At 39.7% G+C, this 107,682-nt stretch overlaps 5 protein-coding genes and 1 long non-coding RNA gene across 9 annotated transcripts in view; 3 read left to right on the forward strand and 3 right to left on the reverse strand.

Annotated features, from left to right (window-relative positions):
- Nucleotides 1–18,830: 18,830 nt before the first annotated feature.
- mnx2b (motor neuron and pancreas homeobox 2b) lies at nt 18,831–22,225 on the forward strand. 2 transcript variants are annotated; one of them, XM_047363676.1, is made up of 3 exons: nt 18,831–19,522; nt 20,489–20,649; nt 21,199–22,225. In XM_047363676.1, exons 1-3 carry the CDS (start codon nt 19,090–19,092, stop codon nt 21,622–21,624), a joined length of 1,020 nt encoding a protein of 339 aa, XP_047219632.1. In that variant the 5' UTR covers nt 18,831–19,089; the 3' UTR covers nt 21,625–22,225. The 2 variants fall into 2 exon arrangements, with proteins under 2 accessions (XP_047219632.1, XP_047219634.1); XM_047363678.1 differs by having other exon boundaries at nt 20,492–20,649.
- An 8,746-nt stretch (nt 22,226–30,971) lies between these two features.
- Nucleotides 30,972–37,818, forward strand: atic (5-aminoimidazole-4-carboxamide ribonucleotide formyltransferase/IMP cyclohydrolase). Its single transcript, XM_047362461.1, has 15 exons — nt 30,972–31,158; nt 31,328–31,454; nt 31,547–31,690; nt 32,634–32,722; nt 32,838–32,989; nt 34,467–34,623; nt 35,275–35,400; nt 35,491–35,598; nt 35,681–35,766; nt 35,847–35,936; nt 36,414–36,539; nt 36,620–36,712; nt 36,801–36,983; nt 37,249–37,404; nt 37,524–37,818. The coding sequence occupies exons 1-15, from the start codon at nt 31,140–31,142 to the stop codon at nt 37,641–37,643; spliced, it is 1,776 nt and encodes a 591-aa protein (XP_047218417.1). The 5' UTR covers nt 30,972–31,139; the 3' UTR covers nt 37,644–37,818.
- A 798-nt stretch (nt 37,819–38,616) lies between these two features.
- On the reverse strand, nt 38,617–60,659 carry fn1b (fibronectin 1b). 2 transcript variants are annotated; one of them, XM_047362459.1, is made up of 46 exons: nt 60,344–60,659; nt 60,000–60,125; nt 59,680–59,811; nt 59,311–59,442; nt 59,080–59,217; nt 58,850–58,996; nt 58,583–58,759; nt 58,235–58,417; nt 57,919–58,095; nt 57,447–57,602; nt 57,191–57,319; nt 56,946–57,089; nt 55,643–55,764; nt 54,332–54,500; nt 54,060–54,236; nt 53,680–53,811; nt 53,490–53,579; nt 53,217–53,411; nt 52,120–52,398; nt 51,745–52,008; nt 51,565–51,659; nt 51,102–51,270; nt 50,822–50,908; nt 50,438–50,629; nt 49,110–49,388; nt 48,650–48,841; nt 48,463–48,552; nt 47,441–47,707; nt 47,198–47,314; nt 46,954–47,115; nt 46,698–46,853; nt 46,494–46,610; nt 45,472–45,741; nt 45,204–45,391; nt 45,027–45,114; nt 44,091–44,270; nt 43,912–44,001; nt 43,158–43,346; nt 42,633–42,722; nt 41,839–42,263; nt 41,609–41,747; nt 40,020–40,175; nt 39,813–39,938; nt 39,614–39,720; nt 39,446–39,538; nt 38,617–39,343 (listed from the first exon to the last, which is right to left on the reverse strand). In XM_047362459.1, exons 1-46 carry the CDS (start codon nt 60,483–60,485, stop codon nt 39,266–39,268), a joined length of 7,353 nt encoding a protein of 2,450 aa, XP_047218415.1. In that variant the 5' UTR covers nt 60,486–60,659; the 3' UTR covers nt 38,617–39,265. The 2 variants fall into 2 exon arrangements, with proteins under 2 accessions (XP_047218415.1, XP_047218416.1); XM_047362460.1 differs by lacking the exon at nt 49,110–49,388.
- Nucleotides 60,660–63,699: 3,040 nt separating this feature from the next.
- Nucleotides 63,700–72,323, reverse strand: LOC124867404. The gene is made up of 4 exons (XR_007038042.1): nt 72,188–72,323; nt 71,654–71,765; nt 69,040–69,134; nt 63,700–63,806 (listed from the first exon to the last, which is right to left on the reverse strand). It is a non-coding gene; the product is annotated as an uncharacterized LOC124867404 (long non-coding RNA).
- A 13,490-nt stretch (nt 72,324–85,813) lies between these two features.
- Nucleotides 85,814–89,963, reverse strand: psmd14 (proteasome 26S subunit, non-ATPase 14). The gene is made up of 11 exons (XM_047363500.1): nt 89,838–89,963; nt 89,116–89,171; nt 88,726–88,797; nt 88,523–88,642; nt 88,057–88,127; nt 87,717–87,867; nt 87,517–87,624; nt 87,197–87,271; nt 86,982–87,107; nt 86,187–86,249; nt 85,814–85,986 (listed from the first exon to the last, which is right to left on the reverse strand). Exons 2-11 carry the CDS (start codon nt 89,161–89,163, stop codon nt 85,888–85,890), a joined length of 933 nt encoding a protein of 310 aa, XP_047219456.1. The 5' UTR covers nt 89,164–89,171; nt 89,838–89,963; the 3' UTR covers nt 85,814–85,887.
- Nucleotides 89,964–96,660: 6,697 nt separating this feature from the next.
- The window catches only part of rbms1a (RNA binding motif, single stranded interacting protein 1a), a 23,460-nt gene continuing 12,438 nt past the window's right edge, over nt 96,661–107,682 (forward strand). The window contains exons 1-4 of one of the 2 annotated variants that reach the window (XM_047363181.1): nt 96,661–97,211; nt 98,878–99,020; nt 103,928–103,986; nt 106,819–106,910. In XM_047363181.1, the coding sequence (XP_047219137.1) occupies nt 97,161–97,211; nt 98,878–99,020; nt 103,928–103,986; nt 106,819–106,910 (345 nt within the window). In that variant the 5' untranslated portion in view covers nt 96,661–97,160. The remainder of the gene's footprint in view (nt 97,212–98,877; nt 99,021–103,927; nt 103,987–106,818; nt 106,911–107,682) is intronic. The other variant, XM_047363180.1, reaches the window with a different exon arrangement.

Below are 107,682 nucleotides of genomic sequence, written 5' to 3' on the forward strand. Positions count from 1 at the left end.
TACCATACTCTTTCCATTTTTGAATGAAGAATTGGAATCAGCGCTCTGTGAGGCATTCAAAGGTTGCAATATTGTTTTTTAACCTAACCCTTCTTAAATCGTCTCTACAACTTTATCCCTAACCTCTCTGCTATGTTCCTTGGTCTTTCATCCATCCATCCATTTTCTATACTCACTTCTACCATACTGGGTTGCAGGGGAACTAGTGTTGGGGGTACAACCTGGACAGGTTGCTTGTCCATTGCAGGGCAACATTCCTTGATCATCACGATATAAATTGTTCATTAATGTTCTCTAACTTGGCTTTCTTCTCTTGTTATTTGCTGTATAGACAGGGAACTATTTCTTGTAACCATTTCCTGGTGTGCTTCTATGTCTTTCCTATTTTGAAGAGTTGTTAAGTAAAACTGGCCTCTGTGACACATCCTCCAAACACAACTTAAGTAAACCGTAAATTATAAAAAGTGTTTGTTACATTTTGCAAGGATTATGAGGCACTAATTGTTGCAATGATGATTTTGAAAAAAGAAAAAAAAACATTTATTTCTCTCAACTAATTGTACTCCAATTAAAGATGTGGCCAGATTTTGTAAGATGTGCAGTGCAGCCAGATTGCTGGGAAACTCAACCAAGTGGAACCACCTCTACCCCCTTTTGGATGTGTGTTGGTTGACTGTAGACCCTCTAACAAAAACCAAGAATGGGAATCGGTTTGTTCTTACCACTGTGTGTGCTTCCATTCGTTTCCCCGAGTCTATTTCCTTTCGGAAAATCACTGCTCCTAGAGCAACCAAGGCTCCACTTACATGTTTTTTACGTTTGGACTTCGCAGAGTGGTGTGGACTGAACAAACTACAAATTTTCAGGCTAAGATTTTTAAAGAAACACTTCAGTCATTTGGCATAAGGCATGCTCTTTCCAGTCCCTATCTTCCCCAGTCATAAAATGTGCTAGAAAGACGGTATCACACTCTGAAGGCCATGATGCGCAAATATTTTTTACAGACTGGAAGAAACTGAGATGAAGGACTTCCTTTTCTCCTGTGTGTTGCTCGTGAGGCTAAGCAGGAATCCTTTGGATTCAGCCATTCTAAGGTCATGTTTGGTTATCTTGTTAGAGGTACTAAAAGAACAAATCACATCAATCACAATATATGACCGGTGCCACTAAATTAATTTTCTGTCAATTTCAAAATACTTTCATACAAAAAAGGTTTTTTTGTATGTGGCGGTTGAAAAGAAACTGGGACCAGTTTCAAGTGCCATCTTATTCAACTCAAATGTAAATTTGTTGTAATGGTTTACTGAATACATTATGCTGAACATTATTCAATGTTGTATAATTCTTTATGTTGTTACCTCAGTCATGATGGCACCACATTATTTGGTGCATTAGGTTTTTGCCTAAGAAACAAATTCCAATTTAAAGGAAAATTCCAGAAAATTATGCTGTTTGTGTGGACTTCTGTTTTAAATCTACTCACGATGTTCCCTTAATGCAGTGTTTGACTGAACTTCATGGGTTAGGGTTATGTACATGGTGATTAGCAAAACATCTTATCCTGGGCACAGCTGTAGCAAGGCCTTACCAAGATGGTGGGCTGGACTCTAAAACGTAGGAGCCCAGGGTTTTTTTAATAATGCAAAATAATGACAAAATTACAAATTATTTTTGCTGTTAAGTGTTTAATTTTTTTGCATTTTTGTGTTAATGACAAATACAAATTTGGAGACAAGGATATCATACCTGAATCTCTGACCTAACCCTTGACCCCGAGGTGTTAAAACTGCAAGCTTTAAGCGAATGCACTGTGGCTACTCCTTTGTTTTTAGTGTATTTCAGTGATTGTGTCACACCGCCACATTCAGGCCTGGGACAGTTACCGTAACATCTGAGGTCTTTATTATTGTATTGATAACGACATAGCTAGATATTAAGTTAAGTTTTTTTAGGGCCTTTTTAAAATGCACTGATAAAATGATCATTTCAGAAAATAAACATGTTTATGTGAACAAGGTCTAAAAACCTTGAAGTTGATGTGCATCTAACCACACTGCTAAAATGCAAATTAAAGGAACACTGTTTAATTAGAGTATATTATCAAGTCAGTTTAACCTCTGGAATATTGATCTGGTTAGTTCAGTAGTAGAGAGGGTTATTAGTCAGTTTCAGCTGTTTTGGTGTTAATGAAATGTATAACAGGTGAACTAAAGGGGCATCAATGAGAAGACCCCAAAAACAGGAATGGTTTTTGCAGGTGGAGGCCACAGACACTTTTTCCCTTCTCAGTTTTTGACTGCCTATCAGTAGTTTTGCTTTTAACCAGCATGAGGTGATACCTGGACTCTACAGAGGTTACACAAGCAATCCAACTCCTCCAGGTTGGCACATCAATACGTGCCATTTCCTAAAGGTTTGCTGTGTCTTCCAGCACAGTCTCAAGATTATGGAGGAGATTCCAAGAAACAGGCAGTTTCTTTAGGAGAGCTGGAAAGGGCTGTTGGAGGTCCTTAACCCAGTATCTGCTCCTTTGTGCAAGGAGGAACAGGATGGGTTCTACCAAAGCCCTATAAAGAAACCCCCAGGGGGAGATGGGTGTGAATGTCTCTGACCAAACTGTTAGAAACAGGCTTCATTAGGGTGGCCCGAGGGCCTGATATCCTCTAGTAGGCCCTGTGCTTAATGCCCGGCACCATGGGGCTCCACTGGCATTTGTCAGAGAACACTGGAATTAACAGGTTCAGCACTGGTGCCCACATCTATTTACAGATGAGAGCAGGCTCACACTGAGCTCATGTGACAGACATTAAAGGGTCTGGAGAAGCTGCAGAAAACATTGTGCTGCCTGCAGCATTCTTCAACATGATCAGTTTGGTGGTGGGTCTGTGTTGGTCTGGGGAGGCATATCCATGGAGGGATGAACAGACCTGCTCAGGATGAACAATGGCACCCTGACTGCCATTAGGTATCAGGATAAAATCCTCTTAGATCCATTGTTAGAGCCTTCGCTGGTGCAGTGGGTCCTGGGTTCCTCCTAGTGCATGGTAATGACCAGCTTTATGTAGTAAGAGTATGCAGGCTGTTCCTGGAGGATGAAGCAATTCACACCATTGACTGGCCTCCATGTTTCTCTGACCTAAATCCAATAGAAGATCTCTGGGACATCATGTTTAGGTCCATCCAACAGCACCAGGTTGCACCTCAGGCTGTCAAGGAGCTCAGTGATGCCCTGGTCAGGATCTGAGAAGAGATACCCCATGACACCATCCTTTATCTCATAAGGAGCATGCCCGATGTTTGCAGGGATGCAAACAAGCACTTGAGCACCATATTGAGTTGCTGCAACGACATTTCAGAAAACTGGACCAGTCTGCTGCATCAGTTTTTCAGTATAAATTTTGCAGTGACTTCTGATTAAGCTCTCTGTGGGCTGATTATTTAATTTTTATCAAATTTTAGCGAATGATGTGTGATTTTGTTCCTAATACATTACCCATTCCATAAAAGCATGATCTTTTTTTTCCCCAGTTGAGATCTGATGTGTTTTCAAAGTATTCCTTTACTTTATTAGAAGTGTATAAATCTATTGTAATTTGCAGGCATAAAATAAACTTCTGTTGGCATGAAACCAAAACTGATCTTATCCCAGGAACTAGGGACATTATCGTAAATCTGGTCTTGATCTTATCACAAAACACACGGAGAGCTCAAGAAGACTGAACATATTTTGAAAACTCAGGCTAACACATCCTACCTGTCCTTTTTCCATGCTCTCCAAGATTTGATCTGCTTGTTTTTTTTATCTGCACTCGAGGTCTTCTGTTCTTTTGCTGATTAAAGAGACAACTGCTAACCCGGCAGATAATTTTTAATTACAGGCTTTTAACCTTTGCCCAGCTCAGCAAAGCAAAATAGTGGCTAATAGCTTGATGAGCAGTTTCTCAGCACTGATTAAGAGGGTGGAATGTAAAGATAATCCAGAGGTGGCACAGTCTTTAAGGGTGACCGAAGGAGGGCAAATTAGTTGATTAAACAAGGTGCTGCCCTTCTAGTGCCGAGTAGGCAAGAGGGAGACCCTCATTGAGTGATGGGTGAGGGTGGTGTGGGGGGGCAAAGCCTTTATGTCCCCTCACTGGTGGAGTTGTCACTGAATGAGTGAAGTGTCTTCATCACTTTGGAGCCATTATCATGTCAAAAGGCGAGGATGGTGCTTGAGGGAGGGGAACAAGTTGCAGGAGGAGGGAGGCAGAGAGCCTATCTGCATACTCTAAGCTTATTCATTTTTTCACCCACTCCCCCTTGGGCCCCTCCTCCCAAGCCGGCCCGCTTACCGTAAGGCTGTTTAATTTTCCTGAAATAGGGCTGTGACAGCTGTGTCATGCTGATGAGGAGAGTGGCAGCCTGTCTCATCTAATCTATTTTAGCTCTGGTGCAGCCGAACCTCCTCCATCTTCTTACTCCCACCCTCTGAGACGTTAAAGCTTTCCCTAAATAAACACAGCAGTCCCAGTCTGTTAAACTGCAGCGTGCTGGGGAAAACTGGGCAGAGAAACACAGGAAGAGGACAAGAAGTAATAACCAGGAGCTGTTTTTTATTTCACCGCCACTGATAGTTACATGTCTCTTTATCATCTGACCTGGCTCAATTATGCCAATTGGATATCCCAGTGACACAGTGAGGTGGTGGGGACAGTAAAATTAAGTGAGGGGGATTAAAATGTGTGGGTGTGGGTGTTTGAGAAGGGGGATTAAAGATGCTGCAGATGAGTGTAGAAAACAGCTCGTTGGTGGAATCTACATCACTTAGTGTGTATTACTTCGCAGAGAAAAGGACAACAATTAAAATTTTACTGATGTCATTTCCACCTGCCAGTCACGTCAGGGTGTGATAAATGTGGAGCCATTACATAAATGAGATGTTGACGTGACCCTCCGTATGCATGCATGCATACACATGCCCGCATCTGTTCAGCTTTATGTAAATAGAATACAAATCCGGTAAATGACCAGACCTCCATATGTCAGCAGCACAAGGGGACTCATGGATGGAAACCAACATCATCACAAAGGTTTTTCAAAATCCCTGGATGAAAATTAGGTCCCAAATTCTCGTTATATTTGGTGACTGAAGTTGTTTTGTGTGGGGAATTTCATCTCTTGTTTTGAAGGTCAACAAAAGGTCAACATACTGACTTCAAGTTACCCAAAAGGAATTACGACAAATATAGTTGAAACCAGATTTTCACATACACTCTAAACGCTAAACACTAAACGTTACCGTTAATAATTTATTTTTAATTGCTAAATGGCAAACAATTTGAGAATTCTTGAGGTGAATAATTTTACTACTTTCTTCAAATGTAGAAGTTACCATACATACCTTTAGTCAGTTTGGGAAAGCATGCTGCTTCCTTGAGTGACATCATGGAAAAGTCAAATGAAATCCAGCCATCAAACTATTCAGGAGGGAGGCAGGTTCTATATCCCAGAAATTGTGAAAATACCTGGGCTGAAGCAACACTCAGTGAGGGAAAAGCCAATATTACAAAAGGAACCAAAAAGTTCATTTACAGTTTGTATTTTGAGAAGCTTCTGGACTGATACCAAAAACGGATCCAAGTTATGGAGTTTAAATGGTAGTTCTATCAAACCTTAAAGAAATGCATGAAGAAGTGTTAAAAAAGGACAATGTAAAACAAAAGTTAAAAACAACTCTCTTTTATTATTATGGCATTCAGCAAATAAAAAGCACCTAGCTGCCTGGAAAACAACAAAAAAATTATAAAATGTCAAAGTGATAATAAAAGTTGTATTTTTCTAAAATGTTCTGCAAATATGTGGTTTTAACTTTTGATGACTTGAGCTTTTTTCTATCAACATCATCAAAACATGCTTCTCTCCTCAGCTGCCTAATTGTCTCTGCTACTGAAGATTTAAATTGGTACCTGAAAGATGTGCATGCAAATGATGATTTTAATGGAACTTTATTCATTATTAGTTTGCTCTTTAATTTCTGCTATTTAAAGGTGAACAAAGGAAAACTAATACTTCTATAATTGTATTTTTTCTTTTGACATATTTTTAGCATTAAATAAAAAAAGTTATAAGGATTTTATTTTCAGATGTTTTTTTATATAATTCTATCACTAGTAAAACCCACTGGTCACAAAAAGTCAACCAGCATTTATTTCAAAAGTAAACATTTGAGTTTCTAAATATTATGAGCTCAAAATACATTTTCAGTATGTCAGTTTTTAAATATACAAATGCAAACAAAATCTCCAATTTTGTTTGCAAGACAACATGTTTGAAGAAGATCACAAGCTGACTTACAACCATGCAATGAAACATATACTAATACGAATTTCTTCCATAGATTTAATATAGTTTTATGGAATCTTTATTCTAACAAATAAAATGTCTCATAATCAGATATTCAAGATATGCATTAAATGTCTTTCAGTTCCATTTTACTTTTGCTATTAATACCATGTTATAGATTTTTTGCTAATATATTTTTTTTCCCAAGCCAACTCTGACTGATCACTGCATGGAAACTGAAATTTGAATTTATTTCTACTGAGAAATTTACTCAACTTTGCCTGAAAAATATGTTCTACCTAAAAAAAACTGTTAAACATGAGGGCACACTGTTACATATTTGCTAATATTCAATTTTTAGATGAAATATTTCATCCTGCAGATTTTGAGTCCATGCAATTGTATATTTCTTTAGCTAAAGCTTCTGGTACTTTTCCAAGTAGTACTTATTTCTGTGCAAATTCTGATCCAGGTACTGGCACGCACATATAAATGTGAATTCATGTGTAACTTTCCCAAACACGGTGCCCGAGCTACGCCTTCGTCCATGTAAGCGGTGCCAGTTCCTTTGACACTGTCATCCTGACAGATAGGCCCGCTCTTAACCTGCTTTTGAACCCCGTGTGCCACACAAAAGCCTGATACCAGTGCAAACAATTGTTCCCAATAATGGCACTTTATTTGCTGTTGTGCCTTCACAAGGGGCGAAAGGATACATTTGTTTTGAGTCAGCAAAGGGATGATATGTCACAATAGAAAAGTGGGTCGGATTAGAAAAGGTCAACGGTGCTGTAACGTCATGCAGAGCTGAGAGGGGAAAAGCATCAACATCATCATATGTTGATCACCTGAACAGGCCTGGGAAAGCAAATATTGTTATTACAGATAAACAGTGCAGAAAAGCCTCAAACGTTTACTGTGTTTAATTATGATAAGAATAACCACCATTCTTTGAGATTTAAACTACTCAGTTTGCTACTTTGGAGCTGGTGTTACCATAAATAAATAAGGATTTTCCCATTTAATGCTCTTTCAGCTGAGATGACTTTATGCATGAATACGGTTCTGTGCATTAGTGTATCCACCGTTACACTGCAATAAGTTCCAAGGACAATCCTCCGTATAAAACCGGTCATTTAATTGAAAGGTATTATTTATTATCTATGTCAGCGACACCGAGTGTCAACTCTGATTAGAGCTGAACCGTCTCCAAGCGCCTTTGCAGTTTAGAGAGCTGAGGTGGGAGATGAGAGCAGCAGGGGGAAACTCGGGTTGGGAGGTCATTGGTTCCCCCTGCCAGAGGAGGGGAGATCGTCTGTGTTGGTATGAGCGGGTAGACAGCGGGGGGATTTAATTAGAGCGAGTGCCTGCATCCCCTCCAGTGTCCTGTTCCGAATTACTACTTGCTGCCAAGGGTTAACTGGTCTAATAAATGGGATCAGCCACATGATACGAACACACACACTTCTTCCCGGAGGAATGGAATAAGGCCGGTATAATACTGACAAAGTATGTGAAGAAACATGTACCAAAACAACATCAGGCCTACATTTTGTACTGATTTATGCACCAAACACCATGTTGGTTTTACAGAACATGTTCCATATTTCTAACCAGCCAGTGTGTCTGTTCCATCACCCACAAAGTTGCAACACTTATTTGTGAGTTTAAGATGAGATGCAGAAGTTTTAAATAGATTTTTGCTTGAGTAAATAGTAGATTATATAAAATACATTTAATTGAAGGCGAGAAAATTTTAGCAAGGTGTTTTTTATCGGTACAAAACGAAAAGCAGTAGATTGCTAAAATTAGGGAACCTGCAGAAATTTGACCACAAACTTTAACCAAGGACACAAACAATAGTCATCTTGAGTATCCATTTTCTTGAAAAATTATTATAACCAGGGCTTCAAAACTTTGAAAAGCTTTTTGGAAAGTGTTTTAGGCTTTCTGAGTCAGTAAGCTACACAGAAATGTGGAACTGAGGGTGATGAACGAGCTCCTGTCTGGAAAAATAAAAAGCTCACAGACAGTTATTGCAGGTGTTAGAATGACTGTCTGCTATTCCTTTGCAGAGAGATCTGCACAAAAATACTCCTTCTATAACGACATATTTACATCCTCATTGATGGAAAACTATTCTTAGAAGTTTGTGAAACAAACAAGCTTCCAAACCAAATCAGGTAGGGGCTTCAGAATCAGATAAAACTAGCTGGTTTTACTTGCTTTCTTTATTCAAATCCTCATAAAATTCAGGACTTGATAACAACTAATCTATTATTAACTTTGTTCTAAAATGAACGAAATCTTACCTGAAGTGTTCAGGGATAATTTTGCTAACTTACGTTTTGCAACAATATGCAAAGAAACCATACTTTTCCAGCCTAAAATGGAGCTATTTAATTATTTGCAGTTCCTCTGAACATTATGCAATCTAAACTTGATGTAACTTTACCAGAAGTTCATTTCTGGCTGATTGGTAGCCGTCTTAAAGTTTTTTCACTTTTTGGTTGTAGGATGTCTGATTTCATTTTTTATTTTCATTTGGCTTATATAACTTCTCAGATTAAAATGCAGCAATAATTGCTTCTTTCAAGTTATTCCTTTCCACCTCGGCTTTGGGTTCAACTGATGTTTCCCTCCTGGAAGCAGCAGGGATGTGCTTAGGTACAGCTATCTTGCAGTTTGGATCTTAGCAGTTAAGATATTTATGCCTCACACTCGCTAAAGACTGTTAGACATCAGTAAAATAGAGCTGAAATAATATGCTTTCATGTTTTCTATTGAAAAAAAAAAAAAAAACATGTTGTAAACCAGACCCTGAATAACTAAGGGCGTATCTTGAGTATTTCATCTGACTGGAACTAGTATAACTGTCAGAAATTTTACCTGCACATATTGGCAAGTCATGTCACTAAGTTATAAGGCCTGGTAAAATGCTGCATAAGGGTTTGAGGCAGAATGACATAAATTCAAAAACTCATTCAGTCCCACATGAGGCTAATCTTTTAGGCAAATGAACTAATTTGTATTACCGCTAGTTGTGCCACCTCCATGGGGTAATTTCTGTTAGGAGGTGATCAATACTCCAAACGCTGGACTGAGCTGTTCAGTCTGTATTTTGTCAATATAGACTAATGGAGCTCAGTTGAGATTTGTGGATCAATGAAATTAGGAGAGATGTAAATCACAGTATTGTGTCGTACTTTAATGACACTGAATTGATGAAAACATTTTCCGAGGTTTGACAAAGTGTGAACTGTATGAGTCCTTGGGCAGCTCGCAAAATACATTAAATGGATAAAAAAAACTTTGCACAAATGCAAATCAATTATTCAGCTTGATTTGTTTAGTTTTGTACAGTTTTTTTTAAATGTTTCTGGATTGTTTCTTTATTTCTGGTGTTTGCTGTATTTACGGCTGAAAGGGTCAAAGGGTCAACAAACCCAACCCTCGCTTGCAGTGTCTTAATTGGTTTGAATAGGCTGTTGCTCCTCATAAACAACACATGGTCTGTGTGTAAGGTGGCTAGATCCACTTTTGTTTGTCACAAAAAAATATAAAATAAAAAATTATCCTGGAGAACTAATGCTATAAACTTTAAGCCTTGTTATATTTTTCTACATTCTCTTTCATTCAACCCTATGTGAGTATGGGGTTTTCTGCTCAGACATTTTAGAAGCAGCCATCTTATTTGATCTGAAATTAATTATCAGAACTTTTATTTCCTAAAGTTATTGCTGAAGCTAGTTCAAGGCCCAGTTAACTCTTCTTGTGAGAAATTTAGATTTTCACATTTTTCTATTTTCAAAAAGACATTTTTTCTCTTTATTTTTCTTTTTTTATTATGTCTGAATCAATTTTTCCAGATTCCTAGATGCCTATATGCACCTATTTATTTTATGGTTTAATCTTCACTCCTTGTTTTTATCCCTTGGTTTTGTAAAGTGCTTAGTACCATCTACACCAGCCATATTTACACATGTTCAGCTTATTGACACTCAGGTTTATCTAAATATTCTCAGGAGATTAGTACTGTTTGTGATACTGTGTTTGCTCTTGGGTGCACTGACGTGTTGAGTTTTGGGAAATGTTCCAGATGTGCCAAACTGGGACTGAGTCAACGTGAACTCTCCCTGAGGAATTAGATGTTCAATAACCCACATTGAAGCACTGGCATGCTTGGGTGAAGCGGCCAATGAGACATTTGTCTTCAGCTCAAAGTCACGCTGTGTCCAACACAAAAGGCTTCAAGAAGAGGATTTATGATGTCCTGTTCTGTGGTGTACAGTGCACTTACAGTGGCAAGTCATCAGTTGTATTAGAAAGTAGCTGATGTTAGATCAAAGTGGTGACAGATTTAAAAGAACTTGGAAGTTTGACTTAAAAATTATTTTCTTACATATATTGTTTCTGTAAATCAGAATAGTTGGTAAATAAAATAGGAATTGGTGTTTTATTTCTGCACATGACTTCTTCTTCTTTGTTTCACTGTTTGATTGTTCTTCTCCTCTTTCTAACCTTTGGTTAACACACATAATTGATCCTTAAGATATTACCAGTGAGTGTGAATGCCAACAGGCAGAAGACTAGCAATGATAGGCATATGCACAAAGCACTGATTATGCGCAGCTTAAAATGTCATTTTACATAAAGAGGTTTTGCTGTTCATGGTGGGAAAGAGGCTGAATTTTTAACACGCTGCAGAGTTGCTGCTGAGTTTATCTGTAAAGAAAAGGAACTGAGAGAGAACTGTAAACAGCCAACTGACGGAAATCTTCAAAGCACTTGATGACTGAATATCCTCATAAGTGGCCAGATAATGCGTGATGGTGAGGAACAGTGAGATAGGAGGGTGATAGTAATGATGCCTTGTTATGGCTGATAAAGTGTATCTATCTCCTATCTCCCATATGCACAATGGGCCACTTGTATGGCCGACTGTAAAACTCTTGGCTGTTAAATAGAAGGACCCATTAAATGGTCATAAAAGTCACACTGGGCTGGATAATGTTGAAAGGGAGCTTTTGTTTTCACTGTGGACAAATAAGAAAGGAGACCAGTGATCTGTGAAGCAGATTGGGGAATTGCAACATTGAAATTCTCCAAATTACACTCTGATCCCTGGCATCTGCATTTGTTCTGTGTCTACTGTGGTTTATGAGTTGTGAAAACATTATTAAGTTGCCATTATGAAGCTAAGATCAAACAATAAGGATGTGACAGAGCTATTGAGATAAGATGGTGAAAACAGCAGCGTGTAGGTTTGTTATTTCTTTCTTGTGGGTTTAACCCAACCTAAAAACCAGTATAGACACAAGTATAACAGCAACCCTCCATTTAAACATAAAAGAACACATGCAACTTCCCCCATAAAGTTCTCCAAAACATCATCCCTCCACTACCATACTTTACAGCTAAATGAGTAGTTTTTGCTAATGCTGTCTTTAGTTCCCCCAAACATGTTGCAGTGTGATGTGGCCAAACATCTCCTTCAGATTTAGCTTTATAGACCAAATCTATGCTTCACATTCATTTTGGAAGGAAGATATTCTCCCAAACAAGACATACTACTTATTGTTCCTATTGTTCTTTCATATATTTTAACACTGCACATATTACCTAAAGCTAATGTATCTTATGAGCTTTTCTGGAAAGCCTCTGAGCTTCTCCAGGCTACCAAAACCTCCGCCTTAACAGCAGTGCTAAAATCAAGTAACTTTTTAGAAGTAGAAAACACCCTGCTACTATGCATTCTCTTAAAGGAATAGTTTGTTATGTTGGAGTTTTGTTTGGAGGCTATGGATAGTTAATAACTTACCTATGGTAAATAAATCTGCCAGCGTCTTCACTTTGTGTCAATACAGATTAACGACCAGTCAGAGAGAGGGCCGACACTAAAGAGAATTTCAGTCATCTTAAAATAATGCCAACTTTATCACAGTGGTTCATAAAAATACTACCGTACTTGATCATCTTTTAAACTGTTTGAATTCAATTGTTATTTACGTAGAAGTCATAAATACCACCATTATGGTCCATTGGGTTTGGAGTTGTTCTAAGAAGATCAAAATGTGCTTCAGTATTGATTCACTTGTTTTACATGCTAATGTGTTTCTGTAAAAACTACTTAATCATCTTTGAGAATTTTTTAACAAACATGCCAGTCTGGTAGTTTGTGTTTTCAAGCACTTTCAAGCACCAAAAACCAACAGACTGGATATCACATAGTGGTTTAGTCTCCACAAAGTATACTGTCAGTGATTTTAAAATATTATCACTCTTAATATGCTTTCTAGATACATGATCTCAGTATCATTTGAGTAGTTTAGGCTGTCTTTGAAAATGAAATGATTTGCTTTGACAGGAAACTCTTTAAAGTTTGGTCAGCATCCTGATAGCTAGAAAACTGATCTCTGTTTCATAAAAGTTAAAACACACTTACACGCAGAGTTACATACAACAGGTAAGATAATGACTGCTCATAACCTTCAACAAAAGCCCCACTTTAAAAGGTATGAACAGTTTAATTCCTATCAAAGGAGAACCAATGTTATTGGTTTATTTTTTCTTTAGACTGGGTTTAGTTTAATGGGTCATTTCATGGGACCTGATAAGTATAGTTAAATGGGAGTACTTTAGCAGTGATTCACCGCTTGTAAAACGTCTAGACCAGGATTCTGCCTCCTCAGTCCAGCTAAATAAAACTTGTTTAGAGCAGTATATGTGACATAAATCTTTTGAGAAGAGACAACTTGTAATTCAATAAATATCTACTATTGGAAATTTGTTGTAATTTTTTAAAAACCACTGCTGTATTTCATTTTTATGTCATAAAATAAAGAAAAACATAGAATTTCGAGGATTGATATTTTCTTCTTCTATGAAATGTTGATATCAGTGGAAAATGATGTGGGGAAAAAAAGACAAACTGACAAACAAAATAGATCCAGAAAATATTATTGGTATTTTTAGTGCTTTTCTGTTATAGAAAATGCAATTATTCCATGAAAATAACTGAAAAAGTTGGTTCTTTATCATTTTTCACCAAAGTTATTAAGAGCCGCTGTACAAGGTTCAAAGAGCCACTTGTGGCCCCAGGTCAGCAGGTTGCCAGACCCTGATCTAGACTGCATGTATACTTACTTTTTTCTTAAACTTACTCTTTTAATAAATAAGTTTGACCACATGCAAGAAGTACTTTCCCATCTGCAATAAGCCTCTGATACATTTAAAGGAAATAATGAATTGTCCTCTTTCCTGCACGGTGGCACAGTTGGTAGCACTGTTGTCTTACAGCAAGAAGGTTCTGGGTTCGACTCCTGGCCGGGGGTCTTTTCTGCATGGAGTTTGTGTGTTCTCCCTGTCCATGTGTGGGTTCTCACCGGGTACTCCGGCTTCTTCCCACAGTCCAAAAACATAACTGTTAGGTTAATTGGTCTCTCTAAATTGCCTTTAGGTGTGAATGAGTGTGTGGATGGTTGTTTGTCCTGTATGGTGGACTGGCGACCTGTCCAGGGTGTACCCCCCTCTCGCCTGTAGACTGCTGGAGACAGGCACCAGCTCCCCCGTGACCCACTATGGAATAAGGGGTATAGAAGATGAATTAATGAATGTCCTGTTTCCAGATAATTCAATTTGTTTATCTAGAATCTTATTTTGTCACTTTTAGAAGCATCTTTGTTTTTATTGCTTAGCCTAGGCAACCATGAAGGTAAACATTAAACTGCGTGGAAATAATCACATCAAGGATGATTTCCAGGCTGAGTAAACAACTTCATTATCTCTGATGGAAGTGCTTATATTCACCTGATGGGAAAAGGCCAAAGTAGCAAAGTCAGACAGAAAAAGATTCATGTCCAGTGGGCTAAATGTCATATGGCAAAGCTCAATATTGGTTAATAAATGATGGGGACATGGTACAGAGCCTGAAAAGAGAAGTAAAACTCTAATAAATTACCTTTATCTCCATAATTAGACAACATTAATTTTGGTCTCAAGGTCTGGCAGAAAGCAAGCTGATTTATCACATGCATTAGACATTGTGGGAATTAGTCTAATTACCATGGGGAGGGAGGGCTGATTTTCACTTCACAGAAAGCTCATTGTGCACCCAGATCATTTATCACAGCCTGGGCCACCGTGCTGTACTCAAGGCCTGTGGGAAAGGTAGTGCCCATCTACAGCGTCCCTGAAAGCCTTGTGTGTGTCCCAGCATGCCTGAAGGGAAGAGAAGATACAGGAACACACTCACACACCATTAATGCTGACCGAATAGCGGTGAATCACACCTGGGTGTATCAATGACCAAGAATCAAATAATCTGGGTCTTTAGGGACCCATCACGTGACCTCGACTGTTTTCAAACAGCAGGATCAGTGTTTTCAGATCGACAAACAGCATAAGCCCAAAAGATGTTGCTCCATAACAAATCCAGAACTGTCTTCACTCTCATCCACGAGCGGCGTTAAAAATCTTATCAGCAAGTTGAGCAAATCAGCGGGAATCTGTGACCTTAAGGTGTATATTGCATACAAAGAGCACAAGAGCTTACCTGGATTAGTTTCAGGACAGGGCAAGCTGTCTCAGGGCTGTGGCAATGATTGAAAAATATGCCTGTAATTGCTGATAAGCTCTTTAATGTTTCAGTAAACTCCTGTAGGCCGCTGAGTTTACTGACGTGTACCTCGTCGATAAAGTCTGGCTTTGTAGTTGACGGCTGGCGGCTTCTTTGAAACACTTTTCCTCTCATGGTGAGAAGGGTGTGAGCGCTGAGTTTTGAGAGCTCTGAAAAAAAGTTCAAAAGGGCATGAGCATGTAAAGGCTTGTAATAGAGGAATGAAAAAGGTGCAGTTTAGATCAAAGTCAAAAATAAAATTGACCAGCATCAGTAAACTAATTCGTATGATGACCTATAGAGGCTGATAGTTCAGTCTTTGCTTCTAATTCCCCTGTGAGCATCATTAAAAGTAGACCAGACTGGTTCCAGTATGTCTGACTGGACATTTGAGAGGTTTTGCTCAACTGATCAATCACATCCCTACTACTGCTATCTATAGAAGTGGAGCAATAGGAAGATGATTATTCATAGTGTCTGTAGCAGTGCTAGAAGCTACAGTGGTTGTGCTTTGAGGTAAGGTTGAAGGTAATATTATTACAATGTTTGACAAAACATTTTGTGCAAAATAATGCTGAAAATGAAATATTCATCCAGTTTATAACAATGTTGATACTTCTGCAAAATCACGTTAGAAAACCCAATATTGATCTGACTGCCAAATGACTAAAAACTCTGACTTAGCAAGGTGAAATGACTTACTCAATATAACATGAGAGTTAAAACAACAATAGGTAAGGATATAAATGTTTATTATCAAAGAAACAAAACTGGATAGCACAATGTGTCTGTTTTAACTCTAAGTTTGAAGGTAAAAGGATTCTTGACTCCATACCCTCATTTACACCAGGATCCTTCAAGAGTTAGTTTGTTAGAAAGTTCCTTTTCTAGTGGGCAGCAAGAAGTGTCTGGGTTTAAAACCTGGCCTGGGCTCTTTCCACATGGAGTATGCATGTTCTCCTCGTGCATGCATGAGTTCTCTCCAGGTTCTCCGGCTTCCTCCTACATTCCAGAAACATGACTGTTAGATTCAGTGGTCTCTCCAAGTTTAATGTGTGTCTTGTGTATTTGTGTTGCCCTGTGATTGACTGGTTACCTGTCCAGGGTGTATCCCACCTCTTGCCCAATGACAGCTGGAGATAATCAACAACCCCCCAGCGAGGACAAGCGGATATAGACAGTGGATCAAAGTTTTGTTCGTCTTCAGCGTCCATTAGCAACTTTACTTTTTACTTTTTTTGGCCTATTTCTTCAACTTGAACTCTCTTTTAATAAACCAATCTCATGGCAAAAACACAATTTATTAATTTAGGTACTAAAAATAATACTTTTTTTCATATTTTGAGGACCACAAAATTATTTCAAATGAGTGCAGTCTCTTTGAATTTTGTGGGTGTTTTGCTGTGCAAACATTTCTGGACATTAATTGCAAGATGAGGCTGAGACCATGAGGAACAAAAAGGAGAACAGTATTCAGTTCAGTTCAGCCAAACCAGTTGCCTGTGTGTTCACATTTATTATAGGTTGCTACACAAAATATCCATTTACAAAATCTGTTGCATTGAAGACATGTGTTTAGCATTCCAATCTTGCGGGTTCATAAACCAGATTTGAACTGCTAAATACGGTGTAAGATCTGTTATACCTTGGGTCTGTTTCTCTCACAATTGCCCTGGAAACTTTGTTGGAAAACATGGCACGGAGTCTTTGAAATAGTACAACTTTCTAAATAAAAATCCGGTGGACTCTACCAGAAATCTGATAACGGGTTGTTAGTGAGTTATTAAGCAAGAAAATGATCCTAAACATATGGCCAAATCAAAACAGAAAAGGTTCATCAGCTCACTTTGACCTCATTCGTCAGACCTAAATCCTATAAAAAACCTGTGGGGGGAGTTCAGGAGAAGAGAGCATAGAGAGGGACCAGGGGTCTGCCACCAAGGGACTTCATTGTGGCTCTGACTATGACTATAATGACTATGACCAAAATAATAATAACTGAGGTATGTTTTTAAATATAAATCTAATAAAATTACTTGTTTTGACAGTTTTTCTGTGTTTTTAGACAATTTCTCTATAGTATGTGTGCAACAGAACTAATCTAGTGGTGCGATTAACATTTCTTTATTAAGTCACAAACTCCGTTTTTTCCATAAAATATATAATTCAAGAAGATGGATTTATTCTATTCTACTGAAAAATAGATGTTTTTCTTTATTCTAATATCTAAAAATAGAAATAAAATAGCTATTTCTTGATTTAATCATATAACAAAGATTCTCTACAGTAAGTATATTTAGAACAAACTGGTACGTTGTGCTTTTTCTGGTGTAACTTTGTGGCTCTGGTCAAAATTCATTTAGTAAGACAAGACAGAAATGGCTCGTTTGATGGTAAAGGTTGCTAGCCACTGAACTAGACTAGGACGAATGTTTGAAGTTTCATAATAATATTCAATAATTTATTTTAAGGGTGATATGGTGCCATCAAATTTGTCCGTAGGCTACAGAGCAACACAGCGGATTCAGGGGCACGGTCTCAAGAAGGTGATCCAATTTAATTTGTGCTTCTCTGTCAGCACCACATGGGGACGGATTATTTAAATGACCCTTAGCGAATAAAAGCAAGGAAACGAGGTTGCAAGAGAAAAGATCAGGAAGCGGCCCTGGTTTCCCTGGAGCAAATTACCTCTATATCAGTGAGGTAGACAGGCCATCATCTGCCAGATAGAGAGATGAGGGTCGGAGCCATGCAGGATGAGGTGGAAAAGGAGGGGAAGGGGAAGAGAGAAGGGATGGAGGAGCACAAAAAAACGCGTCAATTTCTCTACAGGTCAACAAGAAACGTGCAGCGCACAGTCTGACCGGATTGATATGTTTACATCTACAAATCCAATTTCAGCGCGTAGATTTGTGGCTTAGAATGAACGCAGCTCTTTTTGTGTCTCTATTAGACTTATCCAAAAATGCAGAGCTAAAACTGGTGCATTTGTCTGGTTTACCGCTGCTAAAAACTGTTTTGTTTAGACTCAGACATCCATCCCTTACTAGTGTTGAAGGACTCCACATTTAATTCAGTCATCGCCAATCTATGAGGCCCTTTGTTATATATGCATGCAGCACACAAATCATCGATTTTTTAACTTACATATTTAACTTATGCAAATTGATTAAATGTGGAAAAAATCTGAACATTACATGTTTTAGACATTTGTTGAAGCAGGGTGCAGGGGTTTGCAATAGCAATTCTTGCTTGAAAGTGCGCAAAGTTTGATGACCATTTGACCTGCAGCAATTGTGCGAAACTCCTATTTAACTGACACCCTTTGACTTTCTCAGTCTTAAAATGGCATTAGTCCACATTAAGCCGGGAGCCAATTAATTTATTGCCTCCTCTGCCAAGTCATTACGGTTTTATACGATTTGTGTGCAATTCTTGATCGTAAACTTTAATGGACATGGTATGCCCTTATGCGATGAGGCAAGGCGCTCATATTAAAAACTTAAATGATGGACAGATTGTTTTCTGAGCAGTTCGAAGACAGTTTAACTGAATTTGATGCTGAGGAGGATTTCTGCATCACCTGTTCTTTGTGCGAGTTGATGCAATATTAGGGGAGTTGTCGCGCACTTGCACTTAAATAAGGAGTAAACATACAAGTGGCCAATCTTCTAATGTAACCCCCGTGCTTCAAAACAGTTGAAGGTGTTTGCAGGCGGTACAAGGGTTGAACATTACCTCACTCTGAATGCTTTCTGGGGGGGAGAAACGAGCGAGTAATTAGCTGATTAGAGGCCCGTCAGAGCAGCTCTACTTCCAGCCAATCCCAGCTCACACCGGCCCTCATTGGCGAGGGGAGGCTGGTGGAGAGACGCATACCTTTGTAGTTTTAATACTAGGGCGATATGTCGATGTGCTCTTAAGGAGAAAGGATGATGGGATGCAAGTGCCATAAACTATCGTTGAAATAGTGATAAGTCGTTAATTATTTGTTTTTCAGTAGCATTTTTCAGCTCGTTTCCAGGCTGATTTTATTAAAATACCGTCCAACTTAAGAGAGGCTTGACTGTCTGCGTGCTGACGCGCCGCACAGGTGCACACCTTCTTATAGTCTCTGCAAAGCTTCAAAGTACCGTCACCTATTAAACGCCATGGAAAAGTCTAAAAACTTTAGAATCGACGCCCTCCTCGCCGATCAGACCAACCGTGGCAGTCGTGATCTTTCCCCGGGTCTGAGCAGCGACAGCCCAGCGGGCAGCCCGGTCTCCTGCCGCCGCTCCGATACCCCATCCCCGCGGGGCGCACACCTTCAGACCGGACTAATCCCCAAACCGAGCGTCCTAAATCTCCCGCACCCAGGCCTGGCTTCTCTGACACAGGGCGCCATTCCCGGTATGTACCCCGCACCGATGTATCCACTGACCGCTCTGGGAGGGCAGCACCCAGCATTCGCATACACCGGTTTTACGCAGCTGACACAGAACTACCCGGAGCACCTAAAGGCGGCTGCCATGACCGGATCTCTGCCCCTGGAACACTGGATCAGAGCCGGGATTATGATGCCACGGATGCCAGATTACACCTGTAAGTATGACCAATGACATTATTTCGACAGTGCAAGACCCAAACTGAGAATGTCAAAATAAGGAAACTGAAATGTATTTTTTGTTGAAATTGCTTAGAATGTTTGACAACATGGAGAAATTATTACTATTATTATTATCATTATTATTATTTGATTTGATTGTCTTAGTGTGTTTTGCTTATGATTATTTATTTTTCTTTTGCATATTTTCAAAGTTGCTCCATCTCAACTTTAATTAAAATATTAGCAAATTAATTAGAATGACAAATGTTCCTTTTAAACTTTTAATATCTCACTGTTTATTAACTATGTTCCATCCATTTTTATTGTTTTTCTCTTTTAAAAAAAATATTTGTATGTTTCAAGCAGACTATGAAGTTGTCTTTGAAAGCCCCTACATCGTCTCCCGCAGTACAGTGCGTCTCCTTTTTAACTGCTTATCCTGTGTCATATTTTTCATTTGGTCTCATTTATTTCTCTATAAACGCCAACAAGATGAAAATTGTCTTTGTGCGACGAAGTGACTATAAACAAACACCTAAAACGTACTGTAGTTCATCAATAAAACCCCAAAAGCCTTCATTGAATTTTCATTAAGTTAATGGCATGCCTGCGTTTTTATGGCCCCTGCGCCCGCCTCTGCTGCGTCCCCCCGTCAACAATAAACTGCAGTGAAGCTATTATAGTTAATGATGGCCACAGAGTGCTGGCATATGTGTCCCTGTTCCCACCCACAGCATCACAGTGAACTTCCAGTGTCCTTGGTGCTTTATAATTAAGAGCGATGTCTGTGTCTGAGCAAATATTTTAGATATTTGATATATAAGGATTTAAATTAATGCAAATTTACTTTGTTTCAAACTTCAGATAAGTCTTATACTAAAGTTATTTACAGCTTGCAAAGCCTATAGGAATTAGTAGTAGTTGAAATATTTGATTGATAACTGATGCTTTTCCTCTTCCAGCAGGCCATCAGTCCGGCCTATTGGGGAAATGCCGCAGGCCTCGTACGGCCTTCACCAGTCAGCAGCTCCTGGAACTAGAGAACCAGTTTAAACTAAACAAATACCTGTCCAGACCCAAGCGCTTTGAGGTGGCCACCTCCCTGATGCTGACCGAGACGCAGGTGAGACAGCATCCTCAATCAGGAAGTTTGGCTTCTGAAAATCGTGTCTCAGAGTGAAAACCTGCAAATACAGACATTAGGAGCTCATTCCGTACATGTGATTTAATTTAACACTGATATATGGATTTTTGTGGCTGAATCTCAAACGTCATAGACTTCTCTATGATTTATTTTGCTCTGTCAAAAGTATGGTACATCCATAAAACAGAATGATTGGAACAAACCCCTGTCTGGAGAAAGAATAATGCAAAACCAAATTTATTTAGAGCCTTAACAATGACAAATCAGAAACTGTTAAATCAATATATAAATTTTACATTAAAGCTTTAATTAAAATATTGCACAGGCTTAAAAATAGCCACACAAACATGTTTTCACATGGTTTAAATAAAGACTGATAACTAGGTTGTTTTATATCTCACAAAGTGTTGAAACCATGTACAATCAGTGGTTTCCAACTCTAGAACACTGCTGAAAATCCATTAAAACTCATTTTGGGCCATTTTTTAGCTGTATTGAAAACATCTGTAATGTTCCATTCCCCGGCAGGTCAAGATTTGGTTTCAGAACCGGAGGATGAAGTGGAAACGCAGCAGGAAAGCGAAGGAGCAGGCATCTGCCTCCAGCCAGGTGGAGGCAGAGCGACTAAGAAGTGGAGGAAAAGTGGCCAATGACAAATCAGATGAGACCAGACGAGGTTTAAATGTGGACGGCAGACGGGTAGAGTATGGGTTGGAGGATGGAGAGGAAGGGGAGGAGGAGGAGGAAGTAGATGAGGAGGAAGAAGAAGAAGAGGAGGGAAGCCAGCATCGGTATCATATCACTATGAGCAACAAGGTCGGAATGCCACGGTCCATGGACTTCTTGCAGCACAGCAGCAAGCTTGGGTATGACCCCCACAGCCCGTTCTCTGATGATGAGCTGGAGGGAGTGCAGGTAGGAGGAGGAGACAGGAAGATTGGGGCAGGACTGTGAGGAGACCCTGGGAACACTCTGAATGTTACAGAGAGATTTTACCAGTAAAATTGCCCAAAAAGCTTCTGTTTGTGTTTACTTGAAAAGACAATTTCCAAACTTGAAAATGTGTCTGTTGACATCTTCTGGAAACACTGATCGTTCACACAGCACATTCTGTACATTAATTAATTCATATTTTCAAACTATCGGAATGAAACCTTGTAGCATGCAGAAAAAAATCATCCTGAAGACCTTTCACCTATTGTTTGGCGACATCCTGTTTGTTCCACCTGCTGACAGCTGGAGCTCCACCCTGCAAACATGCTTTTCATACAGGAAGGATATAAAGACAACCTGGAGATAAACAACTTGTGTCGCGTGCAAGAATCATGAAGTTAAACAGGTTGCATGGTACTGTGACATGAACGAGTGTTGCATTTCATGTTATGTAAATATCACTGTTGTTCTGTCATTGCTCAAGTTTATGAATCCCTTCTTGTTATTTACATACAAGTGCATTAATTTAATTTATTGGAATGACTGCAAAGGTTAATTAGAAGAATATTTATGTCAAACATGTCTGTGGTACAACTGTGAAATAAAAGAAAAGTAAAAGCTGCACATGGCTGAAAATGTGGTCAATTATTGAACAATTTTCCCACTTATTAATTAGTCATTTGTAACAAAACGTCATGATAGTTCACAGCAACAAGATAATAAAGAACAATATAATACCCACTTGTATGTGATTATTAACCACTCCAAGCCCAAATCTTTAAATGTTAATCTACAAACAGAAAGAGTTTTGGATAAAACTTTATTCCATCCCTCTCTTGAGATCAGATAAGGATCCTAAAATTATGCTCTCAATGACTAGAAAGCTGTTAAACACTGAATTTAGCCCCCCAGTTTACCATTCCCATTATTTAAAACTCGTCAGAATAATATCAGGAAAATGCAATGTTGGAAAAGAAATTCCCATTTTAGAAACAACATCTTGAAAGATAATTGTTATGTCTGTTTTGTAGAAAGGGAAACTCTCAAAGAGCTGCAAAAAGAAGGCCCTGGCTAGCTAAGATGGCACAAGACGGGCTCCATGAGATCCAATGTTGTGCTTTTAGAATCAGAGGATGACTCTCATTGGAAACAAGATTTCTACAGCAACAACCCTCGATGTTGCACTTTACTCAATACACCTTGTTTATTGCTTGTTATCACAAAGAGCCAATCAGCCGGTCACCTGGCAGCAAGACATGTTGAAGATGACTTGTTGAAGTTCAAAATAAGCATTTAAATGTAAAATCCCTTCTCTTTATGACTACATTGTGCCCATCTTCTGATGGCTCCAGCAGTATAATGCACCCTGTGACAAAGCTCAAATAATTTCAAACTGGATTTTAGACATAATAATCATGCAGATTAGGGCTATGGTGAATTATATCAAAGTATGTCACTGAATCCTTCTCATTTATATCAAATAACGTAAGATCAAATCACTCAAAATAAATTGAAAACATAAAGCACCTTTCTTTTTCATTGAGCCATCTCAGTTACAAACAATGGAATCGGGGTTAACATTTATTATTAATCAACCCAATATATATACAGGATTTACCGTCATATTTGATCAATTAGAATATGCGTTCTGATGAGGCTTGTTTGTCAAATTAAGAGTATCTTTTAAAAATAACAAAAGGTATACATTTAGTGATGGTGCATCATATTCGATTATTCTAGTATGTATCCTTCAAGGTGCTAAGATATCTTTCAAGATCCTCAAAATTGCACCAATTACCACTTTAAGCAGTACTGATAATTAAACATTTAACAGCATAAACACCTTATATTCCAAGTCCTTGCATAATAAAGGTTAACATGATTAAACAAATTGTGATCTGTGTGGATAAAACTCTTCTGGTTTGTGGTTCTTCCACCAGCTGCTTGCTGCAGTTGTGCAGTGCAAAGAAAAAAACTTTCTTCACAGCTGAAATTTATTGTCGAGGCTCTCAGGTATTAATTACTCTGTGTTTTACTGATAGCCAAATAATTAAGCTAATGTATGGGAAGTCAAGCAATCAAAAGCCTGATGGTGAGCAGTCACACAGGGCCATTTTCATCAACCACAACAGGACACTGAGTGTACTCCATGGCTGGGAGTTTTATTGGGCACCCATGAATTAAGGAGCAAATTGGTATACAAGTGATAAGGTGGTTTCACCCCATGGTATACCACAATCATTTACTGTGAGACTAAACGCATTCACAGAAGATCCTGCGTCCTCTTGCAAAGAAAAAGAAAGTAACAGATATGTAAAGTGACTGAACGCTTCTTTAAAAATCGGAATTATCATCCGTCAACCATTCAGTCTAATTGGCAGTCTGGGATCCTTCATACTGTAGTCGTGACTGGCTGAGAAACATGGATTCTATGTTTGTGAACTGTGGAAGAATGCTAAATGAAAAAAGAGGAAAACATACAGCATGTGGACAAACTCACACACCTAACATGGTTCTCAAAAGTGAATGCACACCTGTTACAATGCCTGGATTTATGATGTAAATTTAGAGGGAAAATATAAAAAATGAAAAGCCATGATAATCTGGTTGCATGTATGTGCATACCCTTAAACTAATGCTTTATTTTACCACATTTTCATCCAATCACATCATAGTCTCCTTGAGGTCGTACATAAAACCAGTTATTGTAAACATTTGAGCTGTCCTAATGAAGAGTTTTCACTTAGCCTTCATCCTGTTTCCAATCAAGAACAATCTGCCACAATCATGCATTTGGCTTGCATTCCAATGAATTATCCTTTAATTTCCCTGTGGGATTAATAAAGTTTTTTAATTGAATTAAATTACTTCTACCATGAGATAATGTTCATAGCACACCCCAAAATAAAATCGACAATAACAATAACAATGTTTATATGCAAATAGGTGTCAAGACTCTATAATTGCAAACCAGCCTGTACATCTTAAAGTAGGAGCGTTACTTTATATTTTTAACTTTAATGTTGCTTGTCTTTTTTCTAGCTGGTTAATGAATCCAAAATACAATTTAATATGGCAAATATTATGCACAAAATACATACTGTATACATATGTATATATACAGTTATATTAGAATATGCGTTCGGATTAGGCTCGTTTGTCAGATTAAAAGTACTTTATAGATACAGGCACATCCCCAAAAAAAAAATTATATTGCGTAAATGTGCAGTATTTTTTGCGAATCATCTCAGAAAGTGAAATTCGTATTTTATATAGAATCATTACATATAGAGTGATATATTTCTTGTAATTTTGAGGATTATGGATTATAGGTAAAGAAAACCCAGAATTCAGCGTCTCTCCGAAAATCACAATATCACATTAGACCAAGTATTGAGTGCGTAGAAATTGGCATGCTTTTCGGAAGTCTGACATTTAGGCCTAAAACATCCACTTTTGATTGGTCTAAAGTGATATTCTAATTTTCGGAGACGCTGAATTCTGGGTTTTCATCATCTGTAAAGCCTAATTTTAATTAGATCATTACAAGAAACAAAGGCATTGAATATATCACTCTATGTGTATGATTCTGTATGATATATAAGTTTCACTTTCTGAGGTGACTTGCAGAAAACATTGCATTTTTACGCAATATTCCTTTTTTTGGGTTGTAACTGTATAAGAAATAAATATCTTTTAATGTTTCTTGCCAAATTTATATATTTCTATGTAAAATGTATATTGAGAGGAAAGTGGAACCCCGGTCAAATTCCTTGATGATGTGCGCAAACTTGGCCAATAAAATTGATTCTGATAATAGAAATATTAATTAATACTGTCAATATTTGCTAATGTCACTAATCTAATCGAAAACCAGGCAACGCGCGTGCGTTGTAGAGCCAAAAGAAGTACATGGAAGCAAACATTTTGCCTCATTTAAGTTGAGGGTCAGGGTAAACTTTATAATCTCATAATCCCTGCTCACTAAATATTCCAGCTACAAGTTCTGAAGTGATTTTTGGGACTTTTTCCCCTTTACCCAAATGAATATAAGCCGGAACTAAGTTTGCAAACTGAATTGGATCTCATATGAAACCAGGTTTTTTTTGTTTTGTTTCATTATGATGGTGAAAAATCATGCAAATCAACAGGACCTCATTTGTTTGACAAAAAGGCCCCTATGACACAGAACAGATATCACAGCTAATAATTGATAAGGCAGCACAGCAATATATGGAGGTCATTGATTCCATTCGTCCTGTAATTTAATCCAAATCCAGCCGTCATGTTGATTAAAAAATCCCTGCATATAAATTACACTTAGTGCTGATAATGCTGTCAGTTTTCTCAACAGCCTCCTGACAAAAATGCTGACCGCTCCATCACTTCTTTCATTTTTGAACCAATAATGCATAGTGAGCCTGTGTCTTGCCATAAAAACGTTTCACGGTCTATTGAATCACTCAAGTCACCTCTGAGATGTCAGAGTGGTTACCAGAAACCCCCAATTCCATGGTTGCATAAATAAATTGGTCTCTTTTTGCTTTGTTGGACAATAAATCAGGCACCCCTTAAAATATTTACACCCTGCGGTTTAATCAATCAGTAAAACGTCGGGCTCATTACGTAAATATGAACAGATTGTGCGATCTTTTAACGTAATCACACCTATTGCTGACGCTTTCTCGGGGCCCTGTACTGTCACTTAACTAATGGACAAGTACGGCGGTGCCCTGTAAATCCACATCTGTCCGACTTAAAGCGCTGTTCTAAAGCATGAAAAGGCAACATTTTTGCCAGTAAAGTTTATTGAAGAGGCGTCAACGGGGTGAATATATTCATAGGCGTCATTTATTGTTGCAGGAAATATGCGTTACAGGTGTTTCACCAATTATAGTAAGAATGGTGCCAATCTTGGTGTCGGGGTAACCTTCAGCTCCCGATGATCTGCAGAGACATTGAACCTTTATTTAAAAGTTCAATATTTCTGACGTACCTTATATTGAAGGTGCATCTGAGCTGATACATCTTCCTGAAATGTCTAAACTGCATCAAGAAAAAGAGAAACGTAACATTTAGTCCGGGTTCTTTGTTCTTTACATCACTGGTTCAGGGTGCTGTGACTCATCACTTAGGAGCAAAGGTTTCCCTACTCTTGCGACTGAAGTTGTATTTTAAAGTTTTAAACTTTAAATATAACAATAATATTATTATTTACATATAAATATATTGCAACATATATATATAGTCAGTCATTTTCTACCGCTTATTCCATAGTGTGTCGCAGGGGAGCTGGTGCCTATCTCCAGCAGTCTATGGGCGAGAGGTGGGGTATACACCCTGGACAGGTCGCCATTCCATCACAGGGCAACACACAAACAACCATGCACACACTCATTCATACACCTAAGGGCAATTTAGCGTGACCAATTAACCTAACAGGCATGTCTTTGGACTGTGGGAGGAAGCCGGAGTACCCGGTGAGAACCCACGCATGCATATATACAGGGGTTGGACAATGAAACTGAAACACCTGTCATTTTAGTGTGGGAGGCTTCATGGCTAAATTGGACCAGCCTGGTAGCCAGTCTTCATTGATTACATATTGCACCAGTAAGAGCAGAGTGTGAAGGTTCAATTAGCAGGGCAAGAGCACAGTTTTGATCAAAATATTGAAATGCACACTGTTAGGTTCAGGACGGAGGACCCAGAATTTCAGCCAGAAACAGAATAAAAGTTAAACGATTTATTCAGGAGCAGCGCACAGAAACTCAGGACTCCACCAGCCGGGAACCCGGGATCACTGGGAACGGAGAGGCAGGTTAGTGGCTTGAAAAAGCTTAGGTAAATATGTATGATTCCAAAGAAGCCACCCACCTTAACAGAGTCCGTGTAGGACGGAGGAATCAGAATAGGCTCCTTTGCGGGTTACGGTCCTGGCAGTCTCCAGACCGGGAGGATCGGTGCAGAACACGCCGCAGCCAGAAGTCGGATTGGCGACAGGGGGAAAGATCCAAGGCTTGATCGTAAAGGGGGGGGGCAGTAACTGGGTGAAACCAGGGAGGCAGACTCAGGCAGACAAATCCAGGGGTGAGGCAGGAGGCTTTGGTCGAGAGGCAGAAACAAGGTCGTGATCCAGAGGCGAGAGACATCCAATGAGGGTCAGGCAAGGCAGGGAAATCCAAGATGCAAAAAGTGGTCAAAAATATGGTCAGGCAGGAAGGAATGCTGGACATCTACTAACTGGTAGGTTTTCGAAAATCTGGCACTGTCTGCCTGTCTGAGGGCTGAATATAACTGCAGAAAAACAGGTGCATGGCATGATTGATTGCACTCCAGTGCAGCAGCAGACAAGTGAAGCAGATTAGCCGATTACTTGAAGACAGAGCAGGCAGACGGGCCAGAATCATAACAGCACACAACATTATGGGTGACATACCAGAGTTCAAAAGAGGACAAATTGTTGGTGCACGTCTTGCTGGTGCATCTGTGACCAAGACAGCAAGTCTTTGTGATGTATCAAGAGCCACGGTATCCAGGGTAATGTCAGCATATCACCAAGAAGGACGAACCACATCCAACAGGATTAACTGTGGACGCAAGAGGAAGCTGTCTGAAAGGGATGTTCGGGTGCTAACCTGGATTGTATCCAAAAAACATAAAACCACGGCTGCCCAAATCACGGCAGAATTAAATGTGCACCTCAATTCTCCTGTTTCCACCAGAACTGTCCGTCGGGAGCTCCACAGGGTCAATATACACGGCCGGGCTGCTATAGCCAAACCTTTGGTCACTCATGCCAATGCCAAACATCAGTTTCAATGATGCAAGGAGCGCAAATCTTGGGCCTTGACAATGTGAAACATGTATTGTTCTCTGATGAGTCCACCTTTACTGTTTTCCCCACATCCGGGAGAGTTACGGTGTGGAGAAGCCCCAAAGAAGCGTACCACCCAGACTGTTGCATGCCCAGAGTGAAGCATGGGGGTGGATCAGTGATGGTTTGGGCTGCCATATCATGGCATTCCCTTGGCCCAATACTTGTGCTAAATGGGCTGCCAAGGACTACCGAACCATTCTTGAGGACCATGTGCATCCAATGGTTCAAACATTGTATCCTGAAGGCAGTGCCGTGTATCAAGATGACAATGCACCAATACACACAGCAAGACTGGTGAAAGATCGGTTTGATGAACATGAAAGTGAAGTTGAACATCTCCCATGGCCTGCACAGTCACCAGATCTAAATATTATTGAGCCACTTTGGGGTGTTTTGGAGGAGCGAGTCAGGAAACGTTTTCCTCCACCAGTATCACGTAGTGACCTGGCCACTATCCTGCAAGAAGAATGGCTTAAAATCCCTCTGACCACTGTGCAGGACTTGTATATGTCATTCCCAAGACAAATTGATGCTGTATTGGCCGCAAAAGGAGGCCCTACTAATAAATTATTGTGGTCTAAAACCAGGTGTTTCAGTTTCATTGTTCAACCACTATATATATATATATATAATAAAAAAATGCTGGTGTGAACGGAAATATCCATACGTTTACACACCGTTTGTGTACATGGCCCATGTCTGCCCTCTAGTGGACAATTAAAAGAAAACACCATCGAACACAATTTCAGTTACTTATTCATATTAATGTTGCTTATTTTATTATTTCCTCATCAATGTTGTTGGGATATTTTTTTTTTTTATTGTGTCCCAGCTTTATTTTGTCCTGTCTAATGATTCTTGAAATGTTCGTGGCTTTATGTAAACACTGGGTGGTAAACTGATAATACAATTCAAATTTCTGTCCTCGTTTTCGTTGCGTCTGAGAGTCCAATAACGTAATTTATTTATTTAGGTGCAAAATCTTGCAGGTTAATCTTTATCGTAGGAAAATAATGCAGCTGCACTTTTAACTGGTGGAGCCATCTAAAAAATTGCAATTGGGAAAACAGGCTTCAAATTTATTTTTAAGCAATATTTAACTTCCCAACATGGTGTCCCAGCGAATGAGGGGACGTTTAACAAGTATCTCATAAAGTGTTATTACAACTTTTAGAATGTAATATTATCAGGAACCTTTATGAGATCTCAAGGGCAAGATAACCTTATCCCTGAATGTTATTTGTTTTATTTACTAATGTAATCACAAGGGAACCTTCCCTAAAGTTGCCAGCTCAAATAACCTTCCTCTTTGGGAAACTTTTAGAAACGAAAGGATTTTCTGAGGGTTTATTACAATGTAATAACATTGAGGGAATCAACAAACGTATTCTCTAAAGGTTCCCTGAAGGTGAGTTACACATGTCGTAATGTAACCATATATGTCGTAATGTAACCATATATGGTTACATTACGACATGTCCAGAGAACATTCTCTAAAGGTTTTCTGAGAGGTAACAGCAGCTTTCATAATGTGGCTTTGAGGGAACCTTCAGGAAATGTTGCCTAAAGGTTTATTAAAGTTGCGATATTTGCTTTGTGACCTTTAGGAAGACAAAGTCCCTCAAGACTAACTGCCTGTTATATTCTTATTGCCTTGAGGTAACATCCAAAGAACATTACCTCAAAGTTTCCTGAAGGTGAAAATATCCTCTAAAGGTTATTTTCTTAAGATGCTACCTTCAGATTTTAAGTTCTCAGGAACCTTTACAGAAGATTCTTCAAGAACTTTTTTGTAAGTTTTCTCAAGATCAAAGTAAAATGTGGAACTGTTGAGGAAAGTTGAGGTTCAGCTTTCATTGTGTAGACATTTAAGGAACCTTTTGAAGAATGCTCCAAAGGTTTTGATGGTATTTCCAGGGATTTTTGCATTAAGGTTCCTCAAGGGTGACTGCAGCATGACATTATTTCCCTTTAACAACTCATTAAACAGTTAGTCTCTTAAGGTTCTCTAGAGGTTCATTTTAGCTTACCTGTTTTACCTTGAAGAACCATAAAGAACCTTCAATTAAATGTTCCTGAAAAATTGCTTTTAGTTTTCCTAAGACCTTTTGGACGTCCTCTAAAGGTCCCTTAAAGTTCAGCTGCAACGTAACCTTTGAAGAACGTTTACAGAACATTCTCCAAAGGCTATCCAGAGTTTAGCTACATTTCAAAATGTGATCTTTATGGAGGGTTTAGGGAACGTTTTTTGCAAGGTTCCCTTAAGTCTACAGTGTATAACTCTTGGATAATCTTCAGTGGATGATAACTTTAGGTAGGCCACTGATTGTGAAACTTTCAGAAAGCCTTTACGATGCGTTCTCTTTCCTTTACCAAATAAAACTGTCAATGATATTTTCTTTGCACGTTGCGTAAAAATGTACATTTTCTGCGCCATTTGGTTCTTTTGGGGTGCGCTTGGTATGCGGGGCGGGCCGCTGAGATCGGAGAGGCGGTTCCCTGGACTCTATAGTAGCGCATAATGAAGCGCTGAAAAGCTTACTCATCTCAGTCCTGCTGGTTTTGGGCTTCATCGCTTACTGAAAGTGAAACCTCCTCTGCAGAACAAGCCAGCTGACATCCAGACAGAGCTCGCTCTAACACTGTAACTGTGAACATGGCCTCCACAGAGCTCGGTAAGAGTTTTTCTCTATGTTTTATTCAAACTCTGTGTTGCTCTGCCACATGCGCAGAGCTAGTGGCTAATTGGTTAGCTTTAGCCAGCGTGGAGAGCTTTACTTCCGTGAAATACTCACTTTAAACGAGTTTAAAATGAGTGAAGAGTCTCCGCTATTGTCATTGCAGCTCTTTTGAGTGTGTCAGACAAAACTGGACTGGTGAACTTCGCCAAACGGCTCATGAATGTGGGGCTGGCTCTGGTGGCCTCAGGAGGCACAGCCAAAGCCCTGCGTGATGCTGGACTGGCTGTCAGGTTGGGACCTCAGATGATCTCCACAGTTGCATTCAGATCCTGTCGGCAGGGGTGTCCCTTTCTAACCTGTCACTGTCTCTGCTGTGTGTCAGGGATGTGTCTGAGCTGACCGGACATCCAGAGATGCTGGGAGGCAGAGTGAAGACTCTGCATCCTGCTGTCCATGGAGGCATCCTGGCCAGGAAAAGCGCCTCTGACTCTGCAGACATGGAGAAACTGGGATACAATCTGGTCAGGTAAGGAGGGAAAATCTCCAACATTTAAACACCCATCCTGTCTTTTTTTTTACCTGCTTCAGCTGTAACATTAAAGACAATTTTCAGGTTATTTAAAAGCAGAGAAGGAACAGTTTCTGTAACATGTGGCATGGAGGCACATCACAAGCTCGTTAGATTTGAGTGCAGTTCATGTATCTGTTATGAGCAAGCATGTGCATTGGATTTAGCGTCTTGATAATTGGGGAACTGCTGATCATCTCGTGACTCCTCCAGGCTTGGTACACACAGACCATGATTCAATGACATACTGAGCTGGGTGCTTTGGAGCTAAATCAAACTCCACAGTCCTTATCAGTGCTGACTTCTGGTTGACTTGATCAGAAAAACAAATGTCTTGGTCTCTTTGAAGTTCTGTGAAGAGTTTGTTTAAATCCAATGAAGACTAATCCTATGAAACTGAAAACTGCTACATGCCTTGAAGATATATATTTTTTATTTGGACACCAGCAGATTTTGTAAAATAAAATTTACTTTATGATGCTTCAGAAAAAGGGTAGTTGAAATCAGTAAAATTAGATCAGTGCACACTGAATATTTAGTGTCCTTTTTAATTGATAGTGCTTATTATTGCATAGAAAGCACAGAGAGGAACTGGTTCCATAACCTAATTAAGTTCAGAGATTTGATCCACATGAGTCTAAAATTGTTGAAATGTTCCTGAAATCTTCTATTTCTAAAACTTATCTAAAAACAAACCCGAATTAATTCACTGATAGCCTTTAATACAAAATTAGATACTGACGATGTCAGAGCTAGTGTTATGACGGCATCCATATGCACTGAGAATGTGGAGTTGCATAAATCCAGTGAGTTGAATGCGGATTCTGGTTCATTTTGAGTAGATGAAGCTTGTGTCTGAATTGGTAAACTTCTAGTATTTTTTTTTCTTTGTCTTTTTCAGAGTGGTGGTTTGCAATCTCTATCCTTTTGTAAAGACCGTCTCCGACCCAAATGTTACTGTGGACGATGCTGTCGAGCAGATTGATATTGGTAAGTCAAGCGATTGTGAGCTTTTGTACAGTCTGCTAAAGAATGTCTTTTATAAAAAATACTGCACTCATTCTAAATAATGCCAAGAACTGCATTACGTTTTGTGTCTCTTAAGGTGGTGTAACTCTACTGAGAGCAGCAGCTAAGAACCATGCTCGGGTCACCATTGTGTGTGATCCTGCTGACTATTCACTGGTTGCCGGGGAGCTGGAAAATTCAGGAGCCAAAGATACAACCCTGGAAACCCGCAGGACTTTGGCCCTTAAAGTAAGGCTTTTTCTTTTTTCCCAGTTTTTTTCTTTGCTGTGTTTAACATGGAAGAGTGTGACACATCAGTGAGATCTTTCTAAGTGAAATAACTTTAGATTGATGCAAAGTCATACATGTCTTTGTTTTTTTGCAACTTTACATTTCCTTTGGGATTAATAAAGTATTTTTGAAATGATTTAAAAACACAACCCAAAATAAATAAACTAGCCTCAAGGTTTAGTTTAATTTTCTCTGCCCAGACACAACCTCTTAACTGAACCATTCTGATGAGCAGGAGGGCAGGAGTGAAAAACGACATGCAGAAATAAACACACATCTGCACTACATTTGAGACAGAAACCAAAGAGATTTGGAGACTTATTTAATCTCGTATTCAAATGTCTGGATGATGTCCTCACCTCATGCTTGAAAAGTGCTGAGATTACAAGATATATTCTTATTAAAATGTCAAATTTTGTTTTTCATATTGAAGTTTTTGCAATACGTTTTACTGTGTATGTGGAATAATTAATACTTTTAAGGTAAGATTTAGCTTTTTTGTTGTTTTACACCTATAGAAAGTATAATATTTATATTTTAGGAATCCTGGGCTAACAAAGTAACCATTTTTAATCAAATCCTCTGGATAAAAGGAGCATACTTGTTCTGACATGTTTTGGCCCAAATTGTTTCTAACTGTGCAAAACCATTGATGTTCATTAATCCTTAGTTGCAGCCTCGCATTCCAGTCTAAAGTTTAAAAAGTTATCTTTCTGAAATCCACTAACTATTTAAAGCAGGGGTTAAGAGCTTCATAATAAATTAATAAAAGGATGTTGCAGATTATTTGGTCATTGTCATAATGCAGAGCCAGAAAATGCATTTTTAAATTTGATCTGTTTGACCTCAAGTATGAGTGTGCCCAGTTTTTACTGGTGTGACTTGTTCAGATCAAAACATGTAGTGTGGAAGAAGAACTGAGACCATGCCTCAGCTTGTCGTTCTGTATGTAGGAGTTTGATTCAAAGGAATCGGTCTGAAAAAAAAGTTTACTGGATTAGAAAACCTTTATGCTTCAAGAAAATCTGAGAGGGTATCTGACCTGCAGCTGGTGTATTTAGCAGCGTTTTTTTCCTGGGGATATAAATTTAGTCAAGGAAAAATCTATAAGGATAGTTTTATGTTGTTGATTTCTTGCTCCGGATTCTTTTGTGCATGTGTAAAGGTGATGGTCAGAGCAGGACAAAGTCCAGAGTAAACTTTTTATCACAGGTGTTGAAATGGGTCACAGCTTTAGCATTTCAGGCCTTGTGAACTTTAACCTTAATTGATTGCTGCAGCTTGTAAGACACAAGAACCTTCCTAAACTTTACATTAGGCGAAAAACTGACTTTACTGAAATAATCAATTGCTTTTTGATCAAATTCCTAAATATTGTATAAGTGTGTTTTTGTGTTGATTGGACCTGTTTGTGTTTCTTTAATTTCCTCTGCAGGCCTTCACGCATACAGCGCAGTACGATGAGGCCATATCGGACTATTTCCGTGGGCAGTACAGTCGTGGAGTGTCCCAGCTGCCCCTCCGTTACGGCATGAACCCCCACCAAGCACCTGCCCAGATCTACACGCTGCGCTCCGAGCTCCCTCTCAAGGGTACAAACGCATCACAAAAGGCTCAGTTAACTGGAATATTTTAGTTTTGAGCTCTTCGAAGTGTGACTTTTGTCTCCCCTCTAAGGGCTATAACACAAAAATACAGTTGTGCTCCACTTTCTTTGATGAAAGTAGGAGTTTTGAATCAAAATGAAGGAACTGACAAAGTTGACAAAGTTTTGATGCATAAATGATATAAAAAAAAAAAAAATCAGGTTTTCAAGTATTTGACCTGCCAATCAGTGGTCGGAGCCAATGAAGGCAAAAATGGATGATTCTAACCTTTTGACCAATTGATTGATACATATTTAATTGTTATCATTATAAAATTATTAAAGAATTGCACAATTGTACAGATATAGTTAAGCCTCTGGCAGATTTCAGTTGAAAGTAATATTAATATTTTGGAGTGGCCCGACTTGAATGTGATAGAGAAACTATGGAGGTGGCTAATGATTAGGGTCATTGCTAGGACGAAGATTTCCATCTTCAGAGATTTAGGGCTCATCACCAAACATAAATAATTTAAATACCAGAGGAAACAGGCAAAAGACTGTAATGCCAATAAAGATTTTTTCCACTGTCTCAGAAACCAACTTCTTGGAAAAAATAAACAATTTTGAGCTTACCTGTGTGGCTTCTGTCTGTCAGTGGTGAATGGCTCTCCAGGCTTTATCAACCTCTGTGACGCGCTGAACGCCTGGCAGCTGGTCAGAGAGCTGAAGGGCGCCCTCGGCATGGCTGCTGCCGCTTCTTTCAAACACGTCAGCCCTGCTGGTAAGACGATGAGACGTTCACGCTCCTTCAAATGTTAGATATGGGATCTGTGCTGCTTTATCGCAATATTTTTCCTCCTCCTTGCTACAGGAGCTGCTGTAGGAGTTTCTCTGAGTGAGGAGGAAGCCAAAGTGTGCATGGTCCATGACATGTTGAAGGATCTCACCCCTATGGCCACAGCATACGCAAGAGCAAGAGGTCAAACACGCCAAGTTTATAAACATAAAATAGTTTGTGTCTGAAGCTTTTTGCCATTGACTTTAATAAACAACTTCTGCAGGATCAGACAGAATGTCTTCTTTTGGGGATTTTATTGCGCTGTCAGATGTTTGTGACGTTCCTACAGCCAAGATTATATCCAGAGAGGTAAATAAATGAATATAACCAGCAGACAGTATGTCTTATTTTGAATTTAACAAGGTTTATTTCACTCTGGTTATTTTCAGGTGTCAGATGGTATCATAGCTCCTAGTTATGAGGAGGAGGCGCTCAAAATTCTTTCAAAAAAGAAGAACGGCAACTACTGCGTGCTCCAGGTGAACATCGCCACGTTTCACTGAAATGGAGGTTGCTCCAGATTTGTTTAGAGGTGGGGGGTGCTGTTGCGGCACATTTGGGTGGCAATGTTTCTTTAAAAATGAAACCGGCAATTACTGAATACTGAAAACGTCTCCAAATAGATCTGCCATTAAAATGGCGTCTTCATTTGTAATAGTTTCAGTTTCTTGTAAAATGGATAAGTCAGTGGATGTTAAATTACACCCTAATGTTTAACTTGTGTTCAATTTCTGTTAATATTCAGCAGTAATGCCTTTAATCTTACTACCTACCTTTAATGGGATTTGGTAATTATTTGTTCAAAGGGCCCTCAATTGTTAAGAAAAAAACATTTTCAAATTATAATTTTACAGAGAAAACCCATTTTTACCTTTGCTTATTTAACACAAAAACATTGATGCAATCTGGTGCTGCATTTGAGAGGTTCGGTTTAGTTTAAGCTGTTTTTATTCCAGATGGATCCAGAGTATGAGCCGGACGACGCAGAGGTGAGGGTTTTGTTTGGTCTCTACCTCAAGCAAAAGAGGAACGGAGCTCTTATCAATAAGGAGTTCTTCAAGAACATTGTTTCCAAGGGCTCGGTGAGTCGCGGCGATCAACTTCTGCTTACCTGCACAGTGTAACTTAACAAAGCTAACCGTTTTCTGATCTTAACATCAAGCTCTCTGCGGAAGCTGTGCGGGACCTCACTGTGGCCACCATCGCTGTCAAGTACACCCAGTCCAACTCGGTCTGCTATGCTAAAGATGGACAGGTGAGTCCAGGCCAATCAAATGAGGAGGAAACTGAATGAACTGATCCGTCTCAGTTTGAATTTTCCTGCTCGTCTGTGGTGTGCGCAGGTTATTGGCATCGGCGCCGGTCAGCAGTCTCGGATCCACTGCATGCGGCTGGCGGGTGACAAGGCAGACAACTGGTGGCTCAGACACCATCCTCGTGTCCTAAACATGAAGTTTCGCAGCGGTGTGAAGCGAGCAGAGATGGCCAACGCCATCGACCAGTATGTCAGCGACACCATTGGAGAGGTGAGGAGGAGGAGAAGATGAGCACATTATTCCTATTAATTCTACTCTGCTTGTATTTCTTCCTAGTAGTTGAGAGGTGTCTGTGTGTGCAGGCAGAACAGCATGCATTACAAAAACATGATGGGATATTTTAGTCCAAGCTGTGAGATCAGCTGTGGAAAATTGAAGAGTGTTTAATGGCAAAGATTTATGGAAGTCTGTGACCAAAAAGTAAATGGAGAAATTCTGTTTTAATTAAGGATTTATGTGTGTTTGGTGCTTTCAGGGCCCAGACTTGGCTGTTTGGAAGTCCATGTACAATGAGGTACCCGAGCCTCTGTCAGTTACTGAAAAGAAGAACTGGACCAGCTCCCTGCAGGCCGTCGCAGTCAGCTCGGATGCCTTCTTTCCCTTCAGAGACAACATAGATCGAGCCAAACGGGTAAATTGCACTCTAAGCATTTACATGCTCAGAATAATCAGCAAACAGCTGCCTTCTTGTTATTTTTACATGCAGTTTGCAACACCTCTCATATTTCTTCTCTCTGTGTCTGTATGCAGAGTGGTGTTGAGTACATCGCAGCTCCAGCGGGCTCTGCTGCTGATGAGATTGTGGTTAATGCCTGCAATGAGCTGGGCATCACTCTGGTGCACACCAGTCTGCGACTCTTCCATCACTGAGCATCACTGCCTCCAACGTTTCTGATACTGAGACATTCCTACTGTTACCATTATAGAAGTGTAGAAATCAGTACAGGTTCACTTTTGTAACATTAGCTGCATTCTGGTATGTGTTAGCTGTGAATGTTGAATCTAGGTCATACAAATGCAAAAGTCAAATAAACTGGTAAATAGATTGGTGTCTGTTAAGTGTTTAACTTGAATTGCATGACTGGTTCAATGCATTTTTTTGTACATTCGTCTTTTTTTTTATTTTGGCATATTCATTCCTGTTTTTTGTTCTTACTAACAAAGTTTAAAAAAACATGAATCAACCACTTTTTAGTATCAAAATGCTCTGCACATTATGTATGAACAAATGTACTTCAGCTGCAATTTTTTTCATACCATTTCTTTTGATTTTCTTGTAACAAGATACCAGAGAAATTGAGTTATGGGGGTTTTCACCAGATTGATGAAGCAAAGAGTTGCTGCACACTGTCAGTCAGGTGGCTGAAAGCCTTTTTTCATTGCTTACAATAAAGAGACAGTCAGTCTTTGTTAGGAAACTAAAGTAGCGCCCTCTAATGTTGATGCTGTTTTAAAACTAAAGTTTGAAACCTACGAGCAAAACGACTGTTAAGCAGCTGACTGCAGGCTAGCCGAGGTTGCTCAACTAATTATCCAGCTAATATCAGCTTGTTATGCAGTTCCCCTATGCAGAACAGCAATATTTACAATAACACCGTTTGCTTGAAATCTAAAACTATGAGCCATCATTAATTTTATATGTTTGTGTATAAAGAGAACTGTAAGGTTATTTTTGCAGCAGTAAAAGTTTTTTTTTTTTTGCACAAATATTTTTAGTTTTAAACCATGTAAACTATTTGGGGGAAAAAAAATTATAAAACTGACTGGTTATGCCTCTAATTTGATTTTACTTAGAAATAAAAATATGGCATGGATTAATATTAAATGCACACAAAACACAATGTTCACAATTTAGAATCTCTCCAGCTTTATTAAAATAAGGGACTTTTGTCAAAGACCGAAACAACATTGGCACCGACAAAGTACAAAAATAGAACAGTTCACATTCTCGCATCCTAGTTTAAACATTCGAAAATTGCCATTAAAGGGATGAACTGGAAAAAAGGCAGATAGCGTTTGTCAATCTCACACAGTGCAAGCTTTCAGCCTTAAAAAGAAGGGCTACAGAACAGGCTGACAAGATGCTCATGGGAAATTAAACATTAATCACTTGGCATTCTTGAACACTGTGCTTTTTTTTCTGATGTTTTATAAGGAACAGATTTAAGAAATGTCCACAGAAAACAAATGCCAGTTGGACAGGTAGCCTTTATAACCTTATATACATTTACCTGTAATTGGTCTTGAGTACCTTCACTTCAAAGTCTAATCCAAGTATGGTGAAGAATGCATTAGGCAGGTGTTTTTAACACTGAACTGACTGGCTTGAGAAAGATCTGGACTGATCAGACAGCAGGGCAGTAAACTACATGAACGTAACAGAAAAAGTGATAATGCAGTCACACTAATACCATGGCTTCTAGAAGGTAAGACAGTGCAGCAACTGAGGCGGTGACGGAGCGAAAGCAGGAGTCATGCGACCCAACGAGCATTTATTTCTGAGAATTTTGAGGAGCAATTCCATCCGCTAGCAGTTCAGGTCGGAGGCACTCAATGGGGCAATGGATATTCTGGAAAATAACAGTAAAAAGATTTAAATGCAAACAGTGGGGCAACTTAAAGATAATAAACACATATTTCTATGTATGTAATAAAAATGGTATTCCACTCACTTTTCGAAGCGTGTTTTCTCCATATCTCACAGACTGCAACAGGCTGGTATCAGCATCAGCACCTGGTGTGTGGCAGTTCTGACACTGCCATCCCTGTGAGAAACAAACATGCACAGTTGCACATTAAAAGGCTCGTTTTAACTTTACCACAAATAAGATGTATCTAACCTGTTGTCCTCCATAGCAAGTGCAGGTACAGATTTTGCCCAAGTACTCCTTCTGCCACTCGCTGCCCACCTGGTAGGTTTTGCCAGCATCATAACACACTGACGCATCTGTGTCAACAGGCATGCACATTAAAATTCACCTGCAATTTAAACTTCACAACAACATCAGAAAATTTCTCTGGATATGAAAGATGCCTTACGTGGTTCACACTTAAATTCTCCTTTGCCTTTTCCCAAGCAAGTGCAGCTCATCAAGTGTCCATTCTCAGCGCGGCGATCCCACTGCTCTCCATTGCGATAATTGACGCCGTTGTCATGACACCATTCTGTAATATGAGACAAACCATTGCAGATTTCAAGTAAAACATATTTTGTTATGTTCATATGTGTTTATCCACAAAACTTACTGGATGAATCACATCTGAAGTGGCCGCCACCCAGGCACCGGCACCACAGCTTGAAACCTGTCTCGGACATGCGCTCCCATTCATCACCGATATCATGGTAGGTGGCAGTGAAGGCATCGTAACATGGGTCTTTGGTGGTGGGAACTCCACTCGGTACTGGCGGAAGATTGGGATGAACTTTATGAAAATGTATTGAAGTCAGCATCACATTTGTAGCTTGCTTTGTAATAAGGTGTCATTTTCAATAGTATGACACTGGATATCTAAGCAAGCAAAATAATTCTGATGAAAGATTGTCATAAATTTATTTTCATGGTTAGCTTTAATATTCTTCCATTCCAAGGGATATTTTTCAGTTAGGTTTAATTGCTTGAAGACTGCTGCATTTCAAAATTAGATTCAAACTCTAATTGAATACTCTAATATTTCTGTGGCATTTCTAAAACTAGGGATTCCAGTAACTTTGACAAAATTAACCTTCATTAACATTTCAACATTTGGCTATCATTTTTATATCAAACACATTCTTCTCATATACACAGTCGTGATGATTTTAGGTTTATTAGTTCAGCAGAACCCTGTTAAAGCTCAGGGGTGGAACTACAAATCTTCCTCAAATGTTTAATTTTCTTAAATATCAACATGTACCGAATTAGAGCCTAATGGAGGATATATGCACCTAAAGCCTCCGTGTTAATGTGCTGAACCCTATTATGACAAGTAAAATAAAATAAAAAATAGCAGCAACTGCTTTTTAACTTTCTGTACACATCTGCTTAAATAAAACAATTAGGGGTGCACCGATTGATCAGTCCCGATTGCCTTAATTTTGGGTAATCGGCGATCGGCCGATGCTTACACGTGAAGCAGATCTTATCCACTGATCTTATCTACTTGTTTAACCTGTTGTGCAAGTTTTGTTTGTTTTTTAAATGTGGAAAAATGAAAGACTAAAGGCACTGCAATGCTCTAAACTTTTCATTTATATTTAAGAGCACTACCTCATGTGCATTTAAAACAAGTTTGTATTTAATGTTTTTCAACAAAATAAGATTAGAACATTGAAGGTGTATTGTGACCTTATAACGCCTGACAATGTCAGTTATAAAACAAATCATCCGAAATTGGAATCAGGTCAGGCTTTTTAAAGATCAGTGATCGGCCAGAAAACTATAATCAGTGCACCCCTAAAAAAGATATTATTCAAAGAAGTTGTTTTAAAATGTTCTAATATTTTTTTCTTGTAAGAAGAATAAAAGAATCAGTTTTAGTTTTCATAATATTTTGCCCAAGATTGCTCGTTGAGATTTTCATAAAAAAACAAAAAACAAAGACAAATTACTGAGGGCTCAATAATATTCCTGTACTAATGACTACAATGAACTTGTTTCTGTGGCACATTTTTCCCAAACTGATTAGTGATGCTGTATTCATGCTTTTTACTGATGCAAGAGGTGGGAGTAACATCCACCATAGTTACATGTTTTAGTTTCTTGCAGTGTATTATTGTTGCAGTTTCTCTCTCAATCTGTCTTATTTGGAGTCTAAATTTCCCAGCCATTCATGGAAGACACACCCAGTAACCTTACTTGTGTTTCCAGCTGTGACGACCTGCTCCAGAATCTTGTGTTTGAGTGCTCCTAACAGTGCCTCCACAATCACATTATAGTTTGCTCCTGGGGTGAGTCCTATCAGGGTAGCAGTGGTGGCTGTGCCCGGCAGCCGGGCCTATATATTGAGACACGATTGCATTTGAAATGAGTAACAGGGTTCAGGCTACATGCGGTTTTGACTTAAAGCTTTGGGTCTCACTTCTTACCTGGAACATTTTCTCATTTCTGTTTGTGAGGGGATTACAGGACAGCAGGTAGGCATTGCTCTGCCTATAAGGCTTCCAGGAGATACTGGTTTGAGTCTGGGCTTCTTGTGGAACTCCTGTCTCGTGAAAAAGTGAGGATCCAATGGGAACTTTGAGCTTCACAACAGGCTGTCTACGGCCCTCTGCATCAGGGAGGGGAACAAAGATCAGGGGCTCACGGACTTGCTCACTGGGAGACTGTGGGTTGCCTCCATTGTTGTTAAACTCTGTGTACTCCACATGCTGGCTCTGACCCCCATCTACATCTTGGTTGGCTCCTGCCAACTGGACTAGGTTGTCTAAGTCAGTTTCAGGCACATCCAGCTTGTCAGTAACCCCGGGGCGGTATGTTGGGGGCAGAGGCAGGGGAAGCATGGAGTCTTGCTCTGGGCGGGAAAAACGGGGTTAGGGCAAGCAGGTTAGACGAGGAGGAGCTGCAGTAAAGCTGCTGTAAGATATCTCAGCCACACAGGAGGCAGCACATATGCAGCTTTGTACTAAAACTCAAAAAAATGTTTAATAATGTACCATTACAAACACATGCAGATATTTTGAATGACATTTTTGAAGACATTCAAAATAAAAATATGTATTATGGTTTTAGGAGACAAATGCTGCATCACTAAAGGGTTCCTAGAGTAAAAAAAAAAGCATTTGGGCAAATGAAAGCAGCGGCTCAAATCTGACATTTTTCAACCCATTTTCCTGTAACCACTTTGTATATAATATAAAAGTTAAATTTTCTGAATACTTACGAGTCCTAATCTTTTCCACAAGAGGCTGGCTCTCCTCTGTGTTCTTGATGGCAATGATTTTGATGATATATTCTGTGGCTGGTCTCAGACCTGAACCGAGAAAATATAAATCAGTCAGAGGTAATTCATAAGTGAATGATTACATTATTAAAAAATACAAAGGGTGGCGATTTTAAGAAGCTTTTGATACTCTGTAACTCTGAAATTAAGTCATATTACCCCTAATTCACTCTCACTACATGTCTGTTCCATCATCTGTTGCACAACAATAGATACTGGATGCGTTTTAGGATATGTTTATGCATCTGACAATGTCAGTGAATTATACCCCTTTTGAAATTCTTGCGTTTGTTCTCCATCATCTGTCAAAAATAGACTCAATCCATATCTCTGACCGACAACTAGAGCCAGTGTGAAGTACCGCATTGATTAGAATGGCTTCTATTTGCAATGGAGAGCAAAACACACGGATGATGGAGTCAGTGTGAACTAGGGGTAAGTTGAACGAGAGATGTTTGGATGTACCAGTTATGGTGGCGTAGTTTTGGCCAGCGTGGGGTTGTGGGTTGAGTTCCCGTGGGCCACTTCCGGTCTCCTCGTAGGTGATGTAGTATCCTGTGATTTGTGTGGGAGGTGGCTGCCAGTTGAAGGAGATAGAGGTGGGGGTCAAAGCTGTAAACCAGAGGCCAGTGGGAGCCTGGACCACAGGTTTAACTGTGAAGACAAAACAATACTTCTGGTTTGTTTGATAGGTATCTGAACATACGGTGTTTTAGATTTCCTAAAATGATGATTTAATTTATACTAAAAAATATAATTGCCCTGTCAGGGCAGGTTTGTCAAGGCAGTGTCCATGAATTGCAGACACGAGTCAGTAGCTTATGACACTTACGTTTGACACTGACAATCTTAAACCTTGGTTAAAAACTGTTATGTTTGGCTTAAAAAGGGAAGCCATAATTCAAATAAATCAACTAAAGTTTTACCAGAAATTATTTGTGTTATTCCTGTGATCATTAGTGTAATTCAAATCTTTCCATCTACTAACACACTTAGTATTAAGTTTCTTTCATCTATTTTTCTACACAACAAATGAAAATGTTTTTTTTTTTCTTTTCTTATTCACCCCTTTATAGCCGTACAGTAAGTATTGTATATGTAACTGTAAAGCTCAAGTGTCGGCAGAAGGCAATTTTTATGTAAAGTCACCACACTGATACATGTACTTTCTGAAGAAGGTTTAAAAGATAACTGTTGGGCACACAGACTTGTTTTATACCTGTTTCAGCCCTGAGAGTAAACGGAGCACTCCTTGTGTTTCCATTCAGTGTGTACAAGTTAATAGAGTACAAAGTGCCAGGCTGCAGACCTGAAAAACACACAAATGCACACTATGAAGCAAGACCTACAGTATACATAACAAATCACTAGTTTGTTTAGTTGAGAGTTGAGGTCTACCGCTCAAAGTGTAGGTGGTTGTATCTTCTGGGATGGTCCTTCTGATGGTGTCATGAGAACCACTCATAGGCGTAGCTTCGAGGAGGAAACCAGTGATTGTCTCCATCTTGGAGCGCCAGGACAGAGTTAAAGAGGTATCCTTCACATCAGAAATGCGCACACGGCGAGGAGCACTAATCTCTGGATTGACCAAATTACAAACAGATCAGTAAACTAAACAAATGTGACAATTTCATTTCTTTTTATTTGGCTTCCAAGATGCCTAACTTTCTCGTAATCTTTTATAGAGGCCAAATACCCATAACCTGCGAGTAATAGTAGTTTATTTTTTAGCACTAACTCGCAACAAGTCATATCAAAGTAATTTACAAGAAAAACAACTCCAATTCATATCAGATCTATTGAATCTAATTTGGCCTAAATTCAGTGCAGATTTTTCTAATTCATTTCAATCCAATTGAATTGTCAGATTCAGATCTAATTAGTTGCGGTGTAATTGAGACCAGTTTAAAAAAAAAAAAGTCAGATTCATTGATCATTAAATGCATCTAAGGAAATTCAGCCAATAGCATTAAGTTTTTCACTTTGCAGGAATCCCTCATCCTGAGCAAGCATGTGTCGAGAGTGGGAAGGAACCCCTCCTTTTTAACTGTGAGAAAATACAGAAGCACTGGGGTAAAAGTGCTTTCAGAGGAAAGAAGATAACAACTGGGGAAATAAAGTTTGTGGAATTAATTCCTCCACCAATCTTTCCATTCAGGGCATCTGTGGCTCTTTGGGATAAGCAGACAAAGCCAAAAAGAAAGACCAATTGAAAGATCATTTGAAATTATAAACAACACAATTGATAACGACTAATACAAAAGATTTTAAAAAAAGTCTTCCTCTTGGGAAGCAAATGATGAATATATTTTAGGACATGGTGAAGCTACAGACCTTCCTGTGTGGTTGTCTCTCCTTCCAGTGGTCTGCTGGTGACAGAGTTCTTCAAGGCGTAGACCTGTATCTGATATGTCGTTGCAACCTAGAGTACGGAGACATATTACTAATATGTACCCATTGGATAAAATGTATGTATTTCAGTATTTATACATGAAAAAGAACATTGTTTACCATAAGCCCTGGTACAACAACACGAGTGGTATCTGGAGCAACGTTCATTTCTTTGCGGGGGCTGTTAATGTTCTTGGTGGAGACGACCACACGATAGCCTGTCAAGTCGGCATTTGGAGCCCGCCAAGAAATCGTGAAGACAGACGGGCCGACATCTGAGACCACCATGTTAGTCGGCGCAGGGATTACTAAAACAGAGTTACCATTGCAAATATTAAACTCACATTTAACTGAGTCAATAATAGGCCTGTGTTTCATAAATTTCTACCTGTTGCTTGGGTTCCCACTAATGGTGTGCTAGGAGTCCGGTTGTTCAGGGCGATGACCTTCACGGTATACTCAGTCCCGGGACGAAGACCTCTAAGCACAGCGCTGTCCTGATCACCTTGAGGGGCTGGGCGTAGTTCTCTCTCGCCCTCCTCGGAGCTGGAGTACAAGACGCGGTAAGACGTCACAGTGCCGTCAGGGCTGTCCCACGTGATGCGCATGGAGGTGGAGTCGATGTCAGAGAAGATCAGATCCTTGGGATGGTCCATGGCTGCAACAAAGAAAAAAGAAGAAATATTCCTTTCGGCTCCAAGAAGGCGGACACTTATAACAGTGCATGAACATTTCTCAGACAGTGAGGAAAGCTGAATGAAACAAAGCTTCACGTTTAATTCATTTTGTTTATCACCTATTTTATTAGAACCGGTAAAATTTCCGGTTTCTGGAAAAACAATTAACACAACTTCTCTTTAAAAAGTCTTTCTCAAAGTATTTGTCTAGTTTTACCGTTGCAGAGGCTGTATCCTCAAAATCATGGTTTTACGATGTTACTTGTGGTGACTAAGAACTATAAATCAGTTTTTTTTTCCCCAGCTTGTTGCACTGGAGCTAATCTAGTCTCTAATGGCTTTAATTTAAATTAAATATTGCCACTCATGGAGTAAGGATTCTTGGATTTTATCATTCTTGAGGACTTTGTTTACATACCTCACTGACAAAGCATGTTCTACTGCATATCAGTGTACTGCACAAAAGTAATCAAAGGTGTAATGTCTGTTTAAAAAACTAACACTAAGAAAACAGGAACTTCTGCATATAGTTTATGGCTTAAAATGCTTTTAACTGATTACATTGTTTTTTTTTTTTTGTTAGATGTGCTCTGATCACTGAAATTAGGAGAATAGTTTATTTACAAATTAATTTGGTAACTACAGCAAAGCTTCTTAGGAGCATGCAACACATTTGTTTTATCAAAGCAGTCTTTTTCTTGTGTCAGTTTTTGGATATCGGACTTAAACTAACCAGTGACAATATTCTCTACCACAGGGGAAGAGGGTTGTCCACTACTGCCCAAGGCATTAACGCTCACAACATACTCAATAGTGGGCATCAGACCTGTGAAACTCCTTTCTGTCAAATCTGCAATGGATAAAAGATAAAATAGGTTAATTCTGAGGGAAAAAATACCTTAAATGCTTAAGAATGTTACATAAAATCATAACTTACGAGGAGCCACTACTTCAGAGTAGGAAGGTCCCAAACCATTCTTGGGGACAACTGTGACTCTGTAGCCTTTGACTGCACTCTGAGCTGGAGACCAGAGCACTTTAATGCCGTTGTCAGTCACATCGGTGACCCTCATATCAATGGGAGGCTCGGTATCTGAAGAAAACAGGAATTAATGACAACCTTTAGATCCATTCTAACAATCAGATACTAGTCACTTCATAAAATGTAATATTTTTTATCAGTATCATTGTACCAGTTCTGTGTGTTATGTAGACAGGTCTGTTGGAGGCAGGGCTGTCTCCTCGTGCAGTAACAGAATAAACAGTGATGATGTAGTCAGTGCCTGGCTGCAGCCCAGTGATGGTGGCAGAGGTCTGGCTGCCTGGGATTGTGAACTCCTGAGGAGATTCACCACCTAAAAGCAAATAAATCAAATGCTGCTGTGGAACTTTGCACTGTTGTGAAGTTTGGACCAAAATTTGAGTTTAACTACACACTTGTGCTTCCATAGGTGATCCTGTAGTTCTTTACTTCAACAGAGGGGGCGTCCCAACGGATGGTGATGCTGTTAAGTGTGGATGACGCTACCTCAAGATCAGTGGGTGCATCGGAGACTAAAGGTCATCGGTAGAAAAAGGAGTGAGGGAATTACATCAACCATATTACAGGATTAAAGGCTCAATCTGCAGAATCCCACTTAATAAAAAGACATTAAAGCAGAGACCGGTGAAGGAACTCACTGGTGGCTTGCGTTCCAGTCAGAGGCTGACTGTCCAGACTGTTGCTGACAGCGTACACATATATCATGTACTCAGCCTCGGGTTCCAGTCCGGTCAAAGTGTAATGGTTCCTGGTTGGGGGTAGCCTCTCGTCCTTGGCTCGCCCACCACTTGTCTTCTGGTAGCGGATTCGATAACCGGTGAAGTGGGACAGTGGAGCCTGCCAGTGAGCAGTGAAGGAGTTGGTCCGAATGTTGGTGAACTGCAGGTCAGTCGGTGAGTCCAGAGCTGGAGAGAAGGTTTTGGAAACTGAGCTGAATTGTGAGTCAGTGTAAAACCAAACAGAAATCTGGAAGAAAATCTAAAACATGTGTTCAGTACATCAAGAAAACATGTTGTAAAACTAGAATGTAATGACATAAATATATTTTAATACAATAGATTGTGCTAGATGATCAGCCTGCTTTTTAATACAGCAGTTTATTGGTATCCATATTTAATGCTTCTATTTTGTTCTAATTTATAGTCTTTAAAACATGGCAGTCCACTTATTATTTTTTATTTGATAGTGTACAATACTGTGCACATTTCTAACATGTTCTTATCTCTTTATAAATTGTTTCCAATAAAACAGTTTTGAAATCTCTGAGGCTCTTTCAAAGTTTTCCGTTTTGCTCTTCTTAAAAATATTAATACATTTGCACAATAGAAAAGAAAAGAATAAATTACAGGCTTAAAACATATCCCTAGAAATTATCCTTAGCAGATAAACAATATCTAAAAGTTATGTCTTTACATAACAGGGGAAAAAATCCTGACAGAATGTCAGGAATCCTGAGAAAATGTATCATCCTTCAGCTGTTTATCTAATGTCTGTAAAGTTTTCAGCTAACAGCAGTTAAGGTCCACAAAAATTCTCAGACAAACCCTTAAATAGCCCAGAGAACTACTGACCAAGACCAATGTAAGACCACTGACAGAACTTAAGCTGGATGTTCACACCTTCAAAAGACACCTTGTGATGAGATCAGCATAATACTCACTTGTTCTCAGAGTCCCTGTAGCTGGTTCACTCTCTCGTTCACCGTAGACGCAGACAACACTGATACGATACTCTGTGTTAGGCTGCAGGTCTTTATAAAAAAGATGAGAAATAATTAGAATTTCCTAACACTGAAACTGAATGAATTTTGTCTCCTAACAGACACTGTAGGCGAAAGTCTTTCTTACTCTGCAACAGGAAGGTATTAGTGGCACCACCAACATTGACTTCCTTGATGTCATCGTCCAGGTTCACGGGGTGGTAGCGAATTACGAAACGAGATATTTCACTCGGAGTGGCTATGTTGGGGATGGCCCACGTCACTCGGATGTGGTCTGGACCCACACCTCCAAACTGTAAGTTAGTTGGAGCTGGCACAGCTGGAAGAATGAAAGACTGCAGGTTATATTTGGAGAAAACTTTAGTTAAAGAAGACATTTGGCATGTTTATAGTTTATTGTGACAAAGTGCATATGATTTTTTTAGTTTGATTCAGTAAAAAGAATAAATCTAATTTTGCCACTTATCAGTATTTGTGAATAAAAATTGACACAGAAGTCAAAGAAAGAAAATGCACAGTGGGTTGTTATGTCTCTAATATCAGCTTCCCAGCCCTTCCCTCTGACTTAGTGGAAAAAACGAAATCACCAGCTTGTGTTTGCTTTGTGTATGTGGTCGACTTGCTCTCTCCCTCCTCTGTAACAGTGACGATACTGATGTGATAGTCCACGCCGGGCTCCAAGCCTTGAATCACGTAGTAACCGGCAGACGCCTCCACCATATCTTGGAAGATGGGCACGCTCTCGCCTAAGGTTACTACCGTTATTCGGTAAGCAGTGATGGCGGTAAAGTTTAGAGGGATCCAGCGCAGGCCAATGGTGGTGTCAGTAATATCGACAAAGTCAATGTGAGTTGGGGTGGGGATTTCTAAAAAGGGTTAGACCAGTTCCAAAGCACAGGCAAAATTAGACAGAAAGTAAATTAGAATTACATCAGCAACTTGTCATTCCAATTAAAGCATTCAGAGATGTACAATGTAACAGAAGCCATTCCAGATAACAACAGGATGAAATAAAACCCATCAATTACAAATAAAAATGCAGGCAAAGTCATTGGCCATGCTGGTAAGTTTGAGCGCATCATGTATTAACTGTGATTTTCATGCATTTCACAGCTCAACCACTGATATTGTTAATACCAGATAGTGATAGCAGTTACAGTCATTTAGGGTGGCATTGGATAGTTGTGCTTTAATTAACCCATCTGACGCCACACACTAATATATGGTTAAAGCATGTCAGATAACTTGCTTTTAGCACAGCAGTTTAATTCCATGTCTGGCAAAAGTTTTCAGCAGGTTTTAATAAACCTAGTCCTTCAATGAAATGGAAAACAACTAACATGCAAATGTGGCAAAACAGCAGTTTTTTAAATTGCCGAGATTATTGTATTTACCAAAAGATAAGACAAAAAAGTTGATTTATTCTTCATTTCTAAATATTAGGTTTCTAAGGGGTCAGCCTTTCTTATAATTATTTATAGATGTGTTGATTTTCCCCTGATTCTTAAAAATATAACTTTCAGGTACTGTTCTTCAGCAAAATATTTTTATTTAGTCTTGACACTTCCTGACACAGCCCGGGTAAAAGAACTGGGCGGAAAGTGTCCAGAGTCCAAAGAAATACTTTGACGGACCTGCAGAAAGTCTGAAAAAGTGTTTATCAAGAGCCTTTTAAAAGATAATAGGAAGTCTGGCATTTTGGAAGGAAAGTATAGAGACATGTTAGCACCATGGCTCCCCCAATTCTGTTGAACGTCCTGCTTGACCCACTTAGGGCTGGAACTTTTGCACAAAGATAGACTAATACAGCTTTATTTGCTTTTAAAACTAGACCAAGCTACTTACTAACCACACACTTCTTATTGGTGCAGCTCTGTGTGTTTAAAATACAAAGATGCCTTCCTGGTGACTCTACCTGGGGTGATCACAGTGGACACTGGTACGCTCTCCACTTCGCCCTTGAGAGTGAACACGCTGATGTTGTACTCCACACCCAGATTGAGGTTCTCTAGAAGGCACGTGTTCTGATTCGATGCAACAAACTCCTCTAAAAACTTCCCTCTGTGGCCACTGGTTGGCGTGCTTGTTACTCTGTAGCCAGAGATCCCTGTAGAGAATAGGGGGTAACTGATTTTTAAAAGGTCGGACATATTGTCAAATCATTATGAGAAAGAAGTAATACCAAAAAGAGACATTTGTCCTGGTTGGTTGGCAGGGTGGTGAGGGATCAAAACACAAGGTCTAGACTTGGCACCATTCAACAGACTGGCAGTGCGTGGGGGGCACAGTCAATATTTACCTGGTGTTCTGGAGGCTACCCAGTAGACGGTTAGATCTCCTGTGTGGGGGTTGGACACCACTCTGAGGTCAGTGGGAGGAGACAAACCTGCACAAGAGAAAAGAAGACGATGACACTAATTATATGCAGGTGTAAGGTCTTGCAAAAACTCCTGCCAAATTGTTTAAACAATGCAGCACTGGCTCACATAAGCATTACATCATTCTGATTGTAAAAGATTCATGTTGAGTCGTTATCATGGGTGTATTTTTTCCTCCAATCAAATAAAATACAGACGCACTGGTTACAACGTTGCGGGTGATGGGGTTTCCACGGTTGCGGCCGTTGAAAATGGGCTGAATGCTGTAGGTGTACTGAGTTCCTGGGATCAGACCACCAATGTCAATACGCCCAGAGTCAGAGGTCTCCTCTCTAGGAGACTCGCCTTCCTCACTGGGGAGCACAGAAAGCTGAAGAGAAAAGGCATTGCGATCAGACTATAGTCCTAAAACACAGAACAGGATCTGACATCTGCTCACAACTGGAGGCAGCGCCATAAGCTACTGAGATTTCAGCAAACAACTAATCTTGTGGAAAAAATTATTTTATTAAACAAGATTAATGTCTGCCTGATGAATCAAAGACATATTTAAAAGATTTTTATGGCTTTATCACCTTACATTAAACATTAAGATTTAACTTTTCATTGATCTATGAAAAAGGTTAAAGTTTTTGGTTTTCGGCGCGAAGCTGTAATAAACTACCTTGTAGCTGAATCTGCGGACAGGTATCCAGGTAATAATGATGGAGGTGTCTGTGATCTCTGTGCTGAAAGGAGGAGCGTTTCCCATCCGAGGAGCTAGAAACAAGATATGACAGGGTTAAAGGCTCTGCAAAAAAGACATTCTAGACTGGTGTGAAAGACTTCATCTATTTCTACAGACCAGTAGTAAAATATGTAGTGATGCCCTCGCTCGGCACATTATTCTGCACAGAGTACAGCTCTGCTGTGTACTGTGTGTCTGGGCGCAAATTCTTTAGAGGGAACTGTGAGACCACTCCGGGGATCCTCCTCTCGACAGGGTTGGAGCCCTCAATGCTCAGGAGGAGGCGGAAACCAGTAACAACGGCACGCGGTGCCTCCCAGACGACCACAGCGCTGTCATGTCCAATGTCAGTGAAATGTACGTTTGTGGGTGCGTCAGGTTCTGCAGGGGAACAGAAGATATAACCCTTGTGATAAGGTAAATCTGTGTTTTATAATCTGTTGGACCTAAAACTGAGCTTGGAAGTTTTTTTTTTAAAGAAATGCCTCCTACTGGTAGATTTTTCTCCCACAAGTGGCTGGCTCTCAGCGTCGCCTCTGATGGCGTAGATGTAGAAGCGGTAGAGTGTGCCGGGCTGCAGGTGGGTGATTTCGGCGTATGCGTTGGGGGAGCCGGGCAGGTGAAGGGGCCGCAGCTCGGTGCCATCCTGGCCCATTGGTGAGAAGACCACCCTGTAACTGGTAACCTCGGTGGGTGGACCTGCCCAGGTAATGCTGATCCTGGTATCTGAAACCTCGTAGAACTGCAGGTCGGTTGGAGCTGAGACCTGTTCTGTAGAAAGGAAAAGATTTGGTCATCAAAAATTAAATATCAGGTCTTTCTCAAGACATTTATTGAACTTTTTAAGAAAAAATGTCTGTTTAGCACTAATTCTTAAAGGATGTTTGCAAGACCTTTAAAATATTCGTATTAGTCAAAACTGTAATTGCGAGAAGAAAAAAAAAAAACTATTTTAAAGTTTAAAATAGAAACTGTCAACACATTTTCAATTCCAAACCAGAAAGGTAAGTCCAATAAAACTTTATCAATTCCCAAGTTGAGACTTTTGCAAATTTTGGCTTAAACAAGGTGGAAAATGCTATGTAAATACTAAAGCAGTACAAGGAAAGAAAATAATACTCCTTTCTATAACATCTGTTTTTCTTTATCAAGCATAAAGAACCTGTTAGATTTCCCAGCCCAGCCACAAGGAAGTAAAAGAAATGGCGATCTTCTACAAACAATGTACTGAGGATTTATGAGGTGTTAGTGCTTTAGGGTGTTGGCTCCACAAGCATTTGTCCTTCAAAGTGTTTAGATTTTATCTTAGGATATTTTGCAGCTCCTCCATAAATTACATGTTAGTCAATAGTCAGTTTCATGAAGACGAGAAAAGGTTATTATAGATGTTATATCATATACATTATCCTCTGACAGCCTGTCTTAATAGACTTCCACACCCTTTTGAGAATTGTTTTTCTAAATCTAATCTACTAAAGTAAAACTTACAACCAAAAACAATTAAACCTCATGCATGAGTACTGAATTTTATCATCTATGCAGTAATTTTATTTGCAACATATTGCAAGGCATCAGTTTTTAATGAGTACCTCGTCTTGGGGATCCAGCAGTATTGACTCGCACAGAAACAGGCTCACTCTCCAGGTTGTCCTCCACAGCATAGATGCTGATGTTGTAGAGGAGTCCAGGACTAAGGTCCACCAGCGTCACTGAAGTCTCTGTGTCAGGAAGGATGAGCTCGGTGCTGCTGCCTTCCTCTGATGGTGTGTAAACCAGGCGGTAACCTGCAAGCATGTAGTTCAATTGGTAAATATAAATGGCCCTAACATACAAATGAACCCATACAGAAAGGTGGTTCTTACCAGTAATAGGAGCCTGAGGTCTGCTCCAGCTGATGCGGATGGAGGTTTCTGTGACCTCATCCACAGGATGCAGTGTGGGTGTATCAGGAGCTGACAGAGGAAAAAAGAAATTATGAAATTTATGCAAAAAATTTGTAATAATGGATCAAGTTTGTTCTATTCTAAAGTGAGTTATGAAGAATGTACCAACCAGTAGTCTGTGAGGTGGTCAGGATGAGGTTTGGCTGTCCGTCTCCCTCGGGCATCTCATACACACTGACGTTATATCTGCGGCCAGGCTGAAGATCGGTGATGGTGACAGACGTGGTGGTGAGAGGAACATCTGAAGAGGCACAAAAAAGTTGAATTGAACACATAAAAAGTTATCATACACAACGTGTATAGTTTAATATGAATGTGCTTTTCGGGTTTATTCCATAGCAGTTTATTTTTGAGTAACAGTGATTCTGCACATTAATGAGAAGAAATAATTATATTTATAAACACAGCATACAAAAACATGTACAATGAGGGTCTTATATACCATAATCTGTCATTATGAAGCTTTAAGCAGCAGTTAACAACTCTCACCCAAGTACTTTGGTTTAGCCCCCTCCTCGATGAGCTCATACTCCAACCTGAAGCCGGAGATGGTAGAAGAAGCCGAGGTCCATGACACCACAAAGCTGTTTGAGGTGATCTCTGTTACTGACTCAGACATGTCCACCACTGGCAGAGGTGGGGTGGTTTCTCCCTCCCATGTCTGCACTTTTTGAAATAAGTTGGATACGAAAAATGTTCTTTAAATGAATGTCGTGAATTTTGTGGAATTCAAAGAATGTTAAACCCTGCAGGTAACTTACAGGAGCCATAGGAGGTTGTGAAATCAAAGCGCGTGATCTCACGTGGTCCATAGTGCATAATGCTGATCAGCTGACCCTCGTAGGTCACACCTGGACGCAACCCACTGATGGTGTAGGAGGTAAGGTGGCCAGGCATGGTGACCTCCTTCCATGCACTGTGGCTGTTTTTCTATAAGACAGAGAAAAGAGACAAAGAGCTGAAGGCATCAAAGTCTGTTGATAATAAAGCTTATTTTGCCTCGCACTGTTGAGAAGTTTTAAATGAGCAGAGAGGTGAAGATAAGCTCTCTGAAGGAAACTAACTGCCACTATATGAGCTCTTCAAAAGTAAGTGATAAAGTTAAAGAAATCCCAGGAGACAGTAGGTGATTGGTGGTGTACAACCTGGGTAGGTCACTAGTCCATCACAGGGCCAACACAGAGACAAAAAAACACACACACTCACACACACATATGACTAAGTTAGAGACACCAAATGAACTATCATGCATCATTTGAACCTTGAAGAATACAATTGTAGGAACCCTAAACATAAGGAAAGCATGCAAACTAGCTGGAAGAACAGTGTATATTGTCTGTCAGAATCAGAATCAGCTTTATTGCCAAGTTCGTACAAACAAACAAGGAATTTGACTCCGGTACACTTTGCTCTCTGGTTTTTGGTTTTTACATTACAGAATATACATATATACAATATACAAATATACACATATATAAATAAAAAGGTGCATTTGCAACATCTGTATGCTGTTGTTTGGTACTCTATTAAATGTTCAACAGAGAAACAGCCTGGGGGAAGAAACTGTCTCTGTGGTGGCTGCTTTTAGTAAACAGTGCTCTGTAGCGGCGGCCTGAAGGTAAAACTCTAACAGTTTATGTGCAGGGTGTGTGGGGTCTGCAGAGATTTTTGCAGCTCTTTTTTCTGACCCTAGACCTGTATAAGTCCTGGATGGAGGGAAGGTCAGCCCCTGATTATTCGTTGCAGTCTGGACCTGTCCTGTTTTGTGGATGAGCCAAACTACACTGAGATGGATGAAGACAGGACAGACTGAATGATGGCAGTGTAGAAGATGACCAGCAACTCCTGTGGAAGGTTGAACTTCTTGAGTTGCCTCAGGAAGTACAGTCTCTGCTGGGCCTTCTTTTATCAGGGAGAGTTCATGGACTCTCTGGCTCAAACCTTGGACTAAATCAACAAAGACTTCCACCTCATTCAAAATATTTCACCACCAACTAGATAAACTCTCACAGACTTAAACTAAAATACATCACAAGGGGAAAAAAATGACTGAAAATCTCAGTGTGACTTACAAGTCTCCATTTGAGGATGTACTTGGAAACATGAGCAGATGGTGGAGCGTTCCACTGAATGGGGTGGGAGTCTGGCTTGTTTCCTGCTTCTGTTAAAAGCACCTGGACGGGCCTGGAGCCGCCTGAGGAGTGTCGGCACAAGATGGTTGAAGAAACATCAATAAAAATGCCCAAAATAAAAATGTGGTTTACAATAAGAAAATTACTTGCAAATAACATGACAGTGTGACCTGTAGGGACAGTAGGGGCAAGCTGGGGACTTTTTGATGAGTTACAACTAAACGTTTCAGCATTTTGGGCCAGAATCAAACCACCAGACGATGCTAAACCAGCTCAACACCTACTGACATCTTACAGTGTGAAATGACACCTTTGCGCTATGTTCATCACATTTATTTAGCCCCCCTTCCTTTATGACCACATTGCACTGACTTACAGTTTGTCCACTCAGCACAAACAGTTTTCTGCCTCTGATGGAGAGATAAGCATCGCAACTGTTCCTATTTAGGTCAACATTTGCTCTTCGACTCAGTTCAAAGTACCAAATTAGGCAACTCGCATGTAAACAGGGACAGAAAGTTCTCAGTTCTTTTGCCCAGCCAATAAATCATTTTTCCTTTATATAATGCGGAGGACTTGAATGTTTTTATCAAATTATGCTCTCATAGCTATCTTAATTAGCATAAACCCTGCCAGAAATAAGCATTTGTGAGAAATCCATTGCATAAAACTAAGGGGATATAATACCTACAAATATTGAATACAGCTTTCAGGCGTTAGGTTTATTCATAATTGTTAACAGCTTGGTGAGTTATCAAAATAGAAAATCCCAAGTTAACCTAAAGGAATCATATATAGGATTTAGTGACATCTAGTGGTGAAGTTTCAGGTTGCAACCACAAAATACTCTAAAAGGGGGCAGGTCCCACTTTCTTTTCTTTTTGTAAGAAAAAGGTATTAAAGGTATAGATTTAAATGTCTGTTAATATATACCACTGTTACCCAGGGAGCTATTTAATTCTGACCCAAAAAATAAAATACAATAAAACTCATATTCATTTTCCACTCATTTTTGGACAAAAGAATATATATATATTTCTAAAACGTTTGCTAAGATTTGATGTGTGTGATGTGTATTGCACATGACATGGATGGAAATTCCAAATAAGGCCTTTCTTCTTTTACATATTACTTATCCAGTTGTGTTCCAGAAGACATGAATAATATTTCATGACTAAAAAAGCAATCACAAAAGCAGCTGAATGTTAAATTCTGCTGGTTATATAAGAGCAATTTATCTTACCTGGGTAAGTCTGCAGTGGTTCACATCCCATTTCTCTTCTTCCATTGCCATTGCAAGTGCATCTGTAGTGGTAGCTATTGATTACTTTGTCCCACTGCTCTCCAATCTGATAGATTGCATTGTTTTGTGGGTCCCTACACTGATCTAATAGAGAAAGATTGTGGTGAGCAGGTAGGACACAGAAGTTTGGATTTGAAAATTTATTCTGAGTGTTGAAAACTCAAGCCAGTCAGACACAAACCAACCTATAGGATCACACTTCCAGTATCCACGTCCCTGTCCAAAGCAGGTGCAGTTCATTATGTGTCCCTCATTGTGGCGCTTAGAGAACTGCTGGTTGACTTCATAGGTCAAGCCATCAACAATACAGTTATCTGAATAAATGAAGAAAAGCAAAAACACAATATTCACCCTCTAAACTGGAAAACTTTCAAATGAATATCTCCCCAAGACGACTTTAAAGCACCTATTTTTAAGTCTACATTGCATATGTTGTCTCACCTCGCAGCTTTGAGTGGGCAACGCAGTTCCACTCCCCACGGCCGTTTCCCAGGCAAGTGCACTCCATCATGTGACCCATGACATCATGACGTTTGTCCCATTTGTCTCCAACGCGGTGCATTACTCCATCATTGGTGGTACATACCTCCTCATGGGCTAATTAAGAAAATAAGGAATAATAGGAAGAAAATAAACGATGTTTTTCTCCTTGCATGTTCAGTTCAAACAGTTCCCTCAGTTCAGTTTAGAGCCGTGTTACATTTGTGGATGTAATCCTAACGTTATAAAACAGCTCCGATGGAGTCCTTACCCCACCATAGCCCCACCAACTCTATATTCTTACTTTTCAACAACTGATAAAGTTGGTGGTTTCCCAGAATATTTCGCATCAGGTCTTCATAGCTTAGCATGAACAGACATTTATTGGACACCCTGCAAAATAGCTGGCATGCAGCAAACAACTCAAACTAACCAGCCATGGGGCAAAATCCAAAACGTTGGTCCGCATCATAGTTGTAGGTGGTACCACACCACCTCATGCTGTCACGGCGGCCATCTGTGGTGCAGTCTGTGTAGTTGCGACCACTGTAGAGATACGGGAAGTGGCAGAGGGCACCATTGGAGTTCCCACCCTGTGTCACTACGATGGCTGCAATTTTAACAGAAACAATACAGTTACTTCTGAGCTCTAATCTGGCTACCAATACCAGACAAAAGTCAACACAATGCAATGCCTCGATGAAGTCATTATGGTTAAGATAAAGATAACATCTCTCTTCCAGTCTTACCAAATTGTTCAGTACAGAAGGAATACTGCTGGTCTCTTTCATAGTCTGATGTTGTGGAGCACCAGAGCTGCCCATCAGTGCGGCCATCTGAAGTGCAAGAGTAGTATGTCTTTCCCATGAAGACAAACGGGAAAACACACGGCTGGCCATTAGAGTTACCACCATACGCCTGGTTCCTGACCTCTACACAAACAGGAGTAGAAACAATTTGTTAAGCACAGACGTAAAATGACAGAAATCAAACTTAAGTTGCTCAATAAATTCAATTTTATTTATTCAGTTTGCAGTGCAGTAGTATCCAATATTTTTGTGAAAATCAAGTTTTTCACTCTTTTTTCCTGCACTCACCCCACTCCTGACAGCTGGCTCCATTTCCCAGACATGTACACAACATCTGTTTGCTGCCCTGGCTCGTGATCCAGCGATGTCCATCAACGTATGAGCCACCGGAGTCTGTGCGGCAGGTTCCCTGGGAGGTGGGCACATGATGATGCAGCAGAGTCTGGGTTACAACTCCACCTGTGCCTGTTAACATATTGTTAAATGGGTAAATGTCAAGGATTAACGTTAGAGAATGCTTTTTGTGTTTAGCTGAACACTTTTGACAGAACTCACCTCGGTCTGTCCTGTGTCCTTGACAATTCGATTCCCCCCTCCCGTTTCCCAAGCACACGCACTGCATAGCGTTTCCCCTGGTGTCAGTCTTCGTCCAGGTGTCTCCAATTCGGTAGGACCTCCTAGTCTGAAGGTCGTTACAACGGTCTAGTTGGGAAATAACGGCGAGTGAGCTGCTACAGAAAATCCAACTGTGACTTTATTTAAGGACATATTCAGGTTGCACTTACTCCTTGAGGTACAACTGATACGTCCATTTCCTTCTCCCAGGCAAGTGCAGTCCAGCATCATCCAGCCTTGGTATGGTCTCTCCCATGTCTCTCCAACCAGAAACGATGATGCAGCATAGCTATCAAAGCATTTTTCAGCTGCCAGTATAAAAGGTAAAGCAATAGATAAGCACAGATGGGGACCATAAAGTCTGAAATGTCTTACTCTATGTTTCCAGGAGATACACTCACCCACAGGTTTGCATGTCCATTCTCCCTTGTTGTTGCCAAGGCAAACACACTCTAGCATGTATTCACCGCTCTCATGAGGCTTCTGCCAAGTTTCCCCAATTTTATAAGACCTCCCACTATCATGGCATCGATCTGTCAATCACAAAACGTAGCAGATCTCTGGATTCAAAGATGTCATTGAAGCGGACAGTTTATTATTGAAATATGAAATATTGCTTTTGCATCTTGAACACACATCAGACATTAAGAGGCACTGCAGCTTCACGCAGCATTAATAAACGTGATTTGTGTAAGCATCACTTCAGGCTATTTGAACATGTTTAACATTAAGTTTGAAACTGTAAGCATTTGAAACAAAGTATAACCTACATGCTATGGTACAGCTGATTTTGCCAGAGCCAACACAGGTGCAGTCCCACATAAACCCGTCTTTTGGTCTCTCGTAGCTTTCTCCAACCTGGTATGTGCGGGCATTGTCCTTATCATAACAGGTCTGGACCGCTAAAACAAAAACAGAGGAAATTCCATAAAGATCAAGAGTTATTGTGAGCCCTTCTTGGATTTTTGTCCTGCATGTGCGTACAAATTTTCCAATTTAAAATCGGAGTCAGTTGAGCAGCCTTATTTTTCTTATCAGTGTTTTAAGAAAAAGTTTTGACAGTACGTAGATGGGTGTACTTCTGTCTGACCTTCATGCTTTGTTTTACAGTTGATGCCTGCTGCTCCATTGCAGGTGCAAACTAATGTACTTCCAAGGTAGGGTTTCTCCCACTGTTGGTTCAGTCTGTAAGATTTGCCATTCTCCTCACAGCTGGCTAAAAAGTAATAATGTGAAATAGTTGCAAGGTCCACAGTAAGCTGATAATCATCCTCACAGAAAGGTTCCAATTAGTTTTGTTTAATGTTGTCTTTTTCAAACATATATACTTCTCAAAAATAAATGTAACAACTCACATTATACATTTAACTGTTCATTCCAATGCGCATTTTTAAAGGATCATAAACTCAGGCACAAAATTAACCTTGTTCTTACCTGGAGTAAGAGCAGCTGCGTCATGCAGTTCTGGATACACCTGATACTGACCCGTTTGTCTTTTGTTCTTCTTCGGCGCGCAGTGGACTGCGCTACTTATGCACAACGCAACCAGCAACCCCGTCAGTGGGCCACCAGTCATTTTGGGGATGAAAACGGATTTTAATGCTGATTTAAAATTTAAAGAACTTTTAAATACAAACAAGCATAAAAAAACAGGAAAGGTAACGTTGGTTGTAGAGCTAAAGCTTGGAGAGATCTGGTTTCAACTTTCAGTGGCTGCTTCTCTAAGCGGTTCGGACCACCACCCCGCAGCTTCTGCACCAGACTGAGGAAAGGGGAGCCCACTGGTTTTATACCCGTAGGCACCGCTCCAGTAGGAGGGACTTTGCTGGAGTTTGGATCATCCGCCCCCGTGTTAGTAATACTAACGGACCCCCACCCACTTTCAGTGTCTGAAATAAGCAATAATAATAACAGGGTAGGCCTAATAAAAAGAGTTCATCATGGTGGAGCTGGACTCAAAACTGTGCGTTACTTGCTCTGTTACTGATAGAATTTGGGTTTTGCTCTTAATAACAAGATAGGTTGTGCAAATATAATCAACACAAAAATTACACATACAAAAATTATGCATGCCTTAAAATCTGAACCTATTTCCCGAGCATTTACTCATAGATAAAGAGTAAAAGATTTATTCTACTAAATATCGCAGAAAAAGCTAAACCAACTTTTGTTAAAACTAAGTGATGTCTGTATAAACGCATCTATCACAACATTCAGACATCTCTTCTTTTTTTTTACCAACCTGCTTTATTTATGAAATTATTGTCCTCAAGATCTCATCCGGTTAACTTTACTGGACCAGCCTACACATGCAAAACCTTTAAGACATCCTGACTCTGGCTGCTGCTTTGTTGCTGAACACGAAAATGAACCTCATGATGCATTTATTGAGCAAACGTATTCAGGTTGGATTTTCAATCATGAGAATCCAGTAGAGTTTTACGTCCTTGACCTTTACGCACAGCGATTGTTCCAGATTCTCTGAATCTTTTGATGATGTTATGCATGGTTGATGATGATAACTTGAAAGTCTTTGCTATTTTACGCTGGGTAACACCATTCTGGTATTGCTGCACTATCTTTCTGTGCAACAATGGTGGAATTGGTGATCCTCTTACCATCTTGGCTTCAGAGGGACACTGACACTCTGATAAGCTCTTTTTATACCCATGTTGTCACCTAATTAGTGTTTATTGATCTTCCAGCTGTTCATTATATGCTCAATTTCCTTTTTCCAGCCACTTATTGCTACTTGTCCCAACTTTTTTGGGATTTGTTGACGCCATGTAATTTTGAAACAACATATTTTTCCCTTAAAATGATACATTCTCTCAGTTTAAACTTTTGATCTGTGATTTGTGCTCTATTCTGAATAACATACAAGTCCTTCTCAAAATATTAGCATATTGTGATAAAGTTAATTATTTTCCATAATGTCATGATGAAAATTTAACATTCATATATTTTATATTCATTGCACACTAACTGAAATATTTCAGGTCTTTTATTGTCTTAATACGGATGATTTTGGCATACAGCTCATGAAAACCCAAAATTCCTATCTCACAAAATTAGCATATTTCATCCGACCAATAAAAGAAAAGTGTTTTTAATACAAAAAACGTCAACCTTCAAATAATCATGTACAGTTATGCACTCAATACTTGGTCGGGAATCCTTTGGCAGAAATGACTGCTTCAATGCGGCGTGGCATGGAGGCAATCAGCCTGTGGCACTGCTGAGGTCTTATGGAGGCCCAGGATGCTTCGATAGCGGCCTTTAGCTCATCCAGAGTGTTGGGTCTTGAGTCTCTCAACGTTCTCTTCACAATATCCCACAGATTCTCTATGGGGTTCAGGTCAGGAGAGTTGGCAGGCCAATTGAGCACAGTGATACCATGGTCAGTAAACCATTTACCAGTGGTTTTGTCACTGTGAGCAGGTGCCAGGTCATGCTGAAAAATGAAATCTTCATCTCCATAAAGCTTTTCAGCAGATGGAAGTATGAAGTGCTCCAAAATCTCCTGATAGCTAGCTGCATTGACCCTGCCCTTGATAAAACACAGTGGACCAACACCAGCAGCTGACACGGCACCCCAGACCATCACTGACTGTGGGTACTTGACACTGGACTTCTGGCATTTTGGCATTTCCTTCTCCCCAGTCTTCCTCCAGACTCTGGCACCTTGATTTCCGAATGACATGCAGAATTTGCTTTCATCCGAAAAAAGTACTTTGGACCACTGAGCAACAGTTCAGTGCTGCTACTCTGTAGCCCAGGTCAGGCGCTTCTGCCGCTGTTTCTGGTTCAAAAGTGGCTTGACCTGGGGAATGCGGCACCTGTAGCCCATTTCCTGCACACGCCTGTGCACGGTGGCTCTGGATGTTTCTACTCCAGACTCAGTCCACTGCTTCCGCAGGTCCCCCAAGGTCTGGAATCGGCCCTTCTCCACAATCTTCCTCAGGGTCCGGTCACCTCTTCTTGTTGTGCAGTGTTTTCTGCCACACTTTTTCCTTCCCACAGACTTCCCACTGAGGTGCCTTGATACAGCATTCTGGGAACAGCCTATTCGTTCAGAAATTTCTTTCTGTGTCTTACCCTCTTGCTTGAGAGTGTCAATAGTGGCCTTCTGGACAGCAGTCAGGTCGGCAGTCTTACCCATGATTGGGGTTTTGAGTGATGAACCAGGCTGGGAGTTTTAAAGGCCTCAGGAATCTTTTGCAGGCGTTTAGAGTTAACTCGTTGATTCAGATGATTAGGTTCACATCATTGCATTCAGTTTTTATTCACAATTTGTTTAGTGTCCCAACTGTTTTGGAATTCGGTTTGTAATTATCTAAATAAATTTGATGCTGTGGTGTAGTTGAGGTTTTGGCAGCAGCTGTAGTACATTACCTTACACTTATGGAAACCCAAATTGTGAAATTAGGAGAAGTGAAATCTTACCAGAATGTATGTCGTGTCTAAGCAGAAGGTCAAACTTTATTTCTGTTGTAGAAATAAGCCGCAATCATGATTTTTCCTCAAAATGCCTGATGAGTAATGTCTTATCATAAAAATATGGTTTTTGCAGAAAATTTTACCACTGTGCTGAAAAGAATAATGGAAACATTTGGATCTAAACCCTGCATGCCCCTTACCAACATTGCTCCCCAAAACACGTTTTCCCATAATTTATGCCAAACCTTTAACTCTAAATCTAAAGCTTTGCCTCAATAGAATTATCTGTTTTTCTATAAGAAAAAGATGTAATTAAGGTGCACAAATCACATAACACAGACACATTCACAAACTCTTTCATAGCAACTTTTATTTATTCCCAAACCACGTGATCTGGATTCATCATGCAGTTTGTTTTTCCTTTCCTTCATTTTACGTCTGTCTGGTTAAGCTCGGGCTGCAAGACAGAAATAAACAAAAACTTGTTTCAGTTTTCTTGACATTTGCACTCAGATTTAAAAAATCTATAAGCATCCAGTTTTGCCAAAAGTATTCACAGATCTAGTGTGGAAAGCAGCTATTTTGCGGGACAACAGTTCCTGTCACAGTACTGAAGGAACAATCTGTGCCAGAGGACGGGAAAAACTTTTAAATTGTTTCCATTCGTGAAACCGTACTAAACTGTGCAGGATCAAAATACCTCAGACATTTAGGTATTACTTAACTGTTGCTTCCTGGACGTTCACTCATGCAGCATGGGTGGGAAACTTGTACAAGAAGAAAAAACATATGAAACCCGGCTTGAATTCCTACTATAAAGGTATATCTTGGGTTACTGGTATTATGATGTAATGTTTTTGGAAGTTAGGTGAACCTTACATGAATTTATGAGCTGTCCCTGTGGAAGCTTCTGGAAGGCAGCCTGGCTTATGTCAAGTTTTTCACCTCTCTCCTTTTCTCTCCGTCTCTGTTTTTTCTGCATAACATCCATATTTCTAGCAGGATTTATCTCACCGCTGGATGTTTTTCGTTAGCTGGACCCTGCTTTCCTGCAAAGCTTTCCACTTTTAGTCTGAACATGGCTTATACTCAACAAAAGGCTGCACAAACTCCAATGTCTTTTTTTATGAAAGTGGCACCACAATTAACATTTAGAAAGTTGTTAGTAACTAGAAAGGTATTTTTCTGCATGGTGAAAGAATGTCTTCTGTACCGCAAGGTTTGCACAAATACAGTATATCCCTCAACAAATATTTTTTCTTGTTTGTTAAAAACAAAATTAAGGTGTAGCAAGAAAAAGTGATTTTATTTGCTGCTTAGCCACCCCATGGCTCTGGGTATGTATGCCTTGTCTGAGTAATGAAAAAGAAAATCAAGAAAAGTCCTAAACCTTCAGACTGTTCATTTTAATGAACAAGGGAATAATCCCACTTTATGAGCTGCTTATCTGAAAGAAATTAAACTTGCAATTACAGATGTGTCCATTTGTCCCTAACTTCAAGTTCAGCAAAAGCTTCAGAGATTCAGCAGATGGAAAGCCTTGGGACTGCTTGTGTTTAAAGTTTTGTTCTCCACCCTAAAGTTACCAAACTGTGGCTTGGCACTTCAGAAAGTGAGAGGCAGATGGTCTCAGCTGGATGGGATAGTAGTAGGGGTGGGAGTGAAGTATCGGGGGTGCGGGTTGATGGTTTGGAGCAGAAATGTTGGTGGTTGAGGTGGTGGGTTTATGCAGTTTAAGGGAGGATGTTGAGATGAGCCTCATCCATTACTGTCTCTCTGTCCCATCTGTGCATGGCTGTTCAACTGTTTGTTGCCAGCACTCTTGCACTGATTTTAAATAAAAAGCAACAATTCTGAATCTGTACCTTCACAGAGAGAATATAAGCAGTACATAGACGAATAAAACAGTATGACAGTTCTGCAGGGGTTCTTGCCACAGAGAGTCACCGGGTGATCACTAAAAACAGTTGAGCAACAGAGTTTTAGCTGGTCAGCATTCTTAACGTTCAGCATCATGAATCAGTCCGAATTTTCTGCACAGGATGTGAAGACCATGTCCTGCTTGGCTGTTGACACATTGGAAAAGTCACCCTTACAAAGACGAAGACGCTGCTGATGCATTAATCAAAAAATTCCACAACACAGTGCTACAAAACACTGTCACTGTGGAAACCAGATTGGGTGGGATCCTTTATAGAGTGACACCAAGGTGGGGCAATTGACGGTCACTGATGGTCGATCTTCATCCACTAAATTATGCTGAGTCACACACGGCACTCACAGACCCATGTCATGAGCTACCCACGGTGTCTAGAGGAGCATGTCAGTGCTAACATGGTGTGACAAACTGTGCAGAAAGTAGAGACTGCTGTATCTATCGTCCTCATTGTCCTCATCCTGAAAGCAGCTCAGTAACTTTCAGAACTTACTAAATACAAACAGATTTTCATAAAATGGTATTAGTAGTAGCCAGGTTATACAAGAAGACAGAAATAAAGAACAGCACTGCTGAAAGTGAACCTTTATTGTTGTTATTGTTTACCCAAAAACTAATATTAGCAATACAGCACAGATTGCTGCTACAGGTTGGAAAAAAAGTGATTCTCATGAGCCATTGCATTGCATCCAAACTGGTCTGTTAGCTCTTGTTTTTTTTTTTACACATGGGAACCCTATAGGTAGATAATCATGGTGCATTTAACAGCCTTCAGTAGAGGTGGTGTTGAAAATTTGGCTTTAATATTGCCCACCTGCAATGACTCATATACAGCCAGTGCCCACGGGATTGAAAGACCATAAAGAGCAAAAGGCTTTTGATATAAGGATGTGGTTAAAATGATTAATATCAGTAAACGTATTGTACAGCATTGTTGACCCCCTGAAAAAGTTGCCTTTCTGTCCATCTCTGTAAGTTCTAAATTAAGCTTTCCACATTTTGTTTAATCATGTTTCAACTGCAAATATTAGTTTATTTTATTGGGATTTTGTGTGAAAAACCAAGTCAAACTAGTGCCTAAGCAAACTGGGTGGAGAGTTTCTGTTAACAGCAGATTTTAAGTTATGCCAAAAAGTCTTAACTCTTTAGAGTTGTTGTCCTGCTGGAAGGTGAAACTCTGGCCCAGTCTGAAGCATTTTGTAGCCTGTAACAGGTTTTCTTTTTGAGTTGTCCCCTACTGAACCTCCATACATCATCCCATCAACTCTAACCAACTTCCCTCTTTCTGCTTAAAACAAATACCCCCACAGCATGATGTTGCCAACCCCATGCTTTACTGTGGGGATGGTGTGTTCAGGTTAACGTGCGGTATTAGTTTTCTACAACACTGTTTTTTTATCTATGCTCCAATTTTAAATTTTTCAGCTTCTTCCACGTGTTTATTGTGCCGCCTATATGACTTGTGGCAAAATTTGAACTGGACTTCTGGCTTTCTTTCAGTAATAGCTTTCCTCTTGTCACTTTTCCAGATTTGTGGAGAGCAGAACTAAAAGCTGTTTTCTCAAGAAATTCTCCCAGCTGAGCTGTGGTGGATCCCTGCAGCTCCTCTAGAGTTACCATAGGTCCTCCGATTAAGTACTTTATGTGTGGTTTTAACTGTACAAATTGTGGAAAATTTCACGGAACATGGATACTTATCCAATACACTGGATGTTCATCTGTAGAAATGCAAAAAGCGGTATCTAAACATTGAACCAAAAGCATAATGTTTTTGTCTGCTAATTAGCTTTTTACACTACACATATATTTTTTTCCAGCCTCCAAATTAGCATAAAGTTTGTTTGAGGTGGTTATTATGTTAAACATGTGTACATGTAACATGGATGCTGTTTAAAATCTAATTGTTTTTTCCACTTTTGTGGCTAAAGGTAATCCCCATCGCTAAGTCCATTTCCATTTGAAGATTAAATCATCACGTATTTCTTGCTGAACACAGCATCCTACTGCAGTCATGAAGTAGACAACTTGTTTGGGATTGACTGAATATGAGTAAGGCTGAAAGATGGTGAAATTATACTTAGAGGTACAGAAAGGCTGCAGTCAGGCAAACATTTCTTGTGACTGTTTCATTTGCAATAATCTTTGAACACTGGCCTTTAATGTGATCCATCATGATTATAACTATCTTAATTGACGTTAGGTAATAAGGAGAAATCTAATCAACAACGGTAACTATTGTCACTGATAGGAGTCCATCCTCCACAACGTCTCTGACCTTTCTCCATCCTGATCCAAGAGTAACACCTCCTCTGACTGGCTTTGTGAGTACAGAAATACACCCTCTTCCTTCCCAGACAGCTGACTTCCTTCAGATCAGTCACAGTTTACACTTCCAGCAGTCAAACCTCCCATAAGCTTTTTTGCAAACTCCAGGATGGCATTCTGTCATGACTTTCTCTCCCGTTCAGAGTTGTGTAAACCTCGTCTGTGTTACATCCTCACATCAGGTGTGAATGAGCCTGACCTTTACAAAGTCAACACACGGGTTTCCATTTCTGCAGTCAGGTGGCGTGTTTCTGTGAAAACGGAAAGGAGCTCAGTAGAGGTGAACGCTGTGGAAGGAATTGCTTTGAACCCGTGTCCTAAAACACACAGTCAGCAGTTGGGTCGAAGTGAATCAGTCGAAGACAAGCTGTCTTTTTCTCATGGAATAATCCCCAGACTGAGCCAGCGGTTTTAATAAAACCAAACAAAAAGAAGCATGTCTGAATCTTGTTTACTCTCCGCAGTGAAAAAAGCCACTTTGTTTGTGTTGCTAAATGAGTTCCGCACAAATGCACAAAGCTTGAAACACACGTGAAACCGTATGGGCTTTTTTTCCTGTTGTCACACAAACTAAAACAGATTTTTTTTCTATCTTTATCTTTTCTAAAAAAGATACTTGATAAAATTAATGAACTCCGTGTACAGACACTAGTGGAAAGGTGATGTTTTTCACATGCTCATGGAACACTTCAGAAAGACTTACAGTAAGCTCCAAAGCCAACGAGAATCAGTCATCACTGACCTCTTACTCCCTCGATAGTTGTGTGTGTGCGTGTCTTTGATGTGTACTTGTGTATCACCCCCTCGTCAGAACCAACCTGCTCTCACCTAAAGCAGATTGTCCTCAGAAGGTCCTGAAGCAAGATAGTGGTGCTGTGACATTTTGCTGGCCTTCTGGAAAAGTTTCTGACCATTATAATAATCTGTCCAGACAGATTCTTTTCATTCAGTTTGGCACTAAAACGGTTCTGAAGAGAAAATGTGGACTTTTTCCTGTAATTCTTGAGAACACTGACAGAAAATGTTTCCTAAACATGCTGCTTTTCCAAGATTGGAATACGATAAATATAACGTATTAGGTCAGAATTTTTCTGCAGGCAACATATGCTACATAAATCATACCCCTCGCTGAGCTGCAGGACCCCAATAAAGACCCAATCAAAGGGAAAAAAGCATTTGACTCTCTTATTTCTCCTGTGTTTTTATCATTGTTTGCCCTTTGCCAGTTCTCATTATTGTTGTGTAAAGATTACCTTCATGGCAAAGCAACAATCCTCAGGTGAGGTGTGCAACCAACACTCAAAAATAATTATTCAACTTCCCACATAGAATACAGCTGGACCTTAATGATGCAAACACTTTTACCAAATTCGTGAGAGGAAATGTGATTAAAGGTGTGTACCTAACTGTAAGTATCACTGTTACTCACTCATTCCTGTCTAGACGGCATGTAGATGCCAGGGCACCTGAGGCTGTTTGGAGAAGGTGAGGGTCTTACTGCCTCACCTCAGGTGAAGTCAGCCCCTGTGGTGGGAAACAGTTTTTTGTCAGATGTGACTGTGATGGGGAAAAAAAAAAAAGAAGAAATGTGGCTCGCTGGGAGGGAGGGGACAGCACAATGGCAAACACAGGCACTCGTGTACAGATCCCTCTTTAGCCTCCTACACTCACACACAGACAAACATCCACCAATACACCTCTGCAAGCATAGTCTGCAGATTAAAGTTAAATTTGCTCTCAATCAAAACATTTCTGCTGCACTTTTTAAAGAAAACCTGAAGTTTGTTTCAAATTTAACCAACAGAAGTTGGTTAAATTTGTTAGAATACAATCTAACTCACAAATTTCAGTATTTCAGAAATTCTCTTGTCATGTATTCTGTTTTTAACTGGTTTCCATGTTAGCGGTGCTAACATGAGCAAAGAGTGGCCCACATGAAATGACAACAAAGGTTTGAAAGCAGAACAGCTGTGGATGAGTAGTTTGCTGTTTCAGAGTGAAGGATGAATCACAGCTCACACCCAGGCAATGTCTGCACCAGTGGCTAACAGGACGGACATAATGGCACGTCTTCAAATTCAATAGGGCTATGATGATAAGTGGGTTCTGTCCTCCATCCACGGAAAGGCACTTAGAGAAGTAAAAATATAACAATTCTGTTTAAAGAACAACAACACACAAATTAGGTTTTGTTTGCAGCATAACACGTATTTCTACTTTTGGTTTCAAGTACTTTATAGTGAAAGTAAAAAAAACATCTAACATTGTATAAAGGAATTAAAAATGTGTAAAAATATGTCTTAAAGGGGTTCACAAAGAGGTTCAGAAGGCTGTTTAAATGGATCAGTCAGTCATCAATCGCCACAAAACAGCACAAAATGTTCAGACTCTTGGAGGCTGAACTTGTGGAGCTCAGGGGAGGGAAAGACCTTCTAGGTCAGAGTGCAGTTCAACATAAATGAATCTAGTCACTCCCTCATCTCTGAAGACATGAAACTAAATTATAAATGGTTTTACAGTAAAGTGCAAAGACCTCCACATGTATAAGCACCCTTGAAAATATGTGTCAGAAACCTTTAAATACATTTTTTTTTTCAATAGTATATTCTCTTTCTTAAACATTCTATAATCTTCAACTTTTAATTTGAGCACATTTATTCTGTTTGGAAAACAAATCCCTGGTTGAGAAATAATTCATTTTTTTTTTTTTTTTTTTTCAAAAACACAAAAGATTTTACAATTATGTCTTTACCTTTTTGAAGTTATTTAGTGTTTGGGAATTTAATGTGTTAATAGGAAAAAGGGAATCAGTAATCCTTGCCTTCCTGTTTCTCTGGGTCGTAAATATGAAGTGACACAGATGCCTTTTTCTTTCAGCCATGCTTCAAAATAGGAAAGATGAGAGAACATGTCATTCAAGCAGGGTAGATGTGTTCTGATCTTTAAAGGTGTGCAAATGGCTACTTGCCTAAACTTGCTCATATTTACATCCAGAGCGTTGACAATAAAAAAGTGTGTTAAAAAAAAACCTGCAACTGTGACGAACAGAAACAGGCAAAGACAGTTTGACCTACCACAACACCCAGTATAGCAAGGTTGGGATAAAATAGCCTCTAAGTCTTACTGTTAGAACTTCAGCATTTTCAGTGTCATGTACAACTGCAAAAACAGGTGCCAATAATTGTAGAAGGTGCTGTAGTATACTGGAGGCAGTGAGCTTTTTTGTCCACAGCATGTGACTGTGAATTGGACTGTCTGTTGAGATGAAAGGAGACTGAGGGATTCTGTAGGGATTTGAAGAGAATAGAGCTGAGAGAAGGTGTATCAGTGATGTTAATGAGCCGAGGTGGTGGAGGACAATACATCTGAAAACACATGTTAAACTGGTTCGTTCGTTTTCACTGTCTTTTACTACAGATACCATCCATCCATCCATTGGTACATCAGTTTATCACCAGTTTATCACAGTCCTAAGAGACAAAAGGAATACTCAGGGAAGACCATGATTATTTCAGCAACACAACAACAGTCCACATTCTGGATGCATTAAAATAACTACTGTAAGTGTTGTGGTTTATAGTCAGTTCACTGAACTGATCTGAATGCTATCAGGTCTCAATTTCAGGCACCATTTAGGTGCAATATAACTGTAGAAAGGTGACAGTGATGACACAGTGATTCACTACAAGAGGTTCTGACCCTTATACCCACCCCCTCTCCCGCCAGTCTATTCTTTCCTCCTTGCTACCTTTTTTGGTCTCAGCCTTCTCTCTGCTCTCCATTAGGCTCCATGTGAGCCTGGCAGCAGCCTCACTTATTTAGACCATTTGCCACAGTGCTGTTTTCTGAAGGAAATGCCAGAATGTTTTAAGGGGAGGGCTGCACATTTTGACCACAACAAAATACAGCGTGTTTTCTATTTAAACATGAACACTGAGTGAATTACTGAGGACAATCACACGAAATATAAAGTCTAGATATTTCTGACAGTGATTCCTGTTTGGTTACGACTGGTATGTTGCTCCAGGTGGGCTGTGACTCACGTGTAAGCGGAGAGAGGATGACTCACGGCCTGTGGATGGGCACACTGACAGAGCTTCTCGCGTTGTTTCCCAGTAGAAAACGTCTCTGCATGGAGAAAGCATTAGGAACAGCCTGGAAAGAGCAAGCAGTTACGAGCCTTTTAAAAACCCAAACTTGGAAATAGGAAATTACTTAAAGTAAGGCCAGTGAAATTAGCACCAGTAAGTTACATTTCTCGTATGTGACATGCTTACAAGAAAATGTAGCAACAAGGGCATATTAAATTCATAAACATTTCAAAAGATCTGAGACCTTTATGTTTATTAAGCTGACCATTGCATCACATCCACCTTAGCTATTTTTTTTTAATATTTATAAGACAAAATACAAATCATCATCTTGCCCTGCATGTTTTTGATACCTCTTTCCATTTCTAACCTCCTGTTCGGTCTACCCTGCAGCAAGCCAGCGGGTGACATCAGGCCGACCATCAACCTGTAATTTAGAAAGACAAGCTGGAACATCTTATGTGATCTGTTGTTTATGTGACTCACCGGAGATATAAGGAACGACACGAAGTGAATGTGAAGGTGAAACAAGTTTAATATCAAGCATTTATCTTAAGATCTACATGCGCACACGGAACCCCAGGTTTCGAAGGTCAACCAAACACTGCAGAAGTGATTACAGTGCAATCTATAAATGACGTCTGTGGCTGCTGAGGCAGCAGTTCTGCGGGGAGGTATTGTGTAAGTTTGTGTTTGTTGTGGAGATGTGGCCGGGTTTGAGCCAAAAAGAAGATCTGGGCGTTGATGAGGTGAAGTCACTGCTGAAACTGTTTAAGAAATCTACAGAAATTGGAAACTGAACTTTGTCTTTTCAGACTGTATTGAAAATAGTTTAGAATTTGATCTTATAGTTCCATTTTTCTAACAGGTGCAAACGAATTTTCATTTTAGAAAAATGTCTCAGGACAACATAGATTTTAAGTTTAACGACCATGTTGTCAGTCAGTCAGTCATTTTCTACCACTTATTCCATAGTGGGTCACGGGGGAGCTGGTGCCTATCTCCAGCAGTCTATGGGCGAGAGGCAGGGTACACCCTGGACAGGTCGCCAGTCCATCGCAGAGCAACACACAAACAACCATGTTGATTTCTGTGAAATATCCTTTTTCTCTTTGTGTATTTTTTATTCTTTATCAAAGTTTAAATTAGGCTCAGCTGATCCTCTTCACTTAACATATATCACTTATTTTGTGAGGAAGGAGATTGTTTGCAGGTTTCCCATTTCTGTGTGAGCAGAAAGGCGGATTCTGGATCTAAAAGAGCAGGGACTGGTACCGAAACTTGGATGGAAAGTGATGTTGGAAAACAGGCACTGTGACATTTTGTGTGAAAATGAGAGATGACAAAGTGTTGAAAGCAGATCAAACTTTTCAGATCTTTCCATATGAGTATCAAACATTTAAATACCAAAATTATGAGATACTTCAATGTTTTTTTTTTCATCTTCCAGAAGATCCCTGTGTTAATCAGAGAAGCGATTCCAGCTTTTCTGGTAAAAGAACCAGAATACAACTTGTGGTGGCAATCCCTCGAAACCAGATAGAGATGGTTTGGTGTTTAGGTGGTTATGATTCATGTAACAGAATGCATTTTCCACTACACAAACTCCTCAAACCTCTACATTAGAACAGGGAGGAAATTAAAAACCTTTGTTGCCTTTAGTCAATTCAAATTCAACATGAATAAAGATATCAACAAACATGCCAGAGTTTTACGTAAAGCAATCATTTCTCCAAAGAGACTAACAAGTTGTCTGTGATGAATGTAGTCACCTAAACTCTGAATATCTTGTTTGTTTATGCTTGACTGAGAATCTGGCTAGGCGTTGTCATCCGTCGTCACAGTAGATGTTATGTTAGTCACTCGAAGTAGCCTGTAAATCATGTTAAGTCACAATCTAGTACATGTTTTAACAGCTGCTGGGAGCTCTATAAGGTAGGCCTCAACCCCCTCGGCACTTTCGTTTTTAATGTTATAGGATTTTCCTTTACTTCTTTCATTTTTAAATGTTTTCCTGGAAAAACAAATCCTTCTGTCATTTTTTTTTTCCTTTGTATTAAACACGTCAGACATTAAGTCAAATCAAAGATATTTGTTTGCCACAAACATTTTTGCTAATTAATTCTCTAAAAAGTGACCCGTAAGACTGGACTTCCTTCCTATATTTCTTTCACCCACAAATTCAAGGGTGAAGGATGAAGACCCAGAGTTGTTTGCGCCTGTGCTTGAGCAGTGGTATGTTAGAACTTCTTATTGACTTAAATAACAGAGTCCCAGACAGTAATTCTCTGCAGACTAGACCAATGAAAACATCACCTCTCTTTTGTGGTCCAACTCAGAACCACCCTCTTCCATGTGCAAACACTCCCTCACTTCATCCACATAGGGCTTCTCTGCTGCAATGGAAAGTGACTTCATCATTCCAGCACCAGTAAGTAAAGTCAAATAGAGAAGTGGAAATCATGTCTCCTTACTTAAGTAACTCAGCACTACAGCTCTGCATTTCAGAGGCAGAAAGGACACATGCTGTACTTACTTGCAGAGCAAACATGGAGGAGCTGAAAAAAACTAATCAGTGTCTGTCTCCAATACTGGTCCAAATATCATGCATCATGATAAGAAATGAATCATCACTGGATGTTCTCAGCAGCAAAGATGGTCTTTGTGTGCTTGTTCAGTGTCACATCACTCTCTTCTATCATTTCTCCATCTGAAAGAAACCCTGATGGCGGTGGGCCATTCCTCGACATGTTTGTCAGCTTCTAAGGATAAGTATCAAGGGAACTCTTTTGCTTACATGGACGTCCTCCTCTCCTCCAGATTAAAATCATTTGGCTTTGTAACATAACACACAGAGAGCGGATGGTGTGCAATAAGATTCGACAGGTCCAAAGCCTCCATGTGCAGATTTGAGCAACCCTGTTTCAGTGTTCCAGCAAATTCAAACTGGGATGGAAATATATCTTTCATTCTGACGACATCCCTTTAACGATGAACTGCTAAAGTGAAACAATCAAAAACCTGGAAAAGCTCAAAGCCTTGGCTCTGGTCTGACTGAAAATCTGTACTATGATGGGAAAAACCACCGTACTGGAGCTATTTTGACTTCCCGAACTACAGAAAACCTCAATAACTAGATGACACAATAATTTTAAAATATCCTCTTGTAAACTTGCAGATGTAATTCCTGCTGCAGCTGCAAAATCTGTGCAATGTACTGGCTATGTCAGCAATAAATAATCAGATCAATGTTTTTTTTTCAATTCATCATAAGTTCAAACACAAAAAAAACTAAACTTTCCGAATTCTGCCTCCTCTATGCTCCCCTGGAAATTCCTGATTGTTTAAACAACTCTTCTAGCTGCTGCTATTTTAAAAGTAACCATTAATTTGTAATAAAGTTTTATTGCAGCTGGTACCATTTATCACATGTTGTATAAAGTAGTAATTGGCAGAAAACGCTATGATCCACAGCTAGACTAAGCTAAATGACATAAAAGTACAAACTGTTTATTTCTTGGCAGAAAAGATGTGCTTAGCAGGCAAAGGTTTTTGCAGAATAATTGACTGATGAGGCTGGATGTGCACAAACCGAGTCTAATCTCTAAACTGATACAACACAGCTGTCTGTCATTAAAATGCCCACAATGTTTGCATTCGTTTTGCATGACCAACCTTAATGGGTTGTGAAGAAATTTGCCCAGTACAGTAGAAGAAAGTGGTGGTTCAAGATAAAAAATACCAGATGGATGAGTTTATATCAGTCTAAAGGAATACTCCTCCAGATGTTCAGAGTGTAACATGTGCAAAAATGAGGCACAAATTAAATCCCGTGGTACAGTAATCAGTCAGGGCTCAACTAAAATGTAAAACATAAGGGAAGTAACTAAAATGACATTTTAATCAAAAGTCTGTTTTTGGTGTTGAAACGGACCCTGCTACAAACTTTCAACAGGCTGTACTGCCTTATTTATTTAAACACAGTTAAGCAGGTGATAGATTTATGTACAATAATAATCCAGTAAAGATGGTAAGGAATTAACTGAAGTAAATTGCGGTTTCCTGGATCAAACCTCTTACTGTACTTGTGCCGGTTGTCTTTGCTCACTGACAGTAACTCATAAGATAGACAGACACTCTGTGGGATAAAAAAAAGAGCTCTTTCTAGATGATTCGATGTGACAGTGGATAAGTTACAGTCACCATCTGTTGGTTAAATCGATGCCACAATAACAACTGCCATGATTAACTGGCTATGTGTCATGGCTAAGTTTTATAGTTAACCAGGTCTATCAGATTCTGCTTTGTACTGTCATTACTACATGCCAAATACACATAAAAAGTCAAACAAATTCACCTTAAATTGCCTTTTCTTACACAAAAATGGTGCTGGGGATCTCTAACAGTGAGCTTTGGAGATTTTTCTTTTACCTACCATACCTTCCTCCCAATTTGCATGATTACAAAATATACAGGTCCTTCTCAAAATATTAAGATATTGTGATAAAGTTCATTATTTTCCATAATGTCATGATGAAAATTTAACATTCATATATTTTAGATTCATTGTACACTAACTGAAATATTTCAGGTCTTTTATTGTCTTAATACGGATGATTTTGGCATACAGCTCATGAAAACCCCAAATTCCTATCTCACAAAATTAGCATATCATTAAAAGGGTCTCTAAACGAGCTATGAACCTAATCATCTGAATCAACGAGTTAACTCTAAACACCTGCAAAAGATTCCTGAGGCCTTTAAAACTCCCAGCCTGGTTCATCACTCAAAACCCCAATCATGGGTAAGACTGCCGACCTGACTGCTGTCCAGAAGGCCACTATTGACACCCTCAAGCAAGAGGGTAAGACACAGAAAGAAATTTCTGAACGAATAGGCTGTTCCCAGAGTGCTGTATCAAGGCACCTCAGTGGGAAGTCTGTGGGAAGGAAAAAGTGTGGCAGAAAACGCTGCACAACAAGAAGAGGTGACCGGACCCTGAGGAAGATTGTGGAGAAGGGCCAATTCCAGACCTGGGGGGACCTGCGGAAGCAGTGGACTGAGTCTGGAGTACAAACATCCAGAGCCACCGTGCACAGGGGTGTGCAGGAAATGGGCTACAGGTGCCGCATTCCCCAGGTCAAGCCACTTTTGAACCAGAAACAGCGGCAGAAGCGCCTGACCTGGGCTACAGAGAAGCAGCACTGGACTGTTGCTCAGTGGTCCAAAGTACTTTTTTCGGATGAAAGCAAATTCTGCATGTCATTCGGAAATCAAGGTGCCAGAGTCTGGAGGAAGACTGGGGAGAAGGAAATGCCAAAATGCCAGAAGTCCAGTGTCAAGTACCCACAGTCAGTGATGGTCTGGGGTGCCGTGTCAGCTGCTGGTGTTGGTCCACTGTGTTTTATCAAGGGCAGGGTCAATGCAGCTAGCTATCAGGAGATTTTGGAGCACTTCATGCTTCCATCTGCTGAAAAGCTTTATGGAGATGAAGATTTCATTTTTCAGCACGACCTGGCACCTGCTCACAGTGCCAAAACCACTGGTAAATGGTTTACTGACCATGGTATCACTGTGCTCAATTGGCCTGCCAACTCTCCTGACCTGAACCCCATAGAGAATCTGTGGGATATTGTGAAGAGAACGTTGAGAGACTCAAGACCCAACACTCTGGATGAGCTAAAGGCCGCTATTAAAGCATCCTGGGCCTCCATAAGACCTCAGCAGTGCCACAGGCTGATTGCCTCCATGCCACGCCGCATTGAAGCAGTCATTTCTGCCAAAGGATTCCCGACCAAGTATTGAGTGCATAACTGTACATGATTATTTGAAGGTTGACGTTTTTTGTATTAAAAACACTTTTCTTTTATTGGTCGGATGAAATATGCTAATTTTGTGAGATAGGAATTTTGGGTTTTCATGAGCTGTATGCCAAAATCATCCGTATTAAGACAATAAAAGACCTGAAATATTTCAGTTAGTGTGCAATGAATCTAAAATATATGAATGTTAAATTTTCATCATGACATTATGGAAAATAATGAACTTTATCACAATATGCTAATATTTTGAGAAGGACTTATACTTTACTTGTCATTCAGTTTTGTTAATTTTTATGTATTGTTCTGACAGTAGATAAGGGCAAGATTAGCTGAATAGAAATCTTTTCATAGCCATTTACTGACTTATAAAGATCAACTCACACCTGCCTAATTTGCATGTCATGTTGCTCAACGATTTTGAAGACTGGCTGAGAGAAACATACCTCTGTGTTACATAATATTTACACCCCAGCGAAACAGGAAGTTGTGTATCTGTTAGAAGGTCCTTAAAAATCTGCACAACTTCTAAAAATAAAGTATAAATTACAAAAAAAGCTTCAGTTTTGTTAATTTTATTAGAACTGCAATGGATGCTAACAATTGTGGTATGACTGTTATGACGGTGCAATAAAAAAATGAATTAAGGGTTTTAAAACATCTTTACCAGAGGCACTGTTAAGTGCAGAGGCTGGTATAAATGCATTTAATAAATTATACTTATACAGATAAAATTATCTCAGGTTAACCAAACAGGTGATTTGACTGCGACAAAGAAAGAAAAGTAAGGACTCAACAAACATGGCTATTTTCAAGACTAGGCTTAAAACTGTCCATTTTGATAAAGCTTGTAGTGAGATTTGTTTAGATTATCCTGAGCTATCTCTGTAGTTATGCTGCTATAGGCTAGACTGCTGGAGGACATACTAACCACTTTTCCTCGCTCTGCTACATTCTCCTACCACTCTCCAGTTTTCCGTTATGTGCTGTTATTTCAGCTTTTAACTTTATGTTTTCTCTCTGTTTTTTCTCTTCCGAGAAGCTACATCTGGCATGGTTCTGTGTTTAGCTGTGACACCATCCTGGAGGGGGGCATTGGGTGAACTACTGCTGCCAACAACTTAATGCTCACCTTCTACAGATGATACACTGGACCCTGTCTTTCAGTGTTTAACCCTGTTGCACTCCTAGACAAAGCCATTGGCTGAGCTTTTACTCTGACTAACTGTATGTGCTCTCTTTCATACTTTAGACTTGAAAATTGAATCAGAGCTTATCTGCTTAGCTGTGTTTCTCTCCTTGAGGAAACCACTAAAAGAGCTTTTAACGTTTCACTTTTCTTTTACATAGAAAGTACTCCTGGATTAGTGCTGCTATGTTCTTTTAGTGTCTCTGCTCTGTTCTCTCAAACCCCCAGTCGGCCATGGCAGATGGCCGCTCACACTGAGCCTGGTTCTGGTTCTGCTGGAGCCTGTTCTTCCTGTTAAAGGGGGTGTTCATTCCACTGTCCCTACATGCATGCTTAGCATGAGGGATCGCTGCAAAGTCAATGCAAGTGACTGTCCACTATCCCAACATGCTCATCCAGAAGGAATAAATGCTGCAAGTCACTGACTTTATGCAATCTGCTAGGTTCCTTAGATAGAAAACCCCAATGTGAATACTAAACTGAATTTGACTGCAATGCTTGATAACTAGGATCAATTAGAATATATGTACTTGACTTGGAATCTGTATGATTCAATTGAATGGATTTTGTAAAGTACCTTGAGATTACATGTTTTGTAAATTGGCACTATGTAAATAAACTGAATAGATGCAATGTGAAATAATGTGGTGGACAATAAATATAGTAAAGCCCATCCTATCCACAGGCCTAAAACATTCTCTACCTGATTTCACTCACTTTATCCTCTCTGGAAGGAATTTCAAACAAATCAGTGGAGCAATAACCAACTAATCCTGATATTTATGTAGCTGTCCACATTTTACAGGACTTTAAGCTCAAATCAGTGAAATCACCTCTTAAAAAGATTCAACCCTGTCATCCTCTGCATTCCATCTACTGAGGCGGGGCTGAGTGTTGTGTACTCAGCCTTGGCCTCCAGGGAGTGATCTGTCCTCTTGAACCACACCAAAAAAACACCAGTGTTTATTAAAGTCTTAGTCTCCCTCTTGGAAGAAGTTTGCCTCTAAGGAAAGCCAAGAGGGAAGCCTTCTTTTAGAAAGAGGGAGTTCAAAGAATTATTAGTAATTCATTGGTGGACCTCTATGCAGTGAGGAGAAAAGATTGCTGCATCTGGACATTTGGAGGAAGGTTAGGTTAATTGGTCTCTCCAAATTGCCCTTAGGTGTGTGAATGAGTGTGTGCTTGGTTGTTTGTGTGCTGCCCTGCGATGGACTGGCGACCTGTCCAGGATGTACCCTGCCTCTCGTCCATAGACTGCTGGAGATAGGCAGCAGCTTCCCTGCGACCCATTATGGAAGAAGCGGTGTAAAATGACTGACTGACTGACCTTTTGTGAAAATTCCTCAAACCCTGCTTAATTATCTGCATTAAAAACCATTTATTTTCAGAAGAAACAGAAAAATTTGCCAAAAATCTGGTTCAGACTTCTGCCCAGCTGAACTTTTCTGGGGCAAGTTTCTTATCAAAGCTCCAAAAAGATAACACTGTGTTTTTACTGCTGCTGCACGGTGGTACCCCCAAGCAGGGCCTCTTTGGACTGAGTTGGCAATCTCTGTGAGACATCTACTGGCATTTTCAAAATAAAATGTTAGACTGTGTCTGAAAACGTATGCATATCACAGCTAGAATACAGAATGATGACTCAGCACTTCAGAGACAAAACACAGACATGTGACTTTTTTTTCAGAGAAAACTGTTCTATGCAAACACTGGTAGAAATGCTCATGCAATCTGATTTAGCAAAGATGTTGAGCTTCTAGATTGGTTTCAGAATATGAGAAAGCTAAAGGCAGCATGTTAAGATCATACTGATTGCGTGGACTTGATTCTGGTTGTGGTGCATCCGATTTAAAGATATCATGAAAATTAGCTGTTACTACAGACCTATTGCATCCATTAACTCTGTGCATGGCTTTTGTTCCTTTTTCCCCATGGAGGGCCTGTTGCTCATGTGATTATGTGTTTACCTGTGTCTCCTTCCCGGACAGAGATATTGCTCCCATTAACTATATGGACTCTTTTTGTTCTTGTTTTCTATAGAAAGAAGAAAAATGTGGAGCATCTTTGTTTTTCTTTTTTGTAGATATTTCTCCTAGCCAAGTGCTTCTTTTTTTTTTCCTGACTCCTTCCTGTCCTCTCGACTCCCAGCCATTCAAGTCCCTGAGCTTCCTTCTGCAGCATGTTGCTTCCTGTTAAAAACAGAGCTTTTCCTCTCCATCGCCCTGCGCTTGCTCAGGGTGAGGGATGGTGTCAAAATGAAGATCTGATGCAATCAGGTTTACTCAGACACCTTTTAAATAACACTGAATGATTAACTGAACCGGACTATATTGTCTATTATGTTTAGACTGAATGAAGCTGTGATTTGATTAGAAAAAGAATTTGACTGGGTTCAATCTGATGACTGAAGGCAATGAATTTAGGTTAAATTGTATGCAGAAATTAATTTGAATTCCAAATTAGCTTTTTTAGATGTTTTTATCAGTTTCAATTGCATTGTTGAGTATCTTAATAGTACTGTAGAACTAGTTTTCAACATTTATAACAATATGTTTTCTGTATGGATCTTCGAAAGGTTCATGCTATGATCTTTACATGGCCTGCAACGTGGTTTATTTCAAGCTCTAAATTGCCTCATTTTCTGCGATAGGGAAAACAAGAATTGCCTATGAAAGGGCGGCTGAAATCCTGGTCAGAAATACTTATGTAACTTGAAGCCCCCTTTTCCTGTGTCATTAGTAAATACTGGAAGTCCTGGAGGAGGAACATGCTGTGTTCTTTGTCCACAAATGGTTACTGAAATACAAGCGGAGATCTCTGTTTTAAGCTTAACAAAGTGAGAGAGATAAAAGCTGTTGGACATCACTCCTACTATGACAAGCTCTTCAAAAAACAAAACATATAAATAGCTTGTTAATGAAAATCAGCTGACTCCCTTTTTTTAAGGAAAAAAAATACACTTTTCTTCTATAGTGGCTCTCAAATGCTTGTTTCATATAAAAATAAATAAATAACCGACCTTTGAATTAATTTTAGCATTCAGTCTTCTTAAGTAGTACTCCATCATCTTAACTTGCTTTCTCTTTCTTGCAAAAGTTCTTCAAATCTTTCAGTTTGTGAGGACATCTGTTGTCCTCAGCCCTTTTTGGGTGAGCCCAATGATTTTCTGAGAAATGTAATTCTGAATTCGAGGTTAGCTATTCTAAAACTACAATTTTCCTCTAATGAAGTCCTTTTGTTGTGGATTTGAATGTCTGCTTAGATTCACTGTGATGCTGAGAAATTAAATCAGCTTCATTTTCAGCTTTCTGTCCCCTGAATGATTTGAGTCATGACTTACTCGTATTTGAAACTGTTCATAATTTCATCCTCCCTGATGAAAACCAAGTAACACCACATCATGATGCTGTCACCACCATGTTTCTCTATAGGTGTTGTTCTTTTGATGATGCAAGGTGATGCTTTAGTGCCAAGCCTACCCTAAAGAGATGTCTCCCAAAACTTTTATCTTAGTTTAATCGGACTAAAACACACAATCCCAGGCTTGGGAGACTCAGGCAGGCCTGGACAGTCTTTTGGAAGAAAATGATTCCATCTTTCAGTCCCATTTCTTTGCCTACACATACAGCTAAGTCCAAAGTTATTCATACCTCTGGCAAATTTTGATTTTAGTTTGATCAACATGTTTCTTCTGACTAAAAGTAATATTATTTTGAAGTGAGCTAAAGATTAGTTGTCAAGGATTTGCTGTAATGTCAGGTTATTGCACTTTTTTTCTTTCTAAAATATTCTTTCTAAATTTAAAGTAATCTGTGAAATGGTTTATCGTATCATGTTTTACATCACACAAGAGGATGTGCACATTTTAGAGAGCCACTGTACTTGCTACTATTTAAGAGATTGATATTGCAATACTTAATTCAACACATTCACATCACAAAAAGACATAATAAGAGGATCCTGGAAACATTTTATCCAGAATAGGTCTGGACGGACAAAGCCCGAGTAAAGATTACATTGAATTCACACAGTGTTTCACATGGGTTTTTTTTCCCCCCACAAATGTTGTAATCAGCACGCTTCCTCTGTTACAGTCCCTTGCGAAAGTATTTGGCCCCGTTGAACTGGTCAACCTCTTGCCTCATTTCAGGCTTCAAACATAAAGATATAAAATTCTAATTTTTGTGAAGAATTAACAACAAGTAGGACACAATGGTGAAGTGGAATGAAATTTATTGGATGTGTCAAACCTTTTTAACAAATAAAAAACTGAGAAGTGCAATATTATTCGGCCCCTTTACTTTCAGTGCAGCAAACTCACTCCAGAAGTTCAGTGAGGATCTCTGAATGATCCAATGTTGTCCCAAATGACTGATGATGATAAATAGAATCCACCTGTGTGTAATCAAGTCTCCGTATAAATGCACCTGCTCTGTGATAGTCTCAGGGTTCTGTTCAGCATCAGCAGGGACAGGGAAGATGGTCAAAATTGATGGGAAGATGGATGGGGCCAAATACAGGACCATTCTGGAAGAAAACCTGTTGGAGTCTGCAAGAGACCTGAGACTGGGACGGAGATTTATCTTCCAACAAGACAATGATCCAAAACATAAAGACAAATCTACAATGAAATGGTTCACATATAAATGTATCCAGGTGTTGGAATGGCCAAGTCAAAGTCCAGACCTGAATCCAATTGAGAATCTGTGGAAAGAGCTGAAGACTGCTGTTCACGAACGCTCTCCATCCAACCTCACTGAGATCCAGCTGTTTTGCAAGGAAGAATGGGCAAGAATTTCAGTCTCTCGATGTGCAAAACTGATAGAGACATACCCCAAGAGACTTGCAGCTGTAATTGTAGCAAAGGGTGGAGCTACAAAGTATTAATGCAAGGGGGCTGAATAATATTGCACGCCCCACTTTTCAGTTTTTTATTTGTTAAAAGCATTTGACACATCCAATAAATTTCATTCCACTTCATGATTGTGTCCCACTTGTTGATTCTTCACAAAAAATTAGAATTTTATATCTTTATGTTTGAAGCCTGAAATGTGGCAAGAGGTTGAAAAGTTCAAGGGGGCCGAATACTTTCGCAAGGCACATGTATATCTGATAACTCACACTTGGGGTTGTCTTCTGTGCATCACATCCCCAAACATCAGAAAAATGAAAAGAAAGTACGACAGCCTTTTTTAAAGCACAAATTGTGTAACAAATTTAGATTTTTCCTCATTTCACTTTCTGCTATTTCTGAGAAGAGAATGAACGCCACTAAATAAAGACAGATCCCCAGCATGGACCACAGTATCTGAACCCAGTGAGTTCAGCAGGGAGAAGAGTAAAGAGCTTGTCTTCATTATATCACTGGTCATTTGTGTTGTTTAAACATCTTGCTTGTTTTATCAAGGATGCAAAACAAGCAGATCTTCAAAAATGGTCTCCATGTGCATCAGAGTTGCATGATACATAACTACTTTGGGTCTAGTTATTCTACACAAGTCTGATGTCCCAGTTCTATTGTTAAAATGACAGTATTCTCACTAAATAGATCTAAGTGCAGTCACAGCAAAAGTAGACAATGCACCCTGCTTAGAGTTTTATGAGGTCCTAACCAACAGAAACAGACAATATCAATATACATAAAGTCCATATAAATAAAACAGGTAGGTTGCAAACAACAAGCAGCAATTATCTAAGTTTTTACCGCTCAATGATCCATTTTTGTTCCAAGTGATGTTTGCAAGATTTTGAATCATTCAGTTTCAGGTAATACAGGTTAATTCATTAAAATGAACAATGTTCTTAAAATCTAGATGGTTTAATGGGGGAATAAGACGTTTTTGTGCCCTAATAACTAAGATGTGTGTTTATATCCAGATTAGAATGAAATAAGAAACCATGAACATTACAGCTTTGCAATAAACTATGGGTTCTTCCACATAAATGATTTCATTTGGATCAGGTTCTCGCTATTTTATTCAACAATTTACTTTTACCATCTAGTGGTGAGCAACAGCATTACATCAAAGTTGAGACAGGGGGGCGCACTGGTAGCTCAGGGGCAGAGGTCACGGGTTCGAGTCCAGGTGTTGTGCGAAATTCTGTTCCCCTGAAATTCTGGCAAATAAAGAGTAAATGTTTCCACATTCACAAGAATAGTTGTGTATGATGTGAGGAATGACCCACCCAAAATATATGGTGATTGGTTAATCCCTGTCCCATGGGGCAACAAAACATTACAAGGTGTGAGCGTCAGGCTGGAATATTGCGTTCCCCTATGATGTTCCTATAAATATTTTCCCCTCTTTTTAAAGGAGAGGAAATATGTTCTCATACATATGTTTAATATAGGAATATGTAAAATACTTAAATAATACTAGAGCAGATTATTTTAAACAAAACATCAGACAGTACCATTATCAAAGCAGTAAAATGTCTTTTATAAATCCAGTATTTTGTCATATTTTACATTAGAACGCAATTTACCAGAAAAATAAGCTACACTCATCTATTCAGGAAGCCAACAGAGTGAGCATCCATTGTTTTATATCAGTAATAAAAACGTAGAAATAAACACGACGTGTTGGTGGCTGACTGATGTCCGTCAAGTTAAAGTGAACATGACACAAGTTGGAAAAGACATGGATTCTTTCGGTGAAACAACACAAAACTGTGCAAAAACAACCTCACAAGACCAGGTTCATTTTGTATTTATTTTTTCTAGGAGCTGTTGATTAAAAATTAAGTAACAACATTGACATGAATATGTTTTGTCGTTTTACCGACAAGGCCACTAGTGCCATAAGCTTTAATAATAATTTTTAAAAAGGTTGAGGAGGAGGTCTCCAAATATAAATATAAAGTTCTGCAATAAATTGGCTCAATGCATTTTGGTCAAAAAACAAAACTTTCTTTTTTGCATGTGGAAGAAATGTCTCTACTTTAGGTAAATGTAAAACTGTAGGTTTATTTGTTTGTTTCCTCCTGTCCACTTGGTGGCAATTTGTTTTAGTTGTAAAAAAAAAAAGCGATTAATAAAAATATTCAGTGCAGGAAAATCTAAGCAAGAATCTTAGGAAGATAAAAACAATGAAAGCAGGCGTGTTCATTTTCAAGATTTATTTCATATAAAAGAAAACAATGGTTGTAATATTAACAGTTATACACACAGGGATCCATCACTGGAAAACTACAGTATCCAGCATGGCAGCTAGGCACTGAACAATGTTGGATGTCATTAAAACATCTACATGTTCCTCCAAGTGTCTCTTTGGATCCTGAGAGAAGAACAGATGTTATAATAATGAAAAGAGGTTGTCGATGAAGTTTTCACCTGATGACGAATGTGTTTCAACAGAACTTTGCTTTCAACTAAATTCAGTTACATAAACATTTAACTTTGAGAACAAACAACTTGATCCATGAGCAATAAGCCAGCTTTAACATGGATGCTTGAAAATAATAAATAAATCAGTACCTGTTTTCCGACATTCTTAATAGCCAGCTGCTCTGGGGTCATTTTATCTTCCTCTTCAACAGCCTGAGGTGAAAACAAGACAAGCCTTAATATTCATATGACCCAGTTTTCTTTCATGTTTTATTTTCAGTAAGAGACCTTGCAGTTTAAAAGAAAGGGTAAACAAAACGCTCTTGCACAACTACTCCACAGCTTTATCAGCAACTGACTTAAATCATCATTAATAGATAAAAGTTGTCACACAATAAACTGCTCGGCGGGAAAAAGTCTCCACATCGAACTGTTTTATATGTGACACACTGCTCCGAGCAGCCTGTTGCGAGTACGCGAGTGATAGCGTAGCATACCCAGTCGGATGGCGAACACCTAAATGCTTGTGCTTTAGTTACATCCTGTGGTTTACCTCTTTCCGGTTTAAAGCGAAAGTAATCCCAAATACATGACTTTGTGTATTTTTTTTTTTATAACTAGTCACTTCATTTTTAGACATTTGTGTTTCTAAATTGGCAAATCACTCCATGGCTGCTTACATTGCTCCGCCCCCAAAACAGTCCAAACATCACCTGCGCGAATATATCGCTCATCACCATTTGTTGAACGGACAAATATCGGTTGGGGAAAAAAAAACGCACAATCTTAAAAGGTACGAACTACATTAGGTAAAATATTTCAAACCAACATTATCTTTACTTGTTTTATTTAATGATAAATGATTTCAAATGCCAATCCATCCTCTGACCTCAATAATGTTGTTTTGTAAAATACAAAGGAAGGAACAAGGTGTTCAGGTTGTACCTTATTATAGTTTTTAGCCAGCTCCAGCATTTCTTTGACAATCGTCTCATTGTGCTTGCAGTGCTCACTGTAGTCCTGCAGGGTCAGTCCCTCCATCCAGCTCTTCTTATGCAGGTTCAGCAGCATCTGAAAAATAACAGAGTCTCACATTATTTACAATCCACAACAAGAAATACATCAAATCAAGGTGACCTCTAAAAATATAGAATTTAAACCTTTTGCTCCAGTTCATTCTTTCTGTAATTGATGGTGATGGAGTAGTAGTGTCTGTTAAGTCCATGAATCAGAGCCTAAAACATAAGAGTTAAACAGACCAGTAAGGAGATTAAATAGGAAAACAAACAGCCTAATGCTGATTATCAGGAGAAGGTCACAGAAAAACGAAAAGAGAAAAATGTTGCATATGGAAATAATCTAGCAATCTAAAGGTTTATTTTAAATAATAAGTTGTCTGGTTCTGTTTGTGGTTTAAAGAAAAACAATGAGAACTACCAAATTATCACTGCCCAATTTTTTATTCAAATGTAGAGGTTACCTGAATTGATGGCTTGTTCAGATGACCCAGGTTGGATGTTGTTTGCCTGGGTTCGTGACCCAGCACCATCATGTTGGCATTAATCAATCTGAAGGCATCAATAACTACCTGAGGGACACCGTAGCAGAAAAAAACTTTTTTCCTACATAATTCTGACTTGCACAGAGCACTGCTCATTTTTTAAGAGTCTTTGTCCCCACCTTTCCTTTGACACTCTGAATGGGATCAACGACGACCGCGACAGCTCGCTCTGACAGCGCCTCAAAGCTCTGCTGTGTGTTGATGTCCACCCCCGACAGCCAGCAGCCAAAACCAGGATGACTGTGGTACCATCCGACAACCATCTCTGGTCTGGAAAAAATTAACAGGTGGAAAGAAAATGAGACCACTTGAAACCAAATTAGACAAATTTTAATGTTTGATTTTCTTTAAAAAATCCATTCTTAGATATGCCTTTACATTTTTCCAAAGAAGTCTGCGACCTCAGGATTGTTTCTATTAAAAAATAAATGTGTGAATGTTGATCTTGTTGACCTTTACCTGCCTGTCTGCTTCAACATGTCCAACATCTTAGCCTGGAAAACGGGATCCACAGCTTCTACGCTCACTCCCTGTGAGACACAGTCATTGGTTTGTAAAAATGAGCAATACCAAAAATTAAGGATTCAAAACTACTCGAAAACTACAAATTGTAATTAAAAATGACAAATGTACCATGCAGGGCTGGCCAGATGAGTCAACACTATTAATGGCATCAACTATATTAATCAGTGGACATAAATATTTTTAGTCGACACATGGTTTTGTTTATCGTTGCATCTTTTTTTTATTTTCTTCAAATTCTTAAAAGTTGCAATTGTTTTTCCTACAATTGTCTTTGTTCAGAGAGTCCCCTCCCTGCAGTCTGCAGCCGTACCTGGGTGTGTGTCTGTGCTCAGCTGAGCTTTAATACACACAAACACAAAATCTCATATCGTGCACTCTTTATTTTAGAAGGGGTACGTACCGTTCCTGATTGAGGCATGGCAAACACATCGATCACTCGCACTGTGTAGTCATCAACAAACTCTCCCAGCATCAATCCCATGACCTCCATTGGCACACCAGCACGCCCATGCTTTAACATCTGATGAGGAGGGAACAGAATGAGAAGCGGAAAAGTAATGTTTCAGATATATCACTGATTTAGCTCTGACGAGGTGTTATTACCTTAAGCAGAGCCAGAGAGGAGATGTACACCTGTTCTGCAGTGTCCACAGCAGGGGCATCTGTAGGGGGGCCCTGGTGAAGCGATGGTTAAATCATCGGTTACGCCAATAATAACATAAATGTTGTTACAGACTAGCAGGTTGTTTTGATTACATTGAAGTTTGTGTGCAACGAAATAAGGAAAAACAGGCTTGGAAGACGAGTTACATTACTTTGAAGGTATAGTTACAAAATTCAAGTAAAATTTAGATTAAAGGGAAATAATTTTTAAATACTAGGACTAAACTATGCCAAACCTCCATTTAACTGCATTTATAACATTTATGCATTATAACATATCAGATCCCCTGCATGTTATATAAATTATATATAAATACATTTAAAATGTACCTGGCCAAGCCCTGGCATTCCACCTCCAAGCCTCAGCAGCCGGTCCATAATGAGATCTGTGAACACATTCCCAGATCATAGATCCTTACCATTAAACTCCAGCAACAAATATTTGAACAAAAGTGCAAGTATGTAAGACAACGCATGCTCAAAATATTGTAAACACTTTAAAAAAAATTAACAAACAAAGAGATCAAGAAAGACCTTCGGGATCGGTTAGTCATAAAGGGTTTACCAAGAATAAAGGGAGGATTGTGAACTATTTACATGTGTTTATATCATATATTTGAGTGCCTGATTAAGGCTAAGAGTTTACATAATGAATAAACATCTATTTACAAAAGATTTATTATGTTTACATCAACTAATTTGATATAAGTGAGCAAAACAAAACGGCTAACGCTAGGCTGATATAGGTGATTTGCCCACTGCTTTGAAACATAAACACGTAATTTATTATTAAATTAGTCATAGACGCAACTTCATTTTAAACTAAACTAGAAGTTGTCACAGCTTGGATTTAAAAAGTGGTTATTGTGTGAAGCATATACCTAACCTAGAGTGGTTTTCTACACATTAGCGTAACGTTCCCGTTAGCTGACTCATGCTAACGTAGCCTGGCTCGATTAGCGGAAGAAATCGAGCTGTTATGTAAACATTACATTTATCTGTAACTATTAAGTAGAGTCTATAGACCGTCTTAAATGTTTATCTGCTCTTACCCGCTGTCAAATGGTTCAGCTCTTCAGATGAGTGTTTTTCTGCGCGCAGTCAGACCAAACCAACGAGCTACAATGAATCAGCCAGAAAGAGCAGCCCGTCTATCGAAACTACTTCCGTCGCACAAATTATACGTTTATTATTGAAGCTCAAAAGGCGCATACATAAATGAACCACTAGAGGGCGCCACGCCCATTGTTGTAGGTGAGCCCAACTGCCCTTACATGACATCTCTGCCTTCTAATGGCCTTATAAAGAGAGATTTGGACGGGCAAAGACTTTGAGAAGCTTATGCGGACTATTCTAAAGTTCTAATTCAACATTATGAAGAAAATGACCTGAAAATGCTTTGATGCCTGTGAATTACTTATATATTTTTCATTGTTGTTGGAATGAATCTCACATACTATGAATTTAAAAACAAATACAGCGATAAAGCAGAAAAAAGTATTTCCTTGATATTTTATTAGGTCTTCCTCTATGTTTAGGTTGGTGCCTTTAAACACAGTAAAGTAACTTGTACACTTGACACTTTTCTGTCAACTTACGAACATGCTTTGAATGAATTAATGAATTATTGAATTAATTAAATAAAAAATCCAGAACTCTTTCATCACAAGCAATGTCATGTATTGGCATATTTGACACCGCCGCAGTTGAACTTATTCTCTATCAAAGCCTCTGAAGATAGATTTTTCTCAGCTATTGTTACTGCAAAAGTTTAAAACTATTAGGAAAAACTACATTTGACCAGTACAGCAGTACCTGTCATACAACTGTTTGCTTTGTAAATGTCTTAGTGCATTCATATAACTATATTGGCAAGTTTTGGTTATAATCACAATTGAATTACAATAAAACTTTACTGGAGAACATGTCAGCACACTGTACACTTTTTCTTGGCCTCTGAAGTCTGCTGTTTATACAGATTTTGAGAGAGCTGCAGGGCAGTTATTTGTACATGAGCTAAATGAATAGTGGGAAAAAACTGTTTCAGTGCCTTGATGTTCCTATTTGCAGTACGCCCATGCACTTTCATTAAGGAAACTTCTCAAACATTCTTTTGCTTGGACTGGCAAGTTCTGAATTATTGTGATGCTCTTTTTCCTGTCTTGGGAAAAATACCAGTTCTGGATGGGAATCAGTCTGCATGATGTGGATTGTCCACTTCAGGACTTGTGTGGTGACTCTGGAACAAATGGGAATAAATTCATGTCAGTAATTTCTTGCCTACAGATTATGAGAATACTATTTTGTAACTGCTTATGAGAACAGATGGGAACTACTCTGATGGAAGTGTAGTCATTTATTTCCTGTTTTATAGGGACATAAATGCATAGTTCCACTAATTCTGTTCAATTCAGTTTATTTATACAACACCAAATCACAACAAAGACACTTTACATTTTAAAAAGTCAGTTAAATCCTATCATGATGACAGATTCAAAGTTAATTACATACATTCCAATTTTTATCTTAGCAATCAAACAATTTAGTCAAGTTCCATTTATTATTGAAACTGGTGATTTCAATCAAAGGAAACCGAGCCGACTGCTTGTGTCGTTGATTTTGCAGCAATCCCTCATATTGAGTATGCATATAGTGACAGCAGAAAGGAAAATTGCCCTTTAACAAGAAGAAACCTCCATCAGAACATGGTTCAGTGTGAGAGGTCATCTGCCGCAGTCAACTGGGGGTTGACAGAATAAAACATACACACAAAAATAGCAAGAGAGATGCCTTGATCCAGAAGTACTTTCTATGTTAAAGAGCTCCTTCAGTGGCTTCATCTAGGAGAGAAACACAGCTAAACAGATAAACCCTAGTCAGTTTTCAGGTCCAGAGTATGAAAGAGAGCTCATACAGTTAGTCATGCTAAAAGCTCAGCCAATAACTAGGTCTAGGAGAGACGGCAAAGTGTATTATCTGTACAAGGAGAACATGAAGTTGTTGGCAGCAGCAGCTCAGCTGATATCCCCCCTCCAGTAAGCTGCCTCAGCTAAACACAGAGCCGGGCCAGATGTAGCTTCTATGAAGAGAAAAAACAGTGAGAGACATAAAGTTAAAAGCTGACATAACAGTAAATAACGGGAAATTGGAGAGTAGTAGGAGAATGTAGCACAGTGAAGAAAAGTGGTTAATATGTCTTCCTGCAGCCAACACCCATAGCAGTCCACTTCAAGCTATGAACTTTATCAAACAGGAAAGTTTTAAGCCTAGCCTTAAAAGTAGACAGGGTGTCTGCTTCACAGACTACAATTGGGAGCTGGATCCACAGAAGAGGAGATTAATGACTAAAAGATCTGCCTCCCATTCTAGTTTTAGAAACTCAAGGAACCACCAGTACTGTAGTCAACGTTAAGCTGACTACAGTATTTCAGTGGGGAAAAAATACTCTATTAAGGAATCTTTGTAATGTTTTGGTTAGATTTTGTGTTTTGGTTTTTTACTAAATCTGTGCCACACATTTTGGCCCCTCTGCAACATTTTACACAGTACCAATGTCCAAGTAGGACAGCAAGGCGGGAGCATGAGGGGAAAGTGTTCTTTTTTTGCTGTTCCTTTTCATTCCTTTTTTACTTTCTTCAGATTGTCCAAAGTCCTTGGTGTTCTCTTATGGCCTCTGCAGCCTGGGGCCTGAAATGGCCATTAAACGAGGTTGATGTTTGGTTCGATGAAACATTTCTGTGTTAATTTTTTTTGTTATACCCAATCTTTGTGTTATACCCAATATACCCCTTAAAGACCCAAATTAAGTGTAATTTCCTAGTTTTCTGGCAGGGGCCACCAGATCTTTATTTAAATTGACCTAATATTTAAATTTGTTAATAATACCAAGTACTTTAAAATCCAAGGGAAACATTCATGGATTACTTATTGAAACTCTGATCAAGCTTTACTTTGAGAGCATAAACTGTTTCAGTCTCTTGCAAACAGGAACTGCAAGTGTGGCTCTGGTGATTTATCTGTAAAAATAATGTAGGATTGTTTTCCTCTGCTGAAACAAATTACTTAAATTAATGGTGGGGATTTCTCTAAAATCTTCAGTGTGAGAATATACTGCGCATATGCAATTAAATATTATTTCACGGCTTTTTCACATTTCAGACAACTGTACTAGCGGTGCCTATGACTGTGGACAGTTTTCTGAGAACAGAAATGAAAGAAATCCTGTTTGTCATTTGCGCCCTTTCTCCTATTTCAAGCAGCCATTTAATTTTTCCCAGTGGAGCCACAAACTCTTGACCAAACCAGATCAGTTCTGGGGTTGTGAAAAAGCCTCTCTGTTTGACTTCACCTCCTTTGTTGCAGTTGTGCAGAAACGTTTGCGGCGTTTCACTCAGGCACACTGCAGTGCCAGGCAGGTCAGCTGGCATGTTGGGAAGAATTTCAAACGCCCTGTTTCTTTGATGAATTTGTAAGAAACAGATAATCATCTGCATTCCTCAGCGACCCCCCTCCCTATTACCTCAACACACTCAGCATTCTTAACCAGGATTTCCTTCCTTATGTTGGCCTGGGACAGCTTCTCCGACCTTTGGAAGTCAACGTTATACTGATTATTCATTTTAACTGTTAAGTATTTATGTAAATGTATTTTAAAATATATGGAACTCATGTAAGTAATATATTGATTTAAGTAGACAAGACCCAAAGTGAAACCGGTTTTCAAATAGATGTTTGGGTGTTAGTTATTGTTGCTAATTGGACTCAGCTCCAAACTGCAAGCTAATTTCTTACCCGTTGCAGATGAATTGCTCAAATAAACAATAAATAAGCTCAAAAGTGAAGATCAGCTGACCTGCTGGATATTTGATTACAAAAGTAGATGCTAAATATCCATTTATGTTTTCTGTAATTTAGTTCCTTGAAAGTAAAATCTAATCTGCGACCTGCACAGTTGGTGTTTGGGGTTTATAAACCCGCCTAGCTGGGTAACAACAGGCACAGCAAGCCATCTGCAGCTGATCGTTTCGATAGGAATGATTGGACTTTTCAAGGCACATTAGAAGTCACTTGAAATGCAAAACCAGCATGAAACCTTAATCCTGTCTGCAGAGGAAATACAGGAGAGAAATCTGATGCTTTAAGAGCTTCCCTGCACCCAGATAGGATTTGGATTTTAGAGTTAATTCGTAGAAGTCCAGCAGGACCAGGTGCAGGAGGGCTGCTGGTGGCAAGCTGCTGTTTAAAGCTCCTAAATGGTTTATAAGAGAAAATAAGATAAAAGTGAGAGGTAAGTGTGGAGCCAGGCACCTCTGGTGTTACATATATGCTTGAGTAATTTCCCTACGATCCATTTTCCAAGTAACTCACAAATCTCTACAGTATTTTGCAAAAGTCATGGGTTACCCCTTGTTTCGTTATATTTTGCTTCCAAGCTGAATGTATTTTGAGGTTTATGCTTTGAAAATGGCAGATTTTTTTCCATCCCTTTTCAGAGGAATGTTCTCGATGTTTCTTGAGCCCTTTAACCCTGACCTATGAACTTTTCAAGCTCTAGAAAAGTGCACCTAGACTCAAAAGATGAGTCACTGTTGTGTAAACATCATACACACCTTAGCATCAGTAGTACATTTTATCTTTAGGCGCCATGTTTCTAAGAGGTTGTCACGAAAATACACAGCTTGTTAAAATGTATTACATTCCACCAATGAAAAATTGCAAAGATAAGACAGTTTGACAGGGGATAAAATGTGAAATTGCACAGACAGCTAATGAAGAAACACAAAGGATTACAGTTGGTACTTTGAAGTTGATTTATCTGCTACGGCCACAAGTATCCCTTCAGTTCGGGTGCATTTTATTTGCAGGAAGGATTCATAGGTCAGAGTTAAGTGGCTTAGAAATACACACTAAAAAAGGTCAGGTACAAAAACTTGAAAAAAGTGGAGGAAAAGGCTGTTGATGACAACAGACAGACTTTGAAAGACCTTTGAAAGCCTGGAACACTATTAAAAATTCCCTTTTGCACAGCTCTGTATTTATATACACTCACTTTATTAGATACACCTGTTCAGTCGCTTGTTAGCAAATCAGTAAATCACATGACATCATCTAAATGCAGTTAGATGTCCAGGTGCTTGTTGAAGTTCAAACTGAGCTTCAACAAGCACCTGATTTTGAAAGAAATGGGATTCAAGTGACTTTAAACATGGGGAGACTTTAAATCCTCCCCAGGTATTTGAGAAACGGCTGATCTGCTGGGAACTTTATGCAGAACCATTTCTTGACTTACAGGGAATGGGCCAAGAAAAAGAAAGTGAGCGGCCGCTGTATGGATGAAAATGCCTTGTTGGTGTCAGAGTATAATTGACAGACAGCCTGGCTAAAGAAGAAAGAAAAGCAGCAGTAGACCACACTGGATACGATCCCTGTCAGCTAAGAACAGGAAATTGAGGCTCATATTAAGGTCTTACAGACTAACCTTAATTGCAGATTGGAAAAAATTTTTTTGGTTTAAAAAGTTTCATTTCAGCTGTGGCAGTGAGCTGGTAGGGTCAGAATTTGGCATAAAGAGCATGCAAGAATGGATCCATTCCACCACATATTAACAGTTCAGGCTGGTAGTGGTGGTGTAGGTGTAGGGGATGATATTTGTGGTCAACATGGGTCCTCTTTCACTAACTGAGCATCATTCAATTAGGGTTGGTACTGTTGCTTTGCAGCAAGAAAGTCCTGGATTTGACTCCCAGCTGGGGGTCTTTCTGTGTGGAGTTTGCATGTTCTCCCCGTACATGCTTGGGTTCTCTCCGGGTACTGCGGCTTCTTCCCACAGTCAAAAAACATGACTCGCAGGTTAATTGGTCCAGGGTGTCCCCTGCCTTTTCCCTTAGACTGCTGGAGATACTCACCAGCTTTCCCTGTGACCCTGAACAGAAGAAACGGGTATAGAAAATGGATGGATGGAGTACACATCAAGAATGTGAAGCCGACAAAGCCATGTCAATATGGACCAAAATCCAAGAAACAAAGCAGTTCTGAAAGCAAAAGGGGATCTAACCAGGTACTAGCGTGGTGTGCCTAATAAAGTGTGAGGGTGTTTTATTTTCATCAGCTCAAGGTGAACTCAGGCTAAGAGACCGTTTAACTTAAAATGCTAAAAATATCTACCATGCTTCAGCTATTTCTTGGTTAGGAATGTGCTGCTTACGGTTTGTGATCACTGCAAGCCTTCTGAATGAAGACCTATGTACAAACGCTGAATGTAAAGCAACCCATTGAGGGTTAGAAGGTTTGAAGAAGTGAAAACCATAGCTGCAAAGCTGTAGTTTCTGCTGCAGTTTTTTTTTAATTAGCATTGAGAAAATGCTCGCTGTACTTTCTGTGTTGCACACAGCAAACAAGCCAGTTAAGCTCACCTATGAACTCCAAGGCAGTAAATGAATTTTCCTGTGTTTTGTCTTAGCTTCGTTTCCATTAAACATTGATATCACATGATCTGCATAGATGGAGTGGAGTCTATGGATGCCGGCTGTAATGTACATAAAAGACTAACCGGGGATGGGAAGGGGAAATGGAGGGGGGGTCCTCCGTCTTTGTTTCCAAATATTTGCTGGCTGCTCAGTTTATTAATCCTGCCCCCCACCTGCCTCCCACAGTTGGAGTTTTACAGGGAGACTCTGACCTCCTGACCAGCCAGTCGCTGCTTATATTTCATTGCATCCTGATTCTCTGACATGTATGCTGGATTGGGGGAAGGGCATAAAGAGGAAGAGGATATGTGTGTGCGTGCGTGTGTGTGTGTGTGTGTTTGTGGTTGGAGGAGGTGGGGGAGAGGAATGCTTGGTATGTGCGGACGGACGACAACAACGCGAGAGGAGAGCAACGCGCCTGCAAATTAAACCCAAAAGGCTCTTTTTTACACGCTTTTTAAAAAATATGCCAAAATATAATAGATATCTAAATGTAGATTTTTCAACATGATCAAAAGCTTTATTGGGAGTTTAGAGGCGGGGAACACGCCGTTCATCTGCTGTGAAACACCCCGTGAAGGCGGAGATGGTTCGGTCTGTAGTAGGTGGGACAGCCGAGCGGTCTGCAGCAGGACGTCGTAGATCAATGAACCGGACCAGAGGGTTGGTCCATCGCCTGGTGTGCGTCTGACTGTATTATAGATGTGTCAGTACACCTATCAAGAACCGAGGCTTTATTCGCTGTTAACCAGCCGGTTCAGCATGCGGATATTATAAAGGCTGTTTTACAAGCCCCGTTCACCGTCGCTCTGTTTCTCCTGGCTCATCGCTCTATTTTATTTAATTTTCTTTATATTTAATTTCAATTTTTCGAGGGGAGGGATCTAAAATACATCTGGAAGCTCCGGGATGATTTTTGCAAACACAGGCAACCCACTGAAGACGACCAGTCGAAAGCAGGTAGGCCAAAAATACACACACGCTCACTCACATTCACATAGGGCCACACATATTTTATTCCCTGCCCGCACTTTGAATGTTGTTCACACTTGATTGGACGTTTAAATACACTGAAATGCCACCAGGCGCATGACATTGGAATGGCATTTCCACCTCATGCTTTATTTGACCGGATTTATTCAATTCATTAGTAAACAAAACCAACGCTCGCAGCAGTTGCCAAGCAGATGCTCTGATATACATGAGGAGATAAAACGGCAGCTGGACCGGATCTATAGCTCCACCGATACTTAAACGCTTATGTCCGAGTAACCTTGTTTGGCCCGCTCACTGGCCCCAACTCTGGTCAATATGCATGGCGGTAACTGTAGTCCTGTTTATAGGTTAATGAATGCTGGGTGAATCCAGAGAGGACTTTATGTCCTGATATAATGTACAGCACGTCAGTGCTACATGGGCTGGACTGTCCCGCCTGTATTCTTTATTTTGACCTCTGAGATCATCGCAGCTTCTAGTTGAGGTGGGGAATGGAGAAATATTAATAATGATGAAGATGCTGCAAAAAAAAAAAAAAAAAAAAAAAAGAAAAAAAAAAAAAAAAAAAAAAAAAAAGAAAGGGGGAAAAAACCTCAGAAGTTGGACATTTCAGCCCTATTCAAGATCAAATCAGTTTCGGTTTGCTGTTTACCTCATATAAATGAATCCCTGCAGGAAATGAGTTTTAGTGTTAATTGGCCTCAAGATTCCCTTGTGAATGTCATCCTATAGATGCATCCTTAAAGGAGATGTTGACCCCCTGATGCCCACCCACAAAGAAAAGTTAGTAACTCCATGCCAACAAATTGTTGGAGCTCAGAGCAGACCTCACAGATGTCTCTAACCCCTGAGATTCATTTCTCATGTGTGGCAGAGAAATAAAACAACAAACCTTCATAAGAATAGCTTTGTTGTTCATTTTCGTTTTTACAGTCTTGTGCAGTTTTATAATCATTGGCTCTTGAAGTAGTTATGGACAGATGGTTTGATTCTGTCTTTGATCTGATTCTGGAGAGCGTTTGGGGTGGCTGGGAGCGATTTTAATGAATGAGTAAAGGGGAGGAAATGCTTTGCAGGGCAGTGTGGTGTGCAGTGGCTTACAAGCATGAAGAAAACTGCATGTTTCTGAGAAATTCCACAGCAGGATGTACTGGTAAAAATGCCGATTTAATCACAGTGTGATTTATAAACGCAGCCCTTGCACAAGAATAAATCTTTCTCTGTTACATTTTGGTGGGCAGAATCATATTTTTGTGACCACTGGGAGCTTAAATAAATGACTTAAATCCACTGTTGTAAAAATGTGGCATAGTGAATGGTAACTTGTTTGTTTTTCTATTACTTTAGATAAAATATAGCAGAGTAGTAGGGAGAAAAACAAGCAAAATGCCTCAAAGTTAGCACTTTGTTTGCTGTTCTTCCGCCACAGCACACAATATAACAGGGTTCAGTGTTGCTCATCAATAAGCAATGCTTTACCAACAACTCCAGCTTTTAACGCTAGTGACTGTATTTCTGTGCTTCCATCCTGCACAGCTGAGATGTTCTTGTGATCGCTGTTGATCACCAGGATTTAAATTCGATTATCTGAAGCACGTATACCTTCTAATAGTGGGTTTCCTGTCTGCAGTCCTACCCCATGACTCCGTCCAGTCCCAGCAACAGCAGCAACAGCAGCAGCACAGGCCTGGAGCAGCTCAGCAAAACGAACCTGTACATCCGTGGGCTGCCTCCTGCCACCACAGACCTGGATCTGGTCAAACTCTGTCACCAGTGAGTACATGCACACCGACATGTTCAAATGGTATGAGCTCACTATTAACAGCCCGAGTGCTCATGTGCTTGTGCCACATGTTTTTGATATAAATCTTTGCGGGAAAAGGGTTCATTTAACAGTCAGTCAGTCATTTTCTACCGCTTATTCCATAGTGGGTCGCGGGGGAGCTGGTGCCTATCTCCAGCAGTCTATGGGCGAGAGGCAGGGTACACCCTGGACAGGTCGCCAGTCCATCGCAGGGCAACACACAAACAACCATGCACACACTCATTCATACACCTAAGGGCAATTTAGAGTGACCAATTAACCTAACAGGCATGTCTTTGGACTGTGGGAGGAAGCCGGAGTATCCGGTGAGAACCCACGCATGCACGGGGAGAACATGCAAACTCCATGCAGAAAGACCCCAGGCCAGGAATCAAACCCAGGACCTTCTTGCTGCAAGGCAACAGTGCTACCAACTGCGCCACCATGCAGCCCAAGGGTTCATTTAACAAAGTTACTCAATTCTGATTTTAGGTTTTTAATTTATCTGAAGACAACGAGCATGCAAATATGTTGAAGATACACTTAAAAGAACAGTTTAGATTTTTCTGCAGACTTAGTGTGGACCTTTAGTTTGACAAGGATGTCTGCCAGTCCCCCCTGCCTGAAGGAAATACAGCTAATATAATCTATTCTTGGTAAATTGAAAAGAAGCTAAATGATTTTAAAACTATTCGCTTCTGGGGATAAATCATTGGAAGTGGTTTGAAGATGTAATCCCAAAACAAGTTACAACCTGCTTAACTGATGGGAAACTGTAACACTGCCTGATAACCTGCATAGTTTAACATCAGATAAACTGATGTGATGTAAGGGTGAAATTGTGGCCTTTGCTGGCAATGCTGTACATCACATCTCCGTTATATGGAATCACTGCAAACTAACGAAATGTCAGATATGGGAATATTTTCATAATTCCAGTGTCAATACCCTGATTTCATGCAAATATAGCTTTAGTTTTAAATCCACCACTGCTAAAGCACCGGTGGCCGTGCAGGCCAAAATCATCAAGTTGAAAGTACTTTACATTTAAAAAAAATAAAAACACTAAAATAATACCCACTGAAAAATATCCACTCACCAAATAAATGAACCTAAGAAGGTAGTTAGAGTTGTGCAGATAGGAGATTTTTAAATCACTGTAGAATAAAAGGGATCTTGCAAGTTTGCCTTATTAAAAGAAAGGCATGCAGTTTCCTGATTTTGAGGGTTTAATCGGGTGCTACTTTGTTTGTATATTCTCATTTAACTACTCCAAGGCGGCCCAGTCTGCTTTGAAGTAAAAGTCGCTGGATTTTTGTGTTCCTTCTTACTCTAAAAATAAAATCACTGTAAAAAGCATGGCTAATGAAAGACAAATGCTTAATTTCATACCTACTGTTTTCTATTTTTGGAAAAAAATGTGTATATCTACATCACTGCCTGAGCTTTGGGGCCAAATTTGAACCATTCTTGGATTGTGGAACTGCACTTTGGACCCTTCGATCTAAACAATAAAACATCTACTTGTGCTTTGAATTATTTAGCAAGGGTGTAACTGTATTAAAGTATTGCTGCATTTTTGACCTCAATATATTCCCATCCAAATATTAATTTCGTTTCTTTATGGATGTGACACACTCACACATGGACTCAACTCTGTAAACTAAACATGGTGACTTTAATCTTCATGAATAAGCAGGATGTTGTTGGCAAGTACTGCACTCAGGGTTCACACTGCTGTAAATGATGTGAAAGCAGTTTCATTCCCCTGTTTTAGAGCAGTGGTTACAAACGTTTAAGTCTTGAGACACCATTTCATGGAATTAACGCAAACTCCAGAAATGACATTCAGTTCAAATGTGATTGATGAAAGCTTCTACTAAAGTATGATTAATAAGGAAAATAAAAGCACTGAGCAGTCATCAGAAATAATTAAAAAGTAGGATGTTGGTTGTTGAGGGTGTTTTTAATTATTATTTATAGTGTTTTGTACTTTACCAAAACATAGTTGGGGTTGCAGCTTTTGTTTTGTTTTGTAGAAAAGAATTAGATCAGGTTTTGCACCTTTTTTGTTTTACCTCCGTGCTAAGCTGAGCTGACATGTGGAGATTTTAGCCTCGCTCATAGGAAAAATGTGTCAAATGTTCAATGTTCAGTTTTTAATCTCAGATTTTTCTAAAACCTTCAAAATTCACCAGCTCAGGAATGTTTTTTTTTTTTTTTTTTTTGTAGAAAGGTGCTTCTGGCTTGTTTTCACATATAAGGAAAATACTTTTTGGAACATGCACTGAATGAACAATTTTTTTTTTTGACACAGGTAAGCTATAGATAAATTGAAATCAAATAGGAAAGATAACAGAATAAAAGAAAAAAATTGTTTCCATTTTTTGAACATGGACTGGTTAAACCATAACACACAGTGATACATAAAAGCTCAAACATCCATGGGTCATTAAATGCACATAAACACCTAAAAGCAGAAATACAGCGTTGGGATGTGCTGGGGTGTAAAAATATTTTTTTAGAAAAAGACAGCTGTCCAGTGGACATGTTTCATATAACCTGATTCTACATGCTTGAGTCCAAGTGGTTAATGTGGTGGATGCCATAATTAGTGAAGTTTTGTCGCGGCTTTTCCTTTTAAATCAAACACATATTGGAAGTAGAGGCACCGAGCCATAAAACCAACAGCAGCAGCTGTTTGTGTCCTGTTTGCCTGTGTTTTGTTCTTGTTCCCAATGGTGTTTGCCAGCACAAAAGCAGAAACGAAAGCGCTTTTCATAGCAACAAGCTCTGCAAGTTGAACTGAGCGAGACATTCAGTCTGCATGGCCTTTACATCCACGGACCAGCATGACAAGCTTTATTTTGCCTGATAAGTTGTTTTTTACTCTCTTATTGGTTCCACAGTTGGGGGCCCTTCTAGCATCATACCTTCATGCGTATTGGCCCCTTTCAAAATATAAATGGTAAATAGCAAGTGGCCTGCACTTGTATAGCGCTATTTTTAAGTCAGAGGACTCCAAAGGGCTTTACATTACTGTCAGTCATCCACCTATTCAAACACTGACAGTGGTAAGTCACATTGTAGCCACAGCTGCCCTGAGGCAAACTGACAGAAGTGGGGCTACCATACAGTCAACGCCACCGGGTCCTCCGACCACCTTTAGCAGGCAAGGCGGGTGAAGTGTCTTGCCCAAGGACACAACGACTAAGACAGATGGAGCAGGGGTTCGAACTGGCCACCCACTGGTTACAGGAAAACCCTACCACCTGAGCCACAGTCGCAAGTGGGACAACAAATAAATAATAATAATAATAGCAAATAATAACAGCAGCAGGTGAGACTGGGGAGCATCTTCTCCCGATCCAGATCAATAAGTACTGGTGCCCCCCAGGGTTTGTTCTATCCCCACTCCTCTTCTCTCTGTACACAAATGACTGCACCTCATCGGACTCGTCCGTGAAACTCCTTAAGTTTGCAGACAACACCATTGTCATTGGTCTGATCCAGGACGGTAATGAGTCTGCATACAGACAGCAGGTGGATCGGCTGGTACACTGGTGCGGTCAGAACTACCTTGAACTGAACCCACTCAAGATTGTGGAAATGGTGGTGGACATTCGGAGAACACCACCCCCATACACCCCACTCACCATCCTCAACAACACTGTATCGGCCGTGGACCACTTCAGGTTCTTAGGAACCACCATCTCTGAGGACCTGAGATGGTCTTCACACATAGACACTGTTCGAAAGAAGGCCCAGCAGAGACTGTACTTCTTGAGGCAACTCAAGAAGTACAACCTTCCACAAGGTCATCTTCTACACTGCCATCATTCAATCTGTCCTGTCTTCATCCATCTCAGTGTGGTTTGGCTCATCCACAAAACAGGACAGGTCCAGACTGCAACGAATAATCAGGTCTGCAGAGAGAATAATCAGAGCTGACCTTCACTCCATCCAGGACTTATACAGATCTAGGGTCAGGAAAAGAGCTGCTAAAATCTCTGCAGACCTCACACACCCTGCACATAAACTATTTAGAGTTTTACCTTCAGGCCGCCGCTACAGAGCACTGTTTACTAAAACCAGCCGCCACAGAGACAGTTTCTTCCCCCAGGCTGTTTCTCTGTTGAACATTCAATAGAGTACAAAACAACAGTAAGACAGATGTTGCAAATGCACCTTTTCTATTAGATATGTGTATATTGTACATTGTAAATTGTAAATTTGTATATTCTGTAATGCAAAAACAGAACAAAAGAGCAAAGTGTACCGGAGGCAAATTCCTTGTTTGTATGCACAAACTTGGCAATAAAGCTGATTCTGATTCTGATAATTCATTGAAACTGACAATCATCAATGTTTTTTTTTTAACACACAATATTGTTAATAAATTATTAGTGCCTCCTGCTACTTTTAGTAATAGAGCAATATTTGCATAAAAGTACTACACTTCTGCTAACCTTGTGGTTATGTCAGGCTCAAAAACAACCATGTCATTTCTTGTTTTAATAGTACAGTGATAGCTTGGGATGGGAAGTCAATGGTTTTATTTTATTTCACCTGTTTCACAGACCAGTGAGTAGTAGTGATAAAGGTTTTTACAAAAACAGGGTTGCCTTTTAAACAGCATGTGACAGAAAGAAGAGAGCTACGTAGAGTAAAAGTATGGAGGGTTAAGCAAAGGTGACTGGATTTACCCTGCAGGGCCTTAAGAGAGAATACCTTTCTACTCCTCATAGAACAAATTCCTTCCTTTGGAAACTGACAGAAAATGGACTCCCATTAACATCAATTAGAAATGCTGGCTCTAGTCGAGCCTTTTCAGATGAGATTTTTGGCAGTAATTTGCATTTTGTTTTGTACCCAGGTATGGAAAGATTCAGTCGGCCAAGGCGATCCTTGACAAGACGACTAACAAGTGCAAAGGTCAGTGAGCTTCTATACATATATATATCATTTCCTAAGTGTTCATTAACGGATTTTGTGATGTAGTTGTTTAACTTGATAATCCATCTTTATGAGCGGGAACCATGAAAGCTTCTGTTTCCGTTCTTGTCAAACTTCTGTTGCTTCACATAACAGCAGATTGATTTAACCAAAATCTATCCTGCGCTTCATTTCCATGGTAACAAAAGTTTGACGAAAATAAAAGCAGATTAAGATGGATTATCCCAGACAGACAGGTTTAGAGGATCCACAGACACATTTTCACTCCTTATGGAAGCAAATGGAAAACAGAGACCGACTCTGTTATAGGAAAAGATAAAGATCAGACTTGAAGGTGTAAAAAAATACAATACAACTCAAAAGTAAAAATACTGAAATGTCTTCATTACTAAGGTTAATAAGCGCATAGATTTCTTTAAACAATGCTAGACTTTTTATAGTCCCTGGTATGTATATATTGGCTAAATACAGATTGACTGAAACCATAATGACTTCTGACAGGTGAAATTAAAAGTTATTTACATCTGGCCGTGTACATGACAAATACGGTACTGAAATGATTTTCTGATGTTAAAATTAATTTGCTAGAAGTAGGAAATACAGTCAGCTGCAGCTCCTGTAGGATGATTCTGGTCAGCAGTAGTGCAACCAGTAAAAGGGGTCATGTACAGCCATAGTGCATGGATGCAGTTGAATATTAGCTAATGGTATCTGATCTAGATAGTAATGCTGAGACTACTAAAAAAGTAAGTGGTAGCTGTGATAAAAGTGGTATAATACCACAAAATATGCAGTTTGTGTCATAGAGGGGTTTTGTAGCCAAAGGCCATCCTGACCCATGAATATTCCAAAGTATGCCTAAAGTAAGGTCAGTTAGGATTGGTACTAGACTGACCACTAGACTAGTGCTAGACTAGAGGGAATCACCTTAATGGGTGGGAACCCTTTTGTCTTGCCTTTTATGTTGATGTTATCTTGCATTTGTCCAATGGGTTGCATAAAGAACCCAGTGTGTTCCCCATTTAGTGTGATGAAGTATTAGATCTCCCTGGTTGTCTTGAGCATGCACAAAACTATCACAGTGAGATTGTGGTGGTTCGTTTTCATGGTGGCAGCATAACAGGCTCCTGGGTGCAATGTGAGGGACCCTGGTAGCAACAATCCTACCTGACGTGTTATCTGACCTCACCAGCTTGCACTGGTCACTTAAGAATTTGAAGCAGAATTGAACAGTATTACCTCACCCCTCTAAATCTATGACTTCAGGTGTTCAGATCAGCTTCATGGTCACAGATGTGTAAACTGTAGCACCTGGAGAGGCAAACTGCTTCTACAAACATTTGTGAAAGAATGGGTCACTCTCAGTAGTTCAATGAATTCCAGTGTGGCACTGTAGCACCTGTGCTTTAGTGCACAGGTATCATATCATTTTTTCAACAGGTGCAAAAATACTAAATATTCTACAGTCAACTGTATTATATTAAAATGGAAGTTATTGGGAATGGGTCAGCGGATTCTGAGGCACATGGTGTCCACAGGTTGACAACTTTGTGCAGAGTTCATAGATACAGACCTCTAAACTTCTTGTGGCCTTTGGATTAGGCCAATAACTGTGCATGGAGAGCACCTATGAATGGGTTTTCATGGGCAAACAGCAGCATCCAAGCCTGACATCATGAAATGCATTGCAAGGCATTGTAGTCACAGTGGTGTAAAGCACTCTGCCACTGGACTCTAGATGAGTTGTTTTTCTGGAGGGATGAGTCATCCCTCTCTGTTTGGCAACCCAATTAATGGGTTTGGGTTTGGTGGCCAGGAGATCAGCAATGGCCTGACATGATTGTATCAAGGGTAAAGTTTGGTGCAGAGGTCATTATGGTGTGGGGCCTTTTTTCAAGAGTTGGACTCGTGCCTTGGTTCCAGTGAAAGGAACTCCTAATGCTTCAACATACAAAGATATTTTGGACAATGTCATCTTCCCAACCTTGTGGGGGCAGTTTGAGAATGACTCCTTAGTGTTGCAACATGACAAGGTCCATAAGAACTTGACTGGCCTGCACAGAATCTTTACAGAACCCACAGTCCTAACCCTGGTGAAAAGCCTCCCACAACAGTTCATGCTGTTATAGCTGCAATGGGTGGGCAATATATTGTGAGTTGATGTAGTGTGTTAAGAAGTATTCTTCTACAAATGTAATAACTGTGGCAGTAGCACTGAAAAAAACATTGCCTGGAAAGTACCAGGGAAAAACCTACATGGCGAATACTAAGAGAGTCATCATTGCCTTCACACTGAAATGAGATATTCTGAATTTGCTACAATTAAGTAACCTTCAAATGTTCAGTCAGGTTGTAGAGAATGTGGGGCCTAACCTAGTGCAACCATTTTTGTGGACATGATGTTACTTTCAAGGATAGTGACTGTCTGTAGAATAAAATTGCAGCTGGCTGTACTGCTAACAAGGTCAAATAGGGATTTCAGCAGCACAGTGAATTTGAGGAGTCGACTATTCTCCAGATGTCTGTTTGGTGAAGCACCAGTGGGACGTGCTGGACACAACTTCCTGGACTTGAAAAACCTGCTTACAGATACCACAATCATGTTGTTTACAGAAACTAATAGATAGATGACAAATGGTCATAATATTTTACCTGGCTGTTTATATTTGTGTTCGTGTAAAACCACATAAATATTAAAAATACTCAGTATGACTGATTTCTCTGTAATACTGACAACAAAAACTGTTGGAAGCATTGATTGTTCCCATGATTTAATGAATGATGATAGAAATATTGTTCCACATACATCAGGTTACGGCTTTGTGGACTTCGACAGCCCAGCTGCTGCTCTAAAGGCAGTACATGCTCTTAAAACCAGCGGCATTCAGGCCCAGATGGCCAAGGTGAGTCTGACACAAACACGCCTGACTGTCTTTGTGTGTGTGCATGCTTTTCATGGTTTTAAACTTTGCTTTGGAGTTGAGATTTTTTGACTTTGTGCATCCTTGTGTTGGCATGCATGTTGGAGATGGATTAAACTACTCACATGTTCTCAACTGACATGCTGTTCCTCCTGTGACTCCAATGAAATAATTGCACAATAACCTATCACCAAGCTGCTTATACATACAGTACTGACCAAAGGTTTGGACACACCTTCTCATTCAAAGAGTTGTCTTTATTTTCATGACTATGAATATTGTGATGCTTAGCACTTGTTGGCCCTTTTGCCTTCACTCTGCGGTCCAGCTCAGCCCAAACCATCTCGATTGGGTTCAGGTCCGGTGACTGTGGAGTCCAGGTCATCTGGCGCAGCACCCCATCACTCTCCTGCTTGGTCTAATAGCCCTTACACAGCCTGGAGGTGTGTTTGGGGTCATTGTCCTGTTGAAAAATAAATGATGGTCCAACTAAACACAAACCAGATGGAATAGCATGCCGCTGCAAGATGCTGTGGTAGCCATGCTGGTTCAGTATGCCTTCAGTTTTAAATAAATCCCCAACATTGTCACCAGCAAAGCACCCCCACACCATCACACCTCCTCCTCCATGCTTCACGGTGGGAACCAGACATGTAGAGTCCATCCGTTCACCTCTTCTGCGCCGCACAAATACACGGTGGTTGGAACCAAAGATCTCAAACTTGGACTCATCAGACCAAAGCACAGATTTCCA

The sequence above is a fragment of the Girardinichthys multiradiatus genome, chromosome 4 (assembly GCF_021462225.1).
Source record: "Girardinichthys multiradiatus isolate DD_20200921_A chromosome 4, DD_fGirMul_XY1, whole genome shotgun sequence".
NCBI classification, from domain to species: Eukaryota; Metazoa; Chordata; class Actinopteri; order Cyprinodontiformes; family Goodeidae; genus Girardinichthys; species Girardinichthys multiradiatus.

What these genes read in the sequence shown, in the direction of transcription:
- atic (XM_047362461.1), top strand. An exon ending in GCAACTACTGCGTGCTCCAG is followed by an intron (nt 35,937 to 36,413) that starts GTGAACATCGCC and finishes TTTTTATTCCAG; the next exon opens with ATGGATCCAGAGTATGAGCC. An exon ending in ACATAGATCGAGCCAAACGG is followed by an intron (nt 37,405 to 37,523) that starts GTAAATTGCACT and finishes GTCTGTATGCAG; the next exon opens with AGTGGTGTTGAGTACATCGC.
- mnx2b (XM_047363676.1), top strand. Translation starts at nt 19,090, where the DNA reads ATGGAAAAGTCTAAAAACTTTAGAATCGACGCCCTCCTCGCCGATCAG. An exon ending in ACGGATGCCAGATTACACCT is followed by an intron (nt 19,523 to 20,488) that starts GTAAGTATGACC and finishes TTCCTCTTCCAG; the next exon opens with CAGGCCATCAGTCCGGCCTA. An exon ending in TGATGCTGACCGAGACGCAG is followed by an intron (nt 20,650 to 21,198) that starts GTGAGACAGCAT and finishes ATTCCCCGGCAG; the next exon opens with GTCAAGATTTGGTTTCAGAA.
- psmd14 (XM_047363500.1), bottom strand. Translation starts at nt 89,163, where the DNA reads ATGGACCGGCTGCTGAGGCTTGGAGGTGGAATGCCAGGGCTTGGCCAG. An exon ending in CCTCTCTGGCTCTGCTTAAG is followed by an intron (nt 88,643 to 88,725) that starts GTAATAACACCT and finishes CCTCCTCATCAG; the next exon opens with ATGTTAAAGCATGGGCGTGC. An exon ending in TGGCTAAAAACTATAATAAG is followed by an intron (nt 86,250 to 86,981) that starts GTACAACCTGAA and finishes TTTTCACCTCAG; the next exon opens with GCTGTTGAAGAGGAAGATAA.
- fn1b (XM_047362459.1), bottom strand. Translation starts at nt 60,485, where the DNA reads ATGACTGGTGGCCCACTGACGGGGTTGCTGGTTGCGTTGTGCATAAGT. An exon ending in TCCGCAGATTCAGCTACAAG is followed by an intron (nt 51,271 to 51,564) that starts GTAGTTTATTAC and finishes TTTTCTCTTCAG; the next exon opens with CTTTCTGTGCTCCCCAGTGA. An exon ending in AAACTACGCCACCATAACTG is followed by an intron (nt 42,723 to 43,157) that starts GTACATCCAAAC and finishes TTCTCGGTTCAG; the next exon opens with GTCTGAGACCAGCCACAGAA.